The 144,179-nt window shown below is 44.5% G+C and overlaps 3 protein-coding genes across 3 annotated transcripts; 1 reads left to right on the top strand and 2 right to left on the bottom strand.

Annotated features, from left to right (window-relative positions):
* Window positions 1–15,408: 15,408 nt before the first annotated feature.
* Window positions 15,409–34,551, bottom strand: LOC130473285 (inositol 1,4,5-triphosphate receptor associated 2-like). The gene is made up of 13 exons (XM_056844808.1): window positions 34,480–34,551; window positions 33,950–34,046; window positions 31,704–31,779; window positions 31,136–31,163; window positions 30,475–30,615; window positions 28,005–28,136; window positions 26,742–26,889; window positions 24,861–24,910; window positions 21,221–21,271; window positions 19,757–19,839; window positions 18,211–18,348; window positions 17,215–17,337; window positions 15,409–15,645 (listed from the first exon to the last, which is right to left on the bottom strand). Exons 1-13 carry the CDS (start codon window positions 34,549–34,551, stop codon window positions 15,486–15,488), a joined length of 1,299 nt encoding a protein of 432 aa, XP_056700786.1. The 3' UTR covers window positions 15,409–15,485.
* Window positions 34,552–49,004: 14,453 nt separating this feature from the next.
* LOC130494073 (60S ribosomal protein L10a) lies at window positions 49,005–55,382 on the bottom strand. Its single transcript, XM_056867720.1, has 6 exons — window positions 55,326–55,382; window positions 53,226–53,300; window positions 52,037–52,117; window positions 51,484–51,632; window positions 50,356–50,528; window positions 49,005–49,198 (listed from the first exon to the last, which is right to left on the bottom strand). The coding sequence occupies exons 1-6, from the start codon at window positions 55,328–55,330 to the stop codon at window positions 49,028–49,030; spliced, it is 654 nt and encodes a 217-aa protein (XP_056723698.1). The 5' UTR covers window positions 55,331–55,382; the 3' UTR covers window positions 49,005–49,027.
* A 10,483-nt stretch (window positions 55,383–65,865) lies between these two features.
* Window positions 65,866–143,861, top strand: CACNA1S (calcium voltage-gated channel subunit alpha1 S). Its single transcript, XM_056845566.1, has 44 exons — window positions 65,866–66,093; window positions 75,558–75,663; window positions 83,608–83,747; window positions 85,577–85,710; window positions 87,259–87,411; window positions 87,668–87,873; window positions 88,606–88,709; window positions 92,203–92,351; window positions 92,878–92,959; window positions 97,136–97,296; window positions 97,571–97,796; window positions 99,149–99,356; window positions 99,617–99,737; window positions 101,065–101,179; window positions 101,363–101,456; window positions 102,319–102,388; window positions 103,703–103,835; window positions 104,894–105,023; window positions 106,140–106,199; window positions 107,197–107,303; window positions 108,366–108,453; window positions 108,724–108,831; window positions 110,609–110,661; window positions 113,592–113,738; window positions 114,163–114,364; window positions 115,746–115,904; window positions 116,286–116,396; window positions 116,684–116,767; window positions 119,442–119,498; window positions 120,895–121,035; window positions 121,202–121,267; window positions 122,443–122,534; window positions 126,042–126,201; window positions 128,951–129,078; window positions 130,621–130,717; window positions 130,987–131,089; window positions 134,784–134,885; window positions 135,078–135,202; window positions 135,699–135,827; window positions 137,821–138,029; window positions 141,170–141,231; window positions 141,635–141,738; window positions 142,454–142,591; window positions 143,646–143,861. The coding sequence occupies exons 1-44, from the start codon at window positions 65,930–65,932 to the stop codon at window positions 143,859–143,861; spliced, it is 5,544 nt and encodes a 1,847-aa protein (XP_056701544.1). The 5' UTR covers window positions 65,866–65,929.
* The last annotated feature ends 318 nt before the right edge of the window (window positions 143,862–144,179 follow it).

Below are 144,179 nucleotides of genomic sequence, written 5' to 3'. Positions count from 1 at the left end.
TGTTGTGTTAATATATAATACTAATGAAGTGAGTTCTGCATCGTGAGCCCTCACAAACACTCACACCGAATAATGTTTTCAGTCTCTAAAGTGCCACTGGACTCTCATTTTACATAAAATGCTGCAGCTTTCCAAAAGGTTTTTGTATGCAGATCAAAGTTATTAACATATTGATTTACCATGACCACTCCTAATGAAACTAGGGCAAAGGTTCCCCCATGTGGGTGTTCATAATTGCTTTTTAAAGTTCTAATTACTCTTCTGAAGCTCAATCCTAACCATTAAGGAGGGGGGGAAACTCAGAAAAAGCAGGTGGTGCACATTCAGAAAGTTTAGCACAGAATGCCAAATGGGAGGAATGATTTATAGCTCTTGTTCTAGCCCTGCTGCCTCCTTGAATATAACTCTCATACACTTATACATGTGTGTGTTTATGCACATGATTTAGGACAGGCTACAACAGTTTCATTTCACACACCCAGAGATGCAAATGACTGAAAAAACTGAAGGCCTTCGCTAAGGGCATTGAACATTTCAGTGGCAGAGCAATAAACCGGCCCCAGGTTTTCTCCGACTCCCAAGCTACCATTTCTCTACCAATCCTCCTATCTAGACCTTAGTTTCATAACATCTACACCATTACGATTATTCATCCGAATCTGCGCAACAGAGACCAAAATCCTCCACCCTATTCTCTGAACCTGTTTACCAGGCTGCTCAAGCCTCAGTTATCAAGAGCCCCATCTATAGATTTCAAACACGTTCTGGGACTGTATTGCAAAATGTTTTTAAACGCTTTTGTTGCGAAGTAGTTTGGTTCTTACAATTCTCCACTCTTATGTAAGCCAGGCATGGACAGAGGAAGGAAACATTTTTCTTTTCCCTCCCATCCTTTGTTATGATTTGTCAGATCTGTCACAGGAAAGGCAACTATCAAGGTCCTGCAGTTCCTCTCTCTCTATTCCTTGTGGTTTACTTGGTTGGCTAATGTAACAAGTACAGGCAGTACACAAAAGGATGCCGTTCTTTCAGGACTTTCCACCCAACAAATGTGCAAGGAACTGCATTTATTTTTTCATATAGGATGAGGGGGAACAGAGATATGTGATACCCCCTTACTGCCTGGATGCAGAAGACATCAGGGAAGGTACACAATACATCTGGGCATTAACCCAAGTACAGAGCAGAATGCTTTCCCAGAGTTGGGGGCAGCAAAAATCTTCCGTTTCCACACTCAGCTCACTCGCCTGGGGCCCCCATAAGGCAATAGGTCCACAAACAGCAAGAGCCTGACATCACTGACCACGGACATCTACTCAACTGCCCTTGAACACATGAACACATGAAGCTGCCTTATACCGAATCAGACCCTTGGTCCATCAAAGTCATTATTGTCTGCTCAGACCAGCAGCCGCTCTCCAGGGTCTCAGGCAGAGGTCTTTTACATCACCTACTTGCCTAGTCCCTTTAACTGGAGATACCGGGGATTGAACCTGGGACCTTCCGCATGCCGAGCAGATGCTCTACCACTGAGCCACAGCCCCTCCCCAAATCCTTCCTCTGGATTCAACCAGTGAGGTCAAGAGGAGGTTGAGATGCAAGTTTAGTCCCCACATCACTGCTCATACTTTTGCCACGGAGAAAATACTTTGACTTTGCTTTCACTCAGAGGAAACACTGCAAGCTCACTGACGGGTGGCTGGCAATACCAATACTCCAATGCAAGACTAGGTTGTTTTTCCCCAGGTATGCCATAAAAAGGAGGTAATCTTTCATTAGCATACAAGTTACAGTTCTGCCCAGTAAAAAATAAAAATGGTGTATAGCTTTTTTCTAGAGGAGAGTGTCACCTTATACTCGGGGTTGCCTTCCTTTTGAGTAAATACACCATTGTGATTAAAAAATAGGTCTGACCCAATAACATTGGCAGTATTTCTTGCATTCTGCCAGTGCTATGTGGTCAGGAATACGGGTGCCGAGGCCCAGATCATTCTGAAGAGTCAAATGACATGGTGCGACAATGCAGTGCTGATGCAGGAAGCAAGGCCAGGACCTGAGCAAGGCTTCATCAGCGCTTTTCTGCAGAATCGATGGAAGTTTCCCCCAAGTGTGTTTTAGCCTTAATGTGAAATTTCGTAAAAGCTCTCAGTATCATATTCTGTATCCCCACTGGTAATGGAAGGAAAGTGAGAGGGAGAGAAGGGAGGGAGAATAACCTTGTTCCCAAGGAGAATGTGTCGGTGTAGAAGAAGAAAAATGGATGCAAGTAGCATAAAACAAAACTAAAAGCCTGCACCACATGTTATGCAAGAGTAACTCCAGTCCAGTTACTGATGAACTAGCAGGACATTAATGCAGATCAGAGAGGATGAGTAACCAATTAAAAAATAAAGATTAGATGAACATTCTGTGCAGGAGGACCGGTATGGCACCAAAACACATAGTCTCGAGGAATAATAAAGTCACAGAAGAGCGTAGTAATGCACAGGAGGAGGAAGTTGCGTTTTCACTAGAAATCCCAGACAGGAAAGACACTTGAAGAACCTCATTCTGAGCAGCACTGAGCAGCATTTGCTGAGGGGAACGTTAGACTTACTAAACTTTATCATGTTTCCCCGAAACAATTCTCCTTCTTCCTCAGTAGATGACGGAAGCACTGCGTTTCAGAAGGGTTCCTTGATAGTTCAGATCCTGTGGGAGCCGATCCGGTAGCAATGGATCACACACTCCCACCTCTTTCAATATATGAGCAAGAAACCACCACAGCCAGAGATCAGGTCTTCCTAAAGCTTATCGTTCTGTTCAGAAAAGGCACAGTTCCTTTTAAGAATAAGTTACAGCTCAATTTGGAAACAAGCAAACTTACACCAGATCACTCAACCCCTGGGTACATAAGAACTCTGGGGGAATTTTAACCTGGAGCCAAACTTTTGACTCTTTTGGAGTCAGGTTCCCAGTCTGGAAGGCAGAAGCAGTCAGTTTTCACTCCTGCAGTGGAGAAGCCCCAATGCCAAGGCTATGAGAAAGTGCTGACTAACTTGCTCTCTGTCCTTAGCCCTAATAAAAATGATTGTGTGTTGTGTTTGTCCTGGGAACTGGGCAGCGGGCATCTGGTTTGCATCCCAGCTGGCAACATCAAGGACACCACAGACACATTCCTGTTCCCTGATGGTGTGTTTAACTGTCTTTGCTGCTAGCACAGCAGGCGGCCACTGCCAGGAAAGCCAATTTGCCAGGAGATGCAGGTGACACAGCCAGCCCCAAAGAAAGCCCCACAGCCATCTCTTTTGACTTTTCCGTACACCTTTTGTATGAAAAGGTGTGCCACCTGGCTACCACAAAGAAAGGGGCCCATCTGGATTACAAAGCAAAGAGCCACAGGCACCTCTACAGTTGGCAGAGAGAATTAATAATGCAGAACTGTACTTTGTCAGCACCTCCAGGAAGTTGTTCGTATGCTTACTCTGGGGTGGGGTTTGCAAACTGCTACATACACCAATCTCTCCTTCATCTATATGCAACTGAGTAGGAGCAAGGACTCCCAGGCCAGCCACAGGCTTCACTAGCTCTTGCAGCCCCTCCCCCACCCCTGCTGCATAGAGGACAAAACGCTGGGGCCCCCTTCCTTTCTGCAGCCAGGGGCCTTGTTTCCTGGGGCTATTAATAACCAGCTCCAAAGCAACCTATGAAGATAAACCTTATTGCACCTTCACAATTAACACACAGCAAAGTGTTTAATCACGCAACCTGCTTCAGCCCAGGAGGAAGTTATAAGGAAATGCTAGCTTCCCTAGCCCAGGCGCAATTGTGATAAAGGCTGCAGGGCAAAGTCCAGCATAAGCAGGTGTAGCTTCATCATCTGCACAACCCCAGATCTGCCCTCAACTTCTAACAGATAAAATGGCTGCTAGAAAGCAAACTGGAGTCCTGCTTGTAACTATACATGGGGAAAAATAGGTGGGTGATAGTACATGTGGAGGAACAGAATAGAAGATACAGAAGCCACCTCTTTGCTCGCAGCGGAAAGGGGCATTTCAAAGCAAAGGCACCCTTTTCCCCACAAAAAAGACATTTGGCCTCCTGGCTGTTGATAGGGGTCTTGTGTAGGGTTGCCAACCAGGTACTGAAGGAGAAAAAAGACACCTCTGTACTATTATCAGGAGGATGAGAAAACCAGTACAGGAGCAATGCTGCTAACAATGCCAATATATTATAGCTACATATACACTTTACAGTATGTGGTAATGAAACCACCAACAACACATACATTCAGTACAACAGTGGATGTACAAAATTTCCACAGCTCATTTGAATTCCATCTGGTAAGTATCAAATAAGTCCTTTGAAGTAATTATCTTAGTCTTTTCTCAAAACAGATGCTGCAAGATGAACAGTCAAGGAGAATACGATTGTTTCGGAGCACAAGGGCTCAGTTCTTCATCAGTTCTTCAAAAGATGCAATGCATGCAATCCTATATCAACATCCATATCAGGAAACCTGATATCATGGCTATGAACCTGTACCAGTGGTCCACTCCCAAGAAAAAGACACAGAGAAGTCTGCGCTTGCTTAAAAGCCCCCCCCCCCCACCTCCAGCACATGGCAAGCCCCGCAGGCTGACCCAAGGTATTTCAACTCCCTGGTCAGCCGCGCAGTTGAGTCCCATGAGTTGCAGAAAATAAGCAGCTGTCGTGTCACTGGCCATTTCTGCATGGTAACTAGCAGCGTGTTGAAGGCTGAATTGCCCCGCATGTTTTTTTGAATTGCTGAACCATCATTCCGGAAGTGACTGCGAAGCCGGCGTATACCTGCTTCGCGTTACTAAAGAGCCCATTTAACGCGACCTTTGGTGTTTGCAGGGAAGGATCCCCCTGAAGGAACCATGCAAAATAACAGCAGAGGGTTAGCTATGCACATACTAATGGCTAAGAGAACAGGAACAAAGGAGCAGGCGAGTGGGGGTGGAATTTCTCCTTTTGCGTTGGGTACATGAAAAAGCATTTTCAAAGTCGCATTTAATAAAATAGCTTTGAGCGAGCATCAAAATTAACCAGGCATAAGTGGCCATTTACTTATTAGTTTGGCGCTCCGGATTAAATCCCCAGGAGGATTCGTGACTCATGTGCGGGCGGGTCCAGAGGCGAAGATCCTCACCATTGCAAGAAGAAGGCAAGCAAACCATCCCTTCATCCTTCCTCCCTCCTACCCTCCAAAGCATTTAGGTCACCCTTCTGGCCAGCCTCTGCTACTGGGGGGGGGGGGGTCAGCGGGGCCCTCCCGGCTCGAAGTTGTCACACAGCAAGTGCAGTTCCCAGGAGGACGCAGGAGGCGTCTTCCCCTCGCCTTCCTTCTCCCAAGGGCGGCTTCCTTTGGAGATCTTTGCCCACCTCCCGGCCCCGGCGAGGGGGCTGGAAAGCCGGGCGCTTGTTATCTCCTTGTAGAATAGATCCTGGACCCCCCCCCCTTCCTGGACTGAGCCAATTCCACTGCCCCGGGTCAGTACATTTACAAAGAGAAAAGCGCTAGGTCTCAAAGCCCGCCTGACAGCTGTCGCCTGCAGCTCGAGGGGAGGAATCCTAGAGCTGGAAGGGACCCCCAGGAGGAGGGAAGCAGTGCATTCTGTACATGCTCAGTGGCACCCTCTGGTTAGACTCCTGGCTCGCTAAACCCTGGCTGTTCCCCGGGCAATGAGGCCACCCGCGATCACTTACATTGAGAGCTGCTGCTGCTCGCCCCGGCCCGGCGCGCGGCGCTTCCTCCTCGACCCTGCGGCCAAGCCTTGCCGTCGGCCGGGCTCCCCAACGCAAGAGTCCCCGCTCAGCCGGCTCCCTCCATCCGCCGCCTCTGCGCTCCGCTTCTCTCCGCGGGGAGCGGCGGCCGCTCTTCGGGGAGCCGCTCGGCGCCGCTGGCTGGGGGAAGGCCGCCCGTCTGCAGTCGTCGCCCCCCAAGTCCGGTGGGGCGGAGGAGCGATCTCGGGAGCATCGCGGGCTCTGCGTGGGAGAGGGCGGCAGGCTCCACGGAGCCCGGGGGGCGGGGGGCGGGGCTTCCCTGCCGGGCGCTTTAAAAACTGGGCACATGAAGCAACCTGCAGTCGTTGGGCGAAAACGCGCGGCCGCTTGAGCCGCCTTTCTTCCCTGTTCCAGCCAGGATTCAGCCAGGATCGAACGCACGAACGTTCTTCCCTGTTCCAGCCAGAATTCAGCCAGGATCGAACGCACGATCGTGCGTTCGATCCTGGCTGAATCCTGGCTGGAACAGGGAAGAACGTTCGTGCGTTCGATCCTGGAACGTTCGTGCGTTCGATCCTGGCTGGAACAGGGAAGAACGTTCGTGCGTTCGATCCTGGAACGTTCGTGCGTTCGATCCTGGCTGGAACAGGGAAGAACGTTCGTGCGTTCGATCCTGGCTGAATCCTGGCTGGAACAGGGAAGAAAGGAGGCTCAAGCGCCCGTGCGCTTTCGCCCTATTACAACAGGGCTGAGGTCTGTGTCTCGCCGTAGCAGTTCCTCTCTGAGGAATTAACTTCCTGGAAACGCCTGCTTTTGCACGGTCGGTTTTGATGCTCGCTCAAAGCTTTTTTTTTTCTTCAAATGCGGCTTTAAAAATGCCTACTCACGGTCCCGGCGCAAAAGGAGAAATCCCACCCCCACCAGCCCTCGCCTGCCCCTTTGTTGCTGTTTGCATAGCTCAGGGGTGGGGAACCTTTTTCCTGCCAAGGGCCATTTGCACATTTATAACATCATTCGGGGGCCATACCAGGTGTAGATCTCCCGGTGTGTGGGGGGAAGAGGCTAGGGTTGCCAGGTCTCCAGCCACCACCTGGAGGTTGGCAACCCCAGGGGAGGCCATGCAGAGAAGGCCTGGAGGGCTCCCCCGGTCCTCCCCCCCTCCCAGGTAGGAGGGCAGCCGGCGGTGGGCCCAAGCAAATGAGGCGCCAGGGAGGCGCAGCCCGCGGTCGATCAGCAAGGGAGGAAGGAAGGAAAACAGAGAAAGAGGAAAAAGGAGAAAGAAATGAAAAGAGGGGGAGAAAGAAAAGGACGGAGGGAGACAGACAAAGAAAGAGACAGAAAGAGAGGGAGAGAGAAAAGCCTTTCCCCCCCCCCACACACACACACACACACACCGGCCCCACGCAACCTTGCCCAAGGCTCCATGCCCTCCCTGCCCCAGTCCACAAAAGCCCCCCTGAAGCCCGATCAGCTCCTGCACACATGCTCTGCCGCAGGGAGCCGCGGGCCTGTTTCCCCCGCCCCCTCGCAGCTCAACAGCCCACAGGCAGCAAGAGGGGCTTACAGTGTGCCCTGGCATTCCTGCAAGCTGTGGCTATAGGGGGCAACCTTGGGGGAAGCGTCCCTCCCCCTCCTCTTGCTGACCAACAGCCGTCAGTCGGCAAGAGGAGGTCCAAAGGGCGCCAGAGCACCCCTGCAAGCAGTGGCCCCAGGAACACCCTCAGGGAGGGCCGCCCTATGTCCCACCTCCATGGCAGGGCCCCGGAGCTCCCGAGGGCCACAAAAAATGTCCTCGGGGGCCGCATACGGCCCCCGGGCCTGAGGTTCCCCATCCCTGGCATAGCTGTTGGCATGTGCATCGCTAACGCGCCTCTGATGTTTTGCATGGTTCCTTGAGGGGGATTATTCGCGGCAAACCCCCCAAAGGTCGCGTTAAATGGGCTCTTTAGTAAGGTCTGCGCCGGCTTTGCAGTTACTTCCGGAATGACGGTTCAGCGTGCAAAATTCAAACGAAATATGCGGGGCAGCTCAGCCTGGAACGCGCTGCTAATTACCATTGGGCCATTCATGCATGGGAGGTTTTCCCTTAGATTTGCTGCTCTCTAGATCAGTGGTTCCCAACCTTTTTTTAACAAGGGACCACTAGGACTTCTTTGTTCGTTGCAGGGACCCCAAGGTTCAAAATAAAAATTCTGAGAATTTGAAAATAAACTTTAATCATAACTGTTAAACATTAAACTTAGAATAATATTTGAATATATATTTTTATAATAGAGAACTTTTAATTGAAAATATTAATTTATTATGGGTTTATAACTTTGTTTCGCGGACCTTAATTTAGTTCTCATGGACCCCCTGGGGGTCCATGGACCCCCAGTTGGGAACCAGTGCTCTAGATGCACGTTTCCCCCATCTGAATTCTCAAAACTTTGCACGGGGGGTGAGTTTTGAGAATTTGGATGGGGAAAATGCGCATCTATCTAGAGAGCAGCAAAGCCAAGGCAAAACCTCCCATGAATAAATGGCCATTGGGAAGAATATTGCACCAACAAAAAGCCGAACTAAAAGGTTTCAGGCGGAAAAGTCCAAAATAAGATCAGTTTAAAACGCGAAAGTGAAGGATGAAAAGTTTAGCCTGCCAGAAAACAAACTTAATGGCACAGATCGTTAAGCTGGACTCCAAAGTCAAACTTACGGTGGTGTGAGACATCTCTGTCCACTCACCTGCCTCATAAATCATGCTTTTGAGTGTTCGAAGCACTTCACATTCGTGATCTTGTAATCCTGACAACAACCCGGGAAGGTGCTGGACAGGCCCAGGGAGAGAGGCTCGTGGTTGTGACAGAGATGAGATTGAAAGTGGGAATTTCCTGATTTCTAGTCACTGTGTTACCCCCAGCTCTCAAGGAAAAGAGTCTGGAACCACTGCCCGTGGTTCCATGAAAAAAAATGGCATTGAATGTTTTCCTAATCAAAAGATAAAGGGAAAGCGAGGGAAATGAATATAGGTATTGTAATGCAGGGTTCCTCATGTGGTGCCAATGAGTGCCGTGGCACCTGCCGCTACTTCCTCTGGTGCCCACCTCCCATTTCAGAAAGCTGCTTGGGCCATTGTAAGGCAGGGCTTGTTACTAGCTGGCCTCATTCAAATGAACAGGTTTTGCAGAGGTTGGGTAAGCACCCAGGCTTTTCTTAGCCAGCATGTGAGACCATTCCCCCTTCAGGCTCGGCGGTTGCCATGGGTTTCTTTTGCACAGCAGAGAGGGAGTACAGGGAGTTGGGCTGGTCCATGAGAGGAGACAAGTGTTCAGGAGTAGAGACCTGCCCACTCTTTCCTTGGCCTTGTCCTCCCGATGGCGGGGCTACGCTTCCAATCAAAGCAGAGATAATGCTAACCATGACAGACCAATGGATGGACTCTGAATAATATAGCTTCATGTGTTCAGCATGGTTGCTGTGCAATTCTTTCTCAAAATAAGGACTACATTTGGCTCCTCTTGCTCCCCTTCCTGAGGAAGCCATTCTGGGGATGGCACTCACCCTCCTCTCTCGAAATTCCAAAGGAGCCCACAGGTTCAAAAAGGCTGGGGACCCCTGGCATAATATATCATTTTATATTTCCCTAGGATATCACACACCACTGTGGAAAAGCAAGGTAGCAATCCTTATGCTTAATTAGAACAAATAGTTTTAGTGTGCATTTCTAAATTGGGTTTTTATTTGGACTTGCTTTCCTCCCATTATATCTTTGTTCCTATTTGCTTTTAAAGCCAACTGTTCTCTTGTAATAAGACTAGGTGATGTACCCAGAAGGCCATCAGATAATGATTGGGTGTTCGGAATGGGAATGCCAGTCTGCAGAAGGGAGGATCAGAGCCAGCCATTAGCAGAAGCCTGCCTCTGGTGACAGTAGAGTTGCCAACCTCCAGGTACGAGCTGGAGATTTCCTGCTATTACAACTGATCTCCAGCCGATAGAGATCAGTTCATCTAGAGGAAATGGCCACTTTGGCAATTGGAAACTATGGTATTGAAGTCCCTCCCCTCCCCAAACTCCACCCTCCTCAGGCTCCGGCCCCCAAACCTCTCACCGGCGGCAAAGAGGGACCTGGCAACGCTAGGTGACGGATTTGGGGGTACTAATTAAGTGCAGCAGGTTGTCAGTGTCTTAATTTACTATTATACTTTTATCATAGTTTTTTGGGGGTTGGGGTTTCTGTCCATGCCACCGCTCTTGAGCTGTCTCTGTAGAAGAAAACTATATGAAGGATCTTCCATTCCTGAAAGAAATGGCGACATGAGAAGGGAAGAGAAAGACAGAACTGTATCCGGGTTTTAAAAAGAAATAAAATTTCAATGCTAAAGGTAACATGAATGTCAAGACAGAATTGTGTGGTATATGCAAATTAAGCCAACGTGCATGTATTGTTCTTAATATCTTTTGTTTTTGCTGCTCACAGGGGAGGGGGGCAAAGAGCTATGAAGAGCTTGAAGCTCTGGCCTGACCCTGCTTGCTTGGTTCCAACCTCTGGCTTCTGAGATCTCACCAATCGCTGCTTCTAACATGCTTTCAAGACTGGTTTTATCATTTTATGGGCTAGAATTTTGCCTTTTATTTCTAAAAATAGAAGCTTAGGATGCCAAAGTGTGTGCTTGTGTGCTATATCTGGTCTTGCACATTGTGACCTCAGAACACATCTGACCCAGAACAAAGATATTTGAAATCATGCATGGTTTGGAAAAGATGATGAGGAATGTACACTTACTACTGTGTGTAATGTTAGAACTAGAAGGCACTTAATGGCATGAATGTGCCTGTTAAAACAAAAGAATGCCACTGAGTTTGGGTTTCCCTTCATGCCAGCAGCTGGCTCCAGTGTCCAATTGCTTGCTATAAATACCCCTAAGTACCTAATTTCCTCTTATCTCTTAATTCTCTGTCTTGAAGATTGCCTTTGACTGGCAGCTTTCCTCATAGCTGGTAAACAGTACAATCCAGAGTTATACCCTTCTAAGTTGATTGAAGTCAATGGGCTTAGAAGAGTAATTCTGTTTAGGATTACACTGTTAGCAACATAGTACTGAAACAGAAGGGTGAAGGAAGGTACCAGATATAGAGGAGGTATCAGCTAGCTTGAAGGTTCCCGTTTTGCTGAGTTGTTCCACTTTTTGCAGTGATCCTGTGAGCTGAGCTTTTAATCTGCCATTTGGACTAGTAGCTATTATCATTGTAAAGGACTGGCACAGTCCCCTACTTACCACACTAACAAATAGGTTTGCCAACCTCCAGGTAGTAGACCAAGATTAGCCTTCAAGCATGCTGGTCTTCATTTTTCATCGTTTCACCCTTCACATCTCATTCATAACTTACCTTATAGTCACTACCTCCAGTTAAAATGCAACTCTAATGAATCAGACTATCGTTCAGCAGCCCGTTCGCTTGACAGCACTCTGCTTGCAAAAGGTTTCCCACCCCAGGTTTTACAGACTGCCAGAGTCAAAGCTGATGCCCGACCCAGGCAGACACTGATCTCTCAACAGCTCTCCAATCCGGCAGCTAAGTGGTCTAACATCCATTGGTCACAGCAATACAGCTTGCGTTCTTACTTAGTCAATAAAATCATCCGCAAACATTGGAACTTAGTGGAACAAATCCGGGGCTGTCATGTTCCCCCTACTTGTGGGCTAAGACGCTCTGTCTATTAAAGACCTCATAGTCCATACGGACTACAATCCTATACAAGACAGACAGTCATGTATCTACCCAGAGCTATCGGTCACCATCGCTGTTGTTCCTGCTCCGTTTGCAGTTTATGCTTGCCAGTTAAGGAACTGAGTTCCACCAGTACAGGTTTCAAATTCACACTGCGGGATTTCTCAAATTGTTCATCCAGTCAGGTTGTTTATTGCATCTTTTGTTCATGCAAATTAATGTACATAGGGTCTACCTTGAGAAGTATAAGAACTAGAAACTGCGAACATCGTTCTCGCATTAGAACGAAAGTCAAAGAAGCGCCTTTGACTTCACATTACCTTGCTAAAGGGCATAGTGAAAATGACATTTCTTTTTGTGTACTTTGGCAGTATCGACGTAACCAACATAATTACCAAGATGTTCAGAAATGCCTCCTTCAACAAGAGGCTAAATATATCTTTCTTTTTAAAACTTTATCTCCATGAGGTTTAAATACAGAATTGGACTTGTCCTGTTTTTAATAAAAATTTATAAAAATATGTATAAAAATTCTTAACATTAAAATAGAATCACAAACTATGGATTTTTAAAAAGAAATTGTCCTACAATTTATGAACAGGTTAGATATTGGTTACACCCTTAATAGAATTTGTCCTAGCCAAAGTTTGTTGTACTGTATTTTTAAGTATGTAAGGGATCTTTTATAGGGATGTTATTCAGCACACCTGTGGGTTCCTATTTAGGCTCTTGACTTTGTATTAGCACTATCTGCTTTAAAGATCTGCTTGGAACCTTCATGGTCCTCAAATTTTTCTCCTATGGTTTTGTAATTATCTGCATTGCACATTGGGTAAGTCTCACTTGTAAGTATATTTTATATTTAATATTAGGCATGTTATCATATTCATATTCATATTGCGCTTGGTCTTGCTTAACACCTACCTTAGGCTGATGAAGCCAAGAGTGAAACGTGTCAAATTGATCTGGATAACACGTCCTGAAGACCTCCACGTTATCACTCCTGGACTCAAGCCTTCACTGCTTCCTTGGAACGGCTTTTTGCCCATTTGAACTTACCAAAGGCTTTTGCCTTATGAACTGTATTTATATTGCTTGATGACTTGCTGTGTTGATATTCATACCAGGTGTTGATACTTTGGTCTTCATACCATGTAGGTGTATGTACATATGTTGGTGTATGTTTGTCCTATTTTGTCACATCACTTGTTGTAATATAGCACTACTTGTTAGCAACCTGTTTTTGGGTACTGTCTTTCTTCTTTAGTAATAAACCTCCAGGTAGTGGCTGGAGATTTCCTGCTGTTACAACTGCTCTCCAGGCAATAGAGATCAGTTCATCTGGAGAAAATGGCCACTTTGGACGGAGGACTCTATGGCATTATACCTCACTGAAGTCCCTCCCTTCCCAAACTCTGCCTTCCTCAGGCTCCACCCCCCAAAATATCCAGGTATTTCCCAACCTGGAGCTGGCAACCCTACTTACAAGTCTCTGAAATGCCAAATTATCTTTGTCACACTTTTATTCCAAGGGCTCAGGTTATAGTGTATGTAGGGTTGCCAACCTTCAGGTGCTAGCTGGAGATCTCCTGCTACTACAACTGATCTCCAGCTGATAGAGATCAGTTCACCTGGAGAAAATGGCCACTTTGGCAATTGGATTCAATGGCATTGAAGCCCCTCCCCAAACCCCACCCTCCACAGGCTCCACCCCAAAAACCTCCCGCTGGTGGTGAAGAGGGACCTGGCGACCCTAAGTATATGGCTTTTCCTTCCTCCATTTTATCCTTACAACAATCCCCTTTGGTAGGTTAGGCTGCGAGTGACTGGCTTAAGATCATCCTGTGAGATGAGTGGGAATCTGAAGCCCAGCCCGACTTGTTATTTACTGTACCAAGCTGGGTCTCTTAGCAGGTTATATGCCTTTCGTCTGCAAGTACATGCTAGCTACTCCAGCTCCCTTTTAGTTGTCTGTGCTAGGTATCTTTCCTGTAAAAGATTTTGCACCTGTTGACTTTTTTCCCCAGACATATGGCCTTTGTTGAACCAAGGCACTAAACCATTCAGGGTGGGGTGATATACCTCCCTCTGTGTATACAAAATATGGTTATTTTACTGTCATAACAATGTGTGGGGGGGTTAAATGTTAACAGTTATGTATTTGAGCACAAGATCCCTCCCCCCATATAGACACACTGTTGTAAGAAGGGGTGTAATATTTGCAGGAACCGTCAGTGGTTCTGAATTCCCTTGTTGACTCTGCAAGGGATTTCTCACCATCTTTTTCACACATCTTTTCCTGAAGGAATGTCACATGGAACAACCTCACAGGACCGAGTCTTATTGACCACCTTGCTTTGTAGCCAATTAATCAATCCTGCCCCATTTTGACTTTCAGCCATTGGGAGGTTTATTCTTTACAAAAGACAAGCATATAATGAACTAAACCGAGTCTGGTGCTCTTTCGTTTGGGGGGGGCGGGGAGATGACTAAAGGGTGGATATGGTAGAGGTTTCTAAAATTATGCATGGAGCAGACAAAATAGGTAGAGCTTATTCTCCCTCTCTCATAATATTAGAACTTGGGACACCCAATGAAGCTTATGGGCAATGGATTCAGGAGACAAAAGGAAATACTTATTTACTCAACAAGTAATTAAATTCAGAATTCACTGCCAGTGGATGTCGCGGTGACCACTAGCATGGATGGCTTTAAAAGGGGACTAGGCAGATTTATGGAGGAGAGGTCTATTTGTGACTACTAGCCATAGTGATTTAAGGGAATTTCCACATTCAGAGGCAGAAAACCTCTGAATATTGATGCTAGGAGGAAAGGCAACATCAGGGGAAGGCCTTGATCTCGATCTCTGTGCCCTGTTTGTTGCCCCTCCAGGCTGTCTGCTGTGTGAAACAAGATGCTGGACTAGGTGGACCACGGGTCTAATCCAGAAGGGATGTTCTTATGTTAAAAATTTATCATTTGGCGTTACATCACAATCCAAGGAAGGGACTGTGGCAGAGCACATGTTGTGCTAGCATGGGGTCCTAATTCAAGCCCTAACTGCTCCAGTTAAAAGATCTCAGGTAGTTAGAAAGCCTTCTTTCTGCCTAAGATTTTGGAGAGCCGCTGAAGTCTGAGCAGACAATACTGACTTGGTCTAATTCTGTGTAAGGCAGCTTCATTTGTTAGACTTTACGGCCTGGTGAATGGATTTTTCCTTGTTGGGTCCGCTCTCCTCCTTCCTATGTAAATAGCAGGAGTGGTTTCCCATCTTTACACTTGTCCCAGAGTTGCTGTACTGGTGGAGAAGAATGATGTATATGGTCCAAATCTGCAGAATGAGTTTGTACAATTCACTGTATTGCAACAGCATGGCAGTAATGTGTAACTGCACACAATGTTCTGTACAATTAGAAAAGTATTTAAAGGTCCCAGCAACGAAGATAGCAAATAAACACACCCCTGCCCCTAAAATGCAAAACAAAGCTACATTTTCCGGAACATCCTTTTTTTTTTTTTTGGACAAAGGACAGGATAAACGCCAATGCTATACTGTAAATTACTGTATAAATATAGAATACACTTTTGATTGAACAGCAGTTAACAGGAGACATAAACCCTACAGCCCAATACCTCCAGTAAAGCTGCAGTGTAGACAAGCCTTTCACTACTACACACACTCATATACTTGCCATTTTGCAAGAACTGGGGTATATTTAACACCCAAGACGAGAAATATCCTGATTCCATCTCTGTGCAGAATTTTAAGCATTATCTTAGGCTCATCATAAGGATTCGCTGGACTTCTGCTGAAACAAAGAATGGAGTACTAGCAGCTAAAGCAGTCATGGATTCAAAGAATGTCCTTGGCCGTTCGCAGGAGTCTCCAGTGTTTCTCACAATAGTCAATCTGTTACCACCATGTCCAAGGAAAGGGCTGGTCACACAACTGTGCCTTCTTTTTCCTATTTTGATTTCTTATATTTAAACCATCTGTGACTCTGTGCAAAGTCCCAGCAAAGTTTATCCTGTTCCTCCTGCACCTAAAAGTTAGAGGATGGAAATGGATATTGCTTCTGTATCTCCATGATTCGGATCAGAACCAGGCAAACAATTCCCAGAAAGAACAGCCACAACAAAACCCAGTAGTACGTAGGCATAGAGAACCAGGCTCTGCAATGCTCCATTTTAGATCCTTTGGACCTGCCAAAACAAATTCGATAACAGTCATTTATTGCCATCTGTTAACCATCAATCTGGTCCCCAGCGTACCTCAAAATGTGGAGATCAGGCCTGGGACCTATACCCAATGTATTTAAAAGATAGTTCCACTGTATATAAGTTCTGTCCTCACTCTTTCAGCACTTGAAGTCCTTATAAGATTGTGTGTATACAGCCCAAAAGAGTTCCCCCAATTCTGCAATCTGTATAAATTTTATATTTGCTTATGTATTTTACACAATTTATAGGAAATAAGCATTCAAATATCAACTACTCAAAACCCAAAATGAAAATGCCTTTACTCACTATGCTTTGTTTGTTGTGGCATTTTCCTCCTAGCTTGGCTCACGTATCAGAGCCTGGCAGGCAGAAAAATAATTCATGTACCAGAATTCAGTGAGAAAGGTGTAAGTAGAACAATGTTTAGCTCTCTGTGCCTGGACACTTCAGTTCCCTTTAAAAATAGATCCTCTCCAACTGCCAGTGTAGTTAGACATGAATGGGTTAACTTGTATAAAGAAGAAGAAGAGTTGGTTTTTATACCCTGCTTTTCTCTACCTTTAAGGAGTCTCAAACCAGCTTACAGTCTCCTTCCCTTCCTCTCCCCACAACAGACACCTTGTGAGGTAGGTGGAGCTGAGAGAGTTCAGAGAGAACTGTGACTAGCCCAAGGTAACCAGCTGGCTTCATGTGTAGGAGTGGAGAAACCAACTCGTTTCACCAGATTAGAGTTCGCCATTCATGTGGAGGAGTGGGGAATCAACCCCAGTTCTTCAGATTAGAGTCCGCAGCTCTTAACCACTACACCACGCTGGTTTATTATTATTATTATTACTATTTATGCTTTCCACCTGCACTCTTGGGTTGCCAAATGTCTCCCTTTAACCATTATGCAAATAGAAATTTAAATGCTTATCAAACAGGGATGCTTTCTCCTATCTGCCTGACATTTTGCAAGGAGGTGAGGGATACAGTTGGATTGACAGTGGGAATTAAAGCTGGAAACGGATTTCTCATGGAAACTAGTGGAAACTCCCCACCCCTAAATTCATGTATTACAGGAAATAAAAGAAAAGAATATTTGAACAAAATCAAAAATGAATTTAAAACATGTGTCTGTCCTGAATTATGTATCATTTTGTTTAGCACAAATGCTGAATCCTTATCCTCTGACCACTGGGAATCCTGCTGAAGTATTATTTTAAAAGAATAAAGGCTGAAGTTTTCAGAGTGCTGATCTCCATTTCATCCCCAACTCTTTGCCTGCACAGTAATGTGTATTACAGAAAGTTAGTAAAATCCAACCTTGCTGTCACAAGTCTACAGCCATGCTAAAAAGAGAGAAACCCTCCCAGCAACTAATCTTCTCAAACAAATGTCTTCTGCCAGGACTTACCAAAGTTAATAGGCTCAGAATGGTGTAACTCTGCTTTGGATGACACTGGGATTGTAAGTATGCTATATGTCAGAGAGGAATAGGATTTTTCTCTCTCTCATACTACTTTTTCTGGGTTCATACTGTGGCACAAGGAGATATTAATATTTACTCACATGGGTGCATTCTGCTCTAATTCCTCATTTTCTTCATCAAGGTCCTCACAGTTTGATTCCTCGTTGGACTTTTTCTCATCAGTCTTGCCAACAGTACTTCTCTTCTGAAATTCTGTTTCCTTCCTTGGAAGAAAAACAGCAGGGATTCCTCATACTAAGTGAACCCTGGAAAAAGGCATGTGTTGCGGCTAGGGATAGAATCTGTCTCTGATGCCAGATGGTACTTTAGAGGAATCAAAGGCAGCCTCTCCAACCATGTGACACTTCTGCTGCTGGAAGAAGGGGAAGGTGGGGGACAATCTCCTTCTACTAGTGGAAAGCTGTTAGGATCCAACCCATTTCCCCCGGTTTGGAAATGGATCTGAGACCGAGAAAGGCGGAGATTGACTTGCTCCACGGTTTCACGCTTCATGCAGCAATCATCTTACAGGACCTGTCCTTGCTCTTCTGGCTCTTATTGATTCATTAGCTCATGCCCTCTTGGAATGCCCCTTTTATGAGGAACTTCGATCACATTATATCTCTCCCCTTTTAACATATAAATCTAATGCCTCTATCTCTGACATAATACCTTTTTTATTAAGTGACAGGGATCCCAAGGCTACATTGTCAGTGGCAAGATTTATTTCAGTCCTTATATCCCTCAAACATTAGATTTATGCTGCTCAAGATCAATGGATCAAGGAGCTTTTAAGGGATAAAGGAAAGGAAAGGAAGCAACCATCTTCTTTCTGCAGGCACACAGGCATAATGCCCTGCAGCAAACAAGTACTGTGTAAATGACAGAGGGCATTTCAAAATGCAGGCTGTGGCCAAATGAGTAACATGCGGCTGTTATTCATACTGAACATGTTTGCTGCAGGAAATGCCAGTGTATCATGTAAAGTGCCAAACCAAGAAGCAACAGGAGAGAAACTTGTCTCTCAGGTTCCTCTCCTATAAAAAGTGTTTTAGGATGCAAAGGAATCTTTTTGCTTTCCCCAGGATAATTCTTACCCCTCTGTGCAGTGGCTTCTGTCCATGCCAAACTCAATGTTGTTTGGTCCATGAAGACTCTGGTGGGAGGGACTGGGAGATCCTTTGTGCAGGATAAAGTAACTATCAGCAGAGTCTTCCTGGAGGCAGTGCAATTGTCTGCAGGAGGAAGCAAAGGCAGCTAAAACCAGGGGACCAAGTAAGTTGTTTCTTGGTTCTTGTAGGCTATCCGGGCTGTGTGACCGTGGTCTTGGTATTATCTTTCCTGACCTTTCGCCAGCAGCTGTGGCAGGCATCTTCAGAGGAATAACACTGAAGGACAGTGTCTTTCAGTGTCAAGTGTGTAGGAAAAGTAATATATAGTCAGAAGGGGGTTGGATTTGAGCTAAGTTGTTTCTGTGTGTGAGTGATGCTTGGGGACAAACTAGGGATCTATTTTATTGTCTTCCCATGGTGTCTTTGTTGTTTCTCTGAACTTTCTCAAATAACATCAAAAGTAGTTTGTGAGAGCACAGAGAAATGACAGGGAAAACACAGAAAGACAACAAATAGAAAATGAGGATGTGAGGAGACAGAATAAAAATGCTGCCGGTCCTCACCCAAGAAAACCTGCGTGTGAGAAGATCCTAGACTACAACCAAAACACCCTCAAAAGCTACTTTTTCCTGTTATAATAACAGTAATAACAGTGTCATTTGTACATTCTCCAGTCCAGTCACAATTACAAAACAAGTGATTGATCTAAGGAGATTTGGTTCATTTAAAGAGCTGGAAGGTACACAGGAGTGGATGCGAGGTGGGAGAAAACAACCCAAGAAGGGCAAAGTAGCACTGGCAAAGAGCCCCTGAGCCTAGTGAGATCTCTGACAGAAGCAAGAAGCAAAGCCCAGGACACTGGTGGCAAAGAAATGCCAGCTGGCCTGCATAAGGCCCCTTTGAAGGCTCCATTCCCTCTCTCCCATTCCCAAAAGCAACGGTGGTAGCTGAGGAAATTTGACCAATCTCCAGTTTTGTTATTGCATTTGCAGCTGGGAGGAGATAGAAAGCAGAGGACTTCCACAGGGCTTTTTTTTTTTTTTTTTGCTTCAGAACAGTAATATATGCACCATTGCCGAAGTGAAAATTAATATTTTCGCTTTTTTTTTCCTTTTAAAAAAAGAAAGAAAAGGGCATTGGTGAAACTGACAAAGCTCCATTTTGTCTGTTTTGATGCACTGAGAGAGATTAAAAATTGAGTGGCCATCAAAAGAAATGGTGGGGAAGTAGGAGGGAAAGAAATGAAGGACAGCTAGGTCACCAGCCCCTCCTCTGTACCAGGTGTGGTTGTAGCGCTAGGCCAGTTCACCCCTGAAAATACAATGCTGCAGTTTTATAAAATCTAAATAACTCACCAGCAATTGGCTCTTGGTAAAGCAATGGAAGGGCACCGGGAAAAACATTGAAATGCAATGATTTAGGAACAATGTCACCCTGATTCTGAGTATTCCATGAGTGAACAAATAGTGTCAACAACGGAGGAAAAGGCTATCGATTGTTCCTTTATTTTCTTGCATCAAGCTACCCCTACCTTTCTGGTTTCTTCTCTGTCACTGATGTTGGCTGAACTGCTTCCCTCTCAGAGCCTTGTCCACTTGCAGGACTGTGAAACTGCTGCAAAAAACAAACAAACAAACCCAGAGGAAAATTGTGATCAAAAAGGAAATGAATCTAAAAGAATTCTAGAGATCTGTGGCCATGTCTTCTGTCTTGCTTGTGTTGTGAAGCAGTGCCGCCCCCCCCCCCGACCTGAATATGCCGCAAAGCCTGACACGGGGAGGAATGTAGCATAAGCAGGTAGTTACTGCGGTATTTCCCACAGTTCACTGTTTTCACAGGGACTGATAGGGACTGAAAAACCACAGCTGTCTTATTTGATACTGCGGAGTTTTTAGCTTTCATGGAACAAACTTTGAGAACCTGAGTAAAGAAAGAAAATTCCAAATGCATCATCTTCTAAAATCTCAGGGTCTGGGGGTGATTCGTAACTTATGATCCTCTGTGGTTGGCATTACAGCTAGGACTTTTGATAACTGCCGTTATCCGAAAACCTCAGTGGATGGCTGACATGGGCCCTTATTATCAGGAATTGTCCACTTTAATGAAAAGCCACACACAGTGTAAAGTCAGATAAATGGGGTCACATGAAAATGTTTTCCCAGTGAAAGCAGAAACAAAGCATGATGTGTGTGTCTGCCAGAAAGGGAGATGAACTGTTGTCCTTTTTGGTGGCATTCTTGAATTTGTGCATAGCACTTTCTTCATTCCTGAAGATGGAGCAGAGACCCTCTTCAGCTTATCAACCCATGGATGAGAAGAATGGATAGTTGTGGCTAGATTAAGACATGCTGAGGCTTGTGTAAACTTTAAGAGGCCAACAGCATGAGCAAAATATGTGTAAAACTTCCTCATAAGCTGAGATCCCAAATCATAGGTTACTTAGTGAATGCATACATACAACTCTGAGGACAGGAAACACCATGGCTGGACACTGCCCCAGAGTTAATAAAACAGCAGGCAGTGCACCCAAAGTAGCCACTGGGAATCTTTGATTGTGGTGCAGTCCAGTATGAAACAGTGCCCAAAGGAATGGACATCATTAAAATCATCACAGGCTAATTTTTTTTCATGTCAACCTCTGACTCAAAGATGCATACTGGGAACTGTATTCCACTGGAAATCAAGGGACACAGCCGCAGCTGGATATGGGCAAATTTCCCAAGATGGACTGTAATGGCATTTAGAAAGATATACATTTCCTATGGACAAGCAAATCAAAATCTTCATAGCTTTGCAGACACAAAAAATTAAGATAGATTTGAGTAAATTTGTGAATGCATTCAAAACTGCGACCCGTATGGTGTGAGAAACACATATGGTCAATTCGCATGTGGAAGGTCATTATACTTCAGTGTAATGCAAACAAGCAAGGAGCAAAATCAGGTCGGTGCGTTCCTTCTTTGGCAAAAGCACATAGGCAGAAGGGATTGCTTACCATCACCTGTTTGGGAACAACTGCAATGCTGATTCGCCGACGAACTGATCCCTAGGGCGCAAAAGAGAGTCCCAGTTAGGGTACTCTATCTTGCAATCACATTTGAATCCCACCTATCCTCCATTTTGTCCTCACAACAACCTGGCAAGGTAGTTTAGAATGACTAGTACCAGGTCACCCAGTGAACTTCATAGCCGAGGAAGGATTTGAACCTCCCAGGGTCTACTATATCACACTGGCTCTTCGCGTTTACCTGCTATGATCCCTACTCTAAGCATCTATACCGTGGTTAGCAACTAATTTTTAACAAGGACCACAGTGTGACATAAACATGTGTGAAATATTGGCTCTGTCAATGCCCACTCTTGGGCAAGGGTTCTTTAACCCCTTCTCCCCCAGAGTGAGCAGCATCTGAGGCTTTGGCAGAGCCATCTTCTTACTCACCAGATTTACTTATTCTGGGGCCAAGTTTAAAAGTGACGTCAGTCATGATAAAAAAAAACCCAACCTTCCCAAGTTAGATTCCATGTGGCCAGTATCAACAGATAGATAGATAGTTTATTTGCGGCCCTTTGCCAGATAAAACAAGATACATGGACTAAAATGGTCTTACCGGCAAAGGTTTACAGTCCAAGTCTTAAATCACTTAAAAAAATAAAAAAAATAAAATAAATAACATCCAAGTTACATCTGCCATTTGGGCTAAGAGACTACTCTGTGGCAACGAATTTTCATTGCAGCCGTACAAAATTTTGCTACCTGAGAGGTGATTGAGGGATTATCTCCTTGTAGGAGCTTTTCTATCTTTTCTCTTTCCCTGTCGGGTCCCATTCTCAGTTATGAGGGGCTCAATAAATTTAGAACAGGGTATAGTTCTAGTGTATAGTGTAAAAGAACATGTTCAGTGGTTTCTAAATCCCCAGATTTACAGGGGCATAGTCTCTCTGCCCTGGGTATCTTCTTGAATTTCCCCTCTAACATAGCAGAGGGTAAGGCTGCGCACCTAGCCAAGGTAAAAGCCCTCCTAGATTTGTTTACCTCTAAGTAACGGAGATAGGCTGCTGGTGCAAGGATAAATTTGGAGTGGGGGGGAGCCATAAATAGGGGCACTCTTGCTAGATCTACTTGTCCCTCGATATCTTTAACCCTTTGGTTTATAGTTGACTTAGCTTGATCCCACCCTAACTGAAGTAGTGCTACGGGGGTAAAACCCAGGTTATTTAGTTTGTCTTCAGTGGCTATTACCCACTTTGACCTAAAGGTATCACAAAGAATAAGTGGAAGAAGACCCTTGGGGTTAAAATTAATTTTCAGCCAGGCATAAAGTGAGGACAAGACAACCCTTGCCTCCACCTTCATCATGCCAGTTTCTAAATGGATCATAGTATTTGATACATATCTTGGAAATTGCAGGGCAGCTCTAAGAAACTTGGATTGCATTCATTCCATGGGAATAAGACATGAGGGTGGAGAGTCAAGTTGTGTTCCATATAACATTTGTGCTAGAGTTTTCACCTGAAAAGGTTTAAGGGTGGCTGGAATATAGTGTGCCCCTTTGGTCTGGAGAAAATTTATTACTGAACGGGCTGATCTTTTCCCTAAATTGGCAACATAGGTATTATGGGCCAGCTTGGAGCTAGATGCCTGGATTGTCGTTCCAAGATATTTGAATTGGGTTACCTGTTCCAACCTATGGCCATTTATGCTCCACCTCCTATAATTAGGGCGATTACCAAAAGCCATTACTTTTGTTTTGTCATAATTAATAGTCAGGCGTTCCTTCTCACAGAACGTTCCCACTCTCACTAGCGCCCTCCTTAGGCCAACTGGGGTTCTTGAAAGAAGTACCGTGTCATCAGCATAGAGCAGAATATGAATATGCCTGTCCGCTAGTTTAGGTGATGTAAATCCGGTGCGTTCAAGGAACTGACTATGTTATTTATATAATAGGCGAATAGCAGGGGGGCGAGTAAACAGCCCTGCCTAACTCCTCTATAGGTGTTTATGGGGACGGTAAGATGTCCTCTTCTATTGCACCTGACTCTCAGGGCTGTCCATTAGTGTAGGGCTCGCAGCAGCATCAGGAGCCTTTTATCTACATTTGAGGCTTCGAGCTTGTCCCAGAGTAAAGGTCTGGAAATCGAATCAAATGCTGCCCTAAAATCAATGAATGCCGCATATAAAGAGGGTTGTCCCTTAATAGAATATTTCTCTGCTAGATGTTGCAGGACAAGGCAGTGCTCTATCATTGCTCTCCCTTCCCTAAAGCCTGCCTGCTCTATTGCCAAAATATCCTCTTGATTGAGCCAAAGGGTTAATTTATCTAGCGGGTGCCTTGCATATAATTTGCTGATACTTATGAGACTAATTGGCCTATAGTTGGAAGGGTCCTTTCTACCTCCTTTTTTTATAAAAGAGGACGACTATTGCCAGTCCCCAGTCTTTAGGGATTCTTCCAGTGGAGTCTATGTAGGTAAACAGTGCGGGCCAGTATCAACAGATTACTATTGCCCTCATGTCCAGCCTTAGCACGTCTAGGACTTGTCACTTAGGTGTCTTCTGAGCTGGTGGGCCAATACTAAGAGGAGCTGTGGCTCAGTGATAGAGCATCTGCTTTGTATGCAGAAGGTCCCAGGTTCAATCCCCGGCATTCTAGTTTAAAAAGGATGTGGTCTGGTAGTAGGTGATGTGAAAGAAATCTCGAGACCCTGGAAACTACTGCCAGTCAGAGTAGACAATATTGATCTTGACTAATGGTCTGACTCAGTATAAGGCAGCTTTACATGTCTGTGTTCGTGTGTGTGTGTGTGTGTGCGTGTGTGTGTGCGTGCGCTTGCTACATGCTCCATGCTGGTGACCCAATTTAAAGGTGACACTGGCTGTGCAGAACCTTGTACAAGTGAGATGCTTGTTTGTTACATGCTCATCATCATGTTTATATACGGCCAGGGACATGAACAAAGACACTTTAATTCTCTCCTGCCTGGGAAGAGAGGCTCTGTCAGAATTCTCTTTATGTATCTCAGCTGCTAATTTCTGTTGTCTCTGTCTTGGGAGACAGTGGCTGAAATGCATAATGACCGAGAAGGACCCTGCCTAGGTCTCTAGTGACTGTTCATGCTACAGAGGAAGGGATTAAAGGACTTCCTGCCTTGGTTCTCCATGTGCTTTTGATGCATAATAATGGTAAAGTGTCCTTACTAGGTGGGGGAATGTGCTAGGGAACAGATGGGAAATCTTAGGTGGGTGAGACGGGGGTTGGGCCCTGGCCACCACTTACCTAACTCTAATCAAGACAGAGCTCCCAGGGCAGTTTCCATTGGCACCTTGCAACTGTTGTCAAGGAGTAGCTGCTTCTTTGTCTCAAGCACAAGATACCATTGATAAGGCAAGGCCTTACTTCAGACAGAAAGGTCAGTGAAGTCTTGAAGAAATATCATCAAGGCAGCATGAATGGCTTTATAGCTGATACAAGATGATATTTCGGTTGCCCATTTTCACAGAATGACAAAGCCAAATGACTGGCTCATCTTTCCTCTACTACTTTGGCATGGCTTCAAGTAAAGCAGGAGTGCAGCAGTGATGGATTACAATACCAATGTTAAAGAGAACAACTGAGGCATAGCCATTCCCCCTTTACCTGTTGGAATGTTCGTATTGGAGGATGTTTCAATCTCTGTTCACCATCGTCTAAGAAAACAGACAAATCACCAAGGCTGGATTAAATTGCTGTATGCCCTTAGCTATGTAGGTCCCATGTATTGTTCGGGCCTCCTATAAACATGATTAGTTGCTTCTAAAGGACTGTTTGCTGCCATTACTTTCAAGCAAACATTATGTGCCAAAATCCCAGACAAAAAGTAGGTACCTGGTTAAGCAAGGGCTAAATGAAAACGTGCTCCTAGACTTTAGATTCCCATACGATGTGGCTTTCTTTGCTGGTGACTGAAATTAGGATGTATGCTCTTCTCTAAGCACAGAGGGAACATGCACCAAAGAGTCACACCTGCCTAGGATACCCTGGCATATTTCCATTTTCCAGCTAGTTCTGGCTCTCTAGTGTATGTCTGCCACATATTCCTTCAGTGCTTAGAGATGTGCATACTTCCTCATAACTTCAATTGCCACCAAAGAGAGGGATTTAGCCTTTGTGTAGGTCAGGGGTGGGGAACCTTTTTCCTGCCAAGGGCCATTTGCACATTTATGACATCATTCAGGGGCCATACCAGGTGTAGATCTCCCGGTGTGGGGGGGAAGAGGCTAGGGTTGCCAGGTCTCCAGCCACCACCTGGAGGTTGGCAACCCAGGCGAGGCCACACAGAGAAGGCCTGCAGGGTGCCCCCACTCCTACCTCCCAGGCGGAAGGGCAGCCAGCAGTGGGCCCGAGAAAACGAGGTGCCAGGGGGGCGAGGCCCACAGTCGATCGGCAAGGGAGGAAGGAAAACAGAGAAAGAAGAAAAGGGAGGGAAGGAGAAATGGAGAGAAAGGGAGAAAGAAAGAAAAGGACGGAGGGAGACAAAGAAAGAGGGAGAAAGAGAGGGGAGAAAGAGTGACAGAAAAAGAGGAAGAAAAGAGAGAAAAGCCTTCCCACACACACACACCCGCGCACGCTGGCCCCGTGCGACCAGGCCCCAACCTCCCCTGCCCAAACACACCCGGCGGCGCACAGAGCCCCACGCAACCGGGCCCCAGTCTCCATGCCCTCTCCTCCCCAGAGTCCACAAAAGGGCCCCCCTGAAGCCCGATCGGCTCCTGCATGCATGCTCTGCTGCCGGGAGCTGCCAGCCTCTTTCCCCCTCCCTCTCGCTGCTCAACAGCCGACAGTCGGCGAGAGGAGGTCCAAAGGGCACTGCAGCGCCGCTGTAAGCCGTGGTGCCAGGAACACCCTCTGCAGCGGGGCCCCGGAGCTCCCGAGGGCCACAAAAAATGTCATCCTGAGGTTCCCCACCCCTGGTGTAGGTGTATTATACAGCAATCCTAAATGGAGTTGCACCCTTCCAAGTCCATTGAAGTCAGTGTGCTTAGAAGGGTATAAACTCTGCTCAGGACTGCACTGTCTTGTTCTCAGTTTTTACTTTAATTTTTACGTTTAGTTTTTACTTCTTCATGTTCATAAGAATGCGTCTGTGTACTTGTAATGTTATTATGCTTTAACAAAAATGGTCATGTCAGTGCTTTTCACTTTCTCTTAGAATGCACATGAAGAATATTTCTGTCTCCTGAATGATTTATTGTCCCCCACACCTACAGGTCTCCGAAGATGGACCTAGCCTATACATAGCTTTTCCTGATACTAAAGTTGATTCACAGTTTATGCAGCAATAGTGATCACGAAATGGAAACATGCCAGGGTATCTTAGTCAATTCTGGCTCGCTGTCACATGACTGCTACATGTTACTCAGCTTGGAGATGTGAGTACCTCCTTCACACCCTGTGTGCCTAAGAGGAACCCTGCCCTCTTCAGGCTCCGTCCCCAAACTAACTGCTGATAGAGAAGAGGGACCTGGCAACCTTACTCACCCCTGATTTCTGCCAGCTGCCGGTTCCGGGAATTCTGTTGGATCAGCCTTTTCATCTCCTCCAACTCTGTGTGCTCCCGCAAGTGGTGCCTTTTCAGGTTTTCCACATGCTGCACCATCACTTCTGTGGCCCAGCTCATGCGTGCCTCCTAAGGAAGTCAGGGTGAAGGGGGAGAACAGTTAAAACAAGGCAGCAGAGCAAGCAGGACAGACATGAAAAGTCCAGAACAGCCTTCTTGGAGGAGACCCAACAGCTAGTTTTCAAAATCCCTCTCTCCTTACAAAAACTGTGCTCATGCAGAACTTCCCCCAGTTGCTGAAATAGAGAAAACTCTTGCAATAACTCTAACAGGCCAACAGTCAGATGCTTAATAGTTATAAGAACAAATAATAATGCTCAGAGTTCTTCCTATACACTGTCTCAATGGTCCTTACAACAACCCTGAGAGATGGGTCAGTGTTATTACTCTTACACTGCAGATGTGGGGTGGGTTGAGACTGCGTTTTCACACATGCTGAATAATCCACTTTCAATCCGCTTTAACAATAATTTACAAGTGGATTTTGCCATTTCACACAGTAAAATCCATCTGCAAAGTACATTGAAAGTGGATTAAAAGTGCATTATTCAGAATGCAATAAGGCCACCAGCTGAATTTATAACAAAGGCAAGATTTGAACCAGTGGCATTCTGGTTCACAGCGCAGTCTTAGCCACTATGGTGTGTTGGTTCTCAAAACAACAGTACGGAAGATCCTTTCAAACAGCCACAAGGATTCCAAGCAGCTCTGTTTCTTCTATTTTTCTTGCTGCAAATAAGGCCTGGTCATGTAAACCTATCCAGAGAACAGATTATACTCCCCTCGGTAGAGAACAGTTTGTATAAATTATGTAGGTTCTGTGTCTGTATATATCTAAAGCATAGGACTAGCAGTGACTAGAGTCAATTTTCATAGAGCTGTGGAGTCCTCCTTTCTCTGTAGGAATCACCCATGCAAAGTGCATTCATACTACATACATTCTTGGGTGGAGCCCTGGCACTGAAAGCTGGTTCTGAAGCTCAGCTCTGGTATTGATTAAGCCCTGCACCTTACCCCCTGCACTCAACTCGAGAGCAAGATTTTAAAACAACAACTGCAGTTCTCAGCATTTTATCCCACAACAACAACATTTCACACATGGCGCAGATAGCAGAAGAGGAGCCTTGGAAGTAATTCCTAGAGCTGCTCTCATACATCCATGAGCCCTAGGTCAGAACACTGACCTGATGGACTGCTCCTAGTTTCTCTGCTGCAACTGTTGCCCTCTCGATCGCTCTTGCTAGGACAGTTACACAGAGCTTCAACTGTTCAATCACTGCCGTGCACCTGGAGTCCAGACAGACCTGGCCCAGCTTCTGCAGGAATAAATCCAAAAATAGGCATCCTTGGGTTCATTCAACAGTTGGGACATTTAAATTGGAGTACTCATTTTGACTTCTTCATCAGACCAGAAACAAAGGCAATCAGCATTATACCCACTCTCCAGCTGGCTACTTGGAAATGTTTTACAACTCAGCCTAGCCAATGCCATTGCAGACATTGTCTGGTTTTCCTTACCCTTCTCTGTGGGAATATAATGCCTTTTCTTCCCTTAAGAACACAACTAGAGAGCCCAGAGAATGGCGTCTGTGGAGAAATACCTTTTTTCTGCAGAATTAGGGCCTGTTCTCCCCCCATATTTAGTTTTAAGTTTTTCTTCTCCTAGAAGAAGATAAGGTGGGGGGAGTCAATTGCTCTCAAGTATCACTCAAGTACCAACCATCAAAGCTTTGGGAATGCTAATGGTAATCCTGTCCAGAGACAAAGAAATGGCCAGCTGGAATCTGACACCTAGAAGGGACACAGAGACTTGGGGCTAGCAGAGAGAGATTAGATTCCTGGAGATTTCAAGAAAGGATTTTTTGACCCACAAGGGGGTAGGAAAACAGAAGAGATAAAATCCTTTAACACAGAGGGAGAGGGGTCCATTTTTTCAGTTCCATTTTGGCTGATTCCATCTGAAGGCAGGAGCTCTCACATCTGGGCTCCATTTTGATGGCCACCATTGCCATGTGGAATAGACAAAAGGTTGGCTTCCTGGACAAAAATTCCGAGATAATGAGAAGCTTTTAGCAAACTGTAACTTCTAAGTTATTTATTTATTTTATATTTTGATGTATAACTCGTTCCCTTCCCATTCAAAGCCGGGCTCAGAGCAGCTCATATCAGGTTAAAAACACAATAATAATAGACACAAAATACAATAACTCCATATTCCAATTTAAAACCAATATCTATTATAAAAATCAAGTTGGTGCCAGGTTATCATTCAGAGTTTGTCCAAAGAGAAAAAACTGAACTTTACAATTGTCCGAAACTTCGATACATTAATCTAAGAGTGACTTAAGAAATTTAGCTTGGATATCAACATAGAAACATTTTAAAAAAACGTTGTAGTGATTCTACACTGCTCAAACTGCACGGACAGAATCTTTTATAATATGGGATTTTCTGAAACCTCACAAAGTACAGCTGAGGGTAAAATGTTAAACCTCGTAAGCATAAAAGCCCTTCATTGTTACGAGTTAACCAAGTGGTGGAAGTAAGAAGCCAGACAATCCAAAGGTAGTTGGATCCCGAGATTTTCAGGGGAACAGATTTTCCTGGCTGCACGGTTTAGTTCCTGTAATTCTATGTCTAAGAATTGACCTTTTATGATTTTAAATAAAGACGCTTCAGAGGCCAGTACAAGCAAATCTAAATGGATTCCTAATGAAATGATTTTTTGCTCAATGTAACTTAGCCGGTTTATCAGAGCACAGGTCCACGGAGAGGCTGGGGAAAGCAAACAGAGTCCCCTCTTAAACTTAAGATGGAAAAAAGAAAGGTAGGGTAGGGAGGCCAGCAGAAATGGAAACGGTTGCTGCCCTCAACCATAGGCCTGGCGGAACAGCTCAGTCTTACTAAACTAAATCCTGCAGGGCCTTGGTTTCATTAGAGAAAGAGTTCCACCAAAAAAAAGCCATGGCCCTGGTTGAGGGCAGCCGGATACTTTTTGGGCCGGTAACTCTGTTATTAGCAGAGCGTATTGCTCACTGGGGGGGTGCGTACCAGGGGAGATGGCCCCCGCAGATACGATATTAAACAGCTTCTCTTAGAACAAGATCAGCTAGGCCATGTATAGAGGGAGGGATAAGGGAATTGCATGTTTGCACCTTTCTTTTGTTTCTCTTGCTCAATCTGTTGCTGTGCCAAAAGTATGTGTGGACTTTTCACTTTCAGTAAATTCTTCACTATTTCAAATATTGGTAGTTGTCCTACATAGACCTCCACCATTCAAATGCACTATTCAAAATACACTAGGGGAAGGGAACCGGCTGGTAACTAGATCGCTAGTTCTCCAGGAGGACACAAGTGCGGTAAACTGTCCCTGTAGTGACCAGTTGCTGGATAGCGAGAAACACAGGCCCAAGATAGGGCCGTAGAATGGCAACACAGGAAGGGAAGCTGGGGGTACTTGCCCAAACAGTGGGTAATTCCTCAAATGACCAGTGGGAGGAGAATACCACAGAAGTGAGAAAGAAACCCCTCCAAGAGTTGGGTGAGCTGGGAAAACAGAGACTCAGTACTGTCACTGGGCACCTAGACACCCAGAATGGCTCAACAAACAGTGCTTGTGGCTCAGCAAGGTTGTTCCACCACAGCATCACTGACCTGCAGTAGCATCTGGCATTCTTCCAGCTCCTGTTGAATATTCTCTTCGGCTGCATCTCTGGCCCGTTCCTCTATCTGCACTCGCTGCCTTAATGTGAACATGTCACAGCGGGAGGCCAGAGCCAGATGGGCAAAGGCTGCCTGCAGCGGAAGAGGGCACGTCAGACACACGATTGTACTAAGAAATACCATTCAATCAGCGATCAAAATCCACGCGTAGACTTTTAGGGAGGAAAACTCCCCAGCAACATTTCAAACTAATTTTGAAGAACATGTTTATGGACTGGACTGGGAGAGAAAGGAGAGCATATCAGAATGTGCTGCTGAATTTTGTTAATTATTTTAATTTGGTGGGGGTAGTATTTTTGTCCTTGAATCTTTCTGGTCCTGTCGCTGCCACTCTGGCAGATGGTCCAGCAGCAGTTTCATAAGAGAGTCAGGTTGCCAGGTGCATGGGTGGTGATGGTGGCTGTCCATCAAAGTGACAAGGAGCTTCTCTAGACTTCACTGGGGGGCCAGTCATTCCCCAGTATGACAGAATGATTATCAGCAGTAGCTGTTGGCTTGTTAAGAAGCTTTGGAATATTTGGTGAAATAGCTGAAATCTGTGCACAAAAAAGAGACACTCAACACCCAACCTCCCAGGGATGGCAGCCCTCACCTCCACATCCTGCTCTGTCAAAGCTGCCCTGCAAAGGAAAAGAATACAGAGCTATCATGGATAAGACGGACATAGCAAGGCAGAGACAGCAGAGCAGAATCAAGGATTTGTGGCTTCCAACCTGGGTAACCTCACCCAAGGACTAAAGCTGTACAGAAGCTGTTGGGGACAATCACTGTTGTATCTTTGATTCTTCTGTTTGTAGGACCCCTGAACAAAAAGATCCATATGGGAGTCATTCCGATCCATATGACAGCAAGATCTCGGTGTCAGTATTAATCTCAGGTATACAAATAAACAGCTCTGACGATAACACGGCAAGATTTGCAGCGGGTTTACAACATTTCCTGTGCTTCATTTGCTAAGGTTAATACATACAGCGATTGGCTTCCACCTGGGTTTAAAATAATTTTAACTTACGATAACCTTGCAATTGTGCCATCTTTTTATAGAACAATTTTGCTCGTGAGAAATGAACAGTGGGATGGAGTCAGGGGAAGGAAAACAACAGATCTGGAAATTATGGTATTTTGAAAGGTTCCTCCTTTTGAGCATGGAAGGTTCCTACCTGTGCAAGCCTAGCCTTTCCAGAACAGAAAGCTCCATCACTGAGGTAGTTAGTAGATCTCCAGAGGGATTTGCATCTACGCAGAGAAAGACAAAGATTAGACCAGAAACAGAACAAAATGGAGCTTTACTGGAGACGATAAAGGACTTTTGCTAGTCTTATAAGATTTATCAGTTTCTGGCTTGAAAAAGCATGGCAGACTAAGAGGTGGGGAAGGAAAAGATTCAGAGTCTGAACTGGTCTTTTACACTCTTCTACTCCTCACTGCTGTCAGGAGGAGTTTATAGCCAAGATCCAGGTTCAGATGAGCAAAGAAATGGCTAGCTCTCACCTGGCTTTTTGCCACTCTGAATAAGGTTCCAGCTTCATTTTGAGGAGAGGAAGGTCCATCATTTACAAATCTCCCTAACCCTTTTCCTCATACCTCCTCCAAATACCCAAGGCTAATTTGCCTCACAAAAGTGGAAGTTCTTCCAAATTAAGGTAATCCAATTTCTGTATTGAGAAAAGCTTAGTTCTGCATTCAGAATACACATGGAATTTATTTATTTATTTAAATGTTTATATCCCATCTTTCCTCTTGGCTCAAAGCAGCACATTTCTGTTAACTGCATAATTTATTCTGTATTTTTTTTTTACTATTTTGCATAATTTATACTGCATTGGCTGATTCTGGGCACTAGTTAAACCTTATTTAGCCACACCACTGGCTTCTGAGATTTTAGCAGATATTGCCTATTTACTATCAAGCTGAAAAAAAAGGGAAGGGAAGGGAAGGGAAGGGAAGGGAAGGGAAGGGAAGGGGAGAAAGAAAGAAAGAAAGAAAGAAAGAAAGAAAGAAAGAAAGAAAGAAAGAAAGAAAGAAAGAAAGAAAGAAAGAAAGAAAGAAAGAAAGAAAGAAAGAAAGAAAGAAAAAGATTTTCAGAATAATTCAGCAGGATTTTTACATTAACACAGAACTGCAGCAAATACAATCCTGGATACTTTCTTCTGCACAAACAATGAAACAGTCTATTGTAATGAAATTAGCTTTGACGCAAGAAAGCTTATAGACTGGAAATTTTGTTCTCTAAGATGCTACTGGACTCAAATTTTGTTCCGCTACAACAGACTAACATGGCTACCCACCTGAAGCTATCCTATATAAAAGCTTATCTGGGTACATATTCCTAGATCTATCAGTCTGGCTAAATGGCCTAAGACCACATCTGCACCTCATGGTTATTGCAGATCTGCAGTAATTTTAATAAGCAACAAAGCTGCTATGTGCACTCTTCGATTTCCAGGGTGCATTCGATTGGACATGGGCCCAATATCATCTGTGCTGCAACGTGGAGAAACTGATGTTCTTGAGATATGAAGGTTCTCTATATTGTGCTTTCCTGAAGAGAGGCAAGATTTCTCCTGGAAGGCACAATTACTGTTATAATGTGACTTTACAGGGGAAAGGCACAATTGCAGATTTCCACTGCTATTTTTTTTTAAAGAGTAGCAATAAAGAAAACATGTTAGGAGGAAGGGGAGAAAGGCTTGAAACAGAAAGTCATGAAAATATTGTGGGTTTTTTGCTGATAACAAATCAATCAATTCATTTTATTGCACTAGCTCAAAGCCGTAGCAAAGTTTATAACATATATCACTTCAGAACAGTGGATACAGCTCCAAAGCGTAGGTAGCTTTCATTTTGGAAATGCCACGTAAGATAGTGCAGGCAACTCAAAGGAGAATAAACAACAGTGAAGAAAGACATAGACGGGAAGAACAGTTTCACCATGAGAAGTGGGCGCTGGGAAAGGGTAGGCCAAGAAGAACTGTCCAGGGCACCTCAAGTTGCATGAGCGGCACTCAGAGGAAACTATCACCCAACTGAGCCTGTTGAGGCTAAGGAAGGAACACTGGAGAAAATGAAATGTGGGGGGCTGAGATAGGGTTGCCAAGCCCCTCTTTGCCACCGGCGAGAGGTTTTTGGGGTAGAGCCTGAGGAGGGCGAGGTTTGGGGAGGGGAGGGATTTCAATGCCATAGAGTCCAATTGCCAAAGCAGCCATTTTCTCCAGGTGAACTGATCTCTATTGGCTGGAGATAAGTTGTAGTAGCTGGAAATCTCCCGCTAGTACCTGGAACTTGGCAACCCTAGGGGAAGAAGATGGAAAGAACATTAAAAGAAAACAAGATGGATAAAGCTGGAAAACAAGGGACAGGAATGCAGGCCAATAACAGAAGCAATGGCAAAAGCTCACTCACCAACCTTCATCACTATTACCACCATCTTCACAGTGCGTGGCAAGTTCTTTGCTCCCCATGCTCTCCCTCTTTGCTTGCCCATGGACTCTCACAGCACGGGGCTGCAAAAGGAGAAGAGAAATGACAGGCGATGCCAACATAGACTCTCCTTAGGCAAAGGTGTGAATTTTAGAATCTCCGAGAGGAAGGGAGTGATGGCAGAAACCAGAGACATCACTGCTCACCTTCACATTGGGAGGAGAGCTTTAGTGAACAGTATTTACACACTTGGACATAGATATATCCCTTCTATGGAGAATGTGCCTGAATACCCATTTAAGGGACAAGACTTAGTAGGCTGGTGCATGGTAGATTCCAGTTTGGGAGGGGGTTAAAAGGAAGGGGCAGCCTAGAGAACATTCTGGAAGCACCTCATGTAGCTCCATGTCTGAAGCTAAACTAATCTGAGCATGATTAGGACCTAAGCTGGAAGTCACTTGGAGCTTCTTATTAAGAGTAATTCAATAAAGGTAAGCCAGCCCTACCCACACTCACTTTGATGGTATGATCAGAGCTGCGCTTTCTCTCATTCAACATCCTTCCAGAGTTTCCTCCTGAACGGGCCATCATTCCTGGAGAATCAAGTGCAGGAGAGGAAAAGGCCTATGGGGATCAGAATGATGTTAATCTCAATTGTTGTTGTGATCTGGAAAATCAATGTGGAACACTTTCTTCTGAACTCAAAACCAGGAACTAGCAACAGCAACAGAACTAGCAACAGAATTAGTACTCCTGTGCCCACGCTACTAACAAGGGTAGAATTAGATGGCTTGGGGTTCCTGACTTTTCTTTGTGCTGAGTGGCCTTTTGCAGTCAGGCAACAGGTGAGTTACAATAAGAAAGTAAAACTGAACTATGGTAGCCTATAAGGTAGGCAAGGGTTTTTGGCACGAGTTTCTACTACTAGGAGGTTGGTGCATTCACTAAATTAAAAACAAAAAACAAAAACTAGAAGGGTGTGGGGGGCTATGAATGGGTGAGGACCTCAGCGGTAAGCAAGGACTTCATTCTAGTCTATAAGGGTCCTGGACTTGCAAGCTTCTGAGAAGCGTGCATGACACCATTGAATCTTGGTCACATAGGAAAGACCAGGCAACTGAAGGAAAGATAAGCCAAACCCATATATTATGTTTATCGTATAGAGGCAATCAAACAATTACAGCATGTACCACCACTTCTGCCTGCCATGGAGAGTTTATAGGACAGCATCAGCCAGCAGCAGGAATGAACCATAATGGCCCAGAAAGTATCCACAACAGGCAGAAGAATAAAATGGGTTGCTTCTGCACTAGCCATTTAATCTGGAAAGGGTATATTCTGTACACTTGTTGGCTTTACAGAAAATCCAGATTATGTTGTTGCCAGCCTGTTGTATTGCAGTGTTTTCTGTCATTTCCCTATATTTTTAAAGATGTCATTTATAGTGATGTTTTTAAACAAAATACTGTCGAGGATCCACACTATACCATGTCCTAGGATATTGTGCCTTTAAATTTTACTCCATCCCTCTTTGCTGTTGCACAGCCACTTCCTGGGGCCCCAAATCCCACATGGAGAAATAGCTATGTGGACCAGGAGGTTGCTGTGGGTAGAGGAAATGGTGGGGAGGCAATTCAGTTGTTCCTCTTCTGTCAGCAAGAGTTGGAAAGGACTGCTGTGGGGAAGGGAGAGCCTGGAAGACAGTAAAGATGCCATCAAGGAGGAATGTATGCTGTTTGCGGAAAGAGGAACAGACGAGGAAAGGTCCTCCTCTGGGGAGGGGGGCCAGCTGATACTATGCTGTTGGATTAAGACTGTGAACCCATGAGGACACTGGACAGATGGTCAGCAATTGTCAGTCATTAACATCACCAGGTGTTAAGCAGAGCTAGCAAAGCATATTGAGACAGTGCTCTGGGAAAGTGTGAGACAATTCTCTCTGCCCCCTCCCTCCAGCACACAGTAGGATCGCCATCCCTTCCACCCCCAGTCTGTTCTTTTACCTGCATCCAAGGAGAATGCAAGTCCATGCTGGTCTGCCTGATGTTCTAAAAACGGTGGTTTGCTGAAAGGGCAAATCGGACAGGTTAATGAACAGAGCTCCACTAGAAGAAAATGACTCTGTTAGAGCAAGCAAATACCTCTCTTTCTAGCCATCGTCTCTAGGGTTGCCAGGTCCCTCTTCACTACCGGTAGGAGGGGAGGGGAGGGGAGGGACTTCAATAGCATAGAGTCCAATTGCCAAAGCGGCCATTTTCTACAGGTGAACTGATTTCTAACGGCTAGAGATCAGTTGTAATAGCAGGAGATCTCCAGCTAGTACCTGGAAGTTGGCAACCCTAATAATCTCACAAGAGATATCGCTCTTGGAATTTGCCACTCCAGGAGAGGCAGCTACGCTGACAGATTCCCAGGGGGTGTGGAGACATGGCTTTCACCAGACCTCCTCCTGCAGCATGATCTAGCCCCCATGGGTTGCTTTGTGATCCTTCCCCTCCCCTTAAGCATCCCCTGCTCCACAGAGACTGGCTGCCGGGGGCTCAGCATCCTTACCTCTGCAGCACTACTCTGTTCTCCATGCCAGACCAGGCAGCCAGCAGCCAATGCTGCAGAGTCTCTTGCAGCAACCCTTCTCTCTCTCTCTGGTAAGCAGTACTGAGAGGGTGCAAAGGCATTTCCAAAAAAACTGTGAGTCACAGACTCATGGCAGTGGTTATGTTTATCACATTTCAGCTGCATTGACAAATGGGCCTTGCAGTAGCCAGACTGCCACTATTATCTTCTAACCGAAGAGGCAAGACGGTGACTTAACGATGAAGGAATGGAGCCACCTATTGGGAATGTTCGTAGAATGCAGGCATGGTGGCTCCAGAAAGTTGAAAAGTTCTACATGGTGGAAGGACAGAAGTGGGTGTAATTTGAGGGCTATTTCCCCCAGCAAACCCCCACATCTGTCTGTTGAATATATCCACCTGGTCTGGAAATATATCTACCTGGTACTGGTCTGGAAAACAGAAGCTCTTGGATCTATTCCTGGTACAAGGAGTTGTGAGAGTTTCAGAGAACTTTCTTTCATTATGCAAGTCTTGACAGCATATATAGGAGTCAAGGGAGGTCTATTCCTTCCAGGGACCTCCTAGCTTCAGACCTGCACTGCTTTAGCAAGATTCAACATCTACCTTCAAACCACGTTTTGCATTCTCAGCTATGCGTTTGGCCTGAACTGGAAGCTTCATGGAAAGATTGACATGCTGATCATGTATATGAACTAATCATATATAATGTCCAGCGGCCATGCTCTCTCAGAGGTCTAGAGTAGGGATGCCAGCCTCTAGGTGGGACCTGGGGATCGCTCGGAATTACACCTCATCTCCAGACTACAGAGATCAGTTCCCCAGGAGAAAATGAATGCTTTGGAGAGGGCACTCTAGGGCATTGAACCCCACTGAGGTCCCTGCCCTTCCCAGGCTCCATCCCCAAATCTCCAGGAGTTTCCCAACCTGGATCTGGCAACCCTACCCCCTCCATCCCCCACTGGTGATCAGGGAGGTCCTGGCAACTCTAGTCCAGAGAGGCCTGGGCTACTTCCAGCGTTTGACGGCCCTAGCTATAATAAAAATAACAAAAGAGGACACATGATAACAAAATGAGGCATTCAGAAAAAAGTGAGGCACGTTGTGAAACTTCAAATGCCGAAAAAATAATAAGTGTCTAAATTTGATGCCCCGTTGAGCTTTAAGCCCAGGCCGATTGGCCTTCCTGCCCCCTCCCTGGTTGGCCCTGCCAACCTACACTGATGGCCAAATGTCTTCAGTGAAGAAGACTAACCAACTCAATGAAGACTAACAAATTAAATTCAGCTGAAGACTAAAACAAATTCAATTTGGCACTGACCCATTAAACAAAGACAAATGATTAGGGCCCGTGCATACAAAACTACCACCAGAGTTTTCTGCAAATTGCCCCCCATAGCAGCTGCCCATCTTACTAACATGGAAAAGCTTGCTATGGAAATCTGGCCGTCCTAGGCACATGGAGGAGGGGGGCATGCTGCAACTTCAGGGAGAAAATGGTAAGGATCTTTGGGCTTGTGGGCAGTTGTGAAATGCTGTCTAAGCTACAGCAACAGATGACTGTGGGTGGAAGAATGACTCAATAAACAGCAATAAAAAGACATACTGCAAAACAGAATGGGAAGACACAAAATAAACAATTTGACATCAAAGCTGAAAGAAAGGGCGGCTGGCTCGTGAGGCAGTTTTAGCTTGTTCTCGCAGAAGATTGTTTATGCTCATTATTAATATTCCATACTTTCCATTTGCAGCATGGTCAAACAGTTCATAAAATATAAAGCAGAATAGAAGTAAAATAAGATCTTAATTTTCATCCCGGCCCTAAATTATGGAGATAGTGAAGTGACTAGGCATACAGATTTATTTTTTGAGCTTGTGACATAGCCATGAAAACCCCTGTTTATGTCTTAAGATGACAATCAGTCAGAGTGGGGTTCAATAAAATCCCTCCCCAGCCACGCAGTCCCTGAGTGACCATATAAGACCAATTATACACCGGAGATACGATGCCATATAAACACCAGAAAAATACATACCTTAGGATTTGGTGAAACAATTTCACGTGTTTGTGTGAAGCAGTCTCCAGGGCAACAGCAGACACTTTTTAATCTTTATGAGACTCATGCTACAGTTCACTGCCGTCCAAGCAGAGAAGAAAAGCTCAAACCACCATGACTGGCTACTGCCTCATCTCTCCATCGGGCAATTCTTCCTTTGGAAGGCCCCAATATGGCTTTTAGCTGTCAAAAAAAAAAGTGAAGGGAAAGGGGGAGGCTACGGAGGAGTCCCATCCCCCCATTGCACATGCCTAGTGGGGCATTCTTTCCTTCTGAGAGCACCTGCTTGCGGCTGACCTTTTCCCACAGCCCGTTTATTACCACAGTAATACACAGGCAGGCTGGGGAGCTCCCTTGCAGAAGCCCATCCCGCAGAGAGTGAGTAATCCAGGCCAAGGGCATGGAGCTGAGCTTCAGGAAGCAGGCAGGACGGGATGGGTTGATCTGGTCAGTCTTTTCCATCCCAGGGCTGTGAGCCGGATCAGTGGCTCGGATGTTAAGCTTCCCGAGCCACAAAACGACGCTTAAGGAGAGGACAAAGGGGAATAATTCTGATAGTTGTGATGGTCACTGCCAGATTATTTGGCCGGGTCTTGTAGACATGCAGCGGAATGAGGTGAAAGAAAACGAACTGGTAGGCTGAAAACGCACGGTCGCTTTATCCTCCTTTAATCCCTGTTTTAGCCAGGATCGAACGCACATCAGGTGAAAAGCATGCGTTCGATCCTGGCTGAAACAGGGATTAAAGGAGGATAAAGCGACCGTGCGTTTTTGCCCGTAGAGTTCTGAGGTGATAGACTGGACTGTACTAGGGTTGCCAGCTCTGGGTTGGTAAATACCTGGATATTTGGGGGGTGGAGCCTGAGGAGGGCAGGGTTGGAGGAGAGGAGAGACTTCAGTGGAGTATAATGCCATAGATAGGGTTGCCAACCTCCAGGTGGTTGGTAAACCACCAAATAGCAGAAAATACGCAAAGATTTTTGCTGCAATCTTTTTAGTTAGATATATGTTTCACAAATATTCACATTATATTAAAGTTCATATAGGAATTTGTACAATCACAATATATCAATTGACAATCACAAATTGTGCAAACATCTCGCTTTGACTTGCGTCTTGATGTGAAGACGCAAGTCAAAGCGAGATGTTTGCACAATTTGTGATTGTCAATTGATATATTGTGATTGTACAAATTCCTATATGAACTTTAATATAATGTGAATATTTGTGAAACATATATCTAACTAAAAAGATTGCAGTATAAATCTTTGCATATTTTCTGCTATTTCATGGTTTACCAACTACTTATATAGCAGGCTAACTTCATATTTGTTCCAACCTCCAGGTGGTGGCAGGAGATCTGCTATGACAACTGATCTCCAACCGATAAGAGATCAGTTCACCTGGAGAAAATGGACGCTTTGGCAATTGGACTCTATGGCACTGAAGTCCCTCCCCTCTCCAAACCCCGCCCTCCTCAGGCTCCGCCCCTAAAATCTCCAGGTATTTCCCAACCTGGAGCTGGCAACCCTAGCCACAGAGTCTGCTTTCCAAAGTGGCTGTTTTCTCCAGGTGAACTGATCTCTGTTACCTGGAGATCAGTTGTAATCACAGGAGATCTCCAGTTACCACTTGGAGGTTGGCAACCCTGATTGAGACTGCAGGTGAGGATTTTGTTTTCTAACACGTTCTGCTGCACAGGAATCTCAGAAAACATGCAGTGCGTGGAATGGCCTGGCCTGGTGCCTTTCCCTTCTGATGTGTTAGTTCTTTACTTTGAGGAGTTCTTCCTGTGGGGGAACGTCCAAAAGTAGCATCTGCCACCTGTGGCTAGAAGCAGTACACTCCATGCTGCCACCTCATTCTGCTACGAATATAGACCAGGCCTTCTTTTCTAGTCACTTTCATAACAGATATTTTGTGCCCAGGCAAACATATTCAGTGTTTTCATATCAAAGTCAATCTATGCTGGTCTGGTTGCCCTATGGATTACATTCAGGTCTGCTTGCCTTGACCGTGCTGCCTAGAGAAACACTAGGACAAAAGTTAGCATTAAATAAGATTCAGGGAGGCAGATAGCTGATTAGAAAGGCAGAGATACAAGCAATTGTTCCCCAAATAGCAAAGCTCTGTGCCCTCTAATCCTTTTCTTCTTTGTGCTTCACTTTCTCCATTGGTACATCAAATAGAGAGAGAAGGACCTACCTTGAGAGGGGTGTGAGCATTGTCCCAGGCTGGTGTGCAAAGGTCTAAGCAGGAACACAGAGAGAAATCCCTTCCAGAAGGCTCTCCTTTTCCATGCTGAAGAAGGCAGCCAGAGAATCCAAACAGGACAAAGATGGGGGCATGGGGCTTGTGCGCTACCCCTAAGTCCCCAGTTCATAAAGACCAGTCAGCAGTGCCGCTTCTGCTGGCCCCCTTTGAAGCAAGCTTCCCCCTACTAAGCTTTGCAGTCCTTGGAATGCACTTCTGCCTCTGCTGGAGAAGCCCCTTGTTTATAAGCAGATGCCTGCTGTCTTGTAAACACTGTGCGCTCGTCCTGGTTTCAGCTCTTGCAAGCCATATGTTAGTGAAGCTTACAACCTGACAAGAAGACTTTCTGAATGCCGTCATCTCAGCTTGGAATGAAAGTAACATTCTGTAACCCGGAGGGAGTATTTTTGCAAAGGCTGAGAAGGTAGCTCAACAGGAGGGCCAGACGGAAAGTGTATTGTTGCTGCCAGATTGTTTCAGAAAACCATCAAGATGGCTAAATTACAGCTGTCTCTACAATAACAGTGATCAGGATTAATCCGAGTGATGGGGAAGACTCACCTCTCTCTCTCTCTCTCTCTCTCTATATATATATATATATACATATATATACATACACATACACACACGAACACACAGCAAATGCTTAGCTATATATGTCATTACTAAAAAGCGTTCCACTAAACATGTCCTGAGTAGGCTCTGCTGTTTTACCAATTAGATTAAAAAAGGTAAAGGTCCCCTGTGCAAGCACCGGGTCATTCCTGACCCATGGGGTGACGTCACATCCCGACGTTTCCTAGGCAGACTTGGTTTACGGGGTGGTTTGCCAGTGCCTTCCCCAGTCATCTTCCCTTTACCCCCAGCAAGCTGTGCACTCATTTTACTGCCCTCGGAAGGATGGAAGGCTGAGTCAACCTTGAGCCGGCTACCTGAAACTGACTTCCATTGGGATCGAACTCAGGTCATGAGCAGAGCTTGGACTGCAGTACTGCAGCTTACCCTTCTGCGCCATGGGGCTCTTCACCAATTAGATTACTTGATGGAAAATAAAAAATTTAATCAGCAAAAAGATTAATTAGGTCCCAGTTTTTTAAAAGTTAATTATGTTTAAATACAAGAACTTACAACAACTGTGGGTGGAAAGTGCCTTTCCCTCATTTGTAGTCCCTCGTTTCTCTCTCTTTCTTACACTCACACACACAATCATACTTTTATTCCATCTTTCCTCAAGTACAAATGTACATTATCCTTAGGGTTGCCAAGTCCCTCTTTGCCACTGGTGGGAGGTTTTTGGGGCGGAGCCTGAGGAGGGAAGGGTTTGGGGAGGGAAGGGACTTCAATGCCATAGAGTCCAATTTCCAAAGCAGCCATTTTCTCCAGGTGAACTGACCTCTATCAGCTGGAGATCAGTTGTAATAGCAGGAGCTCCCCAGCTAATACCTGGAGGTAGGCAACCCTAACTATCCTCCTCTTCAAATTTTTATTTGAGGTAGGGTTAGGGTTGCCAACCTCCAGATACTAGCTGGAGATCTCCCACTATTATCCTCTGTTGGGAAACACGCGTTGACAAAGAGCAAAACTATTGAAAACAGTGGGATCAAAATGTAAGGGGCACAGGAGATCTAAAATGCAGTTAAGAACGTGTATGTTCATGTTTCATTTCATTTCATCAGAACATTACAAAAGTGGCCATTCTTTAGGAAACCTCACATTTTCCCCCTGCAAAACAGCTGCTCCTTTGACAGTTCAGGGAGGAATCTGTTCTCCATGGTCTTAGTTATGAGACTGGGAAACACATCGCATGGACATGCATTAATTGCTTATCCTACAGTCCCTTCATCATACAACATCTCCTACCTAAAATGGCAGATGGCATGGCACGAACAGAAATATTAAGGGTATAAGCTTTCTTTAAAGGGAACTAGCTTAAAGTGATTAAATAATGTTCCAGGTCACGCTGATACTTAATCATCCTGTACCAAGAAGCAATCTTAACTGAAGCCACAGAGTGTAGAGAGCACTGTCTGAACACTTGCTTCAGTCTATTTCAGAAGCCTAATTTGTCTACAGGCTTGAGTCCGTCACAGCAGTTTAGTAAAAAGACCTAGGGCAGTGATGGCGAACCTTTTAGAGACCGAGTGCCCAAACTGCAACCAAAAACCCACTTATTTATCGCCGAGTGCCAATGCAGCAATGTAACCTGAATACCACCCCCAGAGGGGGCCCAGAGGGAGAGGCTAGGGTTGCCAAGTTCCTCTTCGCCATGAGTGGGAGGTTTTTGGGGTGGCGCCTGAGGAGGGCGGGGTTTGGGGAAGGACTTCAGTGCCATAGAGTCCAATTGCCAAAGTGGCAATTTTTTCCAGGGGAACTGATCTCTATTGGTTGGAGATCACCTGTAATAGCAGATCTCCAGCTAGTACCTGGAGATTGGCAACTAGTTCCTTAGTGTTTTCTCTCTACATATCAAGACAAATGGAAAGGTGTTTGGAGGATAGCTTGTGGGCACTTCAAAGGTGGAATAGGACTGCACGCCCCTCCGCCCGCACAGTCCCAGAGGGTGCCGGAGAAGCCGCTGGAGGGAAAGAAGGAAGGAAGGAAAGAAGGGAAGGGAGGGGGAAAGGGAAGGAAGGGAGGGAGAGAAAGAAAGAAAGAAAAAGAGAGAAAGGGAGAAAGAAATGGAGCAAGGGAGAGAAAGAAAAGGACAGAGGGAGACAGAAAAAGAAAGAGGCCATTTATGCATGGGAGGTTTTGCCTTGGATTTGCCACTCGGTGGGGCGTGGCGGCAGGCTTGTGAGAGGCGAGCAGGGTGGGGCAGAGGGCGCCTCCTTCGCACCCACCGACCAGCCATGCCCCTCCGCTCGCACAGGCCCAGAGGGCGCCGGAGAAGCCACCGGCCATGCCGAGTGTGAGCGCTCAGCTTCTGTTCCCAGCTCTCCCACCCGCCTGGCTGGCTGCGCACGCTCCAGCGGCGGCAATGGCGGCAGCTTCTGTGGGAGAGTCCGGGGGCCACCGCCAATGATGTCGGAGGTTCCCCACCCCTGGGCTACAGCCTCCCCCATCCAGGGTGGGGCAGGGCCGGAAAGGCCAGCGGCTTGGAGGAACCGTGCGTGCCGGCAGAAAGGGCTACGCGTGCTGGAAGTGGCACCCGTGCCATAGGTTCGCCAACACGGACCTAGGGTCACATCAGTTGAACCACTATTTGATGCTAAGTAGCAGGCAAATTACTTTGGTTGTATCAAATTGAATTTGTGGAAACAGACAAAAATGTGGATAATTGCCCTTTTGACCAACATGTTTGAAACAAAAATTTCAGGGACGCAACGGGACTGCCCTTTCCAGTGCCGGATTTACATATAAGCTAAACAAGCTATAGCTTAGGGCCCCACTCTCTTGGGGCCCCCAAAAAAAATTAAAGGGAAAAAAACTGGATGTACATTTCCAAAATATAAGATAAATAACAAATAAAATAAAACCTACATACAGCAACAGTGTTTTGTGTTGTGTAGGCTCCTATGATGTAAGTAATGGGCCCCACCTGCTAGCCTGCGTAAATATTGTTGTTGACAAAGGACAGCTGGACATATAAAGGGCCCCATTACCTTCAATAGCTTAGGGCCTCATAAAACCTAAATCCAGCCCTGGCCCTTTCTATTAGTAAAATGTGGTGGTGGAAAGTGCCATCGCGTCACAGATGACTTATGGTGACCCCGTAGGGTTTTCGAGGCAAGAGACATGTGGAGTGGGGAATCGAACCCGGTTCTCCAGATTAGAGGCTGCTGTTCTAAGTAAAATACCAGTTTCAATTCTTTTTTAAAAATAATTTAAAAAGATATAAAAATAGACATAGTCCATGATATACTGTACGATACTTGATAATAACAATAATAATGTTAAACAATATTAGAGAATAAATGGTGATAAAATAATAAACTTGAAGTGGTGATAACTATTATTATAAACTTAAACATGAATTTCTAAAAATAATTCCCGGATACTGAAAAATAAGTTGGTATATTATCATCTGTCAGCTCTATATTTGAATGGTTTTTTTTTCCTTTAAAAAAATCAGTTTAATTCTTAAAATAACAATCCAGATAATGATATCTAAGTGTACCTAATCTTTTTTTATTTTGCAATATTTTACATAGTCCATAAGAATATGATTATGCTATAATACCCCCAAATCTCTATGCTACATAGAAGCTAAGACTATCACCTGGAGCCAATGAAATATTGCTGCAGGCAGAAATCCACATGTGGGGTGTGACTTTTCTACCCCCTCCCCACAAGCTGAAATTCCCCCTGAAATACAGCCTCTACCAAGAGGAACATTTCAGGGGAGATTTTTGACTGCAGCAGCCAGCGAGAAGTAATTTTTGCACATCAGCTTATGCAAGGACTGTTGCGCAGGCAGAAAGCCAAAAGATTTAATTCAATAAAATCCTAATGAAACTTATGGGCTATGGATTCAAGGCAGATGAAAGAAAGCGGGTGCATAATAAATGCAGGAATTAACTGCCACAAGATGCTGCAATGATAACTACTTTGTGTAAGTGCTGGCCAGCCATTCCCAAGTTATGGAGACCCTATAAATTCATGATCTCCAAAATGTCCTCCTGTTAACAGCCTTGCTCAGGTCTTGCAAACTGGGGGCCGCAGCTTCCTTTATGGCACTGGTTCCCAACCAGGGGTCCATGGACCCCCAGGGGTCCGCGAGAACTAAATTAAGGTCCGCGAAACAAAGTTATAAACCCATAATAAATTAATATTTTCAATTAAAAGTTCTCTATTATAAAATATATATATTCAAATATTATTCTAAGTTTAATGTTTAACTAACAGTTATGATTAAAGTTTATTTTCAAATTCTCAGAATTTTTATTTTGAACCTTGGGGTCCCTGCACCGAACAAAAAAGTCCTAGTGGTCCCTGGTCAAAAAAAGGTTGGGAACCACTGCTTTATGGAGTCAATCCGTCACATGTCAGGTCTTCGTTTCCTGCAGCCCTCAACATTTTTAGCATTATTGTCTTTTCCAGTAAGTCTTGTCTTCTCATGATATCACCAAAGCATGATATCAAGCAGTATGATCATTTTAGCTTCTAGGGAGAGTTCAGGCTTGATTTGATCTAAACCCCTCTTATTTGTCCTTTTGGTAAGCCATGGTATCCATAAAACTCCCCTCCAACACCACATTTCAAATGAAATCGACTTTATTCCCATCTGCTTTCTTCACTGTCCAACTTTCACACCCTTAACTTTATAAGGATACAGGCCAAATTCATGAACAGGCCTATCGTGGTAGATATGACGACTAAATAGAACGACGATGATCAGAGATAGCATACCTAATTGCTGGGGACAACAGCAGGGAAAGGCTAGACGCTACGTTCATGTCATTTATGAACACGGCTGGGAACAAGATGTTGGACTTTGGGGCAGATCAAGCCAGGGTCTGATTTAAGAAATTGCCAAATTATATTAGTGGGCATCTGGTTTGCATACAGAAAGTCCCAGGTTCAGTATATTAATACTGGTAACAGTCATCACTGGCATATCAGGATAAAAAGCATCAAGTCACAGGGCTCTACATGAGACCCTGAAGAGCAGCAACCAGTCTATGTAGCCAATACTGACCTTGATAGACGAATGAGCTCAGCATAGTGCAGCTTCATGTGTACAAGCCCAAATATAGGAATTGTGACTTTGTATCAATTCACAGCATTTCTGCTGTTGAGCTTATTAGTGTGCCATCTTTTCTGACAATTTCAAGTTTAGAATTCTGCTTCTCAAGGGCATAGTGACCACTAACCTGTTGTGGATTTTAGAATTCTATCTAAATGCTTCAACTCCATAACTTAATGCAAGGGTCTCTAATGTGGTGCCCATAGACACCTTTTCTGGTGCCTGCCAAGTGTTTTTAGGAAGTGGGTGGGGCCAGGTAGGGCTTTTGCTCAGCAAGACTTCTGATTTATTCGAGATTGGCTGTGCAGTTTTAAAATATTGCTTGGGTGGCAGCTGCTACCACAGCAGAAGGATCTGCACTGTCACTGAAATTAAGCAGTGGCGATCATTTTGTGGCCAGGTCCACCTCCCATAACAGCCATTTTGCTGTGGCACCCACCTCTTTGACAGCCTTGCTCAGATCTTGCAAATTGCGGGCTGTGGCTTCCTTTATTGAGTCAATCCACCTCTTGTTGGGTCTTCCTCTTTTCCTGCTGCCCTCAGCTTTTCCTAGCATGACTGTCTTCTCCAGTGACTCGTCTTGGCACCCACCATGCTGCATCTGAATTCCAAATGTGCCTGCAGGCTCAAAAAAGGTTGGGGACCTCTGACTTATCACACTAGACTTTGAACTATCTAGCAGTACATCTTGTAAATCAATAGTTTTCTCTTATCTACACTCATTAAGCTTAGAACAAACTATTAACGTGTGGAATAATTTAACAAGATACAAACTATTTCCAAAGATTAAGCTAAGTATAAAGGGAAAAGGGGAATTCTTAGTGGGAGACCTTAGAAAGTTGTCACATTATTCCCCAAGTTGGTTGCAGCTCTCCAGCACAGAAAATGGAATGCATACAATTGTTCAAATGTGTGGTTTGCCTATTTTTTGCTAGGTAACACTGCTTTCTGGGTAGCAAAATGCTAAGGACTGGAACATACCTAAGGAATGGCAAGGAGTCCTTTATCCCTAAATGCTGATGCAACCAAGCATTTGAGCGGGTATATGTGCCTACTTCATGGGAAATATGGAAATATATGTTTAAGTCTGGCTACTACACTTGGCATTGTGGAATCAGAAAAAATATTTCTTGTTGCAGGACACAGTCTCCAAAGAAAATTTGACTTTCAAAAAGATGAGAAACTGAGTGACTTTCCTCCAAATGAAATAAAAAAGACTTTCCCCAGAAAAATCACCATATCCTAAATTGTGACTAAATGAAGGATTATGCCCCTACATACTCGCCAAGGACAGAAATCTTTTCTGTAAGATTTTACCAACCCTCCTGATAAAGGTGGCTATTGTGACTTCTGGTAGAAAAAGTATTACCAGAGTAGAATTAACATTCCCTCTAGTGGCAGATACAGCACTTACCCATTTTTGCTCCCCTAAATAAATAGGCAATTTATCCAAAAGGTTGAACTATGAGGTTAACATCAGATTCAACCTCCACCCCCCACCTTTTCTCATTGTCTTGGTGACGTGGTACAGCAGATATACTTTTGTAATACTGAGTTTAAACAGAGGAGTACCAATTCAATTATTTAAATAGGGTAGAATGTCCCCACTCCACTCAATTCAAGAAACTTACTTTGTCCCTGTTCACAAATGGATAATCTTTAATGGATGTAATTAAAATCCTAATGCCGTTCCTCATCCTGTTCTGGCACACAAAGCCTCTAGACAGCTTGTATCCAACGATGCATTCAAGGGACTCTTTATTTTCCAGAGTGCCTGTCTGTTCCTGCTGCCCCTCCAGCCCCAATAATTTCTGGGATCACAAAATATGTGGGGTAATACCCTTGCCTCATGCAGGATGGGAGTGCTGCAGCAAGGAGGGGAAACGGCAAGAAATCACCCTCCCTCCCTCTTGCCTCAGTGATGTTCATCTGAGCAGAAGATAAGACCTGCATGGTTATTCCTCCAAACAGATACCACAACCCCAGGAATTATCCTTCCAGACCCTGGAAAGGCCTGCAGGGAGGTATGTGTGGAAACTCTGTGCACGCTCCGTGAATGCACCATTGGATACATCAGCCAACCTCTAACAGGTTTTATTCTCCTGCATCTCATTCATGAGTGATAGTTACTTCTACATACCATATCGCTACTTCTAGGTTCCTCCCCATTCCAGTGCGCTACTTAGGCGGCAACTATATTTATCCCATTATCCTGTGCTTTTTGATGGGGCAACCAAGTGCATTTTTAGCTTGATTGCTGCTGACACCCACAGAGCTCTTATTTCGTAAAGATCTTTCTACTGTAAGTCCTTAACTCTGGACTGATGACCAAACTTGTCTTTTCAAACGTCATGCATACTCATCCTTTAACCTAATGATGGCATGCAGAGCAACCTCAGCTTAACAGAAACAGACCAGCTATTCAGGGGATCAGGATTTTATCAAATCAGAAGAGAAACACAGTGTAACCTAGTGAAAAAACAATTATATTGGCATCAGTATAGGCGCTGAGTTTTCCCCATGGAGCTCTTGATGTACAAGGCCCGCACGTTTTGCCAATTTTTCTTCAGCAGCGACACTAGGAAGTTGATGGCCAGGTGAATGTTGTACACTAATTCATCCTCAGTCATCTTCACATGACCAACTGCCACAGCCAGACAGAGCACCTGAAAGAACAGAGAAAAACATTCACTTGTATAACAAAATACGTTATGTGTTTATATATCCTGCCTCTCACTCCAATGGGGACCCAAAGAGGCTTAGACATCATGCTTCCCTCCTTTTTTTTTTTTTTATATTCACAACAACCCTGTGAAGTAGGTTAGGCTGAGAGTAATTAGCCCAAGGTCACCCAGCAAACTTCCATAGCAGTGGACAGGGCTGAGAAAAGGGAAAAGAAAGAGTATATGGAACTGAAAAGCATGAGCCAATTCATCTACTATCCCATCATACCCAGAGTAGCATAAATGATGGGAAACAGACTATGCTGATAACAGACATCAAGATACAATGAGCTGGCATGGCATTTACTAGGGGAGTTTTACCAAGATAAAAATGTTGCTTTTACTGGTGTACATGGACCAAGATTAAAATAATTTGTGGCACAACTGAACTATGTTAACCAGAAGCAAATGAACACTGGGCTTCAAGGAATGATTCAGTCTGTTTTCAGAGGTGAAGCTCACCAGTTATGGCTGTGTCACAGAGAACATCTGCTGAAATTTCCACTGGGATAACGACTCACAATTCTATGTAACGTGGGTCTCTATAGTTCCCTACAACTCCCTAATCCTAGAAGGCAAGTTTATCTGTTTAATCATAGAGATGCCCCTGAGACAGATACTTTGACAAGTGCCATACAGAGCATTCTCTCTCGGCCAAGATATAAATACAGACAATTTTGCCAACCTTATCTGGGCAGCTCAATTCATAAACAAGCTCACTATGCTTCATACCCCTCAGTGCAACCTTCTGAAGGCAGGGAGTGCGGGGGGGGGGAGTCAAATCTCTTTCTGGTCCTTACAATCAATGGACCTGTGTTTGTAGGCTCCTTGGCTTGGATCCTATGGAGTGGGTGAGGATGCAGCCTTTCCTAGACACTCTCTTCCCAGCAAAGCCCTGAGTCCTCAGAATACTGATGATGTAGGTTGCAAGATTTGCATGGACACAGCCCTCTGGGATGCAGTGAGAATGGGAAACCAGGAGAAATTGCCCTGCCTGTTATCTCCTGTCAGCACAAACACCATGGGTACAAGTGCAGTTCTTTCTTCTCAGTGCAGGGACCCCACTACCAGTTCTGTGTTGTTGATGGGTTTTTTTTTACCTTCTTCATTTGAAACTTGATCGTAGACTTGACCTCATCAGCCTTGGCCACCATGTTCTCATTGTGGGTGAGAAGAGACGGGAACTTGCCAGCTTTGTTCAGCCCTGGGCCTAGGATTCGAGGAATCTGCTTGATCAGGGACTCGGAGGCCAGGAAAGCATCGTATTTCTTTGCTGTTGTTTTAAAAAGAGAGATTAATATATGGTATGTCACTTGAGGATCACCTCAAAGTTTGGAAAAAATATTGCTAATGCCTTCTGAAGCCACCAGCAATTAAGGGAAATGAAGCCTAACCTACAAAGGTGTTCACATGCAAGAGACTCCTGTCTTAGAACAGCAGTTTGGATTAAATAATATTCAAACAACTTCTGGCTGTGTGTAAAATAAAGTTAGAACCAGACTATAAACGTAAAAGCCCTGTTGGATCAGACCAGTGGTCCATCAAGTCCAGCACCCTCAGTGGCCAACCAGTTCCTCTGAAGGTCCAACAATAGGGCATAGAAGCCAAAGCTTTTCCGTGAAGTTGTCTCCTTGCACTGGTATTCAGAGATGTATTGCCTCAAGGATGCGGAGGTTCCCTTTAGTCACTATGGCTAATAACCACTGACAAACCTTTCCTCAACAAACCTGTCTAATCCCCCGTGAAACCATTTATTTAAAATAGGTTCCCCACCCAACCACATGGCACTGTGTGTGTGTGGCAAGCTACATGTGTACAGGAAGGCTTCTGAGCATTCCCGCTCTTGGGAAAGCTGCCTCCAAACCAAAGGCAGCTTCGGAAGCCAGGTTAAAAACAGCAACAGAAACAAATAGGAAAATGCTGCCGGGTGCTCAGAAGACCGCAGACATGATAAAATATGTTTCCAGGAGAGAGGAGAGCCTTTGGTCCATAGTATGTTACATTCTGGGACCTTAGAATTGTTTTCTGCTGAAACTCCAAGCAAAAAAGTGCTATCACACCTTCCCCTAAATACAATGGAGGCATGAAAAGCACAGGGAATGCCTCCTAGCACAGAGTGGCAAATTAATTCTTATCGCTGCCCTGCTTGAATGAGGTCATGTTCCAGTTATTCCTATTGTCAATGCTTCTGAACACACTTCAAGAAATCCCACTCTAATTTTGCTCACCCAACTTCTTCACTAGCTTCTTGTTCTTATTGAGTTTCTTCAAAGCCTCAATGTCCATGTGAGGGATGTCCACTGCTTTGGCTTCATCGCAGTGCTGCTGGTCCCCCAGTACACAGATTGAGAATTTAGGCCGTGGAGCAGACTTGAGCCTGTAGGGAGGAAAGAGAACAGCCTCGATAAATCAATGCCGTTTCCCCGAGCAATATAAAATGTGAAAAGAATACACAAATACATAGAAGGGCCTTACCACAGCCGAGTAACAAGTCTTCGCTCACCAGCATTTAATCTGGCTTCACTAAACTGGCCGGTGGGATCAGCAAAAAAGCCTCTCCACACCTCCCCTCATGTTTTAAGACCCAGGGTAGGGGTCCGTCCAGCCATACCCACTTTACAGTCGGAGGAGCTGAACTACCCAAGCAATTCAGCACTGCACCCAGCTGCCTGGTTCTTTAGCAGTCAATGCGCTGCACGCTGGACAGATGGCATACAAGAGCCTTTCATCAGGGAGATGGGTGCAAACTGAAGGCTGGGTGGGACAGGAACAGTGCCGAACCTGACAGTTCCGGAAAATCGCTTGTCCTTTTGTGGGTCATAGTTTTTCAGACTGATCTGCAACTCCACAGACTCCAAGAACCTAAAAAAAAACCCAGACACTTAAGTTTGGCTTAGAAGGAAAGAGTATGCATTAACTCACAAAATACACACCACTAAACTTGAGACTAACAAAGCACTACACCTATTATGGGGGGAAATGAGCCAGATGCTAATTCTTTCCTCACTTCTGCAACTTGATGACCACAGGGGAGGTTACCAGGAATTCTTGTTTTCTATGTAACTTAGGACTCATCAGGTATTCGATCATCAGGTATTTGCTACTCTTACTCCTGAATGACGCATGCTCGAGCAAAGCCAGGAAAACAATTAAAAAGGGACAGTGCAATGCAGGCTAAAGAAATGGGGAGCATCCACTAATATTTGAACCTGAAGTCTTAATTGCTCCTGGAGAAGGTGTGTGAATACCCACACTGTATACAAAAAGTTTTTAGCTGTTGTAATTCAGTGGTGCAAATAAAACTGCAGGTGAAGCTGCATCACCTATACTCTTCTCTGCTAGGTTATGCCCCACCAGCCCCTGCCCCCTTTTCAGAGGCATGGAGAAAATGGGTTCGGAAGCTGCAGTGCTTCACTGAGCTCTCAACTCTGCACTCAGGCTAGCAGCTGCCCAGGTACATGATCCGCAGCTGTCTTTTCCCTCCATCAGCAGAGGGTGAAAGAACACCTGAACTACCTGGGTGGCTAGAGAAACTCCATAGGGGGCCCCCCTCTGACAGAGAATGCGTGCTCAAACTGAACACATCAAGACAGTGAAGCTAGCTATTACCCACATGCTCCAGTTATACTTTCCACCAGCTCTGAAAAGAGTGCAGAAAAGAATGACAACAGAGAGCATAGCAGGATGGTCATGCAACTGCAAGTCTCTATGTTTCTGTCAAAATGACAGACACTCAAGTATCCTGCTCTGCTAAAAACATGGTGGGGGTACTAGCTTTCACCTTTTCCCTCTCTGTGGCCAAAGAAGCTATGCACCAGGCTTTTCCTTCCTCCCCACCTTAGAGCCGAAGTTCTAAGCTTGAACCCCAGTATGCACTTTTCCATAATGTAGCTTTCCTTAAAACTCCACACAAAATCAGGCTGAGTTCCATCTCGAGCTCTAATGGTGCAGAGTAAATTAAACTTCTTACTTGCGTGGCTTTGCCAGACTCCCTTGAAGGACTTCCTTCACTGCTTCATACAGAGTGTCACGGGATACTTTGCTGCTGCAGAAAGACGTGGCACATTTATTTAGACTTTTTGTCTCTTTTATGACAGACACAGGACAGCCAACATTACTTCTGAAGTGACTTTAATGCCCCAGATATACTGAGCTTGGGCTCTACCAAAAAGGGGAGCAGCCATCAGCAACACTTTTCTTCACATGTTCACCATATGTACGTGGAGTCTGGAGGGCTTTTCCTGGTTTACCACAAAGACACAAGGCATATTTTCACAGCCATTGTGCCCAGTCTTTGTACCACCCTTTACTTTACGACATTTCAGTGACTTCAAACCACTTCTAACCTTTCCTATCAGAGTTTGCTACCAGGTGAATATTGAGCAAGATACCCGAAGAGTTATAAACATCAGTGCTTGTAAGGAAATGCATTTCTATTAAATGCACTATGAATTACACCAAACGTTACACTATGTATTGTTAACAGGAACTCTCTGGCCTGCCCACCCTTCAAAACATTTTCTGATTTAGTCCAAAATAAATAAATCCCTATCCATAAGCAGCCTGACTCTAATTGATTCAGAAGCTGAATTCAACAGAATTAGAGTCAGGCTGCTTAAGGGTGGGCAGGCCAGAGAGTTCCTATTAACAATACACAGTGTAACGTTTGGTGTAATTCATAGTGCATTTAATAGAAATGCATTTCCTTACAAGCACTGATGTTTATAACTCTTGGGGTATCATACGTATCTTGCTCAATACGTATGAAGCAGCCTTATACTGAATCAGGCCACTAGTCAGTCACTGCCTACTGCGACAAGCAGCAGCTCTCCAGAATCTCAGGCAAGTTCTGCTACCTGGTCTTGTTAACTCAGGACGCTAGGGATTGAACCTAGCACCTTCTTAACTTTCTTCCTTATTGGTTCTTGTAGGTTATCCGGGTTGTGTAACCGTGGTCTTGGAATTTTCTTTCCTGACGTTTCACCAGCAACTGTGGCAGGCATCTTCAGAGTAGTAACACTGAAGGACAGTGTCTCTGAAGATGTTCAGTGTTACTACTCTGAAGATGCCTGCCACAGTTGCTGGCGAAACGTCAGGAAAGAAAATTCCAAGACCACAGTTACACAACCCGGATAACCTACAAGAACCAATGAACTCTGACCGTGAAAGCCTTCGACAATATTTCTTCCTTATATTTACGACTGTACTCCAGGGCCCGATTCACGCCTGCAGGAGAACAAAGTAGTAGCAGGTACTACTCCATATTTCCGAAGAACCAATGAACTCTGACCGTGAAAGCTTTGTGGGTTATCCGGGCTGTGTGACCTTGGTATTTTCTTTCCTGACGTTTTGCCAGCAGCTGTGGCAGGCATCTTCAGAGGAGTAACACTGAAGGACAGTGGAAGAGTAATATATAGTCAGAAAGGGGTTGGGTTTGAGCTGAATCATTGTCAAACCCAACCCCTTTCTGACTATATATTACTCTTCCTACACACTTGACACTGACACTGTCCTTCAGTGTTACTCCTCTGAAGATGCCTGCCACAGCTGCTGGCGAAACGTCAGGAAAGGAAATACCAAGACCACGGTCACACAGCCCGGATAACCCACAAGAACCAAGGTACTACTCCATTTTAAAGCACAGGCGGTGGAGTCCAGCTTTAATTTCCCCTTCCCATTAAATATTCTAGCATCGAAGCTTATTCAAAAACGTAATCCTCCCCCTGCAGCACGAAGCGGTGCTGTCCGATGTCATTCTCCCGCATGTGCGAACCAGACTTTAGATCCATGCGCAAGTCTTGTGTCTTGGGGGGGGGGGGGCGGCAATGCATCCTTTAATCGTCTAACAGGCCCTCATTCAGCATTAGGTTCCGCAAGCCGCATAAAGAGACCTTCACAAAGTACTGCAAGAAACGCCCTAGGAACAAGACACCAGCCACGCCTCTCGGGCCAGGGCCCCTCTTTTTATCTGTCTGCCACCCTAAGGCGCTCTCAGGGCCGAGTGGGGCCCGTGGAGAGGCGGATGGCGACGGATTACCATCAACGGCCCACAAACAGGAAAAGCACCGACCTCATCTCGGCGTCTCGGCAGAGGCGGAAAAGACACGCCCCTTCCGGATCCCACGAGAACTAGAAGCGCTAGTCTCGCGAGAAGTCAATTCGGCTTAACTGACTGACGTCATTCCGTTTGAGGTCTGGTGGGAGGGTAGCGGAGTGCTATTCAGTCTGTTGCTCTTAGCAGCCCTGGCAGGCGCAGAGGTGCACATAAGGCCTTCTGCAGTCGGTGACAGTAAAGAACGAAGAAGATTCGCAGTCTTAAGTGAAGAGGCTGGGAAGTTGAAGTTTATTAATTCGATGTGTGCTGGAACAGGGCGTGGGGCTTCAGATTCTGAGATACCGAAATTTATTTGCTGCCCCAATCCTCCCACGCTGCTAACAGGGGGTCCGCCTGTGCAATCCATCTTGGGCAGGGTTGCGTGCCCCGACCTGTGCAAAGCCAACTGCGTCATCTGTTCCATAGTTTGGGCTAGATTTACCAGCATAATCTAGTCTTTGCAAATTACTCCTAAAGAAGCAGGGTCTGTAGCACTGCGTGTAGTTGAATTTGTTTACTTTGCTGCTGGCTGGAGTGTGTTCTTTTATCTTTAGAAATGCTGTTTATATGCTGACCTGAGAAAAATATGCATTCCAAAGAGTCCACTTCAAAACAAAACACAAGTTTAATGAGGGAGCAGCTCTGTATTTTTTCTTCTTCAAATTTTGTTTTTTATCTTGATAGAACCCTTTCCAAATCAGTTGATGTACTCCAAAGCCTCTATACGTTGCAGGCTTTGGGGGGCATTTGAGAGTGCACACAGTTCATGTATGGCATCACTTTTTCCATTCGAAACCTGAGTATGTATTGTGGTTCACACAAGTAGGAGAATGAGGTGGCAGCAAGTTAATAGAACAGATTCTATCACTTTAGGAGGAAGGGGACTGATTCCAGCTTGTTCCTTTCATTTAAAAAAGCACACAAGCAGAAAAGGGACAAAGATACTACTACTTCTCTTTCATTGTTTTATCTGTTTCTTAACTAGTTGCAGGGTGTTAACAGGGAGAGGCATCCCAAAATGTGAGTCTCCACCTGCAATCTGAATTGGTGTAGTCCATTCTATCACTCAGATTGTTTAAGCATTTTTATTCTGTCCTTTAAGGAGCATACATGGTTCCTCAATTTTCCAGTTTGTCTTCACAACAGCCCTCTGAAGGAGATTAGTCTGAGAGATGATGACTGGCTGAAGACCATCCAGTGATTTCATGGCGAGCAGGAATTTGACCCTAGGTCTCCCAGTCCCCAGTCTAACCACTATACCATGCTGTCTCTGTTTACAACCTCGTTCCCCTGCATGTGTAATCCAGCCTTTAGCTGAAGAGAAGCAAACACCTAATACTCTTGTGTAGCTGCATATTGTAGGGAAGAGTGGTAATGGTAGACAGGCTGTCTTTCCAGAAACCCTTATCCATCATTTCTGATCGAGGCGCCTTTTCTCCAGGCAGCTGGCAACTTTACACCACTTGCTTGACCTAGATAAAGTCAGAGTATGCCCCACTGGTACATCCCAGCCTACCAGTTGGAATCTAGCCTGTTACAGAATAGGGTGCTAATAGACAGAGCCAATGTGAACTGAAAGAGTTCAGCCAACTGTGATGAAGAAATGACAGCAAAATCAGGTGAGCATGATTCAGAATGCTAGCAAGCCCATAATTATAGTTCAGCCTATTTATCGGAACACCTACACTGCTATAATAAGCCTAGTAAGAATTCCCAAAGCAAATCAATGGCTTCTTTCCAAGTCATGATTAATTTTTGTTGCCCATGTGACCACTTTAACACCTATGACAAATGCATCTTCTCTTGTTTTAAGGGAACTCTGAGAAATTCATGACATCAGAGTGTGGATATTACATAACCTTATCCAGGACCTTTCTGCCTTTGACAGGGACATCACAAAAAGTAATTGGAGATATATGGAAATAGTAGATGTTTACGTAGCCTCTTGTCCTTGTAGCCTCTACTTTTGGCTCTAAGGCCAAGCATGTGGCACTGTGCAAATTGAGCTCAAGCAGGATTGGCTAATGTTATTTGCTGCTCTGGGTGGAAACTTAATTTGTTGTCTCTGGCATCAGAAGTAATAGTCAGACAGACTGAGCACCTCAAAGGGCCTGGATATGCCATTTGATTCTTCCCTCCTAAAACTGTATCCTGAAATGACTGTTCCACCACCTGCTGCATTAGAGATATAGCCCTGCTGCCTAATCTATGTCAGCGGAACAGGTTGATTTTTTTTATATTACTAGTGGTCGCAAAACAGTTGAAGAGATTATTTTTTTCAAATAAGTTTTTATTTAAAGGTGATAAATGGAATGATGACTGGGGACTTTTTTCTGAGATGTTGCTAATGATGATATGTGGAGTCAAAGGCCCATAAGTCAAAATGTGACTGAGAAATAGGTCTCTTTAATTTTTAGGCCCTATTCACAATTCCAGAAAGGATTCAGATACTCTCTCCTTATAGGGTTAGGTGAAAAATGCCCCAGCAGTATAACCATTAATAGAGGTGAGCATACAGGTCTCTCTCCTTTAGGAATTATGGGTACCATTTTTCTCTCCAAACAATGATAGTAAAGGAATGGGTGGGGGGAGGTGGATCAAACCAGGAACCCCAGGCAACTACTCTGCATATGTCACTTTCTCCTCAAGACAACTTATTTTTATTACTGCTGGAACAGACACATCCTTAAGCACTCTCTTTCTGCCTGACCAGCTCTCTCTCTCTTTTTTTAATATTTTTTTTATTTTTCTAATGGATAAAAAAAACATACACGTTAGATTCTTACATTATACTGGAACTTTATATTTCAGTTCAATTCTCCCTTCTTTGAATTATTATGTTGGCTATCTCTCTCTTTACTCCTCACTGGCTCCTTGTCCTTTTCTCTCCATCCTTTCTAGCTAAATCTCCAACTTCCCTGTTGCTAGGCAAGACCTCAGGAGGCATCAGAGAGATCTCTTTTTTTCCCTCCCTCCTGGATGGCAGTGTTTCAAAAGGTATATTGTGGCAAAGATGGAAGAGGCTCATCTCTATTAGCTCCTCTGTGGCCGGCCACTTAACACTGAGGTCCTCTTGTCCCAGATCTGTCTCTATGTGCAGCTACTCCACCAGGAAAATGAGAGGGAGAGTTGGGACAGTGAAGCCCCCTCCATCAGCCCAGTTAAGTCCAACTGCCATTTGTCTCCTCCCTACCCAGAAATTACTCTTGCAGCCAAGGCTGGTGCCAGCATACCCTGAGGGAGGGCAGCTGCCAGGGCTCAGGGCTTCTGGCAGGACCCACTCCTGCCAACACCCTCTCACTAGTTTGCTAGTGCTCTACTGGGCTCCCAGCTACACGCATTGCTCAGTGCCGCTAGAACGAGTGCTGTAGGCAGTGGTGAGCTTGGGCAGTGGGAGAGCTCACAAGTGGGCAAGGTAAGGGTACACAGGCAGGTGTGAGGCATGTGGGTGGAGGGAAGAGGAGGACATATGTGGGGGTAGAAGAGGGGAGGGGGCCTTAGGAGCTCTCTGCCCGGGGCCCCTAGAAACCTGGAACTGGCCCTGCCTGCATGTCCACTGACCATTTTTGTATGTTATTTAGGACAGGGTCCTAGAGCCTGTTTGTTTTCCTCTTCCCTTCCCATCACCTTTTTCCTTTTGTTTCCTGTGTATTAAATTGCAGGCAGTTCTTTTGAACTGTGAGCTGTTCTCCTCACTAGTAGAAAAAAGGCAGTATATAATAATAAGTGATTGAATTTTGCTGTATACTGGATCATTAACAAATAAAGAATAGAGATTGGTTCTTGTAGGTTATCCGGGCTGTGTAACCGTGGTCTTGGAATTTTCTTTCCTGACGTTTCGCCAGCAACTGTGGCAGGCATCTTCAGAGTAGTAACACTGAAGTGTTACTACTCTGAAGATGCCTGCCACAGTTGCTGGCGAAACGTCAGGAAAGAAAATTCCAAGACCACGGTTACACAGCCCGGATAACCTACAAGAACCAATGAACTCTGACCGTGAAAGCCTTCGACAAAGAATAGAGAGTTCGCCAAAATACTACTTTTATATTCATTTTAAATTTTAGTAAATTAGAGAGCAATCCTAAGCAAGTCTACTCAGAATTCTATTCAGGTCTGTTTAATAGGTCTTACTCCCAGGAAAGTGGCAATGGATAGCATTAACAAGGTAATGGATAGGATAGCATTAACAGGTTAAGAGTGGGAAATGAACAGGATGATGATGACTCCCTCCCTTATAATTTTATTTTTGTAATTGCTGTGTCCCAGTATTCCACTAGATGTTCCCAGAGACCAGTTTTGTGATGATCTTTTGCTCCCAAACTAAGCTTGCTGCAGCAGTGGTTTGGCAGAGCTGTTAAAACGCTCAATGAACTGGAAAGCAACAACAAAGCCACAAACCTCACCTTTTGAAACAAGGAAAAGGAAAGATATAAGAAGTTCCTCTTCCCATAGGTCATAATTTTGAGTCATCTGGAAGTGTTTGCTCTGTTGGCATACCTGCCAGTGTGGTAGCAATGATATTCTGTTGCAACAAAAACTAAAAGAAGTCTTGTGTCATCTTAAAGACTCAACAGTCTTTAACAGTCTCAGATTGACTGGGTAAACGTGTGCTCAAATCATGCCATAGAAATGAGATTCCTAGACATAAATGACTGTGCACTGGAACAGTTGGTCACAGAGCCAACGAGAGGTAGTGATCTTACATTAATACACACATGAATACATGAAGCTGCCTTATACTGAATCAGAAAAGTCCATCAAAGTCAGTATTGTCTACTCAGACTGGCAGTGGCTCTCCAGGGTCTCAGGCAGAGGTCTTTCACATCATCAAATTGCCTAGTCCCTTTAACTGGAGATGCTGGGGATTGAACTAAGCCGCAGCCCCTCTCTTGAACTTGGTTCTGAGTGGGACTCAAGACCTGGTGAGAGATGAAGAGGTTGTTGCACCAGTTGGGAACAGTGACCACAGTGCTATTAAGTTCAGCATTCACTTCAATGGAAAGTTACTCCTAAAGTCCAAAACTGTAACATTTGATTTCAAAAGAGGGAACTGTACAAAAGTGAGAATAGTTAAAGGATGCTGAAAGAGAAACACAAGATATTTGGAAACCATTTAAAACCATACTAATGGAAGCCCAGATAGAATGCATCTCCCAGGTTAGGAAAGGCACTGCCAAGTCTAAAAGAATGCCTGCATGGTTAACAATGCAAGTTAACTTTTTTTAAAAAGTGGATGGTATGGCCCAATGAATTGAACAGAAGGGACCACAGACTTTAGCAAAAGAAATGCAGGTTAATAATTAGGCATGCAAAAAGAGAATTGAGGAGCAGGTTGCTAAAAGCATCAAGACTAACATTTCTTTAAGTCTATCCAGAGCAGGAAACCAGCCAGAGAAGCCATCGGGCTTTTGGATGACCAAGGAATAAAGGGATTGTTAAAGAGGGATGGAGATAGGGCAGAGAAGCGCAATAATTTTTTTTGCATCTGTGTTCTCTGTGGAAAGTGTGGGGGTATGTAATCATGCCACAGCCATAAAGTGAAAGAAAAATAGGGCTAACCTAGCAACGGGCCAACAAACCAAAAAAGGAAAAAAGATGTCGGGTAGCAGGTGACAGCTTTATGGTCTTGTAAAGCCCCTATGAATTTCTCTATATAAACTTCATCAGGGGGATCTATAAAAACAAAATTTTATAATAAATACAACTAGTAAAAGAACCACACTTTTAAAAATTACAAACTTTTGAAATTAATATCAGTTGATGAGACAGGATAAAATAAGCTCAAAAGAGGACACATCTTGATCAGAATATAGAATGTGATAAATAATCGATACATTGGACATGTAGAAAGAAAATACAAATATATAAATATATTAAACAACTACTGACCAGAGTTTCTTTGTGATGACCCTCTCCAAAGCAGTTGAATTGTATTGTTGAGTGGATGATGACACAACTTTTTAATACAGATATTAGTTGAGCAAGGTCAGGAGTCCCAGATCAGAATTTAACCCATGAGGGGCCAAAGTCTACAACTTTAAAATCCACTCAACCTTCTTTTTTAACAAGATTTTTTCATTATGATGGTATGAATTATATAAACCCCTCAAAATAAAATCAGTGGGTCCATATTCTCTCTCAATAAAATGTTTTACCAAAGGGGCACCAATTCTGCGATATGTGTTGCTCCTATGTTCAGTTTTGTGTCTTTAATTTTCTAGAAGTCTTCCCTACATTTTGTTACAAGAACATCTGATGGCAGAAATAACTTTATCTGAATGACATGTTGTATAGTTGTTTAAAATGTATTCTTTTTTTGTCAAAGGGGTTAATGCCATCTGGGATCTGCTTCCCTATCACTGACCTCAGTTTTCTCCTGCCTTGGCACAATGGGATGGTTTGTGGATGTTCTGGCTGCTGGAGCATCATTGGAGCACTCCACTGGTTCCTGGATACCTGGGACTCTGGCCTGCCTGGCAGCCCCCACTGGCCTGCCTGTCAATGATAACCTGCAGGAGAAAGGGCGGGTGTGAGCAAGTGAAGAGGGGAGCCAGGGAGGGAGCAATGGAGGGATTGCCAACCCCCGCCTAGGGATGAACCATCGCCAGGACTCCTCACACCTACCAGATAAATCCTCAATGCCATGGCTGCCCACTTCACAGGAAGTATCACTGTGCGCGTGATAGCCTCAGCTCCGGACACACCCTCCTCCACCACCTGCTCATACAGGACACCCTGTGCCATGAAAGTACACATGCATTTCCTAGGCGGGCCAAACTAATCATTCCAGCGCTTCAGGATGGACATCGCTGTCTGGGTAGCATGCACTTAAGGCAGAAACCCACTCCACAGCCATGCGCCAGAAGGCATGGTGGCAAGTAGTAGCTGAGCTGCTCTTGGCCATGGCAAGGGCCCACTGGCGTTGTGATTGTGACTGAAGGGAGATATGGAGAGAATTTGCAGTTCACATTCATAGCCAATGCACCAATCCTCATTAACTTTCTCTGTCAATGATTATTTTATGCAGAAAATTATAGCAAGCTAAATTTGCTGCTGGGTTGGATTGGTCCTTGCCTGTGGCCTGTATGTCAATGTCCTATTTTCTGGTTTCCTTGACCATTCCTAAATCCCCCTTTCTTGGCTTTTGGTTGCTTCTTTCTTGCCAAGTCTAAGGGCAAGTAACAAAACTGTTCCCTCTGCTAGCAGGAGATCTGGGAACAGAACCAAGAATTCCTGCTCTCTCCCAGACGAGTGCCTTAACCACTGTACCCACATGGTTTTGGGTGTGTGTGTCGCTGAACAAACCATAGTGGGATCACTTCAGCATTGCTAAACCAAGCGTGTGGGTAGCCTACCAATGAAAAAGCCACTGGCCCTCTGCAAAACAGAACTGAAAAATAAGGGAAGGGCTGCAGGCATTTTGATTAGCGGCCAACTGCATGAGGTATGGGATAGCAAAAACCCTCAGCTGTTCTAGTCTGTCTCTGTTGAATGGGATGGGAAGCCAAAGCTCTATTCTAAAGGTGTAACATTAATATTTGGAAATCCATCTTTCTACGCAATGTGCACAGAGAATTGATACTATAAGTCTAGAATCTCCCAGAATTCTAAGGTGTCCTGAACATATAATGAAATAATGGTGTTGGCCTCTATGCTTAGAACACTCTCCACTGCCATCAAGCCTCCATGTAGGCCTTATCTTTCTCATTTCCCTTTCATCCTGAAGTGGGGGACCAGCTTCTGTATGTAGTCCTAAGGGGCCATTAACACATCCAAAGACAAAGAGCTTTCAGAAGGATGGGAATAGCAGTTTAATCTCTAGCAAGCTCCCAGGGAAGACAATAGCAGCTCTAGAAAGGGATGGAGACTCTCTAGGGTTGCCAGGTCCCTCTTGGCAACTGGTGGGAGGTTTTAGGGGTGGAGCCTGAGGAGGGTGGGGTTTGGGGAGGGGAGGGACTTCAATGCCATAGAGTCTAATTGCCAAAGCAGCCATTTTCTCCAGGTGAACTGACCTCTATCAGCTGGAGATCAGTTGTAATAGCAGGAGATCTCCCGCTAGTACTTGGAGGTTGGCAACCCTAAGACTCTCCCTTTACCTGGCTACCAGACCATTAATCAGGAGCTCTCAGTAATTAATCAGAGTGCTTTTTAGCACAAAGGGTATTGTCATAATAATATTTAGCCCGGAGGAAGAACTATACACACATTAGCATTTTTCACAAACGGGTTAGGCTGTCCACGTAGTGCTGTTAGGTCAGATTGAATTTCCTGCTGAAATCTCAGCTTGCACTGTAAGATAGGGTGATCAACTGCAGCTCAGAAATTGCTGGAGCTCTGCGGGCAGTTACTGGAGAGGGAAGAGTTTGAGGAGGGGAGGATATGATCTCACATACTGTGATGTCACAGGCATCCAGGTTCAAGCTCAGCTTTCCCAGTTCCTCCTTCCTGTGAGGTAATTTAATTCCACCAAAATCCAACACTCCACTCTAGGAGGTGGGCTGGAACAGCATACTGAGCAGAGTGTGTGTGGGGAATGGCATTGACCACGCCCAGAGGTCTTCCCGTTGAATCATCAACTGCAGGAAAGCGAAAACAGAGACGTGCAGTGATGGCAACCGGGTATGAGTGCTGTGCTCAGCTATGTCTGTAGCACCCCAGCAGGATCCACAATTTCAGCCCCATGGGGAGCGACTTCACCTTGAACCACCCCTTGAGGCAGAGGATGGTGCCATCCAAGCGATGCTCACCAGTCCTGTGTTGCAGTGCTCAGCAACTGCCAACAATCCACCCACCTCAGCAGCTGCTTCACAAGGCTCTGATCCTGCAAAGGAATGCGTACAAGGGTTGTCCAGCTCCACTGAGTAAAATGGGGCATCTGCCAGATCCTCCCGATCCACTGGTGAGCTTGGGGGGGGGGGGCATCAGCAAAGGAATGAGCTACCAGCTCAGTGCAGTTCGTGCGGGAAACTTTGCTGGAATTGTGCGACAGGGGCCGTGGTGCTGGGAGGCTGTAGCTCATGCCACCCCCACACAAATGCAATGCTGCTAGGCTTGAGTGTGGGAGGCAACATTGCCGGGATAGCACACAGCCTCATGCAAGTGGAATGGGGAAGCAAGTTTGGGTTCCCCACCCATGCTTATCTGTCACCACACGGTTGCTCCTTTGGGTTGAGCATCATGTTAGGTACCTGTTAGGATTGTGCAATGAGACAAGTTAGCCACAGAGTATGGACTTTTTAGTCCCTCTTGGGTGTTAACGCAAAGTGCTTGCCCAGCAGTGCTAAGTGCCCTCTCTGTGCTACTCCTACCACCAAAGTGCCATGATGCTCACTCTAAGTCCACACAGCAGGGAGCTGTGAGAGAGACTCCCATGCCATGTGCCCTACCTAATGAGTCCTGGAGTGTTCTGGTGGGTTTTTTTGTAAGGCTGGGGAGGGGGCTTGGACGTTGCAGGGGAGAGAGGTGATTGGTTGCACCCGTAGTCAGCATCCTGTGCTCCTCTGGGCTTTTTGGGTGTTGCTGCGCCAGTTTTTGGTTTGCGTGGGTGCCTATAAGCTATGCCATGTTTTCTGGTGGTGTAACTTTCCCCCACTGATGAGGGGCATTTCTGGGCTGGAACAGCATATGAAGCTGACTAACTCTGGCCATCCCCACCCCCCTACTTTAGGGTTGCCACTGCCAGGCAGTAGCAGGAGATCTCCTGCTAATTCAACTGATCTCCAGCCGATAGAGATAAGATCACCTGGAGAACAACGGCCGCTTTGGCAATTGAACTCTATGGCATTGAAGTCCCTGCCCTCCCCAAACCCCGCCCTCTTCAGGCTCTGCCCCCAAAATCTCCCACCGGTTGTGAAGAGGGACCTGGCAACCCTAGAGAGTCTCCATCCCTTTCTAGAGCTGCTATTGTCTTCCCTGGGAGCTTGCTAGAGATTAAACTGCTATTCCCATCCTTCTGAAAGCTCTTTGTCTTTGGATGTGTTAATGGCCTACTTCCATGCTGGCACTGGGACCTACACCACTGGCCCACGGACAGGTGGCTGCCGTAGGGCTATGACAGTGGTTGAGAATGGTGGGACGATGCTGGGGCAGTGTCCCCAGATGTCGTTTCAAGCAACTTTCACAGACCTTTTGTGCATGCAGTCCAAACATGGGGTGGAAAGGAAGGTAAACTTGAGTGAATGAACACTTTTCAACTCGAGGGTTGGCATTTGAAGCCCACCGCACCTCCCCCCACATGCATCCTTTCCCCTGACCTGGTTTGATAGCTCAAAAATGGCCATGAGTATGAAGAAGCAACAGCTGCCAGGGCTCCTTTGCTGTCTCAGGAAATCTGAAAGCCCTGGGAGCCAGGCCGGTAGCTAATTATAAACTTGTGCCTGATGTATTTGTGTCTGTGGGAGTGCAATTCCCAGCCCCGCAGCCCCACACTGCACTAAGATTTGATCTGCTGAAAGACGATCCAGAGGGGGCTTCAGCCACCCCAGTGCTGGGGAAGGAGGCTCAGAGAGGGGGAGGAAGAGGAGGAGGAAGGGGTAAGGAAACCCTGGCTGGAGTAGGCAATTAGGAGAGGGGAAGCTATCATGGAGCCCACTTCTGTCCAGGATGATATCCAGAAGAAAAAGCAACTGAAAGAAAAGGCAAAGAAAGCAGCACTGGAAGCTCCCCCCAGGCCTCTCCGGTCCCTCTTCTGCCTCACCCTCCAGAACCCGGTGCGCAAGGCCTGCATTGCTATTGTGGAATGGAAGTATCCTTTTGGGAAACTGGGGGGTTGCCTCAGGGCTGGAGTGTTTGAGGGCTGAAGCCCAACAGCAGCCGAGCATAGAGGGGGAGGAAAGGCAAGGAAGAGAGCTGGCGAATACTTGTTAAGAAACTCTTCTGAACATTTACGTGATCTTTCTGTTCCTCAGAAGTGCTGAAAAAGCAAGTGGTCTTGACATTTATCTCTGCCACTGGGAGAGGAAGAGGCTCAGGGGGCTGAGAAGGTCTCAAAAGGAAAGCAATGTCTCGACCTTGCTTTGATTTAACAGGTGTGTGTGTGAGTGTAAATGAGGAGTTATTGTACAAGTGTTCATTTGTAGAGTAAGCATGGAGGTTTCTGATTATTAGAAGTATTGAATTCCAGAATACGTTTTGTAGAACAGTTATGGGTGCAAAAAAATTGTTTGGCTTTTGAACAGAGAGGGGAACATTGATTATAGTTATTTTGTTTGGCTCCTTGATGGGAGTATGTTAAGTTTAGGAACAGTGCCTCCTTCCCCCCCTCCCCCAGATCTTGGTTTGCAGTTACCGGGGTTAAGGAATGGTTAACTAGAAGGTAGGGTTGCCAACCTCCAGGTGGTGGCTGGAGATCTCCCGCTATTACAACTGATCTCCAGCCAATAGAGATCCGTTCACCAGGAGAAAACGGCTGCTTTGGCAATTGGACTCTATGGCATTGAAGTCCCTCCCCTTTCCAAACCCCACCCTCCTCAGGCTCCACCCCCAAAATCTCCAGGTATTTCCCAACCCGGAGCTGGCAACCCTACTAGAAGGCCAACTGATAAAATGCCAAGAAAAATGCCTCTCAGGATGATGAACAAATTGATTTTGTTTCGAGCTCAGGACCTACCCATTTGGTGTCATGAAAAAATTTCTCCCCATAGGTTAGCTGTTGACCTTGTAAGGATTTATTTTTAAAACCTACCTGAAAGGTCTGCTACTTGGCTGATTTGTTTGAGCCACACAGGTTGTTTTACAGAGGTGTTTATTGAATGGTATGAGGTTTCTTGTTCACTCCTGCTCTCTGCTTGTGACACATCATAACATGAACACTGGGGAACTAAGGTGCGTGATGTGTTTCTGGACTGATGCTGGGAGGATATTTCCTCCAGGGCAAAGATCGGGAAAAGATGATTTACAAGTCTTTTTTAGTCTTGTGATGGCATGATCAAACCAGGGATGTAATACAGGTAATCAAAGGAGTCAAAGAGATGTATCACAGTGTTAGGGATACCAGAAAATGGTGCATATTCGGTATTCCACTTAGATGGGATAAGTGGGCAAAATATCAACTTTTAAATGATGGACAAGGGAAGGGAGAGCAAGATTTTGTTTGCTGTTTTTGTTCCCGTCCTCAGTGGTTTTTAAATAAGAGGGTGGTGTGGGGGGCCTGGGCAGCAGCACAGAGGCTCATGTATGGAAGCTTTCTAGTTACTTAATCACCACCAAGGAAATGCCAGGTGACACTAACTCTCAGCCTGGTTTTTAACAAAATTGGTAAATTGTTTCCGTTCTCTGCTGTGAAAGAACATGTTAATCTTGCAGCCACCTTGCCACTCAGCAGCAGAGAATCTGGTGAGTTGGAGAAAGATAGTAGATGAAAATGAGTCCATTTGGGGGCAGAGAAACCAGACTGTAGGCCCTTGAGGCATAAGTGGCTAATAGGGTTGCCAACCTCCAGGTACTAGCTGGAGATCTCCTGTTATTACATCTGATTGCCAGCCGATAGAGATCAGTTCACTTGGAGAACATGGCCGCTTTGGCAATTGGACTCTGTGGCATTGAAGTCCCTCCCCTCCCAAAACTCCGCCTTCCTCAGGCTCCGCCCCCAAACTTCCTGCCAGAAGTGAAGAGGGACCTGGCAACTCTAGTGGGTAAGGTGGTGAAATAAAGCGACTGAGAAACTGAACTGTAAACTAGAAAATCCATCAATTAAATGTAAGACAAGCCATCTCCTCTAAGCCTCAGCTGTCTGTTATTTATATGAGGATAATACTACTGATCCGCCAAATAGGGTTGTTGCAAAGATTATTGGGACAATGTATGTGACAGTCTTTTAACATACAGTAAAAAGTCGGAGGCCTGCGAGACTCGCAAGGGGAGAAAATCCCATCGCCCTCCTCATTGCAGCTCCAGGCCCCACCACCAATCTAAAGCTCCGCTCAGGTCCCCGGCTGTCTTGGCGTGTTGTCTGTGCATGTGCACACAACACTATTTTTTTAAATGAAGAGTACCCCAAGTTTGCAGAAAAATCTGTATTATGTCAGTGTGGTCCCAAGTCACAGATTTAGATATCACACGTCGCTATTAGATGTATAGATGTATAAATATAAAGTAGGAGTAGTGCCAAAAATATGGATGACCTGAGGAAGCAAAAGAGCAACAAAACAGTGGTGCAATGGGGAAAAGAATAGTTTTATTTTGTTATACTGCCTCTATGTGTTTTGTCTACATTTCTTCAGGGGAATCTAAACAAATACAAATAAAAACAAGAATAAATATATTGTCATTTAAAAATAATTAAAAGACATGGTAAAAGACAGGGGCATGTGGAAAGTGCATATATGTATGCAGAACCAAAATTCTATGAGAAGGTATACAGCTATTATACAGGTGCAATAAATAGTTGGAGACAGTTCTTAAAACAAACCTGTAGACCACACTCCTGAACTTTCAAAAGTTAGAAATATATACTGACCTGTACAATAGTATCAAACAGTTCCCACCGCAACAGACACTCCTTCATTAACCTAGGATGCTATTTACTTATGTAAAACATTTCTATGCTGCCTTTCCACCCAATTCACAGGGCTTTAAAGGCCAATTCCAGCACCTTGAATTGGGCTTGTAAGCAAACTGGAAACCAGTGTAGATGGGAAAAGACTAGAGTGATATGACACACGCCAGTCAGCATCCTGGCCACAGTATTCTGTACCAACTGAAGCTTCCAGACAGTTTTCAAGGGCAGCCCCATGCAGAGCACACTGCAGTAAGCTAATCTAGTAATCATAGAATCATAGAGTTGGAAAGGACCACCAGGGTCATCAAGTCCAACCCCCTGCACAATGCAGGAAATTCACAACTACCTCCCCCACACACACCTAGTGACCAGAAGATGGCCAAGATGCCATCCCTCTCATCATCTGCCTAAGGTCACAGAATCAGCATTGCTGACAGATGGCCATCTAACCTCTTCTTAAAAACCTCCAGGGAAGGAGAGCTTAATCTAAACCAGGGTTTGCACCACAGCTCCAAGATCTTTCCTGGGCAGGAAGGGCCACAGCTGACTCACCAGCCAAAGCTGGTAAAAGGTGCCCCGGCCACCACTGCCACCTGTTTATCCAACAGGAGGCCCAGAGCCAGCAGCACCCCAAAGCAACAAACCTATTTCTTTAGGCGAAGTGCACCCCTTATCCAGAATAGGAGATATACCTTTTCCCTGGTCTGATCCTCCTTCCACCAGTAGCGCCTCTGTTTTGTCAGAATTAAGTTAAGAATTAAGAATTAACTGCTTTCAGGATCCCAGTTATGGTTTTTACTGCCTTCTTGGGATCTGCTGGAAGCACATGTTAGAAGAGCTCAGTGTTATCTGCACATTGGTGGCAACTGAGCCCAAATCTCCAAATGACCCCTCCCAGTGGCTACATAAAGATGCTAAAAGCATGGGGGACAAGACAGAACCTTGTGGGACCCCAGAGGCCAAGGGGCCAAGCCACAGTCCCCCGGCACCATGCACTGAAACCTACTTTTGAAGTAAGACCAAAACCATTGCAAAACCGTGCTTTCCAATCCCAACCCCAAAAGGCTGTCCAGAGGAATACTATGATTGATGGTATTGACAGCTGCCGAGAAGTTCAGGGGAATTAACAGGATTGCACTCCCCTGTCCATCTCTCAGTGCAGGTCAGCTACCAGGACAACCAAGGCCATTTCACTCCCATAACCAGTCCTGAAACCAGACTGGAATGGATCCAAACAATCCGCTTCATTCAGGAATCCCTGAAGTTGCCCAGCCACCACTTGTTCAATCACCTTGCTCAAGATTGATACATTTGAGACTGGACAGTAGTTATTCAATTCTCCTGGGTGTAGATTATGTTTTTTTGGGAATGGATCTATCACTGCCCACTTCATGGCAGGGATGACCTCCTCCTCTCTCAGGGAGGCATTTACTGTCTCCTGGACCCAGTCCACCAGCTTCCCCCCACCCCCATATTTGAACATCCAGGAAGTATGTGCCATTCAAGCAGGCAGTAGGTCTCAGACATCCAAGAATCCTCCTGTCTACATCCTCAGACCTGAACAAGCTGAAAGGTATGTCACATGACTGGACAAGTCACCACACTGGGACCATCCAGTCACGTCACTGCTAATCTAGAGTCCAAGTTGGAATGGATACAAGAGATTTTATCCACAAAGTGTTGAGCACAGCAGTTCACCTCCTCACGTAGGCCACAACCCAACAGGCCCCTGACCACCTGGAAAAGACCTGCATCCAGCCCTGAAGACTTGAGCTAATTTAGTATAACAAGGTACTCCATGGCAAACTCTTATCAGTCTTTAGCAGCCACGTGTGACTTTCGGTAGATTACAGGCAGTTTCTCTTTCGGCAAGGGGTGCCACCAAATCACATAGAAGTGTCTGTTTGCTCATTCATTGCTATGAATCTTCCTTTCCCCCCCCCCATTCAATGTACTTCCTCTTTCAAAGCTGGTGCTTCTTTTCCTTTCCCTTTTCTGCCACTTTCTGCAGAGCACCTGGTTCTAAGTTATTGACCTATAATCCATATTCATAATTCCAAAAAGAAATTTTTTAAAAAAGTAACTACCATCCCATCAATGGCAATATACAATGATGTCCTCTTTATTGGTGCTTGTTTCCTTCCCTTTCTTCACCAGCCATTTCCTTTCCTTTCCATCATCTCCCTTTCTCTAATGATCAAATGTTTTCAGGAATCTTTAGAACATCAGTGCTTCAGTTCTGCTCCATTAATGTCTTCTATGCCCCGTAATGTTCCCCATGCAATAGTGTTCCCAGTGGAAGAAGCACTTAAGTTGGAGAAAGGCTCCTTAGGCTGGAGAAAGGCTTCAAACGTTGCTGAATGACATGGTAGGAGATAGGCCAATGAGTCATTTTAGTAATCTTCTCTCAAAAGGATACTGTAGTACTAGCAATGGTGTGGAAAAGGGCGACAAAAAAACAGAGGCCATTTACGTAGGGTCAATTTTGATGCTCACTCAAAGCTCTTTTTAAAAAACACAACCTTTAAAATGCCTATTCATGGTCCCAATGCAAAAGGAGAAATTCCACTCCCCCTACTTGCCTGCTCCTTTGTTCGCATAGCCATTAGCAACCGCCATTTGCATAGCTAACACGCAGCTATGATTTTGCATGCTTCCTTAAGGGGATTATTTGAGGTGGGGATCGAACAAACACAAAAGGTTGTGTTAAAGGGGCTCAAGAAATGCGAAGCAGGTATGTGCCGGTTTTGCAGTCACTTCCTAAAATGACGGTTCAGTGTGAAAAACTCAAAAAAATATGCGGGGCACTTCAGTCTGGAATGCGCTGCTAATAACCGAGCATAAACGGCCTAAGAGATTGGAGTAACTTTCATACAAGGAAAGGCTACAAGGTTTGGAGGTTTTCAGTTTAGAGGACTAAAGGGGAACATGTTAAAGGTTTATAAAGTTATGGATGGGGTATATATGGTGGACTGAGAAATTTTTCTGCAACTCATGGGCATCCAACAAGGTTACTATCCAGGACAGATAATATGCAGTATATTTTGACTTAAAGTGTTGTTTTCATATGGAATTCATTGTCACAGGACATAGTGATGGCTACTAGCTTGGGTATGTGGAAAGCGCCGTCAAGTCCCGACTTATGGCAACCCCAGCAAGGGGCTTTTAAGACAAGTGAGAAGTAGAGGTGGTTTGCCATTACCTTCATCTGCAGAGTCTTCTTTGGTGGTTTCACTTCCAAGTATCTACCCTGATTAGCTTCCAAGATCTGACGAGATCGGGCTATTCCAAGCTTCCTTCTCTCTGGCTGCACCCACTAGCTTAGGAGGCTTTAAAAGGGGATTAGACAAATATATGGAAGACAGATTCATCAGTGGCTATTAGCCATGTGCCTAAATGAAGCCCCCTTGTTCAGAAGCAATAGCCTTTATGCCCTGCTTGGAGGCCTTCCAGGGACATTTTGGTTGAAATGTGTAAAATAGGATGCTAGATTGACCATTGGACTAGATTGACCATTGGTTTATTTATTTATTTAAGGAATTTTTATGTTGCCTCTCCTGGGGAATCGGTCCGAGGTGGCTACCATAACAACAACAACAGCATTAAAAAAGTAAAGGTCCCTTGTGCAAGTACTGGGTCATTCCTGACGCATGGGGTGACGTCACAATCCGACGTTTCCTAGGCAGATTTTGTTTGCAGGGTGGTTTGCCAGTGCCTTCCCCAGTCATCTTCCCTTTACCCCCAGCAAGCTGGGTACTCATTTCACTGACCTCAGAAGGATGGAAGCCTGACTCAACCTTGAGCCGGCTATCTGAAACCGACTTCCGTTGGGATCGAACTCAGATCGTGAGCAGAGCTTGGACTGCAGTGCTGGAGCTTACCACTCTGCGCCACGGGGCTCTTAAAAGCATACAATAAAACCAGCCTTTAAAAAACCAAGCCTGGGAATTAAAAAACAAATAGTGAGCAATTTAAAATCAGTTTAGCAATTTCAAACTTAAAGCACATAAAATTATTTTGAAAGTTCAAACCCTTAATTAAAAGCCTGGGTAAACAAACATGTTTTGCCCCAGCACCTAAAAGAAAGTAACTTAATCACTATGTGAGCCTTGATGGGAAGGGCGTTCTACAGACAAGTTGCCACTACTGAAAAAAACCCTGTCTCAAGTTGCCACCCTCTTCACCTCCGAAAACCAAAGCACAGAGAGCAGGGCTTTTGAGGCAGATTCAGTATGGCTGTTTTTTTTGGTCTACATGGCTGCATCACAGCCTTGGCTGGGAAGGGAGCGAGATATACATCGAATATAATAATAATAAAAATAATAATCACATCAAGTTTCTATATTAAGTGCCACTTGAAAAATAATCATTTTAAACTTTACACTTCTGAGCATCTTCTTCCCAATGTAAAGACAGTGACTATGGATTGAAAATATGACATACATCTGTTTGGTTGCTTCTGTGATGATTTTGTATGAGCCGTGCATTAGTGATGAAGTCTTGGAAAGTCACCCCACATCTGAATAAAATGGTGCTAGTTTAGGAGGTCGAAAAGGAACACAAGGTCAAATAGTTGCTGATATGACCTGGTGAGGATGTGAATACTAATAGACATTCTATTAAAGCGAGCAATTGAAGTTGTGGCTGTTGCAGCTTGATATCATATGCTGTGTTCAAGAGTTTATGATCAGTAGCCAACTACATTAGTAAACTGATCCCACTATATCAAGCAGTCTTGCTTGCATCTTGTCAACCCTCCAAACAGCTGCTGGTTATTGGGCTTCAGCAACTTCCCTTGCTTAGCTGCACATTATCTATGTTAAGAGGATAACATAGCTAGTAGATCTGATAGTCTAATAACTTAGGTGCTACCTTTAATGGAACTTGTTGGTGTGAATGTGCAGGTCTGAGATCTTCAAAGTTCTTGTTTAGTATACTTTCTTCACTATGGATTTGGTAGAATGGTTCTAGGGGGCAATGTGGTTGTGGCAGGTGCAGAGATTTCAGATAATAAGATACTCAAGAAACCATTTTCAGTTGGTGGAAGAATAAATATGCATGAGATTGCTGACAAACTTTCACCAGCAATGTGATTCTGTGAAAATTCTGTTACTCTTCTAAGATAGAAAAATGTGCTCAGTTTGTTTAGGGATGGGCTGGCAGACACAGATTTTTTTCCTGGTCTGCATTTCTTCCACAGATTTTGCTTTTTCTAATCTGATCTTTTCCTAACATAACATCCCCACACTATCTCCTGCAGGCATACTTCATTCACTCCCAGAGGCCAACTACGCAATACACGTGCAGGTGTATAAGGAAGATCTAGCTTTTAAAAATATGAAAGGTAATCTTGCAAGGCTGTGAATTTGAACAAAGGATTAACGGATCTTCCCTTGGAGAAAAGGTAGATAGGGGAATAATTTTGAGTAGAAAAGTGGCTAGTGGGGAAAGGGTTAAACAGCCCCTTCCCCCACTGCTCTTCCACTCAAAATCCCATCCTCCTAAGACTGTTTTAATTTTTAAAGAAATTGGGGCTTCAGAAATGTAACATGTAGCTTACATGTAACGTAGCCTGTCCCACAGCCACTCTGCATCATTGTGTTTGCAGTTTACCCCAGACTACGGAACCTATGATGCACTGTTATTTTGATTAAAGTACAAATGTGCAGAACTTCTAGGGCCTGTATAATGTTAGAGAGAAAGAAATAAGAGAACAAAATGGGACAGAAGGAAACTGATTGGCTCATATTTTCTGTAGAAATCCATGGCCCTGGGAAAAAATAAATAAGTTTTGCAACACATCCCCTTGGTTTTTCACACATCCCTCATTGTTGTGTTATGCAAGGTAAAACTTCCAAGAGCTGCTGTTGTTCCTGGGAGCAGAATAGTGTACGTGTGTGAGAGATAATCCTTTGCATCAAGTTACATTAGTATACATCTCAGAGAACCTTAAATGCCCCCCAGATCTCTGGGCTCCTTGTAAACTGTAGTGAAGCGAAGAGTCTATCGTGGCTCCCTCAGACACCAATGTGCAAAGGATACAACACAGTGGGGGTAAATGCTGTTTAATTTTAGGACAAACCTAAGTACCAAAGGATGGCACCAGGAGTTTTTATACGAAGACCAGCAGCAACCAGCAGAACCTAGTGGATGCTGTGAATGCTGGAGGTGCCAGCGGCAAGAGAATGATCTGGGGAGGGGAATAGCTGGGTTATGCAGGCTCCCATTGAACAAGCTAACATTACCTTAGACTTCATTGATTCCTCTCCCCCTCAAACCTATGCCACCAGATGTGCCTTGCTCTGCTAATCCTTCCTGCCCTCTGCCTCCCTTACCAGATGGTCAAAACAGAGGGAGGTGGGGCTGATGATGTCCCTTATATGCCCTTTGTCCCCCCCCCCCGCATACCCAACTCCATCACAAAGAAGGTAGCGTCATGCTATCCAGCGCTCCCCTCCACCTGATGGGGCAAATCATGACCTTTTCCCAATGCCTCTTTGAGTCATGGGTTCAGGAGCTGTCATTTATTCAGATTACTAAAACAGTGTTGTAAATATAGCTTTTAAAACTATCTTATCTGGCCGGAGACAACCTTCGACAATATTGAATAATATTTGAAATTAACACCAATGCCTTTTATGTGGTTTTCAATTATTCCTGTTTGTGGCTCAACATTCTGTTATCAACTTTCCTTTAACAAGCTTTCTCAGGCCCTTCGAGACCATCATCCTGCTGACCATCCTTGCCAATTGTGTGGCACTGGCTATCTACCTGCCTATGCCTGAAGATGACTCCAACAAAGTCAACTCCAGACTGGTAAGAATTTGTACTCTTTCATGCTTCTGTTGGGATGCTTCTAAAGTGACCCCTTAAGTGCTGAATTCAGTGGGTGATACTCCAAACTAGCTGTAGCATAATTGCTGGAACATTAAGCTAAGTAGAATTAGGAATGTGTAAATGTAAAATCTCAGATCCTACACTGCACAAAAATTTGGGTCAGTTATGCCCTGGATTTTATGTACTATATGCATAAGTAATTCAAATTCTGCATTAATCTTATACAGAGTTACTCCTATGAAGCATATTTACTTGGATGGATGAAGAAGGGTATGCATCCTGCTTAAAATTACGTTGTAAGAAACCTAGGTTTTTATACTCAGACACCAGTTATGGCTTTCTAGCTCCTGTACACAACATGCATAGAATCATTACATATCACACACATGGGCATGTTAATGCCTATGTGGATGTGCCTTCCATGTTACCAAAGACCGGAAAAGTACTGTTATTTGCACCCCAGTTTCCCAGGGCACAAAAAGTTCCAGAAGTACTTATTACTTGAGTCAGTTCTCTTTGGTGACTTAGGGCATTTTTGTAGAGTTTGTTTCATTTACAGATGTACAAATAGAACACAGGTGGAGGAAGAGAGGCACCCCTACAGGGCAACAGATTTGCTGCTCCCCATCAGATCTGAGAGAGAGAAAGAGTTCCTGTACCCTAACATTCTGCAGCCAACAACTCAGCGGAATCTGTCTGCTCCCTCTTTGTCTCTTCTAAAATTTAAACTATGTCCAGATGTGAGCCTATGCCTAGACTCACCCCTCCTCTAGGCCCCGAAGCTGGGATACTTTCCTAGTCCATGGCCATCAGAGGGAGGAAAAGGCACCAGGGAACAGCTTGCCTGCCTAAGGCAGACAAGGCAATCTACAGGAGCCAGCCAACAGATGATTGAAGAGGACCACCTGGGCCAGGGAAACAGGCGCGGCTGGGCCAGGGCCAAGGGTAGGGGCTATTGGGTGAATGGGGATGGATGGATGATTGGCTCTCAAGCAACACAAGGCTAGGGAAGCAGGCAGGGCACTGTTCCAGGAAGGAAAGGCGGGACCCTTGGTGTGCTCAGCTGGTATCCTACCTTCCCCAGCTCTGAGGCCTGAGGAGCCCTAACGTGGAAGGCACAATGGCAAAGGGGGGAGAGCAACCTCATGGAAGGGGGCTTTCACAAACTATGTTTTCCTTGTGTATAGACATACACATGCCCTCTCCCTTTGGCTAGGAATAAGGCTCATCTTATGTAAGTATTCCCAGCCGGGCAGGCTGTCCCTGCTTCTGTCTGATACTTTGATAAGCATGAGCCACATCATAAGACTATGTCCATGGTTGCAAAGACCAAATAGCTCCAATTTCAGAAAAAGAAAAATTTAAATATCTAAGCTGTCTATGGGCACAATGAGTAACAGCATACAGTTGAACAGCAAATACTACAAGCATCTGAGCAAGGGAAAATCAAACGGATAAATGCATCCTCTTTTCTTAGGTCAAAACCTATCTCTGCAATGTATAAGAGACAGGTAGAAATATCTTTACAGTTCCTGGTTTGTTGTTCAGGCTCTATTCATCTCAGTGTTACCTTTTTTCTCCATCAAGCTAGTCACCTCTCTTCAGAACATGTGCCTATGTGGGTCTCCTTCAGAGTCCCCTCAAAGTCTCTAGCATGTCTCTTTTATCTCAAGCTTTTCTACTTCTGTGGCAGAACAGCCCCACGTACCTTTGGATCCTGTTCCATCTTGCCCTTCAAGGCATCCGGGCACCAGCAGCTACCCAAGTCTCTGCCTGGCCACTCTCCTGGCTTTCCTGTCCGTTGGAGGGTTTTTCTCTCTCCCTCTTTTGGTACGCCCACTGCCAACCCCTGACCTTTGTAGGAATTACCCACCATGAGAATCAGGGCTCCCAGCTTCCCTTTCCCCTGCATTGCTGTTCTAAAGTCCTGCCTCATGCCTGCATGTCCCACTACCCAGCGTCTGGTTCCCACAAGGACAGCCTACTGCACTAGCACACCCCTGGGGAATTAGCAACTCCCAATTGACTGCCCCCCTTCTCCTGGTATCTGTTTTAAATAGCATGTTCAAATTGTGAAAGTCTATGTGGTACAAAGAACAACTATCAGCATTAATATATATATAAAACATTTATTAAAAAGAAAATCCGTGTCTGGAATCCATGCCCTATGAGGAGAGACTTAGGGAGTTAGGTTTGTTTAGTTTGGAGAAGAGAAGGTTGAGGGGAGACATGATAGCCATGTTTAAATACTTGAAGGGATGCCATGTTGATGAGGGAACTAGCTTGTTCTCTGTTGCTCCAGAGACTAGGACACGGAGTAATGGATTTAAACTAATAGAAAAGCGATTCCACCTAAACATTAGGAAGAACTTTCTGATGGTGAGGGCTGTTCGATGGTGGAATGCGCTGCCTCGGAAGGTGGTGAAGTCCTCATCTTTAAGGTCTTTAAGCAGAGGCTGGATGGCCATCTGTCGGGAGTGCTTTGATTGTGGGATCCTGCATTGCGGGGCGAAGGTTGGGGTCACTGGGGATGTGGGGGGGGAGGTAGTTGTTAATTTCCTGCATTGTGCAGGGGACTAGATTACCCTGGTGGTCCCTTCCAACTCTATGATTCTATGATTCTAAAATATCCAAATGCACAGTCTTCCCACAGCAACAGATTGAGCAAGGGATACTAAAAGAAAGGTGTAAACACATCATTCTTCTGACCATCACTGTATATGCCCTAGCTGATCTTATTCTAAGGCAGGATCTTTAACTTAGACATTACAGTGTTTTAAAAGCTTAACTTGGAGTTTTGTTCAGGCCTGCAGTCCTTCACATGGCAATGACAGCCTTGAGCAGGAGCTCTTCAGTCCGGGAGGCTATTAGCATTTCTAAAGCCTGGCTGGGTTCAGCATTTCTGCACATCTCCACTCCCACTCTAAATTCACCAGGGACAAAAGGGAAAAGACTAGAACCTCACGGTAATTTCTTAGACTCAGGAGGCCCATTGCTTATGAGTTCTCTGGCCATGCTTCTCCTGGCTCTCCTGTGCTCTCTTGGGCTGTGCTCATTTCTATACGAATGGCACCTCCCCCAAAGAATTTAGAATGAGTCGAGGGGGGAAGGACTGGCTCTTTCTTTGGACCGGACTACCTGAAAGGGCAGTTCGAGCTTAACTGCGAGCATTCACAGAATATAAACCTAATATTCACAAAGCAAACAGAATTTTTTTACACAAATACCTGGTGTGAAATTCTATTCTACCACACAGTTGCTTTGTTTATATTTTGTTGCAAAGATTTTTAATTTGCTTTCATTGCATTGAAATCAATGCAATGGATGTCCTCTATCTCCTCTTCTCCCTGCACTCCCCTAGCAGCACTTAGTGGGTGGCGGCAGTTACTGTTGCCACAACAGCAACTGCAGGCTTGTGGCAGTGGTGGCTGGCCAGGCAGACATCTGATAGGTGGGAAGAGGGCTTAAGAACCTTTCCCTCCCCAGCAGCTTGGGTGCTGTTTCTGGTACAACTGAGGCACTGAGCTGCTAAGCCCTGGGAATGTAGTCCTCAGGGTATCTGGCAGTAGCAGACCCAGTGAGCAACCCAGTGAGTGCTTGAGGAAGTGGGAAGTAGGAAGAAGAGGACTAGAGGAGAAAGGAGTGGGTGAAGAGGAGGAGTGAATGAAAACACATTACCATACTGAACATCCCTGATGTACAGTGTAGGGTTGTGCATATCAATAAACCCGAACTGAAAATAAACCCAAAAGTAGCCGTTTCGGTAATTTTCGGGCTTTGGGTTTACTGAACGCCAAAACCTGGGGGTCTGCCCAAAGCCAATTAGGCTATTCGCCTTCACTCTCTGTGCTTTCTCCCCTTTTTTGTTCTTTCTTTTTTGACTTGTTTTGTTAGGGGCCTCCTTCTGAGGTAGGGGTCGTGTAATCAGAGCCAACTTGGTCTGACAAACTTTCCAGATATATCACCCAACAGAAGACTTGGTCTGACCAACATCCAACCACACAGCCATCCGTCCATCACCATTCAGTGGGTTAATCTGGAGCAAGCATAAGGGTTTTTTAAAAGATGGGGCTCACCCAGTCCTGTCTGGAGGGATATACCCTCCAACTAAAGAGTGCCAGCTTCAACTGCTGCTACCACCAGGAGACTTCTCAGTCGCTCGGATGAGCACTCTCCTTCAGACAGCCTCCATGGTTGAGACTTCGGCTGGCTCTGATATCACCCCCCCCCCCGAAAACCTGCTCTGAAACTGAAGATTGCCCCGAGTAGAGGTTTTGTTTCCCTGCACCATGACTATCTCTTGAAATCAGATTTTTATGACCACAATAAAGGACTGTTCACGGGATGTCATTTGCCACCAAAAGAAATGTTTTCCGTGCCTTGTCTTGCATTTAAGCCTTTTTCCTCAGTTTGGAAGCTAATGGACTTCATGCTATGCGCCCCAGATACGAATGGAGCCCTGAGACTCTGAGGCACCAGCCTGTCAATCAGCTTTTTCCATCAATCCTCAGCAATGCTGAACTTCTGAACCTGAAAATCGATGGACATCTCGGCTCTAAAATGCCTGGAGGATGGGGGCGACCCCTTTATGGGCCTATAAAATTGGCCCCCATCCCAAAGGTCACCAAACTTCGGTGACCATCCAAGGAGAGTCCCTTTCAGCCATGCTGAAAGTTTGGGGACTCTACCTCCAAAAATACCCCCACAGGAGCTTCAGAAAAAATCCCCATAGACTATAATGGGCCTGAATTTTTCAGTAAACCCGGAAATAAGCCGAATACTGAAATTTACTGGTATGGGTATTTGGCTTATTCCGGGTTTATTGGGAAAAAATCAGGCCCGATAAACCTGAACCTGAAATTTACCGAATTTCTTTTTGCACAACCCTAGTACATTGCAATCCTAAACAGATCTACTTAGAATCCCACTCAGATCTAGTCAATGGGGTTTACTCCCAGGAAAATGTTTTCAGGATTGCACTGTAAATCACTTTTTCCTGACCACTAAAACATGCAAAATGGGATTATGCACTCGTGTTGATGCAGTTACATGACCACTGATGGACATGGCAAGTACTGATGGACATACCCTAATGCGGTTGTGCATTCATACCCTGTCTGTCTGCTTTATTCTGAAACATGTATACCCTGTCAGGGAAGGAGCCCTGGCAACCCCATGGTGAGTTTAGCGTGATGGACAGTTGCAGCTGTGGGTAAGGCAGCAAGCAGCCTCTGATGTGAATAGTGGGGAGAAAAACTCCACAGTAACTATTCTAGGCTGTGACAGCCAAAGGTAGCCATGCTGACCGTTGAGTCAGCTGAAGCACTAAGCAGAAGAGAATGGACAGGGCGTAAAGATAGCAAATGCTCTCTCTGCTCCAACGGTGCTTAAAGAGCTTTCTTTGCTTCTCACCCTTTTTAGGCAGCTTCTTCCGTGCTGCAGTGTACTGGGAGAAATTAATGCAGGTTAGAGCAACAGAACTGCTGGTGTAGATTCACAAACTTCATAAGGAACTAGAATGCAGCAAAACCAGATCCATATTGCCTCCTCAAAGTTTATCCACTTGTGAGCAAAAGTAAAAAATGTGGGTGGGTGGGGGAATCCCAGCTCCTCCCCTAGTTTTTTGTTATCAAGTCACATCTGACTTATGGCAACCCCTGGTGGGGTTTTCAAGGCAAGAGACGTTCGAAGGTGGTTTGCCATTGCTTGCGTCCATCCAAATACTTGCCAGGGCTGACCCTGCTTAGCTTCTGAGTTCTGACAAGATCGGGCTAGCCTGGGGTATCCAGGTCAGAGACTATTTTGGTAACTAGTTAGAAAGGAAAAAGAGGGCAGGCTAGTTTTTGTTGTTGTTCTGATCACTGTAAAATCTTTGAGTACACACAGATGGGGGATCTAGATGAGTCTGATTTATCACTGCGGATTTATTTCATAAAAAGCAAAAGGTCTTAAAGTATGTGGTATGCACAAAAATGTTTTCCTTTTCAGTTCTCTATTTTATTTTCATTATTTTAGTTATTAAAGGTATACTTTTTGTTATGTATTTATTCCTTTGCCCCACACCTGAGCAGTTTGGGCTGGTGTCAGGGCCGGGCTGGATGAGGCAGGGGGCTGGCATGAGCCATCATGGACTAAGAACCCCTTCCCCCCCACAAACACACACACTTTGTGATGCATCTGAAGGGCTACACCCCTGTACGCCTTAGAGTTGCCAACTCTTAGAAAGCACAGACCTCATAAAGGGTAGTAGCTGGAGATCTCCAGGTAGTAGCTGGAGATCTCTTGCTATTACAACTGATCTCCAGCCAATAGAGATCAGTTCACCTAGAGAAAATGGCCGCTTTGGCAATTGGACTCTATGGCATTGAAGTCCCTCCCCTCCCCAAATCCCGCCCTTTTCAGGTTCTGCCCCAAAAACCTCCCGCCGGTGGCAAAGAGGAACATGGCAACCCTACCTCTTGCGCACAACTCAGGGGTGGGGAGGGAGAAAAAGGCTGGTTCTAGCTTTTGTAGGGCCTTGGGCAGAGAGTTCCCAGGGGCCCCCTTCCTCCTACTCGCCCACGTGTCTCACTACCTGCCTGTGCATCCCTCCCTACCCTGTTCACAAGCCCTCCTACTGCCCATCCTCACAGGTAGCTGCACTGCCCACAGCCCTGTCCCTGATGGCTCTGGGCAGCGTGTGCTGAAGAAGAAGAAGAGTTGGTTTTTATATGCCGACTTTCTCATTCAATTAAGGGAGACTCAAGCCGGCTTACAATCACCTCCCCTCCCCACAACAGACATCCTTTGAGGTAGGTGGGGCTGAGAGAGTGTGACTAGCCCAAGGTCACCCAGCAGGCTTCATATGTAGGAGTGGGGAAACAAATCCAGTTCACCAGATTAGCCTCTGCTGCTCATGTGGAGGAGTGGGGAATCAAACCCGGCTCTCCAGATCAGAGTCCACCGCTCCAAACCACCACTCTTAACCACTACACCACGCTGGCTCCACGCAGCTGGACGCATGGGTGGCGAAGCACTCACAAGTTAGCAGGCAGGGAAATGGCATTTTGTGAGGGTTGGCAGCAGCAGCAGGCCTTGGGCTAGGGTTGCCAGGCCCCTCTTTACCATCGGCGGGAGGTTTTAGGGGCTGAGCTTGAGGAGGGCGGGGTTTGGGGAGGGGAGGGACTTCAGTGCCATAGAGTCCAATTGCCCAAGTGGCCATTTTCTCCAGGTGAACTGATTGCATCGGCTGGAGATCAGTTGTAACAGCAGGAGATCTTCAGCTAGTACCTGGAGGTTGGCGACCCTACCTTGAGCCCTGGCCACTGACCCACCTGAGGGTATGCTGACACCTAGGGTTGCCAACCTGCAGGTGGTGGCAGCAGTTGCTTTTATGAGTTACAAACTATACCAAGGGGATCACAAAGAGCTGGTATTGTGTAGTGGTCTGACTAGAACCTGGGAGACGTGGATCTAAATCGTGATTCAACCATCAAGCTCACTGGGTAACCTTGCGCCATTCACTCTTTTTCAGTGGGACCTACCTCCCAAGATTTTTGTGAGGATAAAATGAGGGAACCTAGAGCCACAGATTCTGCTCTATGGGTTGGGTAAAACATAGATGCATTTCTATGGCTGACATCTGTGAGCTTCTAGCTCACACTCATAATCACCCAGAAAGCAGAGAGGGAAAACAGTCACAATCTGGATATTCTCACATGACTAAAGAAGTGGGACATTATAAAATGCCAGATTAAAAAGAACAAGACTTGATGGTGATATGTCACTACAGATCACTTAGAAAAACAGTTCGTACAACTGTATTTTTCAACTGTGTTTCTGTGGAATCGATATGGGACTCAGAGGAAATCTGATGGAGGCTATTATCCATATTACAAACATTGCACATTTCCCCCCTCTCCCCTCTATGTCTTTTTCTTGCAGGAGAAGCTAGAATACTTCTTTCTGATCGTGTTTGCCATTGAGGCAGCGCTAAAGATCATAGCCTATGGATTTCTGTTCCACGCAGATGCTTACCTACGAAATGTTTGGAATGTGCTGGATTTTACCATAGTCTTTTTAGGGTAAAGAAACGGAATTTCATGGATTTCACTATGTGCTTTAGGAGAATGCTGAAATGTTATTGGGAACAATGTTAAATTGACGGTATGGTTGATTATATCAAGGAAGGACAGATAGCTTCATCTTCAGATGCTTCCTTCTACACAGTTTTTCTGCACTCAAACGGAACATAACTAGTTTGACTTTCTTGCAACTTGGTTATTATGTGGGGTTGTGCATCTCCCCCCCCCCCATGCTCATTTTATGTTAATGTATACATTAAGCTCAGTTCATGCATATAGATAGCAATAGTAAACTTTAAAAAAAGCCTTCTTCCCTTTGGGAGTTGTGTTTGCCCAAGGCCCTACAAAGGGATATTTGGAGCCCTTCTTAGTAGGGGTGATTATCCAAGGGTTGCCACATTTTCACTGTGCTTCCTACAGGGAACACTATAAGAGTGAAGAAGAGAGAAGTGTCTACAAACAGAAGTGAAATGGGCACCAGGGAACCACACACCATGGCGAACCCTCCCATTGTGCATCCGTTGTATATGTCCGTATTCTGAATCCTTTGTATGAGCTTCACACTTTGTGTTCACAGCAAATACCATGGTATACACACCTGCTGCACAAAATGTGAAGCAGATTTAAGTGTGAGTACACAACTGAATGGAAAAAAATGTTAGTGTGAACCAGATGGTGTACAGAAACAGCTGCCGCTGTACATGCAGTCATGGTAAACTAGAAAAACCATAAATGGCTGCCAGTTGTCTCTCTATGCTGTCTGGTTTACACTATGATTTCTTCATTCTCCATGTGCAGAAGATATAAGTAGGGTTTGCATGTGTGAACTAGTCCAGATTCCACTAGCACTGCAAGTGATTGGGTCTACTGTTGATCTGGGAAGGAGCCAATTATCCAGGGCAGAGTGGAGACTTGGGCTCTTACATAGTCATTCACACACAGGGATATCCCTACTGGACTCTCATAGATCTCATGATTCAGCATTTAGGATCCCCAGGAGCCCATGGAGATTTCTACCCACTCCCAACTAAAAGCAGGACAAGACTTTTACACATATGCCTTTTATGCAGGGACGGGCAAAATGCGCGGGGAGAGCGAGGCGACCTCTGATGGGCGGAAAAGGCATGCCTAATCAAAAGGAAGGCCTGAAGCAGTCGGTGGGGGTGACTGCAGGGAAACGTCCCTGCATAAAAGGCTATTGTTTACATTCCCCATTAAATTCTAAATCCAAATCATTTTCTAAATCTGTTAGTTCACTTTGCAAAGAGCCTCAGTGCCTTCAGCTATGATGGACCTGTGCTCTAACACACAATGCTGCAATCCACATTTATTAGGGAAGCAAGTCCCATTGAACGAAATAGGATTTACTTCTGATAAAAAAGTGTTAAGCTTACACTGCAAATCACTCCAAATCTATGTGCAGTTACCATGTTCTGAGGCAATGTTGGGCAGTCCTGCACAAATCAGGCTTTGCCATTCTACCATAAACCTTCCTGGCCAACTGTTTATGATGATGATGGGGAAAACAGGACTATAGTTCCTATAAGTTTTAACACTATTTTCCCCATCAATATGATGAAAATTGCTCATAAACAGAGCTACTCCAGTCCAAACCTATCAAAATCAAAGGGCTTAGACTGTAGTAACTCTGCATAGGATGGTATAGCTGCAACATGGGAGGCAAGCTCCATTTCCTCTGAAGACACAGCAAAAAGGTGTCTGATCCACGTGCCTTTGTTTTAATTCCTTATCTGCCTTGTTTCTACTTTGTCTCCACCACCTTGTCAGCTCACTTTCCTTCAACACTTCCTCTTACCTTTCTCTCCCAGAGTCTTCACGGTGATCCTGGAGAAAATCAGCGTAATGGACAGTGCACTTCTCAGTGGGCAGGGTGGTTTTGATGTCAAAGCTCTGAGAGCCTTTCGTGTGCTACGACCCCTGCGCCTGGTGTCGGGAGTACCAAGTGGGTGACACTTTCCTAGGTTTTCATGATTGGATGCATGCTGAGAAATAAGTAAAAGAAAAGAAAAATATAAAATTTTGTTGCATGAGGCTCTTTGAGAGCCAGCATGGTGTGGTGGTTAAGGTGTTGGACTAGGATCTGGGAAACCCAGGTTCGAATCCCCACTCTGCCATGGAAGCTTGCTGGATGGCCTTGGGCCAGTCACACACTCTAAGCTCAGCTAGTATTTGGATGGGAGACCGCCAAGGAATATCAGGGGCGTGACACCGGGGCAGGCAATGGCAAACCACCTCTAAACATCTCTTGCCTTGAAAACCCTACGGGGTCACCAGAAGTCAGCTGTGTCTTGACAACAAAAAAATAAATAAATGAGGCTCTTTGCAAAAAGAAGAAGAAGAAGCAGGTAGTTATATTTAGTATATTTTATCTCATATTCCTCCAAGCTCAGGATAGTGTATATGGCTCTCCTCTATTGTGTGTGTGTGTGAAGTGCCATCAAGTCACTTCCGACTCATGGCGACCCTATGAATGAAAGTCCTCCAAAATGTCCTATCTTTGACAGCCTTGCTCAGGTCTTGCAAATTGAGGGCTGTGGCTTCCTTTATTGAGTCAATCCATCTCTTTTTGGGTCTCCTCTATTTTACCCTCACAATAACCCTGTGAGGTAGGTTAGGCTGGCATCGATAGTGATTGGCACAAATTCACAGTGAGCTGTATGACTGTGGGGATTTGAAATCAGATCTACCTCATCCAGCACCATAAACCACAACACCACAGTGACTCTTGCTACACTGTCTAAAGCAGATGATGTCCGTTTGATTATAACTAGAGGGGTATTCAGTCGTATCCTGCATAATACTTACTCATGGTGGAGTGTTACTGTGCTGATCTCTTGCATGTTTCTGATGGAGCCCACAGTTATCAGTTGCCTCTGCAATATCAGCACTAACTGTGCAATCTGAGCAACAGCTTTCCTTAAGAGGTTTGGGGACCTCCAGGCACATAACTCACTGCTTCCACCTAGGTGTCTTGGGAATTGGGGTTTATTGGGGGTGCTGCCTTCTAGGGATTAGAAGAGAACCAAGCACTGGATATTACACAAGTGGTACGGATATGTCTGGGAGCAGGCCCCACACCCATTGCCAGAGCCACCCAAGCAGGACAGATTGAATTCTCTTCTTGCCTTTCTACCTCCTAAAAGAACCAGACAGGCCATTTTGCTAGAGGAATGGCAAAGTAGCAACAGACCTCTGCTGGACCTGTTCTGTTTGACCCTGTGGCCTTATCATAATGATGAAATCTGTTGTGAGATGTAGTAGTTTTCCCCCACTGAAATGCAGAGGGATGCCTGTGAATCTCAAAGATTCACAATACAAAGCTAAGCAGAGTTACTCCCTAACAGTGATTTCAGCAAGCTTAAAGGGGTGTAATTTTGCTTAGGGCTTTGCTATCAGTCATAAATGGGATATATGGCAATGTATAACGGTGGCTGGAATGTAGTAAAAAGGAGAATATAACTCCGGTCTCTTCACTTTCTTTCTATTGCAGGCCTGCAAGTGGTACTGAACTCTATTATGAAAGCCATGTTGCCACTGCTCCACATTGCTGTGCTTGTCGTCTTCATGCTGACTATCTATGCCATTGTAGGGCAGGAACTCTTTAAGGGCAAAATGCACAAGACCTGCTACTTCATCGGGACAGGTAGGAGATGTTATTGAACTCCTCTTTAATGAAGGCGCAAAGAGGCCTGGAGCATCCCATTGGGGCACAAAGCAAAACATTGGCTTTTGATGCTCTGACATAAACAGGAGCTGGACACAGGCATAACACCTACCATAGTTTCTGAAGCTCTGCTGCAATTAGAACGGAAGAGCGGAGTACACGCTTAAACAGACAAAAGAATGCATTTGCCATACCTTGCCGAGTCTCACATCTGTACCTTTACTTCCTTCCTCAGACATCATTGCCACAGTAGAAAACGAAGAACCATCTCCGTGTACAAACTTGGGCCATGGGCGCCATTGCACCATCAATGGCTCTGAATGCAGAGGCTGGTGGCCAGGTCCCAACGATGGCATCACTCACTTTGACAACTTTGGGTTTGCTATGCTGACCGTCTACCAGTGTATCTCCATGGAGGGGTGGACTGACGTCCTCTACTGGGTATGCTAAGCATGAGAGAGAAGATGTTGTACGGCTCGGTGGCCAAATGGCAAATGCAAGGTTGTGAATCTATGGCCATTTGGTCCTCTCACTTCATAGGCAGTAGACTCATCATGGAGTGCAGTGCCAGTCACTGCAGAATGACACCATGGTTCCCTAGGAAGAACATTGTATGTTCAGAGCTTCTAAATGTTTTTTATTTATAAAGAATGGCCCAGTAGGGCAAGTAGCAGCTATGCAGGACAGCTTCAGGTTGGGAAGATGGCACAGAGGAACAAGTTAAACACCCTCTCCCTCTGCACTGTCATTCCAGTGTAAATCAGGGCCCCTGCACAAATGCTTGTGGGGGGGACTCCCACTGTGCCTGCCTAAGCAGCTCTTCTAAGCCCATTGACCAACAGACAGAAATGGGTGTAACTGCTGAGAATAGTGCTGCCGGTGTCTTATCTACTTTGAGCCTTTTTTGCTTTGCACGAGCCTGCCTTTGAAATCAGAAGTGACTTGGCAGGAGTAACCTGCCAAAGCAGACATTGGTGGGAATCTAGGAAGGAGGCCCTCGCCTGTAGCAATGAGTTGACATCAAACCTCTCAGTTTTAGGGGGCAAGGTCTGATGGATTAGCGCCTGTTTTCCTCTCTTGTCTTGGTTGTCTCCCCAGAGTCCCCTGGAGGCAGAGGTGTTCCAAAATGCCAGTCTGGAAAATGTTTCTCATCACATTTCTGTTCCCTTTCAGGTAAATGATGCCATTGGGAATGAGTGGCCCTGGATCTACTTTGTCAGCCTCATCTTACTTGGGTCATTTTTTATCCTCAACTTGATCTTGGGTGTGCTCAGCGGGTAAGCAAAGCAGTGGTCTTTTTTTCTTGCAGCGTCATTGACATGGGACTCTATCTTGAGTATGTCTTAAAATTTTGCAAGGGGATGTTCTTGGGAGCTTTTTTTATGGGAGTCAAGCAAAATATGGAAGCTTTACTTTCTTCACCCTTATTCTCGCACTACTGTTCTCATTGCTGGCCTCGGTCATAGAGCAGAATGCCTCAAACATGAGACAGGGTTTCTTAATACAGTCATGAACACATACATACAAAGTGCTTATCTGCAGATTACATGCGTTCCTCTGTGAGCTGAAATCAGTGGGAGGGAGATTGTTCCACTGTGTGGTGATTTGATCTTCCATCAGAAATATGCCTTTTTAAAAGGGGCATCTAGATTGTGGACCTCCTTGTCCAGGCAGGCTGAGTAATGTGGCCATCGAGGCCTGTTGGCCTCTGTCTTTGTTCTGCATGGACTTTACATGGGATTTAATCTGAAGGATTTAATCTTGCTTGTCTCATAGGCACAGACAGGTGTAAACTGGCCAGTGTGGATTAGGAAAACTACATCCTAGTGCTTTAGCTCAAAACACTCTGGGGTATTCTTCACGGTGGATTTTGCTTCGGTTTCGAATTGGAGCAAACAATAAACCGATTTAAATAGCTTTTTCATGGCAGCGCAGATTCTCCCCCCATCCCGAGGCATTTTCAATTTTTCACGGGAGAAACAGCGCACTTCTCTGCGCTGCTTACGTCTGCTGCCGCTCATGACTCACCACTCCAAATCCGCCTAATCCCACCCACTCTTCCCATGATCCTGTGTGTGTGTTTGGGGGGGGGGGCATCCTGAAAGCGGCAGATCCAAGCCAAAACCCCCATCACCCTTCTGAAGAGGGGCAGCCAGTCTGCTCTGGGTCTCCCTCCAGCCGGTGCGATCCTGTGAGTGTGTGTTTTGGGGGGGGCATCCTGAAAGCGGCAGATCCAAGCCAAAACCCCCATCACCCTAGTGAAGAGGGGCAGCCAGTCTGCTCTGGGTCTCCCTCCACCCGATGCGATCCTGTGTGTGTGTGTGTTTGGGGGGGGGGCATCCTGAAAGCGGCAGATCCAAGCCAAAACCCCCATCACCCTAGTGAAGAGGGGCAGCCAGTCTGCTCTGGGTCTCTCTCCAGCCGGTGCGATGCTATTAGAGTGGCAACTCCCCCAGCCAATCACCGTTCTTGGGGGAGGAGAAAGGAGACGTCCCGGGGAGCGAAGCAAACATTTTTTCATGGGCATCCGAGCAACAAAACGCTCTTCTACTGGAAAGTACGGCTCAGAAGTGGTTTGGATTGCCTCTCTTTTAAACCGGCTTATTTTGCTCAGTGGGGGAAAACACGAATCTGCAGTGAATAACCAAAATTTGCCTCCGACGCAAATCAGCATCGAAACAGCAGCAAATCTCCGTGAAGAATACCCCTCTGTTTCATCCAGTATTGTGTTATGTTTTGTGTTATGTTTTTAATGGTTGTTCTCAACTGTCGGTTTTAAATTGAAATGCTTTGGAATGGGTTGAACTTTTGAAGGTTTAATTATGTGTACTTTTCTGCTGTGTAAATTGCTATGAGCACCTCTTAATGGAAAAGTGTAACTGTAAACAACTACATTATAAAAAAAAAATAGCAGTGATGAACAGAAACACTTAGGCCTATAAGACTGCTCCTGTCTGTTGAGCCTGAAGTGCAAGAAAACATGTGGAGTTGCAATGAATAAGATCAGTACAGAATGACAGCTGACACCAACTGAAGCTACAAAAAGGGAGCACCACTGATAGTCCGGCAGTTGTAGGGAGATCGGCCGTGGCAGGCTCATTTATCTGGAACAACACAGGCCAAATCACTACGAGGATGAGTGTGCAAGAGGTAGAGGGAGAATGAGTGAAGGTCAAATGAGATGAGGCTTTGGGAAAACAGATATATCCAGTATTTTTAAAAGTAAATTGCAGATTAAGGGTGGAGAAAATTTGGATCAGGCCCACAATGTTGGAGAAAAGAGGTTTAACCTTTCCCTCCAGTGCAGTTTTTACTGGTTGAAACTAGGGTTGCCAGGTCCCTCTTCCCCACCTGCGGGAGATTTTGGGGGCGGAGCCTGAGGAGGGTGGGGTTTGGGGAGGGGAGGGACTTTAATGCCATAGAGTTCAATTGCCAAAGTGGCCATTTTTCTCCAGGTGAACTGATCTCTATCGGCTGGAGATCAGTTGAATTAACAGGAGATCTTCTGCTACTACCTGGCAGTTGGCAACCCTAGCTGAAACAGATCCCCCACCCAACATAATGCAATATTTTTAAGCCTGGAAGGGGAAAATGATAGACACCCCCCCCCCCCCGCCCTGCCCAGCATGTCTTTATCCCCATTTCAGGGCTAATAACAGCATGGAGACACAAATCAATTTCAATCAGTGCGGCTATGCATGGACCCAAAATGCATATCTACCTGTTCGCATGTTAAGCGGGTTGGATGTATTTTAAAACAAAATTGGAGATAACCCTGCCTCCCCCACCTTTCCTTCCTGCCCTTTGTTATTTGCAGCATATTTTCTCTTGACCTGACTCCAATATGGGAAGTCAGCTGGTCTAGGAGGAAAATACTGGATGAAACAGAGTGTTTTGAGCTAAAGCACCAGGGTGTAGCTTTCCTAACCCACACTGGCCAGTTTACAGCTGTCTGTGCCTACTAGGCAAGCAAGAATATTGTTTTATAGATCTGGGAAGCTTTCTCTTCATTGCAGGGATGGGTTGGCCCTTAAATTAACCTGATTCACCACGTGGGGAGGAAGAGCAGGCATGAGGGTACTGGTCCCATCCCCTGCCTAGTCAGCTGCAGAGTGTGACTGGGGAGGAAGTGGCCAAGTGCACACCCCTCCCTGTGATCAGTGGTGCTTGCTTTCAGAATGTTGCTGACAATGGGGAGGGGTGTGCGCGCAAGCAGGGGCAAGTCTGCACCTCTTGCTGTTGCTGGCCAGGTCTGAGCCAAGCAGTCTCGGCAGAGGAGCCAGTCAGCTTGGTCCTGACTGGTAATCAGGTAGACAGGAGCAGCTGACAAGGAATCTGCACCCATTGTCGCTGCTGGTTGGGTCTCAGCTGAGCTGTGGGGCTGCTCAGCATGGCACGTTCCAGGGCTTTTTAAACACCTCCTTCCTTTCTGCCCCTTGCTTATATGCCAGAAATTGGGGAGAGATGCTGCCAAATCCTACTCTGATTTTTGCACAGCCCTGTTATTTTGCTAGAATGGTGTTGTTGTTGATGATAATGCTACTCTTTTTCCCCCCAAAGGCACTTAACACTATCTCACTAGGTGTTTCAACTGCCATGTAAAGCAGGACACTTTTATTAAATCCAACAGGAGGGGGATGTTGACTCGAGGGCTTGTGCCTTGTTTAAGGCCACCTACCAGATTCGTAGCTGAGCTGGGTCTGGCTAGGAACCACCTAGCCCGTTTCTCACGTGATACGTACTAATTTTTAACTGGTTTTTTCCCCCCAGGGAGTTCACCAAAGAGCGTGAGAAAGCCAAATCACGAGGTACGTTCCAGAAACTGAGGGAGAAGCAGCAATTAGATGAGGACATAAAAGGTTACATGGATTGGATCATTCATGCAGAAGTCATGGACAGTGACCGGACCCGTGGTGAAGGTACTAAACTCATCAGCTTCCTGATTAATGGGAAGCCAGAGGGAAGAGAGAGGTTTCAAAAATTTAAGAAGTGTTATGGCATGAAAACTGCTGGAAGTTCCAGAAGAGAATGTCTTCAAGAAAGGGCCTTTTTCACTTGGACATATGAACTTGTGGGTTGGATCCTAATGATAGTTTCTGTGAAAGGAAAATGTGTGCGTGTGTGTGTGGGTGATTGTCACTGATTGCCCCTTCAGACTCTAGATACCCCTCATTCTATTCTTGGGGTTTTTTATGGTGTGCTTATATACAATATAGCTTGTAATCAACTGGGCTGAGAGTACTGTTCACTGGGGGATGTACTTTGGGAGAACAGAAAGCAAGAACAGGAAGTAGGAGAGAAGGAGAGCTGGAGGAGCACAGACAGAGTAAAGAGTTATGCAGCAGTTCTTATGTACATTTTAATTTTATAAATAAGCCTTGTTGGAATTCACACTGTGTTTGAGTTGCCTAATATGACAACGGCCTCTGTTTCCATCTTCCACAGGGATGATGCCGTTGGATGAAGGTGGCTCAGAGACAGAGAGCCTGTATGAAATTGAGGGCATGAATAAATGGATCCTCTTCTTGTAAGCAGAATGCATACTAATTCAGACACTCACTTCTTCTAGTGCGCAGCTCCAATCATTGTGAGGCCATGTTAACATTTTAAAAGAAAGCAATCAAGGAGAGCTGTTAACTGCAGAAAAGTATTTTTCTTTTAGCTGCGAAATGTTTGTTTCAAGGGTCAGCCTGATGATCTCCTACTGATTCTCCTAATGGGTCATACACTGAGCAAGTCAGAGTCATAGGCGGGTCATGGGGCATGGCTTGATGGCTGGGTGCAAAAGCCTGGAAAAGCCGGCACCAACTTACTCCGCCACTTACTCCCTCTGAATTCCCACAAAAGAAGAGCAATGGTGAACATAGTCAGGAATTCTCCCATTACCACTCCTCGTTTTGATGAGCTTTGGTAGGCCGAAATGTTCATGCGAAAGCCTAAATGTTCACACAAAAGGGCTGCAAACGATGGGAATTTAGAGCTCCCCTCTGGGGACCCAGGGTTCCCAGGATCCCTCCAGAGGTGGGGAATGTTCTTCCTTGCTTCTGTTTCTCACCGGCTACTCCAGCAGCTGGCAGGAGGGGGGAGGGAAATCACTGTCTGTACCACTTTGATGGCACTTCTGGGGACATCAAAGTGTTCCAGACAGACAGTGATTTTTCTGGGGGAAATCAGAGGTGACTTCAGTACATTCTAGAAATCACCCAAAGTTCTGTGTTTTTTGTCTGATGGCACCCACCACATTCCCCCATATTCCCACTAGTTGGTAGGTAGGGATGCCAACCTCCAGGTAGTAGCTGGAGATCTCCTGCTATTACAACTGATCTCCAGCTGATAGAGATCAGTTCACCTGGAGAAAATGGCCGCTTTGGCAATTGGACTCTATGGGATTGAAGTCGTTCCCCTCCCTGGACCCCGCCCTCCTCAGGCTTTGCCCCAAAAACCTCCCGCCAGTGGCAAAGTGGGACCTGGCAACCCTATTGGTAGGCCATGCCTGGCAACCGGGGTGGGGGCGATAAATAGAAGAGACTTCAGATGGCCCAAAGGCCTTATGATTCTAGGCCTAACTCTGCACCTAGGGCTGTTGGGAAAATTTTTTGGGCCCCATTCGGATTCGGCCGAATTCCGAACCCCCCCTCCCTGTTCAGGAATGCCGAATTCGCCAGGAAATTCAGCATTCCTGAACAAATTCAGCCTTTTAAAGCCCTTTAAAGCTGCTATTCATGCAATGGGCAGAGGGGGGGGACCCCTTCAGATCCCATAACTCTGGACCCCCTGACCCAATCCTCACCAAACTCGGAGGTTCTTGCAAGGAGGGTCACCCCAAGGTACCCTGAAAGTCTGGGACCTCTACCTCCAAAAATGCCCCCCCCCCACATATCCATGGGAAAACCTCCCTATGTTTTCCTATGATGGGACAATTCTAATCAACCCACTTCCTTTTTCGCCGGTAACAGAGTTACAGTGTAACCGTGTTGTGTTGCTTCCTCAGATGCCTCTGGAGTGCGGAGGTCGCGAGATGATGGAGGTCTCTCCCTCAACTGACCCGCGCCCTACAGAGTTGGCATTCTGCGAACCGTGGATCCTCCGCCACCTGGAAGTACTTCCAGACTGAGGATGTGAAGAGGCCCCCACGCGGCTTGGCCGCTGCGGGTGCCTCGGGAGCAGCCTGCCTAGAGGTGCTCAGGGCAGACACATCGTTTCTCGGGAACGCAGGGGGAGGTAGCGGCGGGGGAAGGGGTTGAGATGGCCGCCACACCTCTGGGTGCGCCTCCATCTCTTCCTCTTGCACCTCCTCCACCCTCTCCTCCTGTCTCCCCATGGAAGGACTGCCGGGGTGTGAAGGAGCAGGTGAAGTTGTCTGGGCATCCAGCGACTGTGCAAGTTCCTCCACCATCCTTTTGGAAATGTGGGTGAGCTCCGACAGACTCGCGTCCAAGAAGCTCAGCCCCATTTCCTCCTTGGACTGCTCCTCCTCCTCCACCCGCTGCTGCTGGAAAGGCTCAACAACGGCAGGAGGAGGAAGAGGGACAGCCTGAGAGGCAGCAGACCCCCGCCCAGTGCCAGCACCTGCCATCACCTGTGCAGGGGTGGCAGCTCCAGAGGCCCCCTTGGTAAAGAGGATCCTCTGCTGGATCTTGGAGGGCGCCTCCGGAGCTGCTCCCAGCGCAGGTCAGGGGTGGGCTTTGGCTCGCCCCCTCCCCCTCCCCTCCACCCCTCTAGTCTTCTCCTTCACTTTCCCCCCGTGGCCCCTCTTACCTGCTTCTCTGCCACTCATTGTTCCCCTGGGCCAAACTCTGGCTACCTGTAATGCGGGGAGGAAGTTTAACGGCCTAGCTAGCTGTCCTGGCCTAGGATCAGTCCCTGACCTGACAACTTTTTATGTACCCTCCCCAAAAGACAACTAAGGGGTTTTCTCCCAAACAACAAGTGACCCTAACCTAACCTTAGTAACTTCTGGTTTGTTTGGTTTTTTAAAAAATAAAACTAGCTGGTGAACCTGATCTAGAGACCTGTCTAAGTTTAACCTAATTCACAGTGGGTAGCCATGTTAGTCTGTCTGCAGTAGTAGAAAAGGGGAAGAGTCCAGTAGCACCTTAAAGAAAAAAATATTTTCTGGTAGGGTATAAGCTTCCGTGAGTCACAGTTCACTTCTTCAGATCTGAAGAAGTGAGCTGTGGCTCACGAAAGCTCATACCCTACCAGAAAATATTTTTGTTAGTCTTTAAGGTGCTACTGGACTCTTCCCCTTTTCTAAGTTTAACCTGTCACACTGCCCTGGAGATGGATTTCTAAACCTTTTTAAAAGGGGGAAGTAATGCCTTGGATACCTCAAAGCCTATCTAAATCTGCGCTCCAACAATGGTTCCCTCAGGAACCAGGAGGAGTGTTTTCTGCAAGGATGGACACTCTTCCCTCACCATTGACTAAATCTACTGGCAGCAGCCGTCCCCGGCCACAAGACAGGCCAGAGGCTACCCAACAACTGTTTGACCCTTTAATCTATTTAAAAATCAAGATCCCTTGCCCTTTTAAAGAACTAGCTGAGCCTAGTTGGTGAAAAGCTGACCGGCCCTACCCCTACGGTTTAAATGTGAGGGGCCAATGTAGGCCCAGACACTCCCTAACAAATCTTATTAATGAACAATGCCTTCGCTTAAAGCCGTTGATCAAAACAGAGTTAGCAACAACTTCACTCCAGGTACAGTTGGCAACCGGCTAAAGCAGCAGAAAGCTCAGTCCCAGACTCCCAAATCCCCCATAGAGGCAATCCAATTGCAAGGCCACCCCTGCAGAACAGGAAAATCCCCCCCCCCAAAAAAAACCAGGACAGGGAGAAACAAAGGGAACACAAACACAGGCCTGGCAGAGAGACAAACCTCACTCCAGGTACAGTTGGCAACCGGCTAAAGCAGCAGAAATCTTAGTCCCAAACAAAGGGAACACAAACTCAATCAAATTGCAAGGCCACCCCCAGCAGAACAGGTAAACTCCCCCCCTTGGCCTCCCCCCCCCGAATCTGCTCTCCCCCCCACACACACAGGAAAAAAGTTTTAGAAAAAGCCTCAAAATGGGTCAAACTGTGGATGTCTTCTCTTCCAGCAGGCAGGAGCAGGCAGTCAGGTCAGGGTGGGAGACAGTGTTCAAGATTCCAGTACAATTCCAGCCAGGAGCAGCGGGCAGCAGGTCACCTCAGGTCAGGAGCCAAAGGTTCAGCAGCACAGCAGCAGCAGCAGCAAATGGAAGGAGGAGTAGTAGCAGCCAGGGATTTTATCTCTTCTAGCCAATTCAGAGAAGAGGTTCAAATGTGAGAATCCCTTCTCTGATTGGCAGAAGAAGACCCAGTTTGGCCACCTATTGGCCACCGCTTGCTTGGTTTGGAGGTTGTCTCTCTGGAAGGCAAGTTTGCTTGCCTTCAGAGAGCTCTTTAAAGGTGGGAAAAGGCAGGTTCGGGGGACGCTGAACTTGCTGAATTTGTTTCATGGTCCCCCAAACTTGCAGAGTTCGGCACCACATTTTCCTGCCTTTTTTTCAGTTCGGCTCCATCCAAGCTGGAAACTGCCGAACCAGGGGAAATTTGGCTGGTTTCCAGTTCGGATGGAACCGAACCGACAGCCCTAGTTCCAAAGTCTTTGCAGGGCTGGCCTTGGAGGTTGATCTGCTTCAGTTCTCATTTTGACCCTCCTTGCCCCTTTCCCTCTAGCCGGCACTGGCGGCGATGGAACCGTCTTTTCCGCCGGAAATGCCGTGAAGTTGTTAAATCCAAGTTTTTCTATTGGTTTGTGATCCTGATCGTCTCCTTGAACACCCTCTCAATAGCATCTGAGCATCACTGGCAGCCTGTTTGGCTGACCTACGTACAAGGTGAGCTAAGCATTCCAGTTCTGGGGACTTCCCAGGTCCTGATTGACAAGGTGGGCTGATGTCAGTCTGGGAGGATGACTGGGAGGATGTCAGTCGTGAACAACATTGCCTCAGTCATTCCTTCTTTTTGCTTTTAGCATACTCCTATCCCAAACTAATTTCCTCCTCCAATACTGATTTACTTTCTCCCTGACTCTGAGGACGAATCAGGCTGTTGGGTGGTTGCTGGTGGCCACAGGAGAACTCCTCCATTTGTCATATTTCTTGTTTGCAGATGTTGCCAACCGGGTGCTGCTAGCCCTCTTTACGGTAGAGATGATTCTGAAGATGTATGCCTTGGGCCTGCACCAGTACTTCATGTCCATCTTCAACCGCTTTGATTGCCTGGTGGTTTGCACTGGCCTTCTGGAGATCGTATTGGTGGAGATTGTTTCCATGACTCCTCTGGGCATCTCAGTTTTGAGATGCATTCGCCTGTTGAGGCTCTTCAAGATAACCAAGTGAGTGTCCCCCTGGTGGGGAGGCAAAAGAGGGTACTGCTGCCAATATGGCAGCATGTATGGACATTTCTGAAGGCCCTTCTCTTGCATCTCAGTGTGGTAAATAAGGAGGACCTGAATTCTTTCAGAATTTCAGTCTTATAGCCCGATTCGAATCACATTTATTTGGAAGGAAATCATACTTGCTGATAACTTGCTCGATATATCTGCCAGTTTTGCCTCCTCCTTTCCAAAGTGCCCCTGAATTTTTACATTCTTCTTACCTGCCTCAGAATGATGCCTACCATCTGGAATAAAGCTGAGCATGGGTGGCACTGAGTTTCAGTGACAGAGCACAGACTTTGGCTCCACAAGGTCTCATGTTCAATCCCTGGCTTCTCTCTTTAAAAGAGGATGTGTGAAATATCCCTTCCTGGAACCAGCAGAGTTGCTACCAGCCACTGAAGACAAACGGCCATGATTTGACTCAATACGAGGCATTCTGCAACGATCACATCCAAAGTCGTGATGACTGTATGACACATGACAGCTCAGCCATTTTGGATATGCTAGGATGTGCTCAGCATGATCAATGGATGTGGAGATAGGATAGATGTTTTTCTCCCTCACTCTGTGCTAGAACTGATTTGTTCACCTCAGGCAAAAAGAAGGACTTTTTCCACACAATGCACATTAAAATAACTTATGGAATTCACTGCTGCAAGATGTGGTGAGAGCTACTAGTTCAGATGGTATTTTTAAAGGATGGGAGAAACTGGTAGTCCCTTCCTTCTTGGAGGTGAGATTGGTGTGGACTTTTAGTAGGGACTTCTTAGAAGTATACCAAACCTTTGGAACTCCTTGCCCAGAGAAGCCTACCTTATGACATCTTTTCACTCTTTTTTGCTGTTTAATTAAAGCTTGGTTTCATAAGAGAGCTTCCCTTGAAGTAGGCTAGCTGGTTTGGGTTTTACTGGTCAGTATCTGAGCAAATGTTAACAAACCTATGTTAAACTCAGCATTGCTTTACTAACACAATCAGCCCTGCAAAAGTGCCAAATAGCTTCTGTAAGCAGATCCTGTATTTATTTATTGCATTTCTACCCCGCTCTCCCCAACCCAAAGGTATATCCCATGTGTACAGAGACAGTCTAATCTGTGAGACTGTAGTGGTATTTGCGCTATGCCTTTCACAAGCATGATCCAAGGTTTGGATACAATGGTTATAATTTAGTGCAATCCTCTTCCAGTAATTTCAAAATGTTCTTCTATCTTGTGCAATATCCCTTACACAAGTGGAAAAGGACTGCAAAATGCAGGCACAGATGGTGCGCGTATTAAGAATGACATCATCTCTCTCTCCCTCTCTCTAGATATTGGACATCTCTGAACAACCTGGTGGCATCTTTGCTGAATTCAGTGCGCTCCATTATCTCCCTGCTCACCCTCCTCTTCCTGTACATGGTCATCTTTGCCCTTTTAGGGATGCAGCTTTTTGGAGGCAGGTTTGACTTTGATGATGCAACGATACGACGCAGCAACTTTGATAACTTTCCTCAGGCTGTCATCAGTGTCTTCCAGGTACAGTCCAGTTAAGGGCAGGGTTCTGGTGGTCAGAATTCTTGTGTTCTGCACTAAGCTCTAGGAATATGATGGTGACCAGTAGGAAAGCAGCTCGTAACTCCTGAAATATTATCTGAGCTTGGACTCTTTCTTCTTGGTACTACAAGACCAGGGGAAAGGAGCTCTACCGCCTAGGTCCTCTTCTGGGGTTGAGGTCTTAACACAATGGCTGTGTTTAGGGTGTCCTGCTGTTAACAAAATCTCTTTTCTCTTCTCAGGTCCTTACTGGGGAAGACTGGGAAACTATAATGTATGATGGAATCATGGCCTATGGAGGACCATCATACCCTGGCATGCTGGTCTGCATTTATTTCATTGTTCTCTTTGTCTGTGGGAACTGTATCCTTTCTTTAACCAGAGTTTGCTTTGTTATTGACATCATCGGACAAGAAGTCATTGGCTATATCCAATTTGTCATTGGGTATATCATTTTAATGTTCATTGTTAGCTCAGTATCTTTATCCTAATAATCGTCAACCAGCGTAGATGGATTCTCTGGCTCAAAGTATGGACTGGTCATTAATATGGCCAGTTGAACAATAGGTATTCCTAGAAGGATGTTTTGCCTTCTGTCTATGCAAGTAAGGTTGTGTATTATATAGGTTAGTAGTCCAGTCTTTCACAGGTGGAGGGCAGAATTTTCAAGCAGGTGGGCAAGATGGATGGTATGTAGATTCCATATCTTTCGACTTAGTACAGTATAGTATGTCCATTCATTTCAAATAATTTTGCCATTTAGTTAGGTCAGGGAAGGAAGATCCCACTCATATGTGATCATGTTTTAGAAGCATCTCCATCTTTGGCTTGTATGGATTCCACATACTGACTGGCTAAATGTTCCCCTCTTCTCTACACACTCTCTTGTACCATTTCAATGAAATTTGAAATAGTGTTGCTGGTTTCACTCAGAGCCATAAACTGTGAAGGAATTATTATACTAAGACTGATGTAAACAGTAACAGAAAAAAAAAAACATTTGGACTTCATTTTCTGTTTCCTTTGCATCAGATCTAGTCTGATCTGTTATGCCAAGACAGTGTCATCACAATAGAGAATCAGATGAATTTGGCTTTAGTGGGAATGTAATGTCTATCGCCACAGTGCAACAGCCCATACTGGCTGTACAACTGGGCTTTTTATTGGCTGATTTTATTCTGTGAGTGGGAGCTCACATCAGAACTCAGAACCTTCCTTTCCCCATGGCCTGAAGCTACAACTATGCAGGTAACTTAATCTCAGTTGCTGAAAATGATTCCCATTTGTGCAGCCTAGAGCATGTCTGCACAGCTGATTTGTAAGTCTAACGTTTTTCTCATTCCCACAGTCCACTTGCACTGGTGACATCATTCCAAGCAAGTCCCTTGCCTGTCTTGAGAGGTCCACACCACAGGTGGGCAGGTAGGGTGGGGACCTGTGCAGGATGTACAATCTCTGGGTCAGGAGTCTGATCTTTGGGATTATGAAAAGATAACCTTCCTTTGCCAGGCCTCTGCTGCTCTTTCTTGCATTTCTGGTTTTGTTCTAATATGTCAAATTGAATAGTGTGGTGAGCTGAAGTTAAGGACCCTCCCAGTGTGAGGACATACATCCCAGACTGTTGAATCCTCTGTTCTATATTGTCTAAACATATACTGTATATTCCTTAGCCTTTCTCTCCTCATACCAGATATTTTGCTCAATGTCTTCTTGGCCATTGCTGTGGATAACCTTGCTGAAGCTGAAACTTTGACTTCTGCTCAGAAAGCCAAAGAAGAAGAGAAAAAGAGAAAGAAAATGGCCAGGTCAGTTTTTCCTTGGTTGGCCACAACAGTGTTTACCTTTGGGCTTTGATCCTTGGAAATCTGTGGGATCCAATCTGAGGATGCCTGGCCCAACTGTAAGGCTTCCCCTTCCCCCCACCCCCAGCATGCCTTCCTCTTGGCTTCACTTCCCTCTCCTCTTGCTTCCTTGGTTCTTCTTTCTAGAGGTTACCCTGAGAAATCAGATGAGGAAAAACAGTTGCTGGCTAAGAAGCTGGAACAGAAAGCCAAGGGAGAAGGAATCCCTACCACAGCTAAGGTCAGCCAAGGATGCCATCTATGAGTCCCGTACTTGTCCACCCCTAATGATGTAAAGTGTCCTGCAGGAGCCTCATAGGAACAATCATTCAGACTGCGTTTTAGATTTGTGACGGTTTTTCAAAATTGTTCCAAATTACCACAAAGTTTTCTGTATCTAAATGTATGAATGCAAGCATTTTCTTGTCTCAAGAGAGCTGATTCAACCTACTTTTAAATGGTGTAGGCCTCTTGGGGAAGTATCTGGTTTCAGTGGAAATGTGGTTTCAAGCGCCGTATTCCAAATGAAAAACAGTTTGATTAAACAAAGCATAGGTTTTCTTTGATGCATAAAGCCAAGTTCCCCACATAGCAGAGCAATCTAAGTCCCTCTTCACATGATGAATTTTTCTACACAAAGGAAATGCATTTGGGAATAGTTGTATATACGTATTTATTTCACAACTGGCTGTGGCTTCCCAGGATATTCATACATAATGCCATATGCAGATTCATGGAGGATAAGTCCATCAATGACTACTAGCCACAGTGACTAAATATCCAGAGGTAGTAAATCTCTGAATACCAGTGCTAGAAGGTAACATCAGGGTTGGTTGCTGTTTGTTGGCCCTCTGGGGTGACTGCCTGGCCACTGTATGAAACAGAATGCCGGGTTTGATGGACCATTGGTCTGATCCTGCAGGTCTCTTCTTATGTTCTAATATATAGTTATCACATGTCATAGCCTATGTGCTAACCCATACAGAAGTGCTTTTCATGTGTTGTGTGACATGTCCTTAATGGTGCAGCACTGCCCAGCCATAATATTGGTATGGGAGGATGGAGCAATCCAGTTCATTTTTTCCTTCTCTTTCTTTTTTCAGTTGAAAGTGGATGAGTTTGAGTCCAATGTCAATGAGATCAAGGACCCTTATCCCTCTGCTGACTTCCCAGGTAAGGCTGGTGTGTGAACCAGCAACTTCTCGCCCTGGCCCTGAATGCTGACCACAGCCTCTTCAGATTCCAGGTGGGCGAGGTGCTGTTCATTTAATAATAAGACTAAGAGCTTTTCCTTCCCAAGGTTATATCTCTTCAGCCTGTGGTTCGTTTCTGGGGGAGTTGTACTCACCAACAAGCATGGTTTCACTTGTTAGCGTTATAAAAATAAAAGTTTATTTTAAAGAGAGTCAAATTTAAAAAAAAAGAATGCTCTCAATTTACAACAGGCAAAGAAAACTATCCCACTCACTAGTAAAAGGATGTCAAAAGAGGAAAAAATGAATTGTCTTGCCGGGAGGATGCTAATGCCTTAAAATCCTCCCCACCAATCAAGGTCAAACAATCAATCAGCGCCACCTGCCTGCCTTCCCTTGAGAGGTCCACACTGTGAAGCCACTTACAGTCTTAAAGCCAAAACAGGGTTGAATAAATGCATGGTACTTCCATACAGATGGTTCAGCTCCATTTGTGCTTCCTGCCACAAACATTGAACAGCGAATTATAAATAGAAATGACTTATAGCGTATTATGATGGGATTGCAATATATGGAGGTGAGATCATGTCTCCTATAATGATGCTGTGCAGAGTGCCACATGCTGCACGGCTGCCTTTGGTAGACCCCCTTTGACTCCTGACATACAGCACTGAAATGGGTGGAGGCAACAGAAAGAATACCAAAAGGCATCCTTACATTCTGAAAATGGCGGAAGCTCTGTCTCCATGCTCTGGGTCTGCCAAAGACAGACAGTAGTTGGCTCTGTTACACTCCTGTGAAGGAAAAACCCAACACCCTGCTTTATATAGCGAGTGAAGCTGCCTGAGAAGGAAATATCCACCTGCATTTCTTCTGACCCACATGGCTGCATCCAACATAGACCATCTTAGTAGCTATAGTTTGTGAATGAAATCATCAGCTGTACATCTTAAGGGTCTCTCCATGTGGGAGAAGTAACACCGATGAAAATAAGGATTGGGCTTAGTGTTACTAGTACATAGGCAAAGGCCATATTCCAGAACAAATATTGATTTTAAAAAGGGGAGATGGTGAAATGGGCAGATCAGGGTATGTGAGCAAGTAACATCTGCTAGAACCTAAGATTAATATAACAATACAGAGGTGTTTTTGAACATTAAACATCAAAGTAGTGAGCCATTAGTACTATCTTGCCCTGAAGTTTATCTTCTAGGAGTTTTGGAGTACATACGGTATGGGAACATACTTTTAGACAACAAACTAGTTTTTCAGTGATTAACTGTGTACCTTGCAGGTGATGATGAAGAAGATGAGCCTGAAATCCCACTGAGTCCTCGGCCACGTCCTCTAGCAGAGCTGCAGTTGAAGGAGAAAGCAGTGCCCATGCCAGAAGCCAGTGCATTCTTCATCTTTAGTCCAACCAACAAGTATGCCCTCTTCCTTTATCATTCTTGTGGTGGCCATTAGCCCCTAGACAAAAAGAAGCCCCCGTGGAGATCTGGTATGGAATGTTTTGTTACCCAAATCAGTCTACACGTATAAGATCCATAATGTGCAAAGGAGTCCTCTTGCCAGCATAGAGCAAACATGTGTATTTTGGGTCTTTAATATACTTGGGATCTTGCCTGTGTATAACCAAAGTCCAGAATAAGATCAAGACTCAGAAAAACGAGCGGGGAGAGACACCTAAACAAAAGGGGTTTTTGTTTTATAAACAGAAAGGGACCAAATTAATCCATGCAATCAGAAAAACAGCAATGAAAATTACAGAAAGAAAAAAGCAAGGTAGTGAATGACACACAAAAACTTTTGCTAGAAAATTGCCTACTTCCTGGGGAATAAAACTGATAGGGGGAAAATGAGCTTGCGCCTGGAGAAAGGGGGTTTGTTGTCTTCAGTAGCAATTAAGCAGTGTCAGGGGATGAGACTGACCAGGCAGGGGAAGGAGACGCGGAGACTAGGGTTGCCAACCTCCAGATAATGAATTATGTGCTAAACAATTTATTATAAAGAAAAATAAAGCATTAACTTCATGCCTTATAGTAAGTGGGCATTAACATCATGCCCTACAGTGAAACAGTGAAATTAACAAACATACAATGGAAATGAACAAATATAATGAAGCACAAACGCAAGTTTTAAAGGCACTCAGCCTTAGCGCACAGCAGCACCCCACATGCAAAATAAGAAGGTAATTTCGGTGGTGGGTATGCTCAGTCCAAGAAAAGCCCGAAGGCGAAAGTCCAAGGAGTTTAAAAGCTTGAGAACATGTGGCTAGTCGTACATCCACGTTTCAAAGAGGCTTCTTCAGCACGATTTGCTTTACTATAACCGGCAATGGATAAGACCACATTGTATATGGAAAGCCGGTATAGGACCATTGTGCCGGGGAAATGTGTCCTCTGCATAAACTATTAATCACGCATAGTTTCCTCCTGAGATTGTCTGCCTGCCTCTCTCCCTCTCCCTCCTCTGTCCTCTTCAGGATCCGTGTATTGTGTCACCGAATTGTCAATGCCACCTGGTTTACCAACTTCATCCTCCTCTTCATCCTGCTGAGCAGCATCTCACTGGCAGCTGAGGATCCCATCCGAGCTCTGTCCTTCAGGAATAAGGTGACTCTAAGCAGTGATTTTGCCTCACTGTGTGGCATGGTGATAGTGGATGATCCAGACTGAACTATACTGCCTGGAATAAATTGGGGCCATATGCCAAAGCCAATGAGAAAAGGCTGCAGATGGTTATAAGTGACTGGTTTGTAAGTGTGAGACAAATATGAACAACAACATTATGTCTCCAGTGTTCATTATGTTCCATTTTAATCATCAGATTAACCAATTACCTTTCTAAAAAGTCACTAAAAACACAGCTAACGTGCGGCAGCCATAAAGTAAGCAGAAGGTAACAATTAAATGTACTCAAGCGACAGGGATAAAATCCACTTTGAAAACCGAATAAACAAAGCAAGATGAAGAACATTCTTAAAGCTCAATAAGAAAGTTACCTGATAGGTCTCCTTAGAGAGATTGTTCTGCATAATTGGTGACATCACCAAGAAGAGCCCTGCCTCAAACGCTCTAGTAGATCTTTCTTCTCAGTGAGAAAGACTATGGGATGTAATAATTAATGCATTGTTAAAATGCAATCAGAAATGAAAATCAGGCACAGGAAAATAATGACAGCTTAATTGGATCGTACCTTTATAAGATAATTCCTATATCTTATTGTCCTAGGATAAACCAAAATATTCATATAATCATTCTGTAGAGTACTATCCATACAAGTTTATTGTACCAAAGTTGCTGGGCATATGTGGGGACTCCACAGTGAATGTGAATGACTACAAGTGTCAGTTAGGTATAAATAAGATTGCCAACCTCCAAGTTGTGGCTGGAGACCTCCTGGAATTACAACTGATCTCCAGGTGACAGAGATCAGCTTACCGGGAGAAAATGGCTACTTTGGAAGGTAGATTCTATGGCATTATACTCCCCTCCCCTCTCCAAGCCCCACCCTCCACAGACTCCACTCCCCAAATCTCCATGTATTTCCCAACGCCAGAGCTGGCAACCTTAGCTATAAAGAAGTATGTATATATTTTCATTGGTTGGGTTTCATCTGAGAATGCATACAAAAGGTAAAAGCACAATTTGAAATTGAAATATTTTTTGAGTCAATTGTATTTACAAAACTAATTCCCTCTCTCTCTGGGGGATGTGGTTTGTCTCCAGATCCTAGAATATTTTGACATTGTCTTCACTTCTGTGTTTACAGTGGAAATCGTTCTTAAGGTAAGTTACTTAGGGTTTAAATTCTCACTTGAAGATCCTCATCATGTTCATTTTATGTGCTTTTTAATGGGACTGGATATACATCTGCCAGGGCTTGAATTAGATTAAGGGATTTCGTGTTTCAGGTCCCCTCATTCTTTGAGCATCCAGAGCTGAAATTAAGTCTCTTCACCTGTCTATTTAGCAGATGGTGATGAAAGTGGGACTTCCCTTTTCGAACGTCAGCCTGATATGTGATAGAAGTGTAGGGCTTTCCTCACCACACCTTCTTCTTCAGTAACCTGTGGTCAAGTTGGAGGCTAAAGCTCTCGACCAGAAAAAGGTTATTGGAGGGGTAGCAATGATGGTTGGTTAATGTGTGGCACTCCAGAGGGCAGTGAGAGCTAGGAATGGGAAAGGGAAGTTTTCTCTTCTGTGTGTCCGCCTTTCTATGATGTTTTATGCATGGTCGCTTTAACCTCCTTTATTCCCCGTTTCAGCCAGGATCAAATTTTTCAGTATGCACGATGGTCTTTTATGCATGGGTTGGATCTCCCTGCTTGGCCCTGGGTTCATCGCACGTTAAAGTAACCCAGGTTGGGGGAAACTGTATGCATTGGCTTGAATGATCAGGGATGAAACTGTGTGCTAATCGAACCATGAATACAGAAAAACAGTCTCCCAAGTTCAAATCAAGTCCCACTCCTTTAAATGCTGCTCTGTAATTGGCTCACTTCGCAGTGCTTCCCATGAGAGAAGATTTCCTTCCCCACAAACCCAACTGCCGCATAAAAAAGCATTTGAAGAAGGTTACTTTAATGTGCAATGAACCCAGGTCCAAGCAGGGAGATCCAACCCATGCATAAAAGACCCATGAGGATGCTTCTTTCAGTGGCCAAATTCACAAGATAATTTGGCCATGTTAGAACATTGGTTGGTGTCGTGGTTGCCTGAGAATGATTGGTTCATGCAGAATTGGGTCTCCCAAAAGTTAAACAGCTTTTCTTGCTCCCCACAGATGACCACTTACGGTGCCTTTCTTCATAAGGGCTCCTTCTGCCGCAACTACTTCAACATCCTGGACTTGCTTGTGGTAGCTGTCTCCCTCATCTCCCAGGGACTAAAGTAAGCCTGCAACAGAAGGACTGCTTTTCTTGAGGGCTGCTCAGTTATTTCTTGTGGACTCTGAGCCAGCTGTGCTAATGCTTTGGGAGGGGGGAGTAGAAATTAGACCAACCATGTGTCTTTGGCAGAAACTGTGGGTCTGTGGAATATAATTATATGAAGAATGGTTGTGTGTTACTAGAGAGTAGGGAATTAGCGAACACGAAGAAATACAATAAAGATATATGTATTTCTGAAGAAATTTAAGAAAGATGTTATGATTACACCTTGGACCTTGGTGAGTAGGAGCTGCTTGGGGTTGGGAAATAAACGGAATCCAAAAGCAGCAGACAGTATTCATCACCAGAGTTATCAACAATTAAAACAAAGGGCGAAAATGCACGGTTGCTTTAGCCTCCTTTATTCCCTGTTTCAGCCAGGATTCAGCCAGGATTGAACGCGTGCGTTTTTGCCGAACGTGCGTTCAATCCTGGATGAAACAGGGAATAAAGGAGGCTAAAGCGACTGTGCGTTTTCACCCTAAGAGTAAAATAAATTCTTTCTTGCCTCCACTTCAGGATGGAAATTAGAGGTACAATCAGCTTCTACAATTTAATCCTGCTAGTTGATTATGCATAATTATCCCTTGGCATGCTTTATTCCTCCTCTCATCAATTACAAATGCTCCTTCATAGAGTTCTTAGTTTCTATCACTTACTGATGGTGGATTAGGGACTGGAGTTCTGATGCCTGGCTTCATGCTCTGGGAGTATGTTCAGTCTGACAGCAATTCAGATAGTAATTATCACTTTACAGCTGCCTCCCAGTGTACATTTGATGACAATTCTGTGTGATAATTCCTTGTCAAATGAACCTGCCAGGACCGTGAAAGTGATTATGTCCTTCTGAAGAGCTTTTTCAAGCCACGTGGTGGCCAAGTTATAGCATTCCCTTCCACAAAGTGCCTCACTCCTCTGCTAGAAACATTCTAAGGATGCTGTGTTTATGGGAAGGACTGAGACTGTGTGTCATGAGCACAAATGTCTGCGTTCATTGAAATGTCTTTCCCGTTTCCGGCAACAGATCCAGTGCCATCTCAGTGGTGAAAATCCTAAGGGTTCTCAGAGTACTGCGACCGCTGAGAGCCATTAACAGAGCAAAGGGACTAAAGGTGAGCAGGGAGGTGGAGATACTGCTATGTGCTCATTAGCCCAGAAATAGGAAATGTCAGGGGGAATATGTGATGATTTCCCACTTCTAAGTGAGTAAAATGACCTTAAGTTGATCAGTGAACTAGGCAAACCTGTTTCTGTTTATAATTTGCTGAATTGTATTTATCAGGCATTATAGTATCTGACTATCTGGAAAACTCCACCACGTGATGGCCAGATCAAATCCAGCCAATCTCTCTCTCTCTCTCTCTCTCTCCCTCTCTCTCTAGCATGTGGTCCAGTGTGTTTTTGTGGCCATCAAGACCATTGGCAATATTGTATTGGTCTCTGCCTTACTGCAGTTCATGTTTGCCTGCATTGGGGTCCAGCTCTTCAAGGTAAAACTCTTTCCTAGATAAACTGCAGACCCTGTCCTATTTCCCAAGCATGTTAGAGCTTGTTTACCTAGTTAGGGATAGGTGAGGTTGCTTCAGAGATCAATGGTTCAGGGTTTCTGTCCTGAATCAATAATAATTGTATTAGGAATCCAGAAGTATGTTAGCCTTCAATCTGGTCACTCCTCATATAATTTTGTCATCTGTGGTATTCACAAAACTTTGCTTGTTCAAGGTAATGACCATGCTATTATGTATGAAATTCTGAGGTAAAACAAACATCTCAAGAGCTCCTAATTACAGCGAGGTTCTTCCCTGAGTTGCCCTCACTAACAGGATTAACCCTTGATCATGTAAAGAATACTTAGAGCAAAACGTATTAATGCGGGCATAGGAGAACATCAGAACCCCTCAAGAGAACGTTCCCTACACTCAAGGAGATGAGCAAGAGTCCAGTAGCACCTTAAAGACTAACAAAAATATTTACTGGCAGGGTATGAGCTTTCGTGAGCCGCAGCTCACTTCTTCAGACTTCTTCTGAAGAAGTGAGCTGTGGCTCACGAAAGCTCATACCCTGCCAGAAAATATTTTTGTTAGTCTTTAAAGTGCTACTGGCTCTTGCTCTTTTCTACTACTGCAGACAGACTAACACGGCTACTCAAGGAGATGACTACACCTTTCCCAACTGTCAAATTTATCACTGGACCACCATGTCCAGAAATTCACAAACTGTCTAATGTTACTCAGGGGGTGACTAAAACCATGCTTTCCAACAGTTATAACCCAAATTTGGGATTGGAAAATGCACTGGGAAATGTCTCTCTTGTGACATGTATATTAACATCTGTAGTATAAATGTTGGTACATGGATTGCTGCTGAAAGGGGAGCCAGAACTTTAATCAGAATTGTGAATGAGGTGGAAAGGAATGCTTTCCTATCTCCAGCAGCATCAAATTTCTCTACCTTCCCAGACTCTGTATAGACTAATGGTCTTCAAATGCTGAAAATCTCATGAATGGAAAGTTTTAGCTGCTGTAATCTTCTGGCACAGCTTTGTAGCTAGGTCTCTGTTTCTGGTGGCTAAGGGAGGTTTCCATCCACTTATACAGTTAGAACCTGGCTGTGAAGAATAGCTTAGGTTTGGTGCAGGGATAACTGAACAGGATTCCTTGACTTATGCAGGAAACTTGTAAGTTATGTGCAAAACAGGAATGAAGTCAAGGCCACTCTAGGTCAGTTGATGATATGCACATATCCAGGGAGCTGACACAATAATGTCATTGAAATGGGTTACTTTTTTCCAGTGAACTATTTTACAATCAATCACTGTGTAAATAGAACTGGCAGGATCTTAGCCCATCCCAAAACTAAATGGCTTCCTCAAGAAGGGGCTGCGACTCTGTGGGAGAGCACCTGCTTTGCACGCAGAAAGTCCCAGGTTAAGTTCCTGGCATCTATTTAAAAGAATCAGGTAGTCTGTGATGTAAAAGATTTCTACAGAAGACCTTGGGAGACTCGCTGTCAGTCAGATTTGACAATACTGATAGACCAATAATCTGACTCAGTAAGTATAAAGTAACTTCATGTGTTCCTGGGCATATATCAGCACCAAAGGCAGAGATGACAAACTCTCGATCACTCATTGCCACCCTCCTCTCCTTCAACAATGGTAACTTTTGTCTAGGCATTGAGTAGCTGGAAACTTGCACTTTTCAGGACTGTCAAGCAAATGAGACTGTACTAAAATCAGTCCTTTTTGGGATCTCTGATTAAATGTAGGGGAAGTTCTACAGCTGCACAGATCCACTCAAGATGACTGAAGAGGAGTGCAGGTAAGCTACCCTCTGGTGACCTAGTATGTCCTTCTGTGGGATCATGGTATAATAAGAGCGAGAGTGCCAACCTAGACATTAGTCTACTACTGCTGCAACTGTAAACAGAAAATGAATCAATGGTTGTGCCTTCTTTAACATTTAGCTGAACCTACCTTTTGGTATGCGACTTCATGCTGTTACATTTTTCTCTGCAACACCACATCACTGGCTGCCACTGGTGGGGGTATCAACATCATATAGAGCAATCCTAAGCAAAACTATTGAGAATCCTACTCAAATCTATTCAATGGGGTATACTCCCAGGAAAGTATTCTTAGGATTGTACCAATAGTGTCATAACGCATATTGACAGGTTACAGAGTTCACATGGAAGACTCGTGGCCACTGCAGTGACGTGGGATCAGAGATGTGCCTGGAGTATTGTGCTGGGAACTCAATTCTCAGGGGCCCAATTTGGATTTATTTTATTTTATTTATACTCCTCCTTTCTCAGGACCACAGAGTGAAGGGAGAGAGGGCTTAAGCATCCACCCCAACCTGAAATGCCTCCACAAAACAGTGATTTGCCCTTCTGCAGAAGCTTATATGTAGCCATCAGTATATGTTGGTTTTCCCAGTAGGGCAAATACTGTCTCCTGGGGTGGATTCAGGACAGGAAAGCAGTGCAGTGGGGAAGCGAATGCCAACTGCCCTTATACACCACAGTCAGGCTATTGCGTGCCTGGGAACTGTTCCCATCACATCTTTTGAAAGTCTGCATTTCCACTCTGTGGACTGCCTAAGGTGTGGATCAAACAGCAGTAAGCACTACTAGATATTACAAGATGGAAATGCAGATTTGCCACTTTTGGTAGAATCTGCACATTTTTTTAAATATCTAGTTTAATTATGAAGAAATTGGTAAAAAAAAACAAGCACGGATGACTTCCTATATAGCCCACTGAACATTGTATGGTGCCATTGTGTACAATAACTGTTAAAATTTCAAACCTAGGGCAATGCAGTTTGTGCGGATGGTCTTGCAAGACAAAGATATGAGAAAACTTGGTTTTGTTTTGAATTTTGAAATGTGGTAAACATTATTCCTTCTCTCCTTCCCCCCCTTCCTGAGAATTCATCAGCATAAAAACCATCAATAATAATAATCCTAAAATATAGTTAATCAAATGTTAGAAATAAGTATATAATTATGTGAAGGAAGGTTATTATGTTTAGTAGTATATTTTCAACTTGTTTAAAATATTACAGTCTATATAGGGAAGAATATAGAATGGCATCACAAAAAATTGGCTATGCCCACCCAGAGAAAAGTATATTATTAAATGTAGTCTGTAGTGTTTATGTAATGTACATCTGTGAAATTGTGTTTGTATTGTGTTGTTTGTATTTGTTAGATTAGAAATTGGAAAACAAAAAAATATTTGTTAAAAAAATAATAATCCAAAATGCCTATATTGAGGGTTTGGCCTTGATGGCGAGGCAAGATGAAGTGAAAGATCAAAGCTTTATTATATGCCGATGACAACGTTTATGGTACAGTCAGAGTATAGTTCTGTATTTAGATTGGTCAAGACTGCAAACATTTGGAAAAGTGTCTGGGTATAAAATCAGTGCAGCAAAGTCAATATTAATTGGTTTTAACTTAGACTGACAGAAGAGAATTTCAATTATTAACTCATCTAAAGTTATCTTGGTTGGGGAAGAAAACACTAATTAATAAGAAATATTACCAAAATGCTTATTTCTTTTTTCAGCTGTCCCCCTGTTTCTGTCTGTTCTGTCACAATTGAAAAATAAAGTCAAAGGCTGTTGAAGCTCAAAAAGCAGGGAATAGAGAAAAGTTTGGTGCAAGCTTCTAAAGGCAAGGGTTGCCTGTCAGTTCCAGCTATCAGTAGTTACTATTTACGAACTCCTAATATATGCTGGAAATGTAGTAAATCTGTTAGTACTTTGCTCCATTTGTGATGGAATTGTCCTCTAGTACTGGAAAAGGGTGATGGAAAGAATTTGCCAGATTACAAGGGTAAAACTTCCTAAGTCGCTTTTAATATGCCTGTTGGGATTCAATGACATAGTTTTACACAATTGTAAGTGGTGCTTAATATGGCAAATGTTGGCAGCCGCAATAATTATCTTAGGTAAATGCTGGAAGCAAGCACCCAATACTGAGAACTGGCTACTTAAGTTATAGGATGTCATATTACTGAACAAAATCACTATATTAAAAGGGGACAGTCATGAGAAGTTCAATGAACAGGCTATATATTCAATGTTGGACTCTCTTCCTTGTCTTTTGGAATGATCCCCCCCCCACAGAATCAACATAGAGTGAAATCTTAAATTGGATTTGAATTAAGGAGAAGATGTGGCTTCAGGAATAATATTGTTTAAATAGGAACAAGGTAGTTTATGTAGAAATAACGAGTAAAATGTATTAAGACTGATTTTTATACTTATATGAGGGGGGTTTTGTGTGTAAAATTTGACTTGATTTTAAAATAAAATTTTAAATTCCAAAACGCCTTGATGTGAACTCACAAAGCTAGATGGGTAAATTCTAAGATAATCTAGCTATTATCTATTAAGCTGTAAGAGATGTGACTGATGGAAGGTCACACAAAGGGCTCAGTGTGAATTAGGACTCACATGATCTCCCCTCCCCAGTCCTAGAGTGCCACTCGGACCCACTGTACTGCATTGGCTCTATCTCTCTGCCATTTCTTGAAATATCCCTGTCATATACAAAAACAACACATATACAAAAACAACACATATGCAAAAATGAATGTTGAGGGACTCATCATAAGTAGATCAACTGAGGAAATCATTTTTTACCATTTTTAAGACCAGGAGCAACTGTCTCAATTTGAGTGACATCAGCCTAACATCGATTCAAAAACCACATTTGTTTATTTCTCTTCTCCCAGGGGACAGTTCATCTCATATGTTGATGAAGATCCAACGCAGATGGTTCTTAGTGAGCGGCAATGGTTTCATAATGAATTCCACTTTGACAATGTCTTTTCGGCCATGATGTCTCTTTTCACCATATCCACCTTTGAGGGATGGCCCCGGTAAGTGCTGCCTGATTTAGCTGTGTTGTGCAACCAAACTGGCTTGGGGGGAAGGAGGAACATCACTAATGATGGATGACATTGTTGCTACGCATCAGTAGGTGTACAAGTCATTTGGGCAACCACTGCAGCGTCTTCTGCAATTGATATGAGTAAGGATTGCATTATTCTCAATTCTCACAATATTTTTGTGGTGTGAGTACTGGAAAATATTATATTCCCCCCAGTGTTACTTTGAAGAGGGATGCCTGCATTCCACATAATAAAGTTGCATTTACTCAGCTATAAAATGTGCATGTGGAAAAGGCCTTTGAGAGTGAGCACCTATCAACCCATACATGGAGGCGCCAGATGCTTAAGACTTCCACCATCGCTTCTTCAAAGCCATGCCTATTAACCTGGACTGCTATGTTATCCCCTACAGGCTGCTGTACAGAGCCATTGATACCCACCACGAGGACATGGGCCCTATATACAACTATCGCATGGGCATTGCCATCTATTTCATTATCTATCTCATCCTCATAGCCTTTTTCATGATGAACATCTTTGTAGGCTTTGTCATTGTAACCTTCCAGGAGCAAGGGGAAACAGAGTACAAAGACTGTGAACTCGACAAGAACCAGGTATGGCAATGTGGACTCTGAGCAGAGGTGGCATGACCTGAACTAGATATTAAGTTGGATCCAGATGAACATTTCTACAGGTGAAAGGGTTTCCACTCATGGGGCATGATTTTCCTGCCCCCCTCCAGCAGCCCCCAGTGCCCCTGCAGTCTTGTTCCTTGGGGTCCTTTCTTCTCCAATACCAGGATTTTGGGCAGCATTTTGAACTGCCAAGGTGGGGGGAGACAGAAAAATTGTGCTTCAGGAGGAGCAGAAACAAGAGATCAGACAGGAAGCTGTGAAATGAACAAAAATCAGGCACCAAAGTTTTTATTAATGAGTAGGATGAAGCTGGGTCATTCACCCAGGATCAGTAACAACTCTGCAACTGGCTGCCTTTTGAACTGTGTGATGGATTGGTTGCATGAGAGATGTCTTATGATACAATCTAAGTGTAGCAGTAGCAGATTTGCTTGGTGCTTAGAAAGACCAAACCATAACCACTCTTGTATCTTTTTCTGTTGGTTGGTGATGATCAAGAAAGCTACCATATAACCTGAACATTCATTATCAGTTGCTCTTTCTTTGATTTGGGTGTTACTGAGCTTCAATTGTCACCATCAGTTAGGGTTGCAGGTAGAGGTGTGCACTTCAAAAAAATTCATGTTACTTTTGTTTCAGGAGGGGCATGATTTTCGGTATCCTGAAATTTTGAGAGTATTTATACCATTACAGAAATCCATTTTTGGGACATTCTTCAGGTTCAGGAACCCAAAAATTATGGAATTTTTAAAGTAACAAAATGCTAATATTTAGTGCACATGCTGCCCCCCCCCCCCCGAGGCTGCAAGAACTGTGAGGGAGAAGAAAGAGACCTGGGCTGTGGTGCCAATGCTGCTGCAGCCATTTGAGCACCTTTTAAACAGAGACAGACTGCAATGCGCTTGGCCTCTTTCTCTCTCCTCCCTCACTGCTCCTGCTTCCTCTCCCAGACCCAAACCACTACCTAGATTTCAGGAGCGTTAGGATCTTTTTAGATACCCCTGAGCTGAAATGAAATAGGGAATTTGGGGACTAATTCCAGCTTGGGAGTTTCCAAATGCACACCCCTAGTTGCAAAAAGTCAGCCTCTGGATAGGAGTCCCAGGGTGACAGTAGTTGAGTTTGTGGTCTTGATGCTTGTTCGAGCTCAGGTCTCCCTTAGCGATGCATAACAAACCATTTATCCTTGAGAGGAAATCCATTTAAGCTGTTTAGGAAGGTAACAGGCCAGATAAATTATTTGGCATTGCTGGTAAACTTCAGAGACCTGGAGAACTAGACCTCTTTGAGGGGAGATCCTAAGAATGATCTCTGTATGACACTGCTTGACCTTTTACATTTTGCCTTTTTCTCTCTACAGCGTCAGTGTGTCCAGTATGCACTGAAAGCAAGGCCTTTGAAATGTTACATTCCTAAGAACCCCTACCAATACCAGATATGGTACCTGGTGACTTCCTCCTACTTTGAATATCTCATGTTCTTCTTGATCATGTTGAACACCATCTGCTTAGGCATGCAGGTATGGATGAGAAGACTTCCCACCCACCTGAGGGGTAGCAGTATGGCGTGGTGGTAGAGGGACCCTAAGGAAAGTTGGCCTATGGAAGAAGAGTAGCAAATCTGTGCCCCTTTAGGGAGCAGTTGCTGATCTTGTGCTTGCAAATATGGGCGAGTCTTTCAGTTCCTCAGTTGTGCTACTGTTCCAGCCATGGAAATGCTAGTGAGCAAAATATTGCCAAAAGATTATCGGTACGGGAATCTTTTCATTAACTCAGCTGCCTCACTGCCACCATTCTTTGTTCTGTAGGCATTTCTCTGTTGCCTACAACTGCAAAGATTCCTTCTTGCAGGTTTTCATTGGGAGTGCTGTACACAAACCAATTTTCAATTATCTCTACAGCATTACAATCAGTCAGAAACAATGAACCAGATCTCAGATGTTCTCAATGTGGTCTTCACCTTGCTCTTTACTGTGGAGATGATTCTTAAACTTATAGCCTTCAAGGCGAAGGTGAGTGGGAAGTAGATGCACAAGGTTGCCAGTGCAACGTAAACTCTTTAGTGGGGACACTCCAAAGAGACTGCTGGAGATTTGTAGGGTTGTCGGGAGGGGGTGCATGTCAGTTTTCAATCCTGACATCTTATAAGCCTGAAGTTTCAGGATGGGTTCCTGTGTTGGACAAGTACTAAAAAGACATGGAAAATAGTCCCATTCTCCCTATGGGTCTTCCTCTTTTTTTGGTGCACTCCTGCTTATTCTGTATTCTTTGTAGCCCATTGTCTCCTTTCTTTTTTCAGGGCTACTTTGGGGACCCTTGGAATGTGTTTGATTTCCTCATTGTTATTGGCAGCATCATTGATGTCATCCTTAGTCAGATTGATGTAAGTACAACTAGAGCAGCTGCAGGGATTGCAGTTTGAGTAACCAACACTGGAGGGTGGTAAAGACTGGAAATTTGAGGAAGGAAGGAAACAAGTAGCAGCTCTTGAGATGCAGCAGCATGTGGTCTCCCAGCTTCCCACAGGAAAAAACCCTGTATGTCTGAGCTAAACTTCTGACTTTACACCAGACAGCATCCATGTCCCAGCTTCAGCAGCATCCAGAATGGGTCAGGATTGCTGTGATTGTTGAGTTAAGGGAATGACAGGTGTCTCTCACATATAAGGAAACCTTGTATGAATTCTGACTCCTAGACATCTCTGCCAAGAAGCACTATGATTTGTCCTTGATCGTAGCCTCAAGAGCCACCATGCCCAGGAGATTTTACCTGTCCTGTCATCTCTGTGTGCTCTTTAAATGTATACCCTTGGCAAGGAACATACAGCTGGCAAACTGAGTTTGAAGCTTGAGATGGTTTGCCTCATGGTACCTGCAGAGAATTTCTGCCTTGTTGACCACCATGGCAACCATGATCCAAGTAGCTGCTTTCTATATGTGCTTAGTGTGAATATCTTTCGGCAACACTTGCATATGTGAATTTTGCCTTCTGTACATGTATGCATGGATGCTATAATATACACCACAGAATATTAAACCATTCTATAGGTGGATTAGCACATGCATTGTATGTCGCATATAAAGAGAGCATACTGGCAACTACAGCTGTTATTGGATTAAAAATGCCTCCTCGTGCCTTTGTGTGACCAGCGCTAATGCATGCATTTACAGTTAGTTAGCTGTAGCTTCCAGAAATGCTGTAGAAGTAGATCAACTTAGAACATAATATTCATCAGTTGTGTCTGTACCCAGTTCCATACTTCTAAGAAGTCTTGCCAGAACCATCTCCCCCTTCCATTTTTGAACACTGTCTTGCTTTATGTATCCAACCTTTGGAGAAATGTGATGTGCCTCTTTATAGAATCAGCCAGGTTTTAGACATCACCAGCAAAAAGATCTGCACATTTTGTGATGATGTTTACAACCCTAAAGCTAGTAGATTTGATCTACTTGCTTTACACTGAACCTACCATCCTACATAATGCTCTCACTGAACATGGCTTGGCACATAAGATGGCCAAAAGTCTCAGAGGGGAGATCAAGGTGTTGAGCAGTTAAGATGAAAAGGGGCAAAATTTAATGGAATCTGAGAAAGCAGATTAGGAATCTGGGGCTTGGTAAGTACGCTTGGTATCTGTTATTTTCTTTCACTGTCAGAGAAAGAGTAGCTCTTGCCCTGATTTCATTTTTTCCATGGACTGTTTATCTGCCACACTGGAATGCTGCTTCATATTGAACAACTGAGAGCTGGAAAATGCAGAAGAATAATAGGGGTAATATTTGGACCATGATTCTCATCAAATACCCTGTACCCCATCCTCTGGCATTGACAAAATCACAGCCCTGTGTTGAAATAGCTACCGACTCCATCCTAATCAGAGCTTCATTATTGTTTCTGTTCTTCCATCCACAGATACTTGCAAACCTGTCACTCTATCCCTTTCTGTGCTTCCTCTTTTGTCTTCCTATTTCCTTCCTCCTTGTCCATTTGTCTCATTTACCTGTATATTGATGTTCAGTAAACCCCCGTTAGGTGAGTTCGTTAGATGAATTAATAGATGTCCTTGTTGATGGCCTCTCATCCAAGAATAAATAACACCAGTGGTTTTAAAATGCCACTGGCATTATGTCTGGGCCTTTAATAAAGTTCGTATGTTGCTTTGGATAAGAGAAACATATTGTCCAAACAAGATTTTAGTCGAGAAAAAGAAAAGACCAGAGCACTGATCTAGCAATCCACCACATTCATTTCTTTGTTACTGGATTCAGTGGCACCACTTTGGGCAAGTAGTAAAATGAAATACTCAAATGTCAGTTGTAGCATCAGAATTTTCAAATGTGTACATTTAGATATTGTAACAGTCTTTCATAGGTGCCACAAGATTTTTTCTTGAACCAGGCCACCTTGTAAAACCCTGTAGAAGGCTGCTGTTCGTTCTTCTCCAGGTCATTTGGTCCGGTCTTTGGATTACCTTCACGTACAGAAGAAAGAACTAACATTTGCTGAAGAACTCAACAAGGTGGGAGATATGCTGGGAGTTGGAAGATGTGACCATGAACTACACCTGGCCTGAATTTGAAGTCTAGTTCACTAATGGTCTCTGGACCATGTTACTGCAGCTGACCGTGTGTCATAGACAGGTGCAAGTGCCTATTTTTAAGTGCGTGCAGGTCTTTCAATAGTAGCCAAAGAGGCATATGTGCCCCAGTCTTTTCACAAAGCTCAAACTTTGACTTTTCCTAAAATTCCAAACTTTGTTCCAGACAGTAGCAATTCTCAGCTTAGTGCTCTTCTCTTCAAGCCTGTGCACTAGGTAATGATCGATTTCCCCCAATGTTTCATGCATTATTCCCCCAAGCCCTTTATCCTTTCCTTCTTTTTGCCTGTCCTCCTTGTAATGGTTATCATTGGCATCTCACCTGATCTCCCTCTGTGAAATGCAATCCCTCCTGCTCATCCAGTCTATCCTTCTGTCTCTTTCCTTCAGTCTCTCTTCCTCATTTCTCACCCTTTGAAGGTGTGGGATTCTTTGGTTGACTCTTTTGTTCTCTTGACAGACTGTTCTTGCTTCCAGAGGCGGATTGTACTGCCTAAGCGGTGGCTGTAATGGCGTTGTAAATATCAGCTGCATGAGCTTGTTGTGGACAACCTTTTATTTTATAGTGCTCTCCCCCCCCCCCTTGTAGACCATTCCATGTTGCTGTGTCCTGCTGTGTTGGTATGAGCTGCATGAAATTGATGCCAAAAGGAAGTCTTCAGGGAGAGATGGAAAGCACATCTAAAGATATGTCCATATGGCAACGTCAGCACTAACTCGAAGCAAAGGAATCAAATGGGTCAAACCCTTTAGTAAATAAGGTACCTTTTCCCAACCTTAAACTTGGAAAATCAGGGCATATCTACACTACAAATATATATTGGTTTTTTACCAACTGAACTAGCACAATATGAGAACCTTTTGTGCATTTAAATTACAAAGTTTGGAAACTGTACCAAATGTACCACAACATTTGCTGTTCCTGCCTGTCCTCCCATTTTCCTCCTGCCTGACAGATATGAAAACCTAGATAAAAATTTGCTTGCCACAAGTTATCCAGAAGTAAGAAGCTGGTTCATTATGTGTGGTTGGTTAATAAGACTATATAGCCTTCTGCATTTTGTAGGACCTGGGAAATATATTGTTGCCTAGAAGTCACAGCTTCCAAGGTGCAGCTTTTTTGAATGAGACCTCTAGCACTGCAGTGGGAATATTTCTATGGCTGCCCTATTGGTGACATTGCCAGTGGACAGCAAGTACCAGCAAATATGTCACTGAGTGTGGGGGGGGGGCACATCTAACCTCCATTTCTGGTCCATCCTGCAAGCCCGTTCTGTGCAGTTTCACTGTAGAAGCAGCGACAGCAAGAACTGAAGATCCCAACACGTGCAGATATTACACTGAACTCTGCATTGTAGGAGCCACTTTCTGGAATAAATATTTTGCTCTTATGTCTGCACAAACACAAGCCCGTAGATGAGCTTTGAGTTGGATTGGCTCCATACTGAATGTGTTTGCTCTGTGTGTTTGCTCTCAACACTGCCATGATAGTTTGACCCTGATGATGCAGAATCATCCTTAATTTCCATAGAATAGCAGCCAGCAGTTTCAGAACCATCAGGGTGTGATACCTATAGCTTCAGAAGAAATACCAAGCCCAAAAAACTCATCTTCCTGTTGGGAAACTATGATGGGGTGGCATTAATCCCTATTCCAAACCTTTTGAGTTAGCATGCCATTAGTGGAGTAGTACAATCCTTCCTTCCCCTTTAGCATGCCGTTGGCCCTGAGGCCCTCCTTCTACCCATGTTGCAATGGTTGCTGTGTTTGTTGCTATGGGCTATATCCGTAGACCAAGCAGCAGCTGGTTAATGTGACAAGCCTGCTGAACAAATCAGTTCCACTCCTGAAGTCTGTCTCCTTCTGCCCGATTCCATTTGTACTCTTTGCCTAAGAGATTGCTCTTCCTGCAGCCTCCTTCCACAGGTGATGATGAGAATGGGCGGATCTCTATCACCTTCTTTCGGCTTTTCCGGGTCCTGCGGCTGGTAAAATTGCTGAGCCGAGGAGAAGGCATTCGAAACTTACTCTGGACCTTCATCAAGTCCTTCCAGGTGTGTGTCACGCACTAGCTGAGAGTGTAAGGAACCCAGATCCAGATGCAGGAAAGAAATGGGATGGTGGGAGGGGAGGACAAGCATAGCAGGACAGCCCTTTCCATCTCATTGCTGTCCTGGAGCTACGTATGACTCTTGAATTCTTCTGTACTTTGTCCCACAGGCCCTGCCGCATGTTGCCCTGTTGATTGTGATGCTGTTTTTCATCTATGCTGTGATTGGGATGCAGGTAAGGATTCAAGGAAATGCTTGGACTCCATTGGTACAGGTGCAGCCAAGATCCCTGATCTTTCATAGGAAATGTAGACTCATTCTGTTCCCTTGGATATTTTCAGTTCCCTGAAATCTTCCACTGTGCATTCTATGAAGTGAGCACAGTATTCTCCTATAATGGAGATGGGAAAGACAGAATCAGATAGTGGTCCTGCATCCAGTGAGTCAATAGCAGTCTTGGTTGGAGATCAAGTAAGACCTGCTTTTCCTTACATTCAGTCCACCGCCTGACCCATGAAATCATTACACCCCGAAAGCTCCATGCTCTGAACTGCCACAGGTTTTATTCCAAAAGATGCCAAAGGGATTTATGCATTGTCATAGACTTTCAGCTTCAAGTTCTGCAGACCAACATGTTTATGTTATTCAGCAATAAATCAACACTATTTCTATGGGGCTGATATAACTTTCAAAGGGCCAATTAACTGAGAATAAGTCTGTCAATAACTATTAGCCATGATAGCTAAGTGGAACCTTCAGATTCAGGGACCGTATGTCTCTGAATAGTGATTGCTGAGGCAGCGGGAGTGGGGGACATCTGTTGCCTTCGTGTTGTCTGCTCCTGGACTTCTAAGAAGCACCTAGCTGGCCACCATTAGAAACAGGATGTTGCACTAAATTGACTCTAGGCCTGATCCAGCAGGGCTCTTATATTCTTTTCAGTTCAGTAGGATTTACTCTCTATTCTTTGTCTATTTAGAACCTGCATATCCAGCACTTCTGAGCCAATACAGGCTCTTGGCATGGCTTGCAAACCACAAGTCGTCATATGCAATAAAAACAAAAATTACTAAGTATCTATAAAAAGAAACATAAATAATCAACAAAAAAATCTCAACTGGGCACTAACAAGCCAAAGGCAATGATAAAAGCCTTATAAAATATTTTAAACCAACAAACTAACTAAGAGGGCAATACAAGCAAGTTAGTATGATTAGGACTGCCCACAACCTTAATCACTTGATTTTCTTGCGGGGGGGGGGGGGACAATCTAAAAAATCGGGGGGGAACTAAACAAGGGAGAGTAGCAACAGGCGTAAGGAAAATGGTATAAAAAAGCATGACCTGATCAGAGAAACACAGGATAAGATGTCTGCGCAAGGGAGTTGAACCAAAACTTCTGCTTTACAGATGTTTGGGAAAGTTGCTCTAGTGGATGGAACCCAAATCAATCGGAATAACAATTTTCAGACCTTCCCACAAGCGGTGCTGCTACTGTTCAGGTCTGTATCATATAGACGCTTTCCTGTGTTAGGCTTTGGTAGTACCACTTCCAAAGTTCTCAGGGCAGTAGAGAATGGCCTTTTCACCCTCCCTGTGTGGTTGCCCTCTTTTTCCTGTTCATACCACCCTTAAGTTAAGAGCCTTTAAAACAAAAAGGAGCTATTACAAAGGTTTGGTAGAGCGTTATTTGCAGAAGGACCCAAATTTCTAGTCCTGGCCATCTCTAACTAAAGGATCCCAAAAGATGGAAAAGACTTCTCTGCTTGAGGTTGTGGCACTTGATATCTAGGCTTCATTTAAACATTTGGGCAAGCATGTGGTTACCCCTGAAAATAGTTTTGCCATCCCCAGAACATTAGAGACTGCTAGAAGAATGTTTGAATCATGCAGGATCACATGGAAAGTATTCAGACTAGTGGTGCTGACACAGGTGTTTCTCTGTTATCTCTATGGAGAGCTATATTGGAATTGCAATCATGCATCCTTTACAATGTTAGAACTGGGGCTAACTTACAGTAAGATGAGGTCAAAGTCCTCTTCTTACATTAGGTTTGCCAACCTCCAGGTACTAGCTGGAGATCTCCTGCTATTACAATTAATCTCCAGCTGATAGAGATCAGTTCACCTGGAGAAAATGGCTGCTTTGGCAATTGGACTCAATGGCATTGAAGTCCTTCCCCTCTCCAAACCCTGCCCTCCTCAGGCTCTGCCCTTAAAATTTCCCACCGGTGGTGAAGAGGGACCTGGCAACCCTATCTTACAGTCAAGCCATATAGGAATACTGCATTACTTTGCTTGATCACTCAGGGAAGGGAGACTCCCCAAAATTCTCAAGATGCAGGCAGAGATGTTGACAAGGTGTTGTTTTCCTGCCTTATAGGAGAATTGCATCCAGGAAGATTAGTGATTATCTGATAACTGATTAACTATGGAGGATGCGTGAACAAATAAATATAAAATGTGGAATTTCTAGAAAAGTAAAACGTATTTGAGATATCCATTATTGGATACCTGTAAGCATCAATGCTTGCCTCCTAGAAGCATCTCAGATATACAAAGCAACAGATTCAACATCCAAAATGTCTACTACAATATGTTTGCTCTGAATTCCAGAGAAGAGACTCCAGAAGTATTTTCAAATATAGACAGCACATAGGTTGCTCCTGCTGTATATGCCTGTCCTAGAAATTAGCTTCCTTGGGGCTTTGGGCGTAGCTAAGAGGTGGTTCAAGGGTGTGTGTTTATGGATGACTCCAACAGCCATTTATCTGCCTGGCTGTGAGTACCTGACAAAGTCAGGTAAGCTAGGCACCTGCTATATTGAGACTGGTAAAAAAACAACACTTAGGCCAACTTTTCACAGACAATTTTGCTGCTCTCTTGCCGCGAAGCAAAAAAAAAAGAAGCGATTAAAAAAAAATTTCATGGGCGCGATTCATCCCCGTCAATCTCAATGTAGTTTTGGTTTTTCATGGGAACAAAGCACTCTGTGAACCACAGTTTCTCAAGGAAGAAATCATCTAAATCATGCACTGCTAGCAAATGGCTATTCCAGAAATGAAATCAGAAGGGCCATTAAACCAAACAAAAATCAGAAAACTCAGGAAAAACAGTCTCCCATAGGAAAGGTATTCTTGCCATTTATTAAAGGAGTCACTGATAGGATGGAGAAATTTTGAAAAAACATAACCTACAAACAGTGTTTAAACCCACCAAGAAAATACAACAGATGCTACGATCAGCAAAAGACAAAAGGAGTATATCGTATACCTTGCAGTTGTGGACAGGTTTACATTGGGACCACACAACGCAGCATACAAACAAGGATAAAAGAACATGAAAGATACTGCAGACTTGGCCAACCTGAGAAATCAGCAGTGGCTGAACATGGACTGACCCAAACAGGACACAAGGTCTTATTCCAAGACACTGAAATGCTGGACAATTCTACCAACTATTTTGTCAGATTGCACAGAGAAGCCATTGAAATTCATAAACAGCAGCACAACTTTAACAGAAAAGAAGAGAGTTTAAGAATGAATAAGGCTTGGCTTCCTGTCCTGAAAACCTCCAGACTAACAAAGACTACAGTCCACAATAGCCATGCGAATTATCTTTGGATTCCACATGTTAACAGATCACTTCAGGATACAATGGTTCCACATTAACATACCACACCCTTATTAGCACATTATCTTGATACTTACAGGACAATGATTAGCACATTACCTTTAATACTTTGCAGGACAATGATTCAGCTCAAACCTAACCCCCTTCTGACTATATATGACTCTTCCTACACCCTTGACACTGAGAGACACTGTCCTTCAGTGTTACTCCACTGAAGATGCCGGCCACAGCTGCTGGCGAAACGTCAGGAAAGAAAATACCAAGACCACAGTCACACAGCCCGGATAACCTACAAGAACCAATGAACTCTGACCGTGAAAGCCTTCGACAATATTTTAAAGCACGCTGTATTCAACAACGGTTTGGTCTGTCCCCTTTGCTGGAGTCCTCCCCTTCCAACAAGCTCATTGTTTATGCCCCCCCCAACTCCGCCCCAGTTCCACCCAGCAGATTACCTTGTGCGGTTCACCTCTGTGGGCATGGCCCCAGCACAATAAAAAATATCAAGCACCAGTCCCTCTGGTTTCCTTATATAATTTTTCTATTTACCATGCTCCCATACATAAATGGCCAAACTCTCCCTTCCTAGCATGCCAATCCGCACACATTGCTCTCCCCCTTTCCCAAGATTTCCATAGTTCCTTTGTTCTATTCTTTTACGTTGTTGGGGATGCACAGGATTCATCGGGGGAGAGAGGAGGGAAGGCCGCTGGCTTGCGCACCGGTCCCTATGCATCGGGAGAGAGAGGAGAGAGGGCTCCTGGCTGGCGTGCCGGTCCCAATCCGGCCTGTGTGCATGGGGGGGGGGAAGGAAAAAAGCCCCCTGGCTTGCACGCCTTGTCCAATCACCGTTCATGGGGGTGGGGAGTCACAGGAATGGGAGGATACATTTGCCTGCATGGGAGGGGAGAATAGATCCCAATCCAGGGAGTTTTTCATGGAACTCTGCAACAGAAAGGGCAGAGCAAACTCAAAGATCACGCCAAAACAGGTTTGAGATGCTGCGAGTTTTGTGCTCAAACCCGGAACAGCCATGAAAAATAAAAAATTAGCAGTGCGGCAAAACAGTGAAACCGCAGCAAACCTCCGTGAAAAAATGACCTTTGGCTTCAGAGCAGGTAGCTGCATTTTGACCCTGCTAGGTGCCAAAATAGACCATAGATCATGGATTTTGATTTTTTTTAAAAAAATTCTGATAATTCAGAGAAATTTTAAAAATAGGGTCAGATCACTGCTGCTTATTTCACATGGTACTGGATTAGATTCCAAAGCTACTGATCCCTGTTCTCTTTCCAAAACATTGTAAGTCCTCTTCTACTAAGCCAATGAATGTATTTTGAAAAGGAGGACTTACCTTATCTTATCCCTTTCTCTAGGTGTGCAACAGGTGAGGCTTGGCAAGAGGTCATGCTGGCTGCCAGCTACGGGAAGCTATGTGACCCCGAGTCAGACTATGCCCCAGGGGAGGAATACACTTGTGGCACAAGCTTTGCTTATTTCTACTTCATCAGTTTCTACATGATATGTGCATTCCTGGTATGTTGTTTTTGCTCTCCTGGACAGTTTTTGCTGCACAGTGACAAGTCTATCTATTACAATCATATGTCACGCTTCAAACAAGGAACTTACAACAGCACACACTGGAGAGCCAGTGTAGTGTAGTGGTTAAGAGCGGTGGACTGTAATCTGGAGAACCAGGTTTGATTCCCCACTACTCCACATGAGTGGCAGATGTAATTTAATAGGTAGCAAGCCAAGGTAAGGCATCTCAGACTCAGGCTTGGAGTCTTAACAAAGACAAAAGCACCACATACAAAATTTAGAACATTTTACGGAAATTTATTTCATAACAAGAATTGCAAACCAATAATACCTTGGAAAAGTGGAGAGATTCATAAAACAAAAAACTATCAAGAAGCTAGCTCATACAGTTAACCAAACACACATTGGCAAGGTTTAACAAAATACAGAAATTTCTTACCAGAGTCCATAGGTTCAGGTTGCAAAACAAAATTCTGGCTTCAGCATTCCTCCTACAAGAATAAGCAGAACCTCTCTCAGACCACCTGGGAGGGGTTGCTGATTCCCAGAATGGAAAAGCAGATCTTATACACTTAATTTCCATTAGGTGTATCCAGTACCTGATTAGGAAGCCAAGAACTTTAGTGGTTAACTACTCACAGCTGAGATTAAACACTAAATGAAAAGGTCACTCTAATCTATTGCAGGAGATATCCATTTACAGTTTGGCATCTCCCACACAAAGCAATCAACAACCTCAACCAGTTAATCAGTTAGAATGCCCATCCAATAAGGCACAAAATTCCTAAAAGAACCCAGAATCCTAAAAACAGCAATTCATAGTTATTAAAACAAAAGATTTAAACATTAATTCTTTACAGTATTAATGGCTAAAGTAAATGTAACAGGTCCCCATTCACATTTAAAGTGTCAGGGGTGACTTACTTGAACAGTAAAGGGGATATGGTAAGAGGGTACCAAACCCTTTCTTATCCTATGCCTTACTTCCTTGTTGTCAGTTTTATTTATTTTTAAATATCCCACTATTCCTTAAAAAAGTGATAATGTTTATATCAGCCAGGTTGGGAAAATAAATTTCTTACAAACCTGACATCCCTAGAGATCTTCAAATGGTAGCCTTACATATTATTACTGCTGCCAGATTGGTCTTTGCCAGAAAATGGAAATAGAAAAATACACCCAAGATTCAGGATTGGCTGTTGAAAGTAAAAGAGAGATTCTCATTTTCATGGAATTAAGGGTTTACCAAAAACACTATTATGTATCCAGATTGGACTCATTATGGTCTGGAGTTGTACAGAGGACAGAACTGGAAACAGAATAGTTAGAAGTAGAATTAGATGCACTCAGTATTGATATTACTCTTTTTATGCTCAATTGGACAGGATGTAGTGGGCAAATCCTTTGACAATGGACTTATCGGGTATGTTTTTATCTCTTCTGTCTCTTTTCTGCCTCTTCGGTGGAGTTGTAGAACACCTTGAATTGCAAAACAAATTGGTAGAACCTGTAGGCTTGAAAACACAACAGAAAATGAGTATCAGCGAACAGGGAAACCCAGTTGCTCTTCCCTTTCCCAGTCTTGATACCACAAGTATCCTGGGAATGGAGAAGATGCCTTTGAATCAAGTTAATTAGGCAATTACTGTCACAAAGCCTAAACAGTTTAGCAAAGCTTTCCTTCTTTGTCATGCTATTGTGAAGTTTTCAACCTGCATTGCCTTTAAGATGTTCATGCTGAAGAAACAGAAATCATTCTTTTCAAAGGACTGAACCACTGTTTTGATGTCTGCCCCATTCATAGTCTCTCAAATGTGCATGGTCCATACTGAGTTCTGAAGCAACATGGCCATAAAGTAATGTAGTCCTAGAATGTCCTCCTACCTTCCTCTGTCAATTTCGATTTCCCATCAAAGTGCATCAGCACTCATGGAAAAAGGCCAGACACGCCTCCTCTTATGACAGGCCTGTCCTTTTAATCCAAGGCTGGGAACCTATGTTCAAGTGGGAATATAGTAGGGAAAGGAGTCATATGACTGAATCAGAATCAGATAACATTTATTGGCATAATATTGATGGTCACAAGGTCAGAGATAAACAGATAATACATATCTAGATTAAAATTAAATTTAAATTAAAATTAACTTATATATTGTCAGAAAAATAAAAAAATATGCCTGATCTGTCATCATCATAAAACTGTAATTCAGTTTGTCACCGCATATAGACCTAAGATGAAGTGACTGGTAAGTTGTTCAATTACGGTTTGTGCTCACTGACTGCATCCCAGTATGACCACTGCTTTTCTGCTAACACCCTTGAAATTGGTTAGTTAGTTAGTTTCTGAGATCTGAACCAACCAACACTGCAGAATTTTTCTGTGGTGTTTTGTCTCTTCACTTGGGGTGTTGCCTGTGAACTTGAAAAAAAATTTTTGGCCCATAGTGTGCTGAATATTTTGCCTTGTTGCCAGAGAAGACTACTCAACTGCTTAGAGTACCTTACAGTAGAGGGGTTTGCTGTTGCTATGGGTGAAATTTTCATGCCAAGTACACTGCCTCTCATTTATACTTTCTTCAATTGCGCATGTGACTTTCAGTGCCATCCTAAGCAGGCCTGCTCCTACTCAGATCTGTTCATTGGGGATTATTCTCAGGAAAGTCATTTTAGGATTGCACTGTTTGTCCCAGTAAAGCAGTCAGCACCATTATCTCTTGTTACCTTCCAATGCATCTCTCCTTAGATTATCAACCTCTTTGTTGCTGTCATCATGGACAACTTCGACTACCTCACACGGGACTGGTCCATATTGGGTCCACATCACCTGGATGAATTCAAAAAAATCTGGGCAGAATATGACCCTGAAGCCAAGTGAGAATTCATTATGAAGCTTGTAACTATCAGACCTGAGTTTCCATTAACAGTGAAAAGAAGGCCCAGTATTACTTCCCAGAATTATTAATGACGTTAGTCCTGATGGAAGTGATTTGAGAACAAAGTCATAGTTACATGTATCTACAGAATGGAAAGCATCGAGTTGGCTTAGGAGCTGACGTGACCCCACGGTGGCGTAAGTGCCTAGTTATCCTGGGATAACGGGCACATGCTGCCATGGAGGGCATCCCCACCGGCCCTGAGATGCCATGCCACAGCAGGGGACTCGGGTGCCAGCAGGGTCTTCTACTGGCGTTCTTCTGGCACAAATCCTCGCACCACCATCCCAGGAGGCATTCCCAGGGTGTTCTGGGCACGGAGCTGCCTTTAGGCAGCTTCCAAATCCCTTTCACCCCGGGAACACCTCCTGGGATGCTGGCAGTCCTATGCCACCTTATGTGGCGCAGGCCTGCTTTCCCCTATGGGGGGAAAAAGCCTTTTTTCCTATTTTTATTTTGGAAAATAGGCCTTTTCCCCCCCTCTGCAGTTGCTGGGAAGTCTCTGAGGAGGCTCCTCGGCTGCGCCGTTCCAGCCGCTGCAGTTTGCTTTCGCCCTCAAGAATTGGCTCTTAGAATGACAACCACTTCATTAGACTGAGCAGTCTAGATAAATACCAGTGCTGTTTTTCATAATACGTGTCAGGGGGGAGAGGGGTTTCCTGGATGATCCCTCTGTCTGCACATATGACTAAATAGCGATTGATAAAATGGGTGGTAGAGATCCTGTTTTTAAACATGCTGGTGTCTCTTGTAGGTAAGGACAGGACTCATCTTTTACAGACAAGGAACTGAGACTCACTTCACACAGTGTGCGCAAAATGTACCGGTAATTCAGTGTTGGACACCCATATGGATATGGGTGTCCAACATCTATCAAACATGATACACAAGTATCATGCATGGACACAAAGAAGGAAGCTGGGATTGGTTGTAGTTCTCCATTGCATCAATATGTGCTGGTAAACATGTTCTGTGAAATGTATGAAGCAGATAGCCTGACTCATTGAACTTTGAGGGCGCTTCTCCTTACACTGGTTGTTGGAAATCAGATGTATCTATAAAGAACATACTTAGCACATCTGCATATCAAAGCCATATGTGTAAGAAGCTTCCGCTTATGGCCATCCTTTCCAAAGTTTCTAAAGTTAAGGCAGAATCTGAAACCCTCACGATCATCACATTAGGTTTCACTTTGAGAGAAAAGCATGTTAGAAATATTTTAAATATATAGAATTACTGGTTCCCACTTTTGACTTGGGGATATCTCTGAGGAAGGTTGCTTCCTCTTTCTGGGACATTTCCTATTCTTGTAGTGATATACTGGATCACCAGGGCAAGAGCAGAAGCTGCTGTTGTAAGTAGCCAATAGACCACTGAACTGTGTTCTCCAACTTCCCAAATTACTTGCTTTCACTAGGGATTGACATTCCATTTCTGTAATAGACAAACAAAAAAAGGTTGTTTTCTTGCTGTTTCTTAGAGGACGCATCAAACATCTAGATGTGGTGACTCTGTTGAGACGAATTCAGCCTCCCTTGGGATTTGGGAAGTTTTGTCCACATCGTGTGGCTTGCAAGGTAACCTTGAGGAAACACCTTCCTTTGGAACCATAAAAAGGTTCTTTTTATGCATTCTTGTCCACTTCCACCCCAACTCTGCCCTTACACAAAATGGCACCCTAGTTACCACTGCAATGAACTATATTAATTACATAAAAGGTATAGGAATACTGGGCTGATTTTTTGTTGGAGCAAAGGACACAGGGATGGTTACCAAAGGTTGGGTGCTGGGAAGTGCTCTGCATGTGTGAGTATCTCTTTGTCATATGTGACTGTTTGTTATGCAGCGCCTGGTGGGCATGAATATGCCCCTGAATAATGATGGTACCGTCACTTTCAATGCCACGCTGTTTGCTCTGGTGAGAACGGCTCTCAAGATCAAGACAGAAGGTGAGAGAGTAAACCTGCCCATGGCTATGCCCAGGAGAACTCCTCTGTGCTGATAGTTGCTTTGATTCATCTCATAAATTCTAAAGAGCATTAGTCACCTTACAAGCCAGTAGAAGCTCTGCTGACCTTAAAATCCATTACTATACAATTACACAAGCCAACCAGAAGATGCTATAAATCAATACAAACTAATGCCTTTCTACTGCTTTTAATCATGAGTACTCAAGGAATCAGTTCCTCATCTGTAGTAAATCAGCCTAATTTGCTTCAGTGGAGCCTTGCCAATATGCCCCTATCTGTAGTTCTTTTGCTTTAAAAAACCTAAGATTCACAAAAAACAAATGTTAAGAAGTTCATCTACTTGAGAGCTGATAGAGGTAACAATGGCTTTACAAAAATCACCATGTTCCACAAAGCCAGTGTCTATGTTTAACTTCTGGAAGGAAGGTACCATGATGAGATCTGCTCTCATCAGATCTTGGCAACTAAGTGGGGTCAATAGTTGGATGGGAGATCACCAAGGACAGCACTGCAGAGGAAGGCAATGTCAAGCTACCTCTGCTTCTCACTTGACTTGAAGGCCCCTTGCTGGGCTTGCCTTAAGTTGGTTGTGACTTGACAGCACATACATACATGCACCAACTACTGGCATATATATGTGCAGTGATAGCCCACCACCAATCTATAAACATATAAACTGCCTTATAATGGCTCAGACTAAAGCAGCTGCCCTACCACCAGCCACGTCCCCTGCCCAGGTAGCCCAAGCAAATGCTGCATACGTCCAGCCAGTACATGGGAGAAGGGCCCTTCAAACATTACCCCAGCTGACTGGAGCTCCTAGGCAGATAAGAATTTTTCAGTGGTTTCCATGTGGCTTTTTGCCGTATTTAAATCAGCCCTTTGATGCATCCACCATTGATGTATAATATGGCACTTGTTCACAAACACACACCTTTATTGGCATATAAAAAAGAAGAACATACATTAGGATAAATTCGAGTAGAAATAAATAAAATTGGATAAAACGATCCCAAATCAGCCATTAAGGAATACTGCACTGCATACCATTCACGATATCTGATTGCTAACTGCAAAAACCTTGCAACTGATTTAATTATTTTGGGGTTTTGTGTGGTCATAAGATAGGATGTCCTGATTTTATCAGAAATCCATTCCCTGTTTATAAACAGCGGGTCAATGAACTGGGATTGACTACGAGCATAGAAGGAACAATTAAAAATTAACAATTCTATTTCACCATTCCCACAAGGGTAATCTCTGTTAGTAAACGGGATTTTATGAAATCTTCCGTATAACAAGGCGGAGGGTAGTGCATTTAGCCTGGCAAGCATATATGCTCTACGCTGTTGCAGTGCAATTAGACAAGTCTAGTGCTATATATTGTCTATTTGGCCAAGGCTCCCAACTCAAGGCGGAACATCTACTACTTGCATGGCTTCTGAGCTCCTGCATTTATATGTCTAAAAGTCTACGTCTGATCACATCAAGCGTTGATTTTTCAGTGAGGCAATACAGAGAATCTAAAGAAATTCCTATTGATCTAATTTTTTTCTCAGTAGGTCTTATCCATATGGATGATTGAGATTCAGTTAGCATATGAGAAATAAAACTATTTAGTTCAGCCTTGAAATGCCACTGAAGCCAATATTTAATTGTTACCAGCCAAGGTCTAGTGTCCATAAGTCTTTGATTTGTTTCTAGACACAAAGCAGCATAAGGAACACATTTTGGTGTTCCAATAATTTTATGTGAGAATTTAGATTGTATTCTTTCAACCTCCTGATTTAAGGCATGAATCCATATTGGTATTCCATAGAGAAGTTGAGAACTTAGCTTTGCATTAAAAATCTTAAGAGCTGCTGGAACATACTGGTGTCCTTTGGTAAAGGAGAATTTGCCAGTGCACTATTATGAGCAGAGTCTATTGCAAATTTCCTATGCGTCACCCAGCTGGCTCTGTAATGGAAATATATTCTTAAGTATTGGAACCATTTCACCTGTTCAATCAAATTGCCTCTTATACTCCGTTTAAAAGGGCTCCAAGACTTTGCAAAGACCATAATTTTTGATGTTTCAAAATTCAGTGTAAGTCTGTTAAGATCACAATAATCTAAGAAACGAGATAGTAAATGTTTCAGGCCTATTCGTGTGAGTGAAAGCACTACTGCATTGTAGGGTTGCCAGGTCCCTCTTTGCAACCGGCAGGAGGTTTTTGGGATGGAGCCTGAGGAGGATGGAATTTGGGTTGGGGAGGGACTTCAATGCCACAGATTCCAATTGCCAAAGCTGCCATTTTCTCCAGGTGAACTGATATCTATCAGCTGGAGATTAGTTGTAATAGCAGGAGATCTCCAGCTAGTACCTGGAGTTTGGCAACCCTACTGCATTGTCCGCATACAACAGAAATGGCACATGAATCAAACCCAGTTTTGGGCTACGGCAATCTGAGGAGCACAGAAAAGAAGCAAGGTCATTCATATTTAGGTTAAAAAGGTACGGGGCAGTATGCAGCCTTGTTTTACTCTTTTGTTAATTAGGATTTTTGATGTTAAGTCCCCGGAGGGGGTGTACCTAACTTGGCAACTTGTAAATATATGGAGCCTTCTTATTAGGTATAATAATCTCTTATCAATCCCCATCTTCAGGAGCTTATCCCATAACCATTATCTAGGTGTAGAATCAAAAGCTCCTTTTAGATCCAAAAAGGCCACCATTAATTTAGAGTCCTTCCCACAACTGTATTTGTTTACAAGATGGGTTAAAACAGCACAATGATCCAATGAAGATTTTCCTTGACCAAAACCTGCTTGCTCAAGGACTAAAATTCTCTGCTCAACGTGAGGTTATTTACCAAGTATCTAGCCTAGAGTTTCCCTACAGTGGAGAGTAAACGAATGGGTCGATAATGACTTGGGAGTGAATAATGACCCTTTTAAAATATTGGGACCAAAATAGCATTTATCTATTAATCGGGGATTTGACCAGTCTTATCAACTACTGTAAATAAGTCAGCTAGTGTGTTGGGAGAGAAAACACCTCAAATCCCTTTAAGTTAATTTCATAAGCAACCCATGTTTCCTGAAATAAAATAAGATCAAAATCTCTAATATAACAGGGAAATTCAGGATCTTTAACCTTGTTTTTCCAACATGCAATGTTCCAAGGTGGTATCTTAATGGCTGGATGGGTTGGGCCCTTAAGCATCAATCAACCTCTATTAACTGTTCAAGGGAATTGTTTGTGTCATAGAAGACACTACCATTCCTCCTACTCCAACAGCCAAGCTCAGATGTACAGCACTTGTTAATAACTGGTTGGCTGCAACATCACACCATGGATTAATTCAGCAAGTGAACATGGTGAATTAATTAAAGGAGTACTGATTGATTGGGCATATATAGCTGGAGATGACAGATAAGGATAATGCGAAACGTTGCGGCTAACTTTAGGTAGCAGAGGCAGTGAGGGAAATGGATGACATGTGTGGTCACAAGGTTCAATCTTTCAGTTTTAAAAATATGTCAAATAGCTGGGCAAGGAAAGACCTTTGCTTGAGACCCTCAAGGGTTACTGGCACTGCCAGTAAACGGTACTGATTAATATGGACCAATGTTCTGCCTCACTATAAGACAGCTTTATATGTTCACATGCTTGACTGATACTTTTGTAGGTAACTTTGAACAAGCTAATGAAGAACTAAGGATGATTATCAAAAAAATCTGGAAGAGAACAAGCATGAAGCTCCTGGATCAAGTCATCCCACCAATTGGAGGTGAGTCCTTAATTTAGCAATCAAGAGAGATTTTCCGACCTCTCATTCTCCATTCCCTCTGTCTGGGATTTGTGTTATTCTACTTATCGTGGTTCTCCTTTGCAGTGTTTCAAGGCAATCTGTCATGATCTGCCTGGCAGGATAACTGTTGCTAAGCAATCCTAATGCCTTCATTTGTGTGCATCCCTCTAGATGATGAGGTGACTGTGGGCAAGTTCTATGCTACCTTCCTCATACAGGAACACTTCAGGAAATTCATTAAACGCCAGGAAGAATATTATGGGTATCGGCCCAAGAAGAATGCTGTTGAAATCCAGGTAAATTGAAAATGAGGCTGGGGATCCTATAAGATTTATTCTGATTCAAGGAAACAAGATGAAAGGTGAGGTTCTAAAGAATTGCCATGGTACAACAGGCCTAAGATTCTGTGCTGTGGTGTCTGCGTGAGAGTTTTTGGAGCTTGTGCCTAGAGAAGTGGTTGTTTATCATATGATAATCTCATTCATAACATTCTCACAGAGCTTTTTTCCTCCTTGTCAGATCACTTATGGTTGATACTTCTCCCTGTCCCTACTGGTTCTATCAGCACACACCCAGATTTATCTCTTACGGGAAGCTGGCAGGATTATGCCTATGTGGGATTTTGGAGTACAGTGTATGAGCCGACCCCCCAGGGTTATTTCATGGGAATTAAAATGAGATCTTGGGACAAATGGCTAGATCACACCCTGCTGCCTCTCTGTCTCCTTCCCTCTCTGATGTGAATGACTCCTGGTAGTGGTGGTAACTTCTCGTCTGTACTGTTCTAATGAGGCCGGCCTGAGAACCATTGAAGAAGAAGCTGCTCCTGAGATCCACAGAGCAATCTCTGGAGATCTGACTGCAGAGGAAGAGCTTGAGAGAGCCATGGTGGAGGCAGCAATTGAGGAAGGCATCTATAGGGTGAGTGCAAACACAGAGGTAATGTTCAATTAATGTTTCATGTTCCCCACCCCTACTGCAAACCTCTGCAGTGGGTATCATTACTGGTAATGGCACCGATGCTTTATCATTTGACTAATTCTGGAATGCTTTGAACGATTTGTTATGCCAATAAATGTTCTTGAATTTGGTAATGGCACCCCTGGCAGGAGAGTGCCTATGATGTTTGCTACCTGATAGGCTGAGTGCTCCTTGATAGATCAAGACCATTTTCTCCCCGCATGGCTCCCCTGCAGGAAAGTACCACTGCTCCTTGTCAACAACAAAGTCTTATCCCTTTTGTTGTGATGGGCAGAGTGTCAAGGAGAAGAAGTACCCGAGCAGATCTGCATTTCTAAACTAATGTTGGCAGTCTTTCTAATCTTTCCTCCTAGTAAAATGTCATTATAACGACGGGCACCCTGAATATTGTAACACTTGGAGGGCAAAATGCATCTGTTTATTATTCTCTCTGCGCGCATCATTCAAATGCATCCCTAGTGCTGGAGGCCACTCTGCCATAGGCCATGATTACATTGTCATCCCCCTCCCACAGTGCACACAACTGCGTCTCTGATGTCAGCCCCTTTGCTGTGCCTTTGAGAACTCAAGGGGAACCACTGAGAGTCAAGGCAACCCCCTGTCTGCAGAGCCCCAGCACAAGTTCCCTTTTTTGGTCACATTAAAATAGACTAAATCGAGGAACTGGCTTTAACAGGACAATTAGGCTTATATTCTGAAGAACTGCTGTTCCAAGAGAAAGTGTTTTGCTGCCCAGAAGGAATTGCACAGAATCGAAGATTTTGAATAGGCACCTCAGAGATGTTTAGCTCAAACCTTTGCCCTCAGGCAAGATGTCTTATATCCAACTCATCCTCAACATAGATATATATCTAAAATATAAGTTTGCTGACCTTGATCTACAGCAGCCCTGCTCCAGTGCATGGGGGCCAGCCTTCCAGAGAGGCAAGGCTGTTGGCATGGATGCCAGGAATGCTGGAGCAAACACTGTTCCCACACAGAACACAGCCAGGATGCCTTGAGCTAGCTGCTGCCCCTGCTTTCTCTCTCATGGCTGAGTTATGGGGCCATTCAGGGGTATCAGCACGAAACTAGCCACTATGCTTGCAGGGCTGGTTTTTTGTACTTATGATATGTTTACTTGCAGGTTTTTTTTTTAACTTATGATATGTTTACTTATGATCTCCAAGGAGATCGTTGTAGTGTAAATGGTCTGCACACACACACACACTTTTATCCTCGTAAAAACCCTGAGAAATAGGCATATCTGAGAGTGACAGGATGAAGGCAGCTTTCATGGATGAGCAGCAATTTGGGCCTGGCTGTCCCTGTTCTTAGTCGAACACTTCACCTACACTGGCTCTTGAAAAGACTGATATGATGTAAAATGCTTCTAAAAATGCCTTTTATTAATCCATTTTACAGCATATACTAGAGAGTTATGCATAATTATAAACTCCGATATTCTATGGAAGTAGAAAACTAGCTTAGTCTTCATTGATATAATAATCATTTTGATCACCTATTTGGGGGGGATTTAGATAGATATAAAGCTATATAGATAGATATAGATAGCAAGCATAGTAATTTTTCATGTGATCATTTTAAAGAAATATTGAATATTGTCTAACATAATTGGATCTAAACTGCATTGGAGTTTATGTCATTAACTGAAGCTCTTCGCTCCCCAGTTTGAGAGATGGTGTGGTGTAATGGTTGGAATGTCAGAGTGGGATCACGGAAACCTAGGATGAAGTCCCTAGTCAGCCATGAAACCCAGTGCATGAACATGGGCCAGTCATTCTGTCAGCCTAACCTACCTCATGGAATTGTTGTGTGGATAAAATAGGGGAAGGGAGTACCTTGAGGAAAGGTGGGATTAAAATACACTGAATTGATATGGAAGAAAAAGAACTTAAGGGCTTTGTCTCCTTTCTCTCCCCCATTGTCTCAGAGGACAGGAGGTTTGTTTGGCCAAGTGGACACCTTCATAGAACCCAGCAGTCCCCTGCCACCCCACATGGCTAGCCAGAGACCTCTACAGTTCACAGAGGTGGGGAGTGAAGATTTAGACTCTCCTGTCTTCATTGATGACTTCCCACCAGAAGGGCACACCAATGTGAACAACAGCAACAGCAATGCCAACAACAACACAACAGCATGGTAAAGCCCGGTTAAGGAGCTGAAAATGGGAAAGCAACGGTCCTTGTCAGCAAGTTGGGAAGGTCATATTCATTTTAAAGGACTGATTCTGGCATGAGGTGACTAAATGAGTTCTAGAGTAGGGGTACTGCAAATGTTTCCACAAACACATTCAGCTTACCATGTTTGGAGATGGCAAATGTGAGCCAAGCACTCAGTCTGTACAGTTCATGCTGAGCAACGATGAATGCCTGCCAGACTGGTTTGCACTGGGTTTTCCCAAAACTGTGCATATGCAAAAACACTGCTGATTCAAACTGACGGCAATTAATGTCACTTAGGACTACTTACACAAATGCCGAAGCATAGAATGTTATTGTAAGACAGTATTTATTGATGACTGATTTATATGAATTCTCTCTTTAAACAATTGCCTGCTAATTGGAGCAGTTACACAACAAGGAGTGTGTGTGTGTGGGGGGGAGAATAGCAGAATTCAATTGAGCTGTATGAGAACATAAGAACATAAGAAAGGCCCTGCTGGATCAGACCAAGGCCCATCAAGTCCAGCAGTCTGTTCACACAGTGGCCAACCAGGTGCCTCTAGGAAGCCACAAACAAGACGACTGCAGCAGCACCATCCTGCCTCTGTTCCAAAGCACCCAAAATAATAGGCATGCTCCTCTGATACTAGAGAGAATAGGTATGCAGCATGACTAGTATCCATTCTAACTAATAGCCATGAATACCCGTTTCCTCCATGAATATGTCCACTCCCCTCTTAAAGCCCTCCAAGCTGGCAGCCATCACCACATCCTGGGGCAGGGAGTTCCACAATTTAACTATGCATTGTGTGAAAAAATACTTCCTTTTATCTTTTTGAATCTCTCACCCTCTAGCTTCAGCAGATGACCCCGCATTCTAGTATTATGGGAGAGGGAGAAAAACTTCTCCATGTCCACTCTCTCCAAACCATGCATAATTTTATAGACCTCTATCATGTCTCCCCTTAGCCGCCTTCTTTCCAAGCTAAACAGCCCTAAGCATCTTAACCGCTTCCCATAGGGCAGTTGCTGTAGTCCCCTAACCACCCCATGTGAGGACTGTACCACTTTTGTTCTGATTCATGTACACATGAAGAGAAGAACATATGGGGGAAAGGTATAAAATTGAATTAAATAAATAAAATTATGTTAAGTTGAAAACAACCTTTATACCCATATTACTACTAAGAAAGGCAGGTATAAGTCTAAACAAACAAGTATTTTACTTGAACCCATGAAGACATGAAGCTGCCTGATACTGAATCAGACCCTCGGTCCATCAGTCAGTATTGTCTGCTCAGACAGGCAGTAGCTCCTTTTATGCACCTTCTCAAGCACTGTAATATCCTTTTTTAGGTGTGGTGACCAGAACTGTACACAGTATTCCAAGTGTGGTCTCACCATAGATTTGTACAAGGGCAGTGTGATATCAGCAGTTTTATTCTCTATTCCTCATTTTATTCTCTATTCCTCATGGAATTTGCCTTTTTTACAGCAGCAGCACACTGGGTTGACATCTTCATTGAGCTATCCACTACCACCCCAAGATCCCTTTCTTGGTCTGTCGCTGCCAGCACAGATTCCATCAGTGTATATGTGAAGTTGGGATTTTTTGCCCCAATGTGCATCACTTTACACTTACGTTGAATTTCATTTGCCATTTTAATGCCCATTCTTCCAGTATGTAGAGATCCTTTTGGAGTTCTTCACGGTCCGATTTTGTTTTAACCACCCTAAATAATTTGGTGTCATCTGCAAACTTGGCTACTACACTGTTTAACCCCAACTCCAGGTCATTGATGAACAGGTTGAAAAGCACCGGTCCCAACCCAGATCCCTGAGGCACCCCACTGCTCACATCCATCCAGCCATTGGGAGAACTGACCATTGATTCCTACTCTCTGCTTCCTATTTTTCAGCCAGCTCTCAATCCATAAGAGGACTTGTCCTCTTATCCCATGACATGCATGCATGAAAAGCCAGTATAGCTTTACTGCATGTTTAGTAAGGAATACAGTGAAGCAAACTGCCAAACATCCACAAACAGATTGACAAACTAATTGTTGGAAAATCAGGTATCTTTTTGCAACTGGCAAACAGGACACTAGCCGAACCAGCAGGTGCTCAAGCACCCCTAAGCTAGAGAATCAAGCAAGTACAGGTATTTTTGCATGTAGTAGTTGGTCCTAGTACAAGTGAATAAATTCTCCTTTAATGATCGTGTTGTTTCAACCTTTAAAGCCCAAAACAGTCTGGGCTGAGGATGTCTGAAGGATATCCCATGTAAACATGTAAACATATCTCCCATGTAAACATGCCCATACATTGATCCTCATTTGAGGCCTCTCTCTCCATCTCTTCCCCAATGGAGGTAGATGGGGATCTAATAGAAGGCCTTTTCAGTTATGGATCTTCCTGATGCCTTCACTATTAAATAAAACCGAGCTTATGAAAAGTTTCATTTCCCCAGTGCATAAGCTTCCAATGTATTATCCTTGTCAGGGGCTGATATTCTGCCCCAGCTGAAATTTTTGAACTTCACGTAGATCAAATCACAGTACTCTAGCTTTGCAGGTACAAAGGCATAAGTGACGGTTGCTGAGTCTCTGGGTTTGAAAGAACAGGCAGTGCTTTGTTTCCAGACAGAGCTGGGAAAAAGCACTCCTGGCCTTTGTTGCAACCTGAGCATTTAAGTGTAGAGAAGGATCCAGGAACAACAGCCCAAGTCTTCTCTCCTGCATGACCAAGGTGAGAATTGAACTTCCTCAGAAATGGGAGTTCCTCCCAATCCTCAAATCACAGGCCTTGATAATCTTAATTATTTCAGTTTTCTCCAAATTCTAATCTCAGTCTGAGGACCACATCACAAGAAGAAATGCATTATTTTATCAGGGGAACTGTGAAAACCACCCCATGTGAGGATTGCACCACTTTTGTTCTGTTTCATGTACACACGAAGGGAAGAACATATGGGGGAAAGGCAGGGTATTTGGAGAGCTGTGGCACTGGAGGTAACTTGGGCTTTTTCCTTTGGAAATCATAACCTCTCAAGAGTGTACCTAATAGTTTGGAACTGGGCATTTTTGTGGAACTCGCCCTTAATGCTTTTCTCCCTAGGGTGACATATGAAAATGAGCTGAGGGAAGAGAGGCTGCTACCTCATCGGCCACGTGTTCTGGGTGAGTCCTGCCTTTGCTCATGCCTTTGAGAAGCTTTTTATTCCTTGCCCAAGGGAAGTGATGCTGTCTGTGACCAAAGGATTTCCAGAGCTGGTCTAACCTCTCAGTCCCCCTCCATTCTAGTGATGGGTGGATAGGGACCTGTGACACACAAACACATACATTCACAGTCTCTCTCACACACGCGTACATGTACATGAAAGGTTGGGAGTTCTCTGCTGTTAGTGAAGCAGTCTGTTTGTGTAACTCAAATGTCTGCCTGTTCCTATTGCAACAGAAATTGGCCAAGTAAAAATATTATCATCCCATTTTTGTAGTTCAGCCAGAGCTCTAGCAGCAACACTGTTTTAAAGGTTGCCATGGATAATCCCCACAATTCCTCATCTCTTTCCTTCTCCTCCAGCCAACAAATGCTCCCTTCAGCCTGAAAAACAACCAAGGAAAACGAGCCAGGTGCAAAGACATGGCATCACAAGCTGTTCAGAAGTTCAGTGTTCTGTGCACCAGGTAAAGATGAACTCAGCCCTGTTGCTTTCTTCTCTCCATACTAGTCTGGAAAGGCCTCAGCCCACATTGTGCTTTCAGTGTTCCCTTTACAAGGCCACTGGAGAACACGGCCATAATGTTTGTGGACTCTCAGAAAAGGTATCCAGCCTGGAGCTAACAGTGTGGGGGGAAGAGAAGAGTGATTGGGCAGAACCAGGTCTGCTCAACCAACACAGCTGCCTGGTAAAAATGAGAGTCCAGCATTCAATTGGAAAGAGTGCTGTTCTAAACTCACCTCTAGAGGCCCATATCAATGATACAGTAAACTGGGTCTCACTTCCCTTCTCAACTCTCCCCACAGGTGGATGGTGGTATACTCCCTCCTAGGCTATCAATGTACAAAACACAGAATGCAAATAGTGAAAGAACATGATGGCATACTGCTGCATCCAAGTATTAGTTTGTGCAACCTTATATGAACCCTATATTAATTCTTAAACCCCAGGCAAGGTTCAGTTTGCATTTCTTTTCCTTACTGAAGATAATGCCATCTGTACATTGTGCTAGAAGATTAATGGAAATAGCAATCTTCCTCTAAGGAAGGTCACAGGACAGCAGGGGAAAAGCACATGCAATGCAGTTGGCAGAGCCCCTGCTGCACTCAGGGCAACAAGGGGGTTGGCAGCTGATGCCAAGCAGTTCCCACTCCAGTATAACTGTTCTTGTTTCTGTGCAGTTGCCCAAACAGAAGCCCATTGACTCTCAGCAAGAGGCAGATGATGGGGAAGTGCTACAATCTAGGAACACTGGTGAAGCAAACACATCAGGGGACATGGAAACCGCTACCCCAGCTACTCTCCAGCTTATTCAGGAGGTACAGCAGCAGCATGACAGAGCCAAGGGTAGGGACATTCTTTTGGGGTCGACTGGCAAAAGTTCCAGCCTGGAGTGTGAGGGCAGAGGGCAGCCATTGCATCTAAATAGAAAGTAGACATCAGTTATGGATGTTGGGTTGTAGTGAGGGGTTACAGTAGAGGAACTGAGAAAGGGACCAGATTGTGCACTGTCTGCTTGTTTTTTTAATGTGCCAGGGAAGTCTCCCTGGGGGCAGTTACCAAGGTAACCTTGTACTCCTCTCTGTACCTTCCCAGAAGATATTTTAGGGCCAATTTATACTAACCGTAGAATCAAGTGGTATGTCTCTTTCTGGCCTTTACTGCTTCAAGTGAGGTCACACACTATATGCAAATGCTCTGTTAAAAAACAACAACCCCAAAGCAGAACTCAACCCCTTCCCTGTATATAGAAAAATAGCATGCACAAGTTTGATTTCTAGCCTTTTTCTGGATGCAGTTCTTCTATGTATAGAACGTTTTTCATGGAGAGGGGGAAAATTCAAACAAGCATCCTCCCACTTATATCCTAAAGGAGTATAATTCAGGAAACGCTTCACCACTTTATTCTGCTGATTGTATAAACTGATTGTTTATTGGTTAAACTGCCAAAACATTTTTTGTGGGAGTTTATTGAGGAGACTGGGTCTTTTGGTCTCAAACCCACGATTTCCCACAACAGTGCATTCTGAGATCCTGTAAGCTTCTTTTATCTCTTTAGTGCTGTCTTCTTGAGACAGGGCTTGTAAAGGACCACTATTTCAGAGATCTTGTTTTCCTACCAATCTCTGCTCCCATTTTCTTGGCAAACTTGACTTCCTCGATAAATTGACCCAAGGAGAAAGACACAATGTAGCATCTGAGCAGGTGAAGGGTCAACCGCTAAAAATCTAGCCCTGTGCAATTTTTCCTCAAGTTGAAGCACCCACTCAGGTTGAAGCAGAGCAAATAGGCATCTGACTGCACCGGATGGGGCTGAGAAGAGTCCTTTCTAAAGTCTGTCATGCAACTTAACTTCCATTTCTTTTGCTACAGGCCCTGATCTCTGGGGGACTCCGCTCCCTTGTCAAAGACAGTTCATTTCTGAAACTGGTGCGAGATGAGATGGCTGCTGGCCTCCAGATGGAGGTGACGGAAGTGGAGGAGGTCGCGGCAACGTTGTTGAACAAAAAAGAAAGTGTGGCGATGTCTCCTGTCAGGTCCCACAGCTTGGCCAGCTCTTTGGCGGCCACTCCAGATACCAGACTGTGAGATAGGTTGTCCCTAGCCTTTTTTTTTTTCCCCAGAAGAGCTGCTATAGAAGGTTGCCTGTTTTCAGGTGGTTACTAGGAAAACGCTGCACTGCCTAGGCGGACTGGCCTCTCTGCAACATGACAGGCACACAGAAGAGTTAGCAGAGGGGAAAGTTATTTTCCTTGGTTGTCCAAAGAAGAACTATTAGAAATGGGTCTTCCAGGGTGTTTCATACAAGTGGAGATAGCACTGCTCAGCAAGTCTCTCTACTTTCATGAGCTAAATAGGATAAATATTCCTAAAGAGGTATCAATATTCCCTCCTAGCTCATTTCTT

Source organism: Euleptes europaea, chromosome 2 (genome assembly GCF_029931775.1).
Source record: "Euleptes europaea isolate rEulEur1 chromosome 2, rEulEur1.hap1, whole genome shotgun sequence".
Classification (NCBI taxonomy): Eukaryota; Metazoa; Chordata; class Lepidosauria; order Squamata; family Sphaerodactylidae; genus Euleptes; species Euleptes europaea.
The sequence above is the reverse complement of the archived record's forward strand: the minus strand, read 5'-3'. Positions and strand labels throughout refer to the sequence as shown.

Coding starts and splice junctions, on each gene's coding strand:
- LOC130494073 (XM_056867720.1), bottom strand. Junction 51,633..52,036: donor CGATTTTCCGGAACTGTCAG/GTTCGGCACTGT, acceptor TCCTCCCTACAG/GCTCAAGTCTGCTCCACGGC. Junction 49,199..50,355: donor TCAAGTTTCAAATGAAGAAG/GTAAAAAAAAAC, acceptor CTGTTCTTTCAG/GTGCTCTGTCTGGCTGTGGC.
- CACNA1S (XM_056845566.1), top strand. CDS start 65,930: ATGGAGCCCACTTCTGTCCAGGATGATATCCAGAAGAAAAAGCAACTG. Junction 108,454..108,723: donor ACAGAGCAAAGGGACTAAAG/GTGAGCAGGGAG, acceptor CTCTCTCTCTAG/CATGTGGTCCAGTGTGTTTT. Junction 113,739..114,162: donor ACCTTTGAGGGATGGCCCCG/GTAAGTGCTGCC, acceptor TATCCCCTACAG/GCTGCTGTACAGAGCCATTG.
- LOC130473285 (XM_056844808.1), bottom strand. CDS start 34,551: ATGGCCCGTTCAGGAGGAAACTCTGGAAGGATGTTGAATGAGAGAAAG. Junction 31,780..33,949: donor TGGTGGTAATAGTGATGAAG/GTTGGTGAGTGA, acceptor TTCTCTGCGTAG/ATGCAAATCCCTCTGGAGAT. Junction 18,349..19,756: donor ACAGAGAAGAAACCAGAAAG/GTAGGGGTAGCT, acceptor TTCCTCCTGCAG/ACAATTGCACTGCCTCCAGG.